The 103,664-nt window shown below is 37.7% G+C and overlaps 4 protein-coding genes and 1 pseudogene across 5 annotated transcripts; 2 read left to right on the top strand and 3 right to left on the bottom strand.

The window, feature by feature from the left end:
• Positions 1-364: 364 nt before the first annotated feature.
• LOC143861913 (uncharacterized) lies at positions 365-1,920 on the top strand. Its single transcript, XM_077372884.1, has 2 exons — positions 365-636; positions 738-1,920. The coding sequence occupies exons 1-2, from the start codon at positions 474-476 to the stop codon at positions 1,649-1,651; spliced, it is 1,077 nt and encodes a 358-aa protein (XP_077228999.1). The 5' UTR covers positions 365-473; the 3' UTR covers positions 1,652-1,920.
• An 8,396-nt stretch (positions 1,921-10,316) lies between these two features.
• LOC143861630 (TPD1 protein homolog 1-like) lies at positions 10,317-10,679 on the bottom strand. Its single transcript, XM_077372521.1, has one exon. The coding sequence runs from the start codon at positions 10,677-10,679 to the stop codon at positions 10,317-10,319; it is 363 nt and encodes a 120-aa protein (XP_077228636.1).
• Positions 10,680-24,062: 13,383 nt separating this feature from the next.
• LOC143860577 (protein MICRORCHIDIA 7-like) lies at positions 24,063-69,585 on the bottom strand. Its single transcript, XM_077371287.1, has 20 exons — positions 69,085-69,585; positions 56,454-56,528; positions 56,261-56,295; positions 56,114-56,192; positions 55,413-55,505; positions 55,176-55,260; positions 47,559-47,634; positions 43,493-43,621; positions 39,950-40,048; positions 39,617-39,718; positions 31,034-31,195; positions 30,840-30,935; positions 29,680-29,731; positions 29,479-29,590; positions 29,326-29,399; positions 28,304-28,965; positions 27,271-27,377; positions 27,094-27,169; positions 24,803-24,925; positions 24,063-24,580 (listed from the first exon to the last, which is right to left on the bottom strand). The coding sequence occupies exons 1-20, from the start codon at positions 69,503-69,505 to the stop codon at positions 24,506-24,508; spliced, it is 2,733 nt and encodes a 910-aa protein (XP_077227402.1). The 5' UTR covers positions 69,506-69,585; the 3' UTR covers positions 24,063-24,505.
• A 22,517-nt stretch (positions 69,586-92,102) lies between these two features.
• On the top strand, positions 92,103-93,488 carry LOC143861707 (uncharacterized). 2 transcript variants are annotated; one of them, XM_077372593.1, is made up of 2 exons: positions 92,103-92,201; positions 92,523-93,488. In XM_077372593.1, the coding sequence occupies exon 2, from the start codon at positions 92,782-92,784 to the stop codon at positions 93,256-93,258; it is 477 nt and encodes a 158-aa protein (XP_077228708.1). In that variant the 5' UTR covers positions 92,103-92,201; positions 92,523-92,781; the 3' UTR covers positions 93,259-93,488. The 2 variants fall into 2 exon arrangements, with proteins under 2 accessions (XP_077228708.1, XP_077228707.1); XM_077372592.1 differs by having other exon boundaries at positions 92,196-92,324.
• Positions 93,489-97,238: 3,750 nt separating this feature from the next.
• On the bottom strand, positions 97,239-99,861 carry LOC143862512 (omega-hydroxypalmitate O-feruloyl transferase-like; annotated as a pseudogene).
• Between the last annotated feature and the right edge of the window lie 3,803 nt (positions 99,862-103,664).

Raw genomic sequence — 103,664 nt, 5'->3', positions numbered from 1 at the left:
CTTTTACACTAAATTTTAACAGCTTCTTGCCCCTGTGAATTACCAAGACAGATCAGCTGTTCTAACAACTAATAAAAGAAAAGAACAGAAAAAAATGCAGAGTCAACAACATAAATAGACCCCAAACAAAAGTTAAAAAGCTTCAATCTTCCATTCCAATCCATAGCTTGTTTTTCTGTCTAGGGACTTGGAAAGCCTTCAAATCAATCATCACACCCGTGAATCTCTCTTCAATGCAAAACTCCAAACTACATTCTGCCAGAAGGACTCTTCACATGTCTTTGTTTTGTATGAAAGAAAATTCCCCTCATCCCTTCGATTACCCAATTGTTTTTACACCATACAAACACTTCACGGGCTGCTTGCCTCTAAAAATATCAGATTTCTTCGACTATAATATGAGCTTCAAAGACAGGCCATAGAGTAGTACTAGATAAGCTTATATAGAAGCTTCTCTCCTCTCCAATTTTACCATGGATCTAAGGGTTCTCATTGTACTTCTTACAGTTCTCTCTAATGGATTATTCTCACTTGCAAATGAACCACAACCCATCTCTAAAATCACTGTAATGGGTACTGTTTTCTGTGACACTTGCTCCAACAACACCTTTTCTAGGCACAGCTACTTCTTACCAGGTAAACCCAAAAAAACCCATTTCCTAAATGCCAATTTCATGTTCTATTTTTTCTGTCGAAAAATAGAAGATTAATTATTCTATGTTTTGATATCTGATCAGGTGTGGAAGTGCACGTTAAGTGCAAATTCAAAGCAAACTCAACAACAAAAGAAACAGTATCCTTCTCAGCCAACAGAACAACAGACAGATATGGTGTTTATACATTTGAAGTTCCACATGTTGATGGATTTGAATGTAGAGAAAGTCTTGAGATTGGATCCTTTTGCCAAGCAAGCTTGCTTGGGAGTTCGTCTTCTTTGTGCAATGTTCCTGGTCTGAGGGGCTCAACAGAACATATGGCAATAAAGTCCAAACAAGCCAATCTCTGTATTTACAGCTTAAATGCATTAAGTTATAGACCACCCAAGAGATATAGTGCCCTCTGTAGACTTTACAGAGGGGAGGTTCCAATCTCTTTAAATTCCTCAGAGTTCTTTTTGCCATATTATCCACCATTTGGTTTTCCTTTCCCACCTCTTCCACCTTTGCCTTCATTTCCCTTGCCACCTTTTCCACCTCTGCCTTCATTTCCTTTGCCTCCTTTCCCACATCTGCCACCTTTCCCTTCATTCCCTTTGCCCCCCTTTCCTCACCTTCCACCTTTCCCTTCATTGCCTTTTCCACCTTTTAACCTTCCTCCAATGCCTTTCCCAAACCCACCACCAGCTTTTCAATTCCCATTTCCACCTTTCCCTCCCCTTACGCCAATCCCATCTCTTTTTACACCTCCTCCACCACCAGCTCTTCCTTTCCCATTCCCACCATTCCCTCCTCTTCCACCAACCCCATCTCTCTTTACACCATCACCTCCACCACCAACTCTTCCTTTCCCATTCTCACCTTTCCCTCCCCTTCCACCAACCCCATCTTTGTTTAGACCATCTCCTCCTGGTTTCTCTCTAAGAGATCCAAGATCTTGGTTTCCTTTTCTCCCTCCATTCCCTCCTAATAATCCACAGAACCAACAACCATGATAATGGTTTCCCTTGGTTTTTCCCCTTTAGAAAGGATAGTTATACTCTATATGTCACACAAGTTTGTTCTCATGTTCAATACCATAGGTGGAAAAATTACAATATCTTTAAAATTGTGTTACTGTTTATGAAATTTGGTTAGAATGTACAGTGAGCTGCATCTCTTGAAATCCATGGGAAACCTCCTAATTGTTAATGTATGCTCTAAAAGCTAGTCATTGTTGTAATGAACTTTGATTTATCAATGGAATTCATGACATTTAGTGGGTCACCTTAAAGGAATGTGTGATGTGCTTTTAAACTGACACGTGTTTGTTCTTAGGTAGCAAAGTAGGAATATCATGCACATGGATTTACAGATCCTAAGGGGCAAGGAGATGTGATATTCCAGCTTTTTGCAGACTTAAAATGTTCTTGGTTGGGGTTGAGACTGGACATCTCTTCTTATATACAACCAGCAACAGGCCTTGCCTTCATACATGGATTGAGATGGCTTATCTTGGCCACTAACTTAGTAGGCCCTAAGTAGGCCGCATGAGTGCAGTGAACGGTTCACGCATTGAACATGATAATTTATTCTACAAAAGCTCGTGGACAAGGAAAAAGGATAAGGCTATTTTACACAGATAGTAAGTGTCCACTTTTCCCTCCCATTCCACCAACCCCATCTCTATTGACACCCTCTTCTCCACCACTAGCTTTTCCTTTCCCATTCCCACCTTTCCCTCCCCTTACCAAATCTTGGTTTCCATTTCTCCCCCCATTCCCTCCTAATAATCCACATAACTAACAACCATGATAATGGTTTCCCTTGGTTTCTCCCCTTTAGTAAGGTTAGTTACACCGATTTGTTATGCAAGTTTGTTCTCACGTTCAATACTATAGGCGAAAAAATTCTAATATTTTACATTTGAGTTAGATTGGTGTTACGGTTTGTGGAATTCGCTTACAATGTACATTGAGGTGCATCTCTTGAAATCCATGGGAAATCTCCTAATAACATTCGGGAAGTGATATTTACGCCCCTTTTGATCACCACCAGGGACACCCAATGTCAGTGTATCAATGACAAAAAGGGGCCTAATGTACTTGATGTCAGAAAAATTCAGGGGCTTTGATTGCTTCGTATACTGTGAATGGGTGTCGCTGGTGATCAAAAGGGGCTTAAATATCATTTCCCTAACATTCTGGAATGTATAAAAGGGCAATTTGGTTATGAAATATATGTAACAATTTGACAGTCACAAATCATGTCCTCCCATGACATCTAAATAAATATTATGAAAACCCGGCATCGAGCCATCGAAACTTGATTGTGTTCCATTCCCCAGGAGATGAGGCAGCATGATTTACACGTTTTTGGCTGACCCTAGCGCTCTTTCTATTCTATCTCCCTTCTCAAGGGAGTGTACTTTAGCCACGTTCCCAAGATCGATCCCCTTCTTTAGGGACTTTTCATACACTGATTTTCTTTCTAGCCTATCTCTCTGCTCTTTCGGCCAAGGTACTAATAGTGATTATTATAAGGGTAGTGATAAATCGACTTCCAAATGTCTTAAATCAACCCCTATATCTCTTTCTCTCTCCTCTGGGTTAGAGAGAGAGAGAGAGAGAGAGAGAGAGAGAGAGAGATAGATAGGGGTCAATTTATTACTCCCCTTATTATAAAAGTCAGAACTTTTAGGTGCTATTTGGATTGCAAGAATTTTGTGGAAAAGTTTGGAAAGGAAAAATATCTCTAAAATTTCCTAATTTTTTTACACAAGAAAAAAAAGAAAACTTGAACAAACCCTATTCATTTTTTATTTAGAGGGACCTTTAATTTATGAGGATATCCTCTAAATTAACCATAGCCATATTATTTTCCTATAGATTGCAGAAAGAAAAAAATTTCTCGAGAAAAAATTCCTCAAAAATGTTTTTCTTGCAATCCAAACAATGCCTAGGTATTTCTGAAATGTCTATTTTCCTGTGTGGATTATGAATTAATGACAGAACCTGCAAAAGAACTACTTACATTTTTCTAACATCGAATTGAAGTACCCAAATAGCAGTTATAAACCTTCCTATAAAGAAAAAAAATTAGATCTTAGAAGCAATGGAAGGAGAAGTGATTTTACTTAATTACTGTCTTTAAACTTTAAATTTTTATTTTAATTTCTTTGCACCAAGTGCAATCAAACCCGACAATTTAATTTCTTGGCACCAAGGTCAATCAACAATACTTGTATTGGAGGGATCTCCCTAGATATATACTAAAGGCGCAATGAGATGAAACGGTATGGGGATTCCCCATCTTCATCTTAAGGCCTGATCATGTTTTTTGTAGGTCTTCAAACTATTTCAGTCCTTGTTGTGTTGAGAGCTTGTTTGCACCCTAGTCATTTGGCTTTTCTTTAATGAATCTTTGGGTCTGATTGGGGCCTTGGTGCAAAATTCCTGGTTTTAAATAAAAGCCGCGACAAAAAATTAATTTTTTTTCCTCTTTCATGGTGGGTAAGTTAAATTGAATTCAATCACTGTGCGTGTGTGGATGAAGATCGAGTCATAGTGAGCTTTGTGAACTTTGAGGGATCAAGATTGAAAGAATTAACAACAGAGATTCTAACAATCTCCTATCTGTTCTAAAAACAAACCATTCAGCAATGAAATCAGTAGGGACAAATGTTCAAGATGGAAAAGACCCACAAGAGTTAATACAAGCTTTTTTCATCTAAGGCTCAAAATCGATGTAAAATTAGTTTCTACTAGAAATGGGCATTTTGATAATTTTTTACGAGATAAGGGTATATTGGTCATTTCTTATAAAATATACTAGTAATTTTGTATTTTTTTATGGTATTGGGGTATTTTGATCATTTCTTATGAAATATAGGTGTTTAAGACTTTTTAATTTTTCTGTTTTGATTCCAGGAATTTTCTGGAAAATTTTTGGGGGGAAAAACATTTCTAACTAAACTATTCAAGCAGTCAACCATTCACACGAAAACCGTCGGGGGAATAACATCTCCCCATGAAAAAAAATAGGGAGATGATTTTTTCACCCCCTTTAGGATGGTACACCCCAATTTAAATTTTACGTGAATGGTGGGCAGACTTTAACGCTTTTTGACGCTAAAAGGGTGGTGTATCCATCCTTTGGGGGGAATATCATCTCCCAAAAAATATTGAATGGAATATTTGTGGGGGCCTGTTGTGACTTGTGAGTTATGAGCTAAATATGGAGAGACTTGAGAGAGAGAGAGGTGGGGGGTGAGTGGTGAGGGGAGCTTGAAAAGCTCTTAAAAATTAGAAAAACAAAAAACCAATTGATAGTCCAAAACCAATTATTGGACTTTTGAATCCAATAATAGGTTTTGGCCAGACAATCGGTTGTTTTCACTAGTTTTTAGGATTTGTTTTTATGCTATATCTGCCCACTCAATTCTCTCTCTGTTTGGTTGCTTATTTTGGGGGGATTGTGGGAGTTTCAAATGCTTGAGATCTTCCAAAGATCTCCCCAAAATATGTTTGGTTGTCAATTAGACATTTGACCATTAGACAACTTCTAGACATCATTATTGCATTTTATCCTAGGTGGTGCCTATGTGGCGGAGATGTGTCCCCCCCAATAATTTTCTCCCTTTTTTTCACCAAAATGGAGAAATTTGTGTGGGGAATTAGGAGAATCTCTCTTGTGTTATTCCTTTTCTCTCTTCCACCCTACATTTTCATGATACCACCCTACATTTTCCACTATTTTTCTCATGCAACCAAACACCACTCACAAATCTCCCTCCTAATCTTCCATGCTTGTCTTTTTCTCTTTGACTTCTTTTTCTCCTTCTCAGCTCCTTGAACACACAACGTTGGACCCACAAATATTCCATGGAATGGAATAATTTTTCATGGTTGCCGAACATGGCCTTAGGATTTTCTTAAAGAAAATAGTTGATGATATTTAGGACAAGGCATCCACGTGGGAGCCAATAGATAAATTAAACGTGGCAGTATCTTCTGTACTTATTATATTTACATAAGGCACAGAAAAAGTCATATAAACAAATAGTTTTGTGGGGAACTAATGTGACTCCCTTGTTTTGTGACTCTTTTTTTTTTTGGTAGGTAAGCTGGGGTTAGGCAGGACCCCGACCAGAAATATTAAACAACAAAAACATTACAAATTAGGGGGGCCACGAGGGCAGCAAAGGCATAGAGCCAGCAACAACAATAAAGAAAACCACATTACAGTCTGGTGAAGATAGCTCCAGAGGAGTCTAGAGCAATTTGGTCCAGGAAATCTTGGATAGGGGAAGGCCGAGGCGAGCTCCCATCATTGATCAGCAGGTCTAAGTCTTCCCCTTTGGAGGGAAAGTCAATTTTCGAGAGTAGATCAGCAGCAGCATTACCCTCTCGCCAAATATGGGATATCCTCCACGCATTGAAGTTGAGAAGAGTCTTTTTTATTATAGCAAGAGTAGGGATAGCCTTCCAGGTGCATTGGGAATTACCATTGATCATATTGACAGCCGAGGAAGAGTCAGATTCCAACCAAACATGAGGGAAATGGTGTCTGGCTGCAAGCTGAATTCCCCTGAGCAGGGCCTGGAGCTCTAACAGGTAAATATGATGATTTTTTACTCTGACTGAAAAAAATTTCAGACAGTTGCCTTCTGGGTTCCTAATGAGACCACCCAACCCGCCAGAATCATTTAGAAGAGAAGCATCCGTGTTAATTTTGACCCAAGCAGGAGGGGGCTTGACCCAAGAAACGAGTTTTGGGGTCGGATCTTTTGGATGGCAGGGGAGGTTAAAGAGCGCTGCGCAACAGGAGCTATTCTGGTTTGGGACATCATTTCTTTGCAATGCAACGAGTTTGGATTTAACCAGAGACAGAATATGAGACAGAACATGTTGCTTGTGCTTACCAGGTTTGTTATGGGCTCTCTCATTCCTCTCAGACCAGATAGAGAAGATCGTGGCCTGGAAGAGGAGCCTAATGGCTGTACTTAGCTGACCATTTCCCTTGAATTTGGATCTAATCCATTCTTCCTCAAGGTGTAAATTTAGAATTTTCCTTTTGAAGTTCAGATTCCTCAGAATTGTTCCCCAAATCCACTTAGAGAACCCACAATCGAAGAAGAGGTGGTTGGCAGATTCAGCACTATGAAGGCAGAGGAAGCAATTGGGAGATATCTGAAGACCATGCCGGATTAGTCTGTCATTGGTTAAGAGACGAGAGATGATGGCTTGCCAGCAGGTGAACGCATACTTCGGAATATTACCAGAGAACCATACTGAATTGTGCCAGGGAACTCTGTTGGAGAGTAATCTGATGGTTTCCCAAGCCGATTTTAGAGAAAAATGGCCACTAGGGTTCGGCATCCAAATGGCCGAGTCTTCATCTGTATGGTTAAGAATAGAGTTCTGCAGGATTTTCTTCAGGTCATGGTGGGTTGGAAGGTCAAAGACCTGGCTCCATTCGCCATTGAAGAGTAAATCGTTAACAGAGCAGTTAGCGGGGGTGTTATTTGAGAGGGCGACAATAGAAGTTTTGTTGCGGATGATCCCATCCGGGTGCCAAGGTTGGTTCCAGAAATCAATCCCAGTACCTTTCCCAATAGAATAGCAGACAAAAGGCTCAAGGAGGCTTCTGGCTTGAATAATGCCTCTGAAACCCCAAGAGGGTCTGCTAGGATTTTTCATGAGCCATAAATTACGGCTTCTAATATATTTTTTACGAACCCAGTCTGCCCACAACGATTTTTTACCAGCAGCAATGTTCCAGAAGAGTTTCATTTTGCTAGCTTTGTTCAGATCTTGCAGCCTCCGAATCCCAATACCCCCTTCTTCCTTGGTTAGACAAACAGTTTCCCAGGAGATAGGGTGGTAGCATTTTCTTAAATCAGAACCAGACCAAAGAAAAGTTCTGAAAATGCGCTCAATTTCGTCCATGGTACTTTGCGGAAGAGTGAAAGCAGCTGACCAGTAAAGGTGCAGGGAATTCAGAACAGATTGAATCAGCTCCAGCCTCCCTGCCCGGGATAGATGCCTATTGTTCCAGGCAGCAATTCTTTTTCTGATTTTCGAGATCATAGGCTGACAATGGCTAGATCTGAGCCTGGAGGGGACAAGAGGCAAACCAAGATAACTAACAGGAAATTTTCCTTCCGGAATTCCCAGAGATTGAGAGATGGCAAGCTTGAGATTCTGGTCCCCACCAGAGAAAAACACCTCACTTTTGAGAGAGTTAATGGAGAGACCAGAGCATTTGGAGAACTTTTCAAGACAAATGTTAATATTACTGGTAGTTAAGAGATCAGCACTAGCAAAAAGAACCACATCATCAGCAAAGAGTAAGTGGCTGATGTGGAGATCTCCTCTAGCAAAAGGAGTACGAATGAGATTAGAATGGGAAGCTTCATTGAAGATACAGGAAAACATCTCCATGACAATACAAAAGAGCAAGGGAGAAAGAGGGTCGCCTTGACGTAACCCATTGGCAGAAGAAAAGAATCCTTTTGTGACTCTTGTCAATGGCACATTGGCACTCCATACTTTATTAACCACTCTTACGATTAGTGGTGAGAGAGTATATTGAAAAGGGAAATGATATCAGCACAACCATTTTTTATTTTTATTTTTTTTATAATTGCAGTAACACATCTTGGTCTTTTAGTATTTAAAAGGCTGTCAAAGGTTTATTACAGTTCTCAAAAAGCTCTCACAAGTCAATCAAAATAAGACAAGGTGAGTTTGTGCAACTATTAAAACATGGTAGTGCCAATATCAGTAGCCATTGAAAATTTTAACAACCTTTGAAACTAATTTAAAAAGCACTAAAGAGTGGAGTCCCATTATTGAACCAGGGAGTGCGGATATCAATTCCTGTTTTTGTATGATAGTACAACAAACATTTGCTTAAACGAGCAACACTTGATACTACTATTGTTTATAAAACCTTAGTTTCCTCATTTTAAAACCTTCAATTCTACTGATCCCAAGGAAGGCCTATCAATTGAAGGGTTGTGATTAAACAGAGAGAGGACCCACCATGCAATATTGTGGATGTGATTAGGTAGAGAGTACGGAAAGAGCCACGCTATAGAATGATCCAAACCGTCCATGTGATGGGCCATAACTAGGGGTGTAAACGAGCGTTAAGCTCACAAGTGAGGCTCGGCTCGGGCTCGGTCAGGCTCGGCCAGGCTCGCGGCTCGCAAGCCTGCCTTATCGAGTTTTAAACTATGGGGGGTGGTCCTAGTAACAAATGGGGTTCCAAAAATGAAGTGACATATTTTGCCCCTCCTTTCACTCGATGGACAACCCTTTTAATGTATATATTAATATATAATATATACATATATTTAAATATATTAAATTCTTAACGAGCTTTTTTCGAGCCTAAATTCTTAAAAATTAGGTATTCAGGGGTATTCCTGTGATTTAAGTAACTGACAAGGGTTCTTTTACATCTATTGCTATGAATATAATACTTGTGGTAGCACCGTAGCAGCCACCAATGAGACGTTAGGGGGAGCGGGGGCGGAGAGTCGAGGAAACGACAAAAAAAGTGAAACCGTGTCGACACGAGCCACCTTGCTCAGACTTAATTAAGCAATTATGACAATTTATGTACGGAGTTATTTTCTCAATACCTTTATACCCACGGTCAGATTTCGGCTCACGTCCAATCACGCAGAGAGACAGACGCCTACTTTTTTTTTACGAAAATACCCCTGTATATTTTGAGATAAAAACGATTAAGCCCCATGCGGGAATCGAGACCATTCATCTTTAAGACCATCGTGCAATCAACACAGCCCATTCATTCAACCGTTTAGCTATTCTTGGAAGAATCCTAATTCCCTGTTTGTTTAGGATTTTGAAAACAGATTATTCGACTCCAAATTTAAATATAAATTTGAGTCCTATAATCAGTTTTGGACTCACAATTCGGTTTTCAAAATCCAATGGCTCTGTTTGTTTAAGAATATGATAACTGATTGAGAGTATAAAATCAATTATTACGTTAATTTTGAGTTTTGGAGTGACAAACGCTAGTCATAATTTCAAACGAATGGGCTAAAAACAAACAGAAATTAAAACAGACGTATACGTTTTATGCGTTAAAACCCCACCAAAATTAAAGGAAAATGATATCAGCACAACTTTGTTTTGATATTTTCACTAACATAACCCCAATTCTCAAAAAGCTCTAACAAGCCAATTAAGAAAAGACAAGCAATTACAAATAATAGTGGCTATATCATTTCCCAAATTAAATGATGAAAATTTCTTTTTCTGACTCTCACCTAATGACCTGTATTACCCAACACGTGAAGTTTTGTTCAACCAAAGCAGATGAAAACGCAAGGGCAAATGGGTCAAAAAAAAAGTCAGAAGACAAAAGCCAAAGCTCGCATTAAAAAGGACCCACTCCAAAAGAATACCTTTACCTCTCATGATATCAATCAGAATCTCCCAAACAAAACATTCCCAGTATGTCTCTATATATTCCTCTCACCATCCCCACATAACTATATACACGTTACCCAACACATTCAATGCCCCTCTCCCTCTCCCTCTCTATGTCTATATTCCGCAACACCACTCTCAGCTCATTAAATGGAAGAAAAAGAAACCCAAAACGAACCAGAAAGCAAACAAATCCACCTCTGCAATTTTAGCAGGAGACGGAAGAAACTGAGAGGGGATAAAGGAAAGTGTTTGCATATTGAAAAGAAATGCTCTCGCCACTGGAGAGGGGAACACCGTTATTAACGAGGCAATCATCGTAGTGAAGGCGTTTGAAGATCGTAGGGTTTATCATACGTGCGGAGCTGAACCAACCACACCGTAGATGGATTCCAGAGATGGCACACCCATTCGCACACGTGTTTAAGATCTCAACCGTGTAGGTTGGGATCCCATTCGGTAGTGGTTTGGTGGGCCCCTGATACACCATTATGTCGCTCTTGCTGCACGTCTCCCCGATCCTGTTTGTTTCTTCAGCTGTGTACGTACAGAGAAAAAAAAGCATCAGCATGTATACAGAGTCTGTTAACAAAAATACGCTTTTTACACGGCGTCAGGGATCCCCAAATGCTAAAACGACAATTCTACCTTTTCTTTCATATACCCTTTTGCTTTTAAGAAACTTATACTTCCACCCTCTTTTGTTTGTCTTTTCCTCATAAAGATGAGAGTGTTGTTTTAGCCTTTTAGGGTTCTGATATTGTCACTGACTTTTTTTGATAATTGCAACAGCTTACATTGTCTTTTTAATTGGTTTTGAGAGCCTTTTGGGTTTTTTTTTTTTTTTGGAATTCTAATAACAGATGGTGCTTTAGTTCAATTATCAAAACATGATAGTGCCATTATTTGTAGCCTTATTTCAAGGAAAAGTCAAGTAAAAGCAGGGAAAATTGTAGTTAGTTCTCTATCAAGAAAAGATAAACAAAGGGAGTGGAACTGTGGAAGGACTGGAAAGGAAGGGCGGTTGAAATATATGGCACAGAACTAACGTGCACCGGTTTACAACCTGGAAGACCATGAAATAGAAAAGTAAATTTTTTTTATTATTAATCACACGATTCGAGAAGCAGAATAGAAGTTGAGCATCCGGAGCATGTTAGCAAAACCAATGAACTCTTATCTTTTTAGACTACATTTTCAGCAATAAACTGTGCACGCGAGCTATTGGCGCATGTTAAGCAAACACCAATATTCCACAAATAAGAAAATGAGCTGCCGGAGCATGTTAGCAAAACCATTTTCTATTGGGAGATGATTTTGTCACCCCTGTAGGATTATGCGCTCCCTTTTTAACAGAATTGTGGGCAAACTTTAACGCTTTTTGACGTCAAATCACGTTAATAGGGGAGCGCATAATCCTACAGGGGGGGGTGAAATTAGAAAAGAAGACTGTAGGATGAACGGTTCAGATTTTATTTCTATTTAGGCCCAGATGTTCCCGATTAGGAAAACAATGTGGGTTTTCTAATCCTTGTTTACTTTTTCTTTATATATATATTTTTCTTACCGCGGTCGAGAAGTTTGCGGTTGATGAAAGTGGAGAACGAAAGACTTCTTTTTTCCTTTGTCGGCCTCAACTCGAATGGAACCTGGTAATGCAGCAGAGCTGAAAAAAAAAAAAAAAAAAAAGTAATGTAAGACAAACCAGAAGACAAAGAGAAAAGAAGATTGTTGGTAGATGGCCATTTATGTCGAAGAAAGTGAAACCATGCAATTTACACATCAACTAACCGACCAGCAGTAAAGAAAAATATTAAAAAAAAAATGGAGACGAATATCAGAAAGTGGAGAATCTGTAACTGTTAGAACGTAAAAGTGTATTGTTCGTGGTTACATACCGAAATAGAAGAATAGAAGAAGCCCGATCAAAAACAATGAGAGAACGATTGGACGCCTTGAGATAGCCTGCATTGCTGGAAAAAAAGTAATAGAAGAATCGAGAATCTGTGGATTTTGACGAAAGTAGAAGAAGAAACTGGTTATCAGAGCAGGAATTTCAGATCCTGAAACCCTAAATCGCCTTTTTATTCAGTGGAATAGCTGAAGAACTTTGTGTTTGGCTTTTCAAACCCTAGTTCAAAGTAGATCCAAAAGCCAGTCGTGGATTACAGGTGAATTTCTTCAGTATAGGTGTTTGAAGATCGATCTTTCAAATCCGAAACCCTAACTGAGAGTTTCTGAAGAATTTCGACTGTAATGATATGAGAATATCGATCTCTGTTTTGTTTTGAGATTTGGAACCTTCGAGAACCGATAGCTGCAACATAAAAAGATCTAAATCAAAACTCGGAAGCTAAATGCCTAAATCTCAGCCTGTTATAATAAATTCTCAGGGTTTGAATAAAACTAGAGCAGGATTTCGCTTCAGATGCGGAAAATCAGGTCTAAATCTTACTCTCTGGTAAGAGAAAAGAAAAACACGGAGAAAGAAACTTTAGAAACAGAACATTACGAGATCGCAGTTTCTGTAACACTTGAATTGGAAAAATAAATTCTCAAAAAATACTCTACTTTCAGAAAAGAATTTCGGCAAATGCGCCTTTCTATAAACGGATCGGATCCGCGTAAAGTTGAATTTCCTTTAAGAACTCTGTCTTGAAAACACCAGACATCATCGAGAACCGAAAATCGTCAAAAGAGAAAATAAACAACGCGTTTCGGAAGAGAAGATACTGCAGAGATCAGAAACAAGCACAAAAATGGAAAATCCACAGCTGTTTTTTTAACTTTTTTAACTTTTTATTGTAAGAAAAGGAGACAAAAACTATAGTCTCTAGGTTTTTTTTTTTTTTTTTCGAGGTCCGAGATCGAGATCGTATGAAAGTCAATCGAGTTGCAGAGAAAAATCAGAAACTTAAAAAACTTGAAAAATCAGAAAAAAAAAAATGCTTCGTAATTTCTAAAAGTACCTGTTCGTCTCGTGATCGCACCTTTGAATGCACGAGGAAGAACAGAAGAACAATCTTCGTTGAAACTCGTGCAAAAATGTAGAGAGAGAGAGAGAGAGAGAGAGAGAAACAAATCTAGGGTTTCAGAGGTTTTTATTTTTATCTCTTCTCCCGCTCGAGACCTGAACTCCGTTCAAATGGAGAATGTTTTTTGATAGCTATCTATACTCTTGCTTTTAGTCACGACTCAGGGGTATATTTGTTATTTTATTTGAGTTTAGGGTTGTAGTATTAATGTCGTCTTTTATTTATTTACAAATATATCCCTACGAGTTTTTACAGTTATTAACGCTCGAACTGCGCCGTCTCTGTTCTGTTCGACGTACTCGTTCCTTGTGCCACGTAATTAATTAAAGTGGGCGAGAGCTCTCCTTATGCTTTCTGTATTTGCCCAAAATAACCTCGATATAACACAAAAGTCTTCCACCTGAATTTGTTTGTCTTCCGCTTAAAATGATTTCTAAAAAAAGAGGTCATTTTTAGGAAAAGACAAACCAAAGTGGGTGGAAATATTAGAAAAGGGGGCTATGATATAATTATGAACTAATATTTCATTGCATTCTCCTATTTTGACAATTACAATCATCTCTTTACTATTTTCTTTCTAATTCACAATCATCTCCCAAATGTCTTTTAATTCATTTTTACTAATTTATCGCTACTCCTACGATTTCTTAATAACACCCCCCTTGTCTCCCCTTAATCTTAGGTGCATTTTACTAAGTAATAACAAAATATTTATAAATTTATGGTAGAAAGGCACTTTGAAAGCTATTCATCTAATAGGAGAATGGTCAAAATGACCATTAATTTTGCGAAAGAGAAAACAAAGAAAAGGAAGAGGAAGAGGAAGAGGAAGAGGAAAAAGATTCAGTCATGGCGAATCGATAAAAAATTGGGTTGATATATCTAAAATAGTAGTGCAGGATTCATCAATTCCTCAACGTAATTAACTAACCAAATTATATATAAGAATTAAAACATGTTAAGACTTACCAAAGCCCTATTCTTTGGAGAGCTGCTCCCCTCCAGACCCAGATCTATTGAGGAGCTCTGTCAGCCCTCGCAGAGGATACCTTTCAGAGGCTAGCCCAAAAGAGGGGCCACATGTTCCACTTGTAGGCCAAAAAGGGGCCACTTGAGGAATTGATGAATCCTGCACTACTCATCGATAAAAAATTCGTGTTGCATTGTTGATATATCATGGCGAATCGATAAAAAAATTGGGTTGATATATCAAAAAGATTGTGTTAAATGAATCAAAATCTGTTTTTCCAACAGATTCAATGAGGCTTTTCGATTTAAGCTAATTTTTTTTTTTTCTAAATTCAACTTGATTTTGTTGTTTCTACCCTTTTTTTTTTACAATTCAACTTGATTTTGGTCGATTAAGCCCCGTTTTTTAGCTAATAGAACACAATTTTTTGCTAATTTTCTATTTTTAAGCTCATTTTGCTTAAAAGTAAAAAAAGTGGGCAAAATTATCTTTTGGATCTTATACCGCCCTTAATTGGTGAACATTTTATAAACTAGAATTCTGAAGTCATTTAAGCTACTTAATGTAATATCTGGGAAATTTCATTAATCTTAGTAGTTCCTAGTTTCTCGCCACTCCTGCACTCAATCTCTCCTTAATTCTCCTTCCCTTTCACTTTTCCTCATAATTCACCTCCAAACCTTATACTAATTCTCTAATTCTCTCTCTCTCTCTCTCCTTTTTCCTCCAAGGGGGTTTGATGCAATGAATCGGACTTTTGTTTGTAAAACACATAAGAAAGGACAAATATTTCTAACACACCAAACCGATAGCTACTGATATTAGCACCACAATATTTTGATAGTTGCACTAACACAACTTGGCTTTTTTTATTTGGACGGCTGTCAAAATTTTATAACAGTTTCCAATGACAAGCAGAGTTTGTGCAATTATTAAAACACGGTAGTGCAAATATCAGTGCCTTCTAATACTTCCAAGCTTTGAGATTAGAGGGGTATCTTCGTTATTTCCTCGAAAGATTCGGGCAATTGAAAGAAAACAAATACATGCACGAGAGGAGCTTGGTACTTTTAACCAAAATCATTTTGCGATTGACACGTGCACGTGTGTAAGGCACTCTCTCTTAGACGTGCCTGTTGTCGCAATCACTCGTTTGGAGATGTTTAAGTCATAATTAATTCGCTTTTTATGTTTTCGTTTTTTAAGTTTTGGTCGGAGCTAATACTTACACCTACTTGTTTTGGTTGGTGCACCCCTTCTTTATTTATTAAATTTCGGTGGAGACCGACACCGAAATCACCCAAAACCGAAACGGTTATCTATTTCGGCCGAAATTTGGTTTTTCCCAAATTTGACCCCAAAAATCTGTTTTTTTTTTTAAAATATTAATTTAATATTTCACCGAAATTTCTGTACCTTAGGCTGAAATTTTGGTAATTTCGGCCGAAATTTAATATTGAATAAAATATTGGTTTTGGGTTTTGTACCAGATTTCGACCGAAATTTTAAACCTTGCATCTAACAATCGTTTTGAATTTTGGCCGAAATCTGAAATTTCCTCCGGACCGAAACCAAAACATTCCGAAACCGGAAATTTTGGCAATTTCGGTGAAATTTTCGATAAAAATATTAAATCTCTATTTCTTTACAGAATTTTGGCCGAAATTTCAATCTAAAATACCGACATTTCGAATGCTTCTCCCGAATTTCAGCCGAAATTTCGGTTTTGATGAGGACTGAAATTATACCCGAAACCGAAATTTAAAACCTTGCATCTAACATTGGTGTTTTAGTTCCTTGGCAATGTGGAAGAACCAATGAATAAAGATGGTCCCTATTATTTGGTGATCTAACATTCATGGACCCTGCATTGTAAAACCACTCTTAAACCCTTCATCTGTTTTCTAATAATTGCAATCTAATGGCTTTGAAATTTGAGGGGTATCTGCGTTATATCCTTGAAAATTTCAGGTAATTGAAAGAAAATAAATACATCCACGAGAGGATCTATCTTCTTCCTCTTAATCAAAGTAATTGCGAGATTGACACGTGTAGTGTCTTGAGCTACATGTGTGAAAGGCACTCTCTTAGACATGCTTCTTGTCGCAGTCACTAGCTGGATCAGTTATTAATACGACTTTATGTTCTCGTTTTAAGTTTTTTACAGCCACTTTGTTTTGGTCTGTACACCCCTTCCCATATTTGGGGTTTTGCAAAAGAGTGCAACCCACTATGCAATATTTGCAAAAAGAGTAACATAGTTTGCAAATTTGAAAAAAAGAGAGGAATGGCCTTTGGTTAAAGTTTGAAGAAATCAAAATCAAGATGTTTTAAATTTGAAAATGACAAAATTACCCTTTACCTAAAGAGAGTATGAGTGGCATTATGATCTTCCCACACCCCTTGTTCTTAGAGTTTTTTTATGTGGTATATAAGTATGCATAGTTCTGGATTTTTCAAAACACCATAGGATGATTATAAACTTTAGGCGGCAATTGGGCCGTGCCGGCACGGCGCACGATTGCTACAGTGATGTGGGCTGTGCCGGCACGGCACGAAGGGGTGGGCTGTGCCGGGCTAGGCTTGCGGGCACGAAGGCGTGGCCCGTGGCATGGCACGACCCACGGCAATTTTTTCTTTGTTTTTTTGTGTTTTTTTTGAAATTTTTAGTGTTTTTCTCAAAAAGACCCCTTGAAGTTAGAAAAAATGGCTAGTGAGAGGGGGTAATTTCTCGTGTTCCAAAAATACCCTTCTCAACAACTATATTTGGGGGTGCTTTAGGGATTACACATGTTTTTACCCAAATAACCCCCCAACAACTATATTTGGAGGTACTTTAGGGATTACACATGTTTTTACCAAAATAACCCTCCCAACAACTATATTTGGGGGTATTTAAACTCATTATATTACAAGTCTTATAAATATCCATCCCCCTCCCTTCATTTCTCACCCTCAATTACTCTCTTATTACTCTCAATCTTATTGCTCTCTCTTTCATATTACTGTCTCTAATCTTCTCTCTAATTACATCAAATTCTCTTATTACATCTAATTCTCTAATCCTTCTCTCTTATTATTTTTTCTAATCATTCTCTCCGTTACCCAGATGATCATAATTTTGCTTAACAACTCCGTGAGCGATTCAAACAAAGTTGAGGTATTTAGAATTTATTTTTTAAAATTTACTTATAGCCCATCTTTGTAATTTTTTTAAAATTGCCGGTTCAAATGACCACTATTTTCGACCAAATGAAATCATGGGAAATGATGAATTACTGAAGGCTTATGTAGGACCTTGTAGTACTAGTGGGAGTCAAGCTCCTAGTACTAAAACTTCTAGAGGAAGGAGTTCACAAGTATGGAAGTTCTTTACCATTGAAAAAAAGAAAGATTCTAAGGGTGTTTTAGAAGATACGGCTATTTGTAAATTATGTAAAAAAGATTTTAGTTGTGAGAGTAAAGGTAGAACATGGCACTTGGCAAGGCATTCTGCTGTTTGTAGTGCAAAGCATGAGTCATTAGACCCTAAGCAAACCCAATTAAGCCTCACTTCCAGTACATTAAGAACATTTTCTTATTCTCAAGATAGGAATAGGAGATAATTAGCATCATACAAGATGAGCAACCATTTATTATGGCCGAGAGTAAAATATTTGAAAAATATATTCAAAAAGCTCTAAATCATGCTTTTAAAAAAGTGACTAGAAATACTATAAAATCAGATTCATTTAAATTATTTATTGAAAACAAACAACAATTGATTTCAAGTTTTGAAAATTTTAATGGAAAAATTGTACTTACTTCTGATATTTGGACCAGTAAACAAAATGAAGGCTATATTTGTGTAATAGGATATTATATTAATTCGAACTGGATGTTAGAAAAAAGAATACTTAGTTTTACTCAATTAGAATTCCCGCATAATGGTCATTCTATATTAAAATCTATATTATCTACTATTCACGATTTTAAAATTCAAAATAAATTTTTTTTATTAGCTTCGATAATGCTAGTAATAATACTGCATCAATATGGTTATTAAAATCTCAATTGAAATCTATTTTAGATGGACAACTATTTCTTATTAGATGTGCATACCATATTTTAAATTTAACTGTACAAGATGGTTTATCGAAAATTGCACTACAGATAGAGATTATTAAGAATTATCTTCAATTTATTCAGTCTTCAGGGCATAGAAGACAAGAATTTAAAGCTTTATGTAAAAATTTTGGAAAAAACTACAAAAAATCCCCTTAGATATTAAAACTAGGTGGAATTTAACTTATAAAATATTAAAAGCATCATTTGAGTTCAAAACTATAATTACAACATTTTGCCAAGAACATATGCCTCCACCTTGTAATCATACTATATCTCTAGAATATTGGAACAATTGTGAAATTATTGCAGATTTATTAGAAGTATTTTTAAATGCAACTAATCTTCTTTCCGGTGTTTACTATCCAACTTCACAATTAATTTTGTGTCAAATATATAAAATTACTATTTATTTTAAAAACAATAGATTGAGATTGGGAAATGGAAGTCTACTTCGTAGAATGGAGGATAAATTTAGAAAATATATTCAAGAAATTCCTCCTCTATATTTTTTAAGTACAATAATAGACATAAGGATCAAGTTTCAAGGTTTAGAGGTCATTTTAGATGCATGCAATGAAAACGCAGGTATTGGATCTGGGCATAGTATATATGAGATTATAAATTTATTACATTCTATGTATGCATTGTATGGGACAAAACATGAACATTAGAAGACCGAGTTCTTCACAAAACTACCAACCTAGAAATAACCCACTTTGGTCACTAATAAATTAAAAAAGACCTAAAAATAGTGCTAGTACATCTTCTGATGAGCTATCATTATATCTGAAAAATGATTATTCAAGGTACCTTAGTCCTGATAAATTGGAGAGTTTTGATGTTTTGACATGGTGGAAAGAACATGAAAAAAGTTATCGAGTACTATCTGCCATGGCACGTGATCTACTAACCCCTGGTGTCCATAGTAGCATCAGAGTCTGCTTTTAGTGCAGGTAACAGGGTCTTAGATGACACACGGAGCAGAATGTCACCAAAAACAGTAGAGGTATGCGTCTGCCTCAAGGACTAGTTGGATGCAGATGATAGAACACAAGACAGAAGAGAAGATGACTCAACCGACTCACCTGAAGAAATATGAAGATTCAAATTTTTAAGTCGTTAATTTCTACTTGTACTTCACAATGTATTTGTACTTCATTTTTTTCTTTTTTTGTTGTATGTTGGTGGGTTAGAGGCAAGGTTCTATGTCCTCCTCTAATAATTTTCTATATTAACAAAATTTTAAGGTGCCGCCCGGGTTCCTGGATAAATATTCCGGGTACGATCGATCTTTGTTTTCAAATTACTTGCAATTTGACTTGCAATTTTTTCATAAATGACTAGCAAATTTTCCAATTTTTTCCAACAAGTGCATTCTAGGAATTCTTAGAAAAAATCTAGTAGAAAAAAAGATATATTCTCGGAATTCCGAGAATGCACTTGTTTGCAAAAAAATTAACCGTTACGTGCCGAAACGTGCCGGCATGGCACGCCACGAGTGGGCCGCGGGCCGTGCCGTGCCTAACCCCCACCCTTTGGAGTGCCGGCACGGCACGGTCCACGGGCCACGCTGGGCTGAGAATTTTCGTGCCGTGCCGGCACTGCACGGCCCGTTTGCCACCTTGATTATAAACCGTCCATATCTAATGGGGCCACAACGTAAATAGGTTGTGCCCAAAAAATCATTCCCATAAGATGATCCTCGCTTTCCGATCTATAGAGGAACTGCATTTTATGGAAACCTCCATAGATCGGAAGGCTAGGATCATCCTATGGAAAGCTAGGACCGTCCTATAGAAATGATTTTTTGGGCACAACCTATTTGTGTTGTGGCCCATCAGATGGACGGTTTGGATCATCCTATGGTGTGGGCCGTACGCTAGTTGTTGAAAATATCGAACTAAATGGGCTTATACCATATAAAAATTCTGATTTTAAAATTTGCACATGAATAATCAGTCAGTAATCCAATCCTAACACCTAAACTTATGTTATTTTTTTTTGTTAGAGGACTTTGAGCATAACTATCATAGGTGGAAATCACCTTAGGGTATAACGCAATGGCTAGCAACTGAATGGTTCGGATCAACTACAGGTGCGATGTATTAGGTCTTGGTTGTGTTGTATCGTGTGCGTCACATTATTTCAAGCATGTCTCTTGAAGGTGTCGTTATAAAAACAAGGGGTGTGGGAAGATCATAGTATCTCGCATATAAGAAGGAACAATACGAAAAGAAAAATAGTATCTCCAAAGACAAAAGTAAATTGCTCGAAAAATGGATTCATGAGCAAATTAGCTTATTTAAAAACCAACATTTTCATATGGTCTAAGCCCATTTAATTCAATATTTTCAAAAAGTAGTGTACAACCCACACCATAGGATGATCCAAACCATTCATTTGATGGGTCACAGCGTAAATTGGTTGTGCCCAAAAAAATCATTTCCATAGGATGTCCTGGCCTTCCGATCTCTAGTGGTTTCCATAACATGCAGTTCCTCGATCTATAGATCAGAAATCTAGGATCTTCTTATGGAAATGATTTTTTGGGGCACACAACCTATTTACATTGTGGCCCATCATGTTTGGATCATCTTATGGTGTTTTGAAAAATACTGAACTATGCATGCTCACATCATATAAAAACTCTAAAAGCAAGGGTTGTGGGAAGATCATAATGACACCCCTAACATTCTCTAGATAAAGGGTATTTTTGTTATTTTCAAATTAAAAACCATCTTTCACGTCAAGTTTACCCCATTTGCAAAATACGAACAGAGAAGCGAGGGTAGGCTCATTACATTAAAAGATATGGGAATGCCCATTAAGTAACAGAGCGTGAGAGCCAAATGAATTGAAAGATTCATGTTTGGTTCGGGAAGAGATCAAGGAAGTTTAGTTGTGAAATGAATGGGAAGATAATCTACTTTCATTAAGTGATTTCTTAGATAATCGAAAACAGAGGATCTTGAGTACTATTTGAAATTCAGAACCACTCCTTTTTTTTCCAAATTTGCAAACTATGCTACTCTTTTTGCAAAAACCCTTTATTTTTTAGCTGTATCATGCTGTTTTAGTTCCTTGAAGATGAAATAGCTTTTCCTTGAAAAAGAAAGGTAAAACGGCCTTATAAAATAAATAGTTCTACTTGTCTTCAAGGTCTTTTCCAGAAAATAGCCAATAGAGCTTCTTCCCAAATCAAGAACAAAGGAAAGCAAATAAGATATTTACTTCTACATTGTTTTTATTTGGAAAATGATGCCATTTCTTTTTTCCTTCTACTTAAAGGTTCCTTTTGGCTGCAGTGGAAAAAAAATTCAAAAAATTCAAAAAAACTAAATAATTACATATTGAGTCTGAATTTAAAGATGGATGGTTGTTTCAACATTTATCACCCAAGTAGGACACTGTACAACCCAAAAGACCATTTTCCCTCTTCTTCTCCATCTCTAAAAAAATAGAAAATCTAGAGGTGAAGAAGAGGGGAAAATGGTCATTTAGACTATACAACTGGCTGAAAAGAGATGAAACTACCAGCCATCGGTAAATTGAGACTCAAAATGCATTTTTTTTTAAATGGCGAAATTTTCGTTAGGAAAAAAGGGGAACACCTTAAAGACTGAGATGGTCTATACAAAAAATAGAAGAAAAAATACAAAGGAATCCAACGCTTCAAGAGGTAGAAAAAATCATAGGTCGCTAGCATATCCTTGCTAGCACCTGCTCTATCAAGCCTATTAGCATCAAAGTTAATTGATCTTCTATTATGCCTATAGGCAATACCTGATCTTGCCATGCAATCCTGGATCTCATCTATCAAGTGTGCGAATCTCCACGAATGAGAACAAGACCTCTATAGCCATCTAATAATATTCAGGAGTCTCCTACAATTAGGCAATTGATGGTCTTGCTGCTCATGCATATTTCTCTGCACCCATACCAAAGATAATGTGCAGAAACAAATCTAAAGGTCGGTAGGATTTTCACCTATGCAAATATGCAATAGCTAATGCTATCACCTTGGGCTCTGTTTCTTTCGACGTAAAATGGGCTTGAAAACAAATTTTATGCGCACTTTTGCAATTAAAAAATTAGCATAAAATTTGTTTTACATACCATTTTACGTCAAAAGAAACGGAGCCTTGGTGAAAATGTATTGAGGTCTTTTGACAAGCCTTTTGAATACCCTGGCATTCCTTTCTTTCCATCGTACCCAAATGGTTGGTATTAAAACCATCATCCGGAGTATCTGCTTTTTTTCACCAGGGTGCATAAAAGCAACTTTCCAACATGTTATCAGTTTGGATGGGATCACCCAGGAAATTTTGAATCTGTTGAAGACCTTGCACCACACCTCGTCGCCAACCGACAATGCAAAAGCATATGATCCACCATCTCCCCTTCCTCTATGTGTAAGGTTCAATGGTCGATGATTAGCATATGTCAACTACGAAAGGGGCCCATCATGAGAATTTTGTAAAGTATTGATCAAGGTTTTAAATTTTGGTTTTGGAGGTAATTTCGGTCCTCACCGAAACCGAAATTTTGGCGAAATTCGGTAAAGGCGCTCAAATGTTGTTTTTTTGGGCAGAAATTACCGAAATTCTGCTGAAATTCTGTAAGGGCCCGTTTGGATACCTCATGCATTTGTATTTTGATTTGGATTTGAGTTTTGGATACAAAACACATCAATCATCTTCATGATCATGTTTTAAGAGAGTGGAAAAGAGAGAGAGGGAGGGAGGGAGGGATGGATGCCTCGCTGCTGCCGGAGCAACGTCAAAGAGCAACGATGTGACGGAAGTTGCCACAAACGTTGATTTCCAAATAATGTCTCGCAGAAAAGATTTGAAAATCGAAAATTTTTTGCACTGTTGTAACTGATTTGGAAATGCTAAGGATATGATATAGTTCAAAATATCAACTAAATCCAATCTAAATCTTGCTGGTATCCAAACGTGGCCTAAAGGAAAAAAAAATTAATATTTTATCAAAAATTTCACCAAAAGTTCCAAAATTTCTGAAACTTCGACCGAAATTCGGTACATTACGGTTTCGGAGCGTTTCGGTTTCGTTCCTTACCGAATGTTGGATTTTTGGCCAAAATTTAAAACCTTGGTACTGATCACCGTCGAAATATGCAGATTCTGGGCGGGGTTGGTGTGTCCAATATCCTTACGATTGGTGAAGCAACCTGAGTAGGAATCAGCAAGTGATAACAGAGATTTAACGCTGAAAACCCCAGAGGAGCACCATGTCCAAACCCTTTTGTCTTCCCTATTCCTCTTGATGTTCCTACTCGGGGCCTTCTATATGCTATCTAGATTGTTAAAATTTTATAGCATTATGGGGAGACCAAAGTGGTCATGGTCCCTTGCAAAATCTGCAGTAATGAAACTAATGAAATCTCGAATGACATTGCCGTTTGGAAACACGGATTTTAAAATCTAGGTTTTTAGTTTGAAAACAGTGTAAAAGAGGGTTCATGATCAGGCTGTTGTGTGCTGTCGTGGCAGCGTTTCTTGGATTTTAAGCAAGAAAATCAGGTTATAAAAATCTCTCCTGCAACCAGAGAATTCTAAAACCTGAAAAATGAGAGGATCTTGCACTCTCTTGCTGATGGAAAGAGAGGAGAGAAGTAAAAAAAGAGTCAAAAACGACGCTGGTCCGCTTCTTTTCTTGTCTCTAGCCCTCTTTTACACTGTTTTCAAACTAAAAACCTGGATTCTAAAATCCGCATATCCAAACAGCCCCTAAGTCTTTCTGGTTGCACCAGGATGAGCTAGGTGTTTTGCATGGCATTTGCATGCCACATCAGCATAACTTTGTTTGGTTGCCAATATAGTAATGAAATCCCTGGATATCTTCTGTTGAGTATTCCTCTTGATGTTCCTACTCGGGGCCTTCTACATGTTCATAACATTCGCCTTTTCAAGTGTTGCTTTGTCATTCTGAAACTGTACAGAGCTTTGATCATAAAAACAGTAGTAAGTTATATAAACAAAATAAAACAATAACCTGTTATCCTATACATCAGTAGACCCTTCACTTTACAAACATAAAACAGTTGATTCAAAAAGAAAGTTAGCAGGGATGGGAGATATAAAAGAACTGAGATTTCCATGCCTAATCTCTCATTACTTCCGCTGGAGCTGGTTTTATCCCGGTGCTCAAGAAGAGAAAAAGAGCACAGAGACAGATGACTGATACCGGTCGTGGTTTTGAAATAAAGCCAAGGTCAGCTAAAAGCAAAATGCATTCACCCTGGCAATCCAGTGCCATTCTCTAATGTTCTGGTCTGGCGTTATTGCTGTTAAGTGTCGATTTCTCCAGCAACTCTTGTATGGTAGCAGAAGCTTCCTTCAGGAAAATAACATCTTTTGATCAGACTCCACACACTCTTCTATGCATTGCCGAAATTTCGGCACAGGTTTGAAATTTATTTTTTTACCAAATTTCGGCCGAAATTTCAGTTTCAGCTATGTCCACATCCGCAATTTTAAACCTTGCTTCTATGTCTAAAGTAGAAAAAATTTGAGAAGGAGCTTAACATGAACATAATGCGAGTGCACAACAACATACCTTCAACTTCTTTCTCAAATTCTCTTCCTCCTTGTCTCGCCGATTCCTCTCTTCCGAAAATATATCAATGAGAGCTTCTTGTTCTTTGTTTGCGTCCTCCAACTTTCGCTCCAAATCATGGATCTGGTTATTTAGAAATGAGAATCACAAGGAAAAATACAAATTAGGCATGACTGTCTCATTGATATTAACTTATAACAAGATTCCCAGCCAAATTCTCATATAACTGCATGCATTTTTTTTTTACTAACGACCAACAGCCCAAAATAGCCAAAAGTTGTTTAATTAGTATGATGGCATCTGTCACATGGGTTCTTCTGATTGGGCGAAGTACCCATACTAGACTCTCTGGATTCGGTGTGACACTTCTAGACATTTTTTATCTATTTTTTTTCCTTCTGAAAATACTAGGACAGATATACAGTTACCAAAGTTTCAAGTTTTATCCATCAGAATAGCAAGTTTTTTTTAACCTAACGTATTAAAATCCCCAATCAATTACCTGTTATAAGCGTATCATTATGTGTAAACGTTAAATTTTTAGAATCGATTAAAATATGTTGCCAAACCCACAGATCTTAGTTTGGGGTTTTCCAAATTCAACACTCAATACCAGTACACTCCTACCATACATATACCGATGCTAGGGTGTACTTGCAAACCAAATCTTTACCGGTCCAAATCCAGTCTTCACTGTTACTATCTATATAGAGATGTGGACATAATTCTTTTATGGGAAACTAGAATCCAGTTACTTCATTGCTTACACTGTGTTTTACATTTTATAATATGATCCACTTAGCAGCAAATTGACAATGGCTAAATTTATTCCTGGCGATGAGGACATTAAAGAAAAAAAAAAGAATTGACATTAGAAGCGTCAGACACGAGCTCAGAATAAGCAAAGAACTCGGGCATTTCTTTCTTCTGCACGAAAGAGTGAGGAAGCATTGTTGTTGAATTTCAATAACATAAAAACAAAGCAATTGAGAGCAAAAGAAAAAAAAACTCCTCGAGATATTCAAAACTTTAGTCTTGAACAAGGTTGACACTAATATTGTCCTTCCATTCTGAATAACTTGACTTGTTTACAGAGGAAAGCGTTTAAAACAAGTTTAAAAGACAGAACTAGCGAATTTGCAATTTAATTGGGTAATTCCAAACAACCAAATAATAGTGTTCTAAATTTGCAAATTTTATAAATATAGCAGATGGCATTGGCAGTTTTCATTAATCACAATTATGTTGAAGTTTACATCCAAACATGGCCTAATATATTATGTAAAGGACCCTTTGTATGTTTTGTTCTTGACCCTGGGAGCTTTTTTATGATTATAATAAACATTATCTTTAAAAAAATTGAATAATGGTTTTTCTTGGGTTTGGCACTTGACTCTCTATCATTGCAAGTTGTCCAGTCACTGACCACATTTAGTTTATATACTTCTTATAGAAACAGAAAGAATCATTAAACTATGTTTCGATTTTTCAAATAAAACGGAAGAGGCCAAACAGCAAAGGTGTTTCATGGAAAGATCTGAGGAATTCTGTTAATCATATACTCTCTGAATTTGCAAATAAAAGATGAATGGGAGACACCACACAAAGATAGGGTGTTTTAGAACAAGGTAAGCATGAAAATTACTGATTGCCCTGAATGAATCAATAGTTTCCAATTAGCCATTATGTCTAGATATTTCAGATGAAATATTCAAACTAAGATTAGTAGTTCTTGTCATTCATTGTCCTCCTGTCATCAAGTTTCTCGAATTCAGCATCTAGGTAAAAACTTAATTAAATGATATTCTGTATGACCATTATATGATCATGTATCCCTATCTCCACAAAATAAGTATATCACGAATTACCGATTGCAAATATCCTTCAAAGTATGCTCTTATGAGGCAACGAGTAATAAAATGATGAAAGCATAAGAAACCAAAATCAACTCAGAATCTATGTTGCTTCCTAAAATATAACACAAATGACGAAAGAGTGGGATGTGATGACCATGGTTTTAAATTTCGGCCAAAATCCGGAATTTTTTATTTCGGTGAGGACGGAAACCGAAACGTTACGAAACGGAAATTACCGAAATTTGGTTTAGGATATTTTGGCGAAATTTTCAATAAAATATTAATTTTTTATTTCTTTACAGAATTTCGACCCAAAAATTTCAAGTGCTTCTACCAAATTTCGGGATTTTGAAATTTCGGCCAAAATTTCGGCTTCGGTGAGGACCGAAATATAAAACATTGGTGATGACAGCAAGAGAATAATATCACACTTACTTTAGCCTCTAGCGATTTGTTCCTATCGTTTTCAAACTGAAGAGACAAGGATGTTGATTCCTCTGATTTCTTTAATCTACAAAAAAGAAAATTATCTTGGTTAATGCGGGTCCAAAGTATTAAAGCCAGGAAATAATCCAAATCAACAGTTAAGTTTCATAGAGACTGCATGACCACCTTAGTTTTAGTTCAAGATTTTCTTCTTCAAGCCGCTTCAAAGTCGGCCCATATCTATCAGAGTTCCCACGGCTAGACCCATTTCCATTACATGTACCACCAGCTGCCTGCCAGTTTAAACACATGGTATGAGACAAACATTCTCGCATCACAAAATATGCATTTGCACTACTAGTGTGTAAAAAGACAGCCATCATACAAATAAACATGGCCTACGCATCTCAAAATATCAACTCTACATGCCATCTGACCCAATTCCTTTAAAAATCACAACCACCCAATGGGGGATCAAGATGGGTTCCAGGCAAGCTAGTTCTGAAATGCACAACTAAGACCACTTCAGCTAAAAAGTTGGTCTGATAATGCCTGAACAATTTTGGCAGATTTAAATGACTTGGAAACATTTTATGAACAGTTTTAAAGTAAAGAAAAAGTGAATAATACAGATAAGGGTCTAAGGAGAAATCATATTCTTCTCCACATTTTTTGTGTTTTCCCGGCCCTCCATTTTCTTGTTTGTCGACCAATTTGGCTCAGGCGTCTTACCGTTATTCAACAAAATTCGACCCAACATCTCTTTTGTGAGACGAGCCTTCCCGAGATTTTGAGAAGTTAAAGTTTGGACAAGCCAGATAATTCTCGTAGTGATTGAGGTATTTCATAATAGACTCCATCTATCGCTTTAATTTAAGAAATTAGACAGAGATCTGGATGCAAGGACCAATGGGCCGGGGTGGAAAATGAGAACCAAGATGTTCCTGAAGGCTATTTCCCTCCAAGAATGTGGGATGGAAATATGAGAACAATAAAAGAAATATCTATCTATGTACTAAAAAAATAATATGAAATATCCACATAATCACCGGATATTTATTCATGGAAAAAGGAGCTCATTCTTTTGCTGTGGAAATAGGGATATCAATAGAACGACCCATTAGGCTTCTGACACACAACAATATGGTGACAGAAGCATAAGAACCCAGCTCCTGTACACAATGGAAAAGCCTTTCCTTTAATGAAAAGTAGAGATTACCTTCATTTGTGTCCTTTTATCCATTTGGCCAGTTCCTTCTGTTGAATTTTGTTCTTTTCCATTGTCATCCAAGTGTAGAGATGATGGAGGATTCACATGTGTCACTTTAGCAGTTTGATCAGTTCCACTTGTTGGATGTTGTTCTTTTTCAATGACACCCAAGACTGGAGAGGATGGAGGAGGTGCACGAGAGCTATCTTTCTGGGGAGGCGTCTGAGAAGTAGACATATTGTGGCCACCACATTCATTTACCGGACTCCTAGGAGGACGATAGTGATTTTCATGGCCACTCTCATCCTCTGCAGATGGTGACCTCTCATTTAACATAGATTGTGGAGAACTCCTTATTTTCTTTCCAAATTTTGATACTGCCTTCCCATTTTCTGCCCCAGTGGAGACATGGCCATTCAGATGCTTCATGTAGCCCATTTTAGATGATCCTACACCCAAGTTATCTCCAACCTGAAAGTGCTTGTAATGTAAACGAGTGTGACACCTGTCAGTATCTGGAGGCTGGGATGAAACTTGTAGCCTGCTGGCAAGAGGAGTCACACGAGGCTGGGATGAAACTTGTGGCCTGCTGGCAAGAGGAGTCACACGGCTTGCGGAAGTGGAATTCTTCAAATTCCGAGATGATGTCTCAGGAACTTCAGGTGAAGTCTCTGCAGTAGGAGTAGAGATCAACTTCAAAAAAGAATCAGGAAGAAAAAGAAGAATTTGATGAAGTAATCACCATCTACACACTCATGCCCTATCGTTACAGATTCGTTTCAGATTGTGATCGGAGCCTAGAAGAAGGTGACTCGCGCAGACAGCTGCAACCGATTGCAGGCCCCGATCCTATTATTGGGCTCAAAATTAAGGTTAATTTTGGGCCCAACAATAGGTTTAGGGCCTACAATCGGTTGTCATAATCTCAAACAAACAGGACCTCAGTACGGCTACTTGAGCAGATTATGAAGATATTGCCCATCATTTACTTTTCATAAGAAATTTTAGAGATACCACATAAAGCAAGATACCTTTAGCAGAGTCCTCATCTATTACTTTCTTGTTAGGCCGAGCAGCATAACCAATTTTATGGCTGTAGGTACCCCTGAATGAAACATTGGATAGCATTCATTACAATGTTTGGGGTCAGACCTAACTAAGATAGAAAGACGACGAGAACAAACCAGTATGTTTTCTGCATCTGAATCAATCTAGTCTCAAGTCTTGAAAGCACAGTTGTGCGTTCAAAACCTTGTTTATCATGAGCCGGTTCAACAAAATTAGCCTCCAATACACCTGATCGAAAAACCATGCATTAAAAAGGACCTTAGTGTCACCTGCCATTTAATCAAATGTGAACGAAATAGAAATAATAAAATCCCTACCAATTACTCCGCGCCCACCACTTCCCGCAGCATTCCAAACTCTCCAGAATGGCTGATAAAAGGCAAAAAAAAAAAAAAAAAAACTGCACGTAAGTACAGTTGATGAAGTAAAGCAGCATTGCAGAAAAAGAATTCTTAGCCACGGTCCACCATCCTTGAGCATAAATTCTTGTACAAGAAAATAAACAATATTCCTACCATTTAATATTGAATATCAAGAGCAAGGTAGAAATAATTGTGCCCTAAAGTAACATGTTCTATATGAAGAATACAGAAGATTCCCGAGCATTCGATATCCAATACCAAAAGCATACTAGAAAATAAATAGAATTTCGAAAGCATAAACTGCAAACTGATATGACACTCGTAACATACATATGTTTTTTTTCCCTCAGGGTTAACAGCAGATACACAGCTATGCTACCTAGATAAGGATAGGGATATGTATAAGAACTCAGATATGGATGCAAAATGTCAGAGATACAACCCAGATATTTTTTTGAAATCCAGGACACAGTGGATACAGGTATTCAATATCAGGAGATATGACATGCGAATAAAAGAATAGAGACCCAGGTTTAATTTAGAAAAAAGAAATCAACAATATATTGATTATAGCATCACTAAGATTCATATCATCAAAACATTATGTGCAAAAGCACACCACTAAAACAAAAAACTTAATTTCGGACAGAATGCCATATATTTGAAGAATGCAAGCATCCATGAAGAATCACTACCAGAATTGGCATTGTATTGCCTATCACAAATATCAATGTATTCCTCTACAATTTTTAGAGGAAAATGAAAGTTTGAGATCATTTGGGAAAGATTTCACGCTGCATGAAATTCCTTAGGTATTATCACTTTTTCTGTGTGTGTGTGCGCGCGTGTGTGTGTGTGTGCAAATTCATCCATGTGCAACTTCAAATATTATTAAAAGTCAATTGGGGTGGGGGATGAGGCATGGATGCAAATTCATCCATGTGCAACTTCAAAAAAATAACCTTAAATTTAAAGGGGAACATAATTTCCAGCACCAATGGGAAAGTAAGCATCACAAATGACAGATCACTTCAAGGAAATGAGAAGTTAGAGGCAGATAGTGCAAAGTCTGGTTCTGCCAGTTAAATTTAACTGAAAAAAATGACCGACCAAACCTTAATAAGCCGATTCTTGTGATAAACATTGAATCCTTGAATGTCAATATGATCTTTCGCATCCTTTACAAACCCAATTGTCACAACAGCAACCATCTGATAAACAATATAAGAGGAACCAAAAGCATCAGACGTCAATAATTTAGATGGGAAACCAGTATCTAAATTAAAATGGTCAGTCCAGAAAGTATTACATTTGGATCCTTTGGAACCCCATCACCACCTGGTTGCGGTCGGTATGTAATTTCCTGTTTAAGCATCATATCACGTATTACATTGTGATGCTCAATATCTTTGCCACGCAGAATCATTCTGAACCCACGCGGAAGTCTAAGATAGAGAATTGATGCATAACTCTGCCCATATTAAGAAGAAAAGAAAACATTCAAAATCACAACTGATAATGGAGAATTAAATAAAATTTAACAAAGGCTGACAGTTCATTATATAGAAAATCATCGGCAGATAAGTTATCACCACCCATAAATCTATGAGGTGTGCAATATTGATGTCATGTGTTCAATCCCTACTTACCTGCCAAAAACACAAGCCAACACACACAGCAATGTGCTTGCTAAATAGGCTCATGGAATTTAACTGTTTTCAATGGATTTATGAAAAAACATAACAAATTCACAAGAAGTGGAACAGAGCATGCTCAATACATAAAGCAGCCTTATATGCTAGTAGTCAATTCCATTTCCATGGTGAATGATGCAGCAGCAAAGATGAAAACAAAAATCAAGAAAAATAGTCGGTCGGCTTTATTGATAGAATCTGAGAAAGAAAAGAATCAAACATACAAAAGAAAACCCTAGGAGAGGTTTCCCGGAACAGAACCTTCAAATCTCCAGTCTGACTGCCGACTGCCTACAACCTAGAAGTTCGAACCAGGTGCGAGCGCCGAGCGAAGGGAAACGTGGGGGTCTAGAAGAGTCTAAGGTCGGGAGCACCAAGGGAGGTTTATGTAATATTTTCTTTGTAGATCTCTTCTTGTTCTTTGTTCTAATAGCGCCCTCTTATCCCACTTCTTTTTTTTCTTTTCCTATACAATTTGTAATCCATATTCTCCCATGGTTTCTTTTCCCTCCTTTCACTCTTCTTCCACTACAATGGGTACAATCAATGTTTTGAAAATCGGAATCGAATCGTAATGGGGTTCAAATCGGATCGTAGATCATAACGTAAATTGTAAGATTCATTCGGAAAAAGTGTGTGTGTGTGTGTGTGTGTGCGTGCGTGTGTGTGGCGTGCGCGAGCATGCGTGTGTGAGAGCAAAAGGTTTCTACACTTGAGCGCATATACCCTATCTGAGCTAGAATTTTAAAACTTAGCGCTATTGGATGCTAATAGTGGGACCATTTAACGTTTTGCGATAAAAAGATACACAAATTGATTTTGTAATCTATTTTACCAGCAGAACTCTCTCTCTCTCTCTCTCTCTCTCTCTCTCTCTCTCTCTCTCTCCTAGCCTCCTAGGGCATGATTCTCACGAGTCTTTTTTTAGTAAGACAAAATATAAGGAGCTTTTATATGGTGTACGGCCGTATGGGCCTGTATTTTTCAAAAACTACTTTATGGGCCATAAAAACCGCCCATTTGATGGGCCACATCTTAAATAGGTTGTGCCCAAAAAAATCATGTCCATAGGATGATCCTAGCCCTACGATATATAGAAGAACTACGTATTACAAAAACCTCTATAGATCGGAGATTTGGTATCATCCTATGGAAATGATTATTGGGGTACAACCTATTTACGTTGTGGTGCATCAAATGGATGGTTTGGATCATCGTATGGTGTAAGCCGTATAGGGAAATCTCTATATATCGTAGGGCTATGATTATGTCCTAGAGAGAGAGAGAGTTACTTTCACTTAGAGGCAATGGCCGATAAGCCTTGTTTAACCTAACAAATGCCCACATGCCACATGCCATTGGAGGGGTAGTTTTGCCATTTTAATCAAGAAAAAAGCCAAAATATCTCCCTTTCATTACCGAACGAAAATTCTTCCATAGTTAAACAACTAATAAATCCCTAAAACTTAGCATCTAATATCCATAAAATCCCCTATTAACATATGTAAGATAACAAGCAAAAATCTTCAATTTCTATCTACTCCTATAAAATCCCTAAAAATTTGCATGATAACTCCAAAAAACTCTCACTGAATAGCTTGCTAGGATTTTTGCTTCTTATTTGTCTAAATAAATACTATTGCTGACATGGCAGCCAAGCCTGCAACATACTGCTAGAGAGAGAGATTGCTGCCGGTAAAAAATACCCAAATCTCGCAACAGCGCTATACTTTTATTTTCTTAAAAGCATGCCGTGGGACCCACTTAGCGTAGCCAATATAAAACGATTTAGCGCAGATAGGGTATCTGCGCTCAAGCGCAGAAACCTCTCTCTCTCTCTCTCTCTCTCTCTCTCTCTCTCTCTCTCTCTCAGAAACCTTTTCCTATATATAATATATATATATATATGAGGAATAAGATTGTGCGCTCGGTTTTTTTAAACCCGGAAGGGTGTGGCTCTTTGGCGTAAAGTCATGGGTTTGCTCCCCAGTGACGAGCGTTCGAATCCCCCCTTGTTTACCCGATGTGCATGGTTTTCCGGGTGCCTGCACGCATACCTAGGGAATAGTCCCGCCCTACAAAGTAGGGTGGGATACCCTATGGCACAAAAAAAAAGGATTGTGCGCTCGACCGCACCAAGCTTAGGTGCGGTCGAGGGCCCAAAACTCATGTGGGCCCACATTGTTAGGATGATCCAAAGCATTTATTTGCAAATCCCTTACATAGATAGGGTGTGTACAAAAAATCAGCTCTATAGGATCATCCTAACTCATCCAAAAGTGGGAGGCAAAATGGACAGACACCGTTTGCCACAAATCTGCCCATTTTTGCCCTCCACTGTTGGAGGGGTTAGGATGATCCAATGGAGCTGATTTTTTGTACGCACACTATCTATGATGGGGCCTTGCAAATGAATGGTTTTAATCACCACAAAAAATGTGGGACCCATGTGTTTGGGCCCTCGACCGCATATAACCTTATATGCGGTCGACCGCACACTCCTTTTCCTATATATATATTAGAACAGAGTTTCAACAGACTAGTGTAGATAAGTTATCTACACACTAGCTTAAAATACAGTGGGGGCACATTGTTTCGGTGATCGGGTGATCCAAAGCATTCATTTGATTGGCCCTCACATAGATACGGTGTGCCCAATAAATCAGCTCCATAGGATCATCCCAACCCTACGATTTGTGGAGGTAAAATGGACGTATATAAACCTTCACAAATATGTCCATTTTTTGCCTCCACGGTTCGAATGGTTACAATGATCCTATGGAGCTGATTTTTTGGGCACATCCTATCTATGTGAGGGCCAATTAAATGAATGCTTTGGATCACCCAAACAATGTGGCCCCCATTGTATTTTAAGCTAGTGTGTAGATAACTTATCTACACTAGTGTGTAGAAACTCTCTCTCTCTCTCTCTCTCTCTCTCTCTCTCTCTCTATATATATATATATATATATATATATATATATAGAGTTAAGTGAAGCTACACATACGTGTAGCTAACTTAGCTACACCAACGGCTTAAAATACAGTGGGCCCACATTGTTTGGGTGATCCAAACCATTCATTTGATAGACCCTCACATTGATAGGGTGTGCCCAAAAAATCAGCTCCATAGGATCATCCCCACCCTTCAAACTGTGGAGGCAAAAATGGACAGATTTGTGAAGGTTGTTAGGCGTCCATTTTTGCCTCCACAAATCGTAGGGTTGGGATGATCCTATAGAGCTGATTTTTTGGGCACACCCTATCTATATGAGGGCCCATGAAATGAATGGTTTGCATCACCCAAACAATGTGGGGCCCACTGTATTTTAAGCCGTTGGTGTAGCTAAGTTAGCTACACGTATGTGTAGCTACACTTTTCTCATATATATATATATATATGAGGAATGATAGATGCAAGGGCCGGAGAAGGGCCCTTTAATAGATCCACATCATTTTTAAAATCGGTTGAGAAATTGAATTCGGTTACACTTGATGATGTGAATCTAGTCAAGGGCCCTTCTCCAGCCCTTGCATATAAAGGGCCCTTGCATCTCTCTCTCTCTCTCTCTAACAAAAAAATATAAACAAATGAAAGAATAGAAAATAGCAAATTATTCATTTTCCAGCCAAATTCATTAATTCAAATAAAAACTAACATGATTAGCCATTCAATATTTTAATACTAATTGTTTGCCAAAAAACTTAGATGCATACTAGTCATCTATTTCTTATCTACATTATGTAATAATCTTAAAAATAAAAAAGGAACGAGATCATATCAGTCCTCAAAGTCTTAAATATCAAATGACAAATATCAATCATAAAAAAACTGGAGTCATTGGCGGTGTCCTCATTATAGTCATCTCCCACCATGATGTAAGTAATGCCCTCAAGCATATCCATTGTGCTTGGCGGGTTCGATTCGTTCAAACTCCTGGTCATCCTCTATTTTCTTCCTTCTAAAGCAAGGAATTTCGAAGGCTTCTTGTAATATAAAAAGGAAATGAGCTCTTTCGAAAGAAAATCCTATTTTCTTTTACACAAAACTTAATTTGGATAAATCGAATGAATCATGTGATTTATGATCGAATCGTAAGATTCATTCAAATTAAGATTCACTCATGGGATTCAAATCATTATGCATAAGATTCGATTTGAATCGTAAATCGTAAGATTTTCAAAACAATGGGTACAATTGTTCTTAATGTCAACCGAAACCGGCACGAAACGGCCGACATATTTTCCTTTCATTTGGGTCAACATGAATAGATTTCAATAAAGTTTGTCATGTCGACTGAAACAATACCTCTTTAGTATGTATAATACAGAACTTCGGTCGACATATCAAAAAAAAAATGTAGGTAAGCTGGGAACGAACCCCCAACCTCGACGCCAAAGCTTTTACCGTTGAGCTAGGGGCTCAATCCCCATATCAAAATTTTGAGCAAAGTGCACATAAAAGCTTTGGTTTTACATTTTTGCTTGTTAAGTGCTTACCTTGTGTTTGTTTTTTTTTTTTTTTTCTTGTCTCATTTTTTTTCTTTCTTCACTCCTAATTGTGGCATAAATGTGATGCATTTGCACATGAATTAGTGCATGGATTTTTATTTTTCATGGATTAATCGTTTGAAAACTAGGAAAAACCTAAAAAAAGTAAATTTTCGATCATAAACTAGTCATATATGCAAGTTAACCTACATTCCTTACAATCAGTCCACTTCAATGGACTCTTTATGCCCACCCAATTCCTTTAGTCTTTTATTTGGTTCTTCCCAAGGAGCAGGAACTGCTATTCTAACCCTTCCGGGTGGATTCCATCCACAAACGCAGCTTATCCACCTAATGGAAGGAAAAGGGTGCTAAAAGCCCCAATTGTCTAGGGTCAATCAAAACCTTTTGGGGAAGAAACAAAAAAGATGTTTTTTGACATCGAGAAAAGGGATGCAAAAGCAAAGGGAAGACGCCTGGTCGCGGGAGTCGAGAGCTTAACGCTCTCGGGAAATGAAGGGGGGCTCTCTTTGGTGTAAATATGCTCGTTGAACGTTTTTATTGGATGGTAGGGAGTTTTCAGAATTTTTGGTCGATTGTGGTAGTCTATGGTAGTCCCTGGTTGTTGCAAGGGCTGGAATGTTGAGTGGGGCTGGAAGCCCATGTTAAAAGTTTTTTCATGTGAAGAATTATGGGAGGTTACTTTGGTCTCTCTGAGAGTGCTTGAGGGACATTGTCCTTCGCTGCTCAGGGGAGTTTTCCTCGTTTTCTTACTTACCAAGGTGGGTGAAAAAATGCTTTAGGTCCTTGATGCATTTCGAGGCATATTAACTCCTTGGTTCTCTTCAATTATGTGGATGATGTTTGGGCTCTACGGTGTTCCATCGTTGGATGTTTTGGAAGGTATTGTAGAAGGTTGCTAGGAAGGGCTGATGCAGGAGGAAGTTTAGATCATGGTGGAAGTCTATTAGGTGTTGGTGGAAGCTTGTTTACAGTTTCTTACGCTTTGTACTTTTTGGTCTTGGAATATGCTCCAAGACCCTCATACTATGTAATTTCTGGTGGGACTACTAGTCCCCATGTATATTCCGTGGTATGAATGTAATAGTCATTTTTCAAAAAAAAAAAATTGGAGCTGCCAAGAAACGTCTATCTGATCGCCATTAATCACCAAACTGCCACCCTTCTAGGTGGATACCATCAACAAATGCAGTTGATTCAATTGCCTGCCTACGGGTAAATCAAAACCTTTTGAGGTTGAGAGAAGGAGCTGCAAAGCAACCTCCATCAGATCGGCATAAATCACCAAACTGTAAACACGGTAGCCCACACTAAGCAAAACAGTCATCTTGCAGTTCAACAGTCCCCTCACAATCATACAGTACTAACAATCCACTCTTTACCCTATTCATTAGTCCCTGAAAATTTACAATTAAATTTCTCAACAGTTCAGCACTAATACACGAACAAGAACAATGACCCATGTTTACGTTTAAAGTTTAGACTGGTCAAAAACCCCAAATTTACCCTATACCTTTAACTCCTAGATCTATCCTCAACCTGCCCTTGAAACCTATCCAATCCAGAGTGCCCAGAAATTACAGACATGCTTTCTGTACAAAACATTCTTATCCACCCCTAAACTTTTCCTTATTGTCCTACCCTAAATACCCACTCATTGCACCCTAATCCCTTAAGTCATCACCACTATAATAAAATCTACATACCTAGTGCCTTCCCAATCAGTCCTACATCATTATCTGTTCCTGACGTTTATATTGTTCCTACTTCCTACTGTTTAGTATCTATGTCACAAATATCTCCGATATTTTCAAAATATTGCCAGCTCCCCTGTCATCAAGTCACCAACTTCCTTGACCTTCCAGCACTGGGCAGGCGTCAGCCCCTATACATGGTCTTACAACTTTGCGGAGACCTGTGTTTTTATCGCGACATTTTGATAGAACAACAAAATCCCAAACTAATCCCAAGATTTTAAAATTATAGTAATATTTTTGTTTTTATCATAAAATATCCCGATAATATCGCAATATTATCCCGATATTTTTATTTTATACATATATATAGAGGCATGATGTGGTCCCTTGAAAAGGTCCACGTCATTTTAGAAGTCGGTTGAGAAACTGACGTGAATCTATTCAAGGGCCCTTGCATCTATCATTCCTCATATATATATATATATATATATATATATATATGAGAGAGAGAGAGAGAGAGAGAGAGAGAGAGGAAAATGATTGTGCGCTCGAGCACATATAAGCTTATATGCGCTCGAGGGCCCAAAAACATGGGTCCCACATTTTTTGTGGTGATCCAAACCATTCATTTGCAAGGCCCTTGCATAGATAGGGTGTGTACAATAGGATCATCTTAACCCATCCAAAAGTGGAGGGCAAAATGGGCAGATTGTGGACAAACAATGTCTGTCCATTTTGCCCTCCACTTTTGGATGGGTTAGGATGATCCTATGGAGCTGATTTTTTGTACACACCCTATCCATGTAAGGGCCTTTCAAATGAATGCTTTGGATCATCCTAACAATGTGGGCCCACATGAGTTTTGTGCCCTCGAGTGCATATAAGCTATATGCGCTCGAGCGCATAAAATAATTTTATTTTTACTGCTTTTCATGATATAAACCCGAAAATAATAATAATAATAATAATAATAATAATATATCCCTAGATTTTCCCTTGCCAAAATATTCCCAGGAACGACATTTGTGACATAGTTTAGTATAAGCATTTGATGTGATGCAGTCATCTTAGGAGCCATTAGATGTATTTATTTTCCTATGAGACTATTGGGCATATGTTATTCTCTTTTATTAGTATTTTATTTGATTATTAGCAATGTTTTACCCTAGATGTGGAGGATGTCGTCCACATCACCTACGGTCCACCATACCCTTTTCCCCATAACCCGCCGATAATTACGAGGAAGACATAGACACAGGCAAAATTTTGACATTAGACAAAGGATCATCCAAGAAACAAAGGTGATAAGTGGGTACGGAGTTTTTTAGAAGTACCCTCGCACAAGAAACAAAGGTCCAAGACAAACAAGCTGAGAAGGACAATGAAGCAAATACAACTTCCAACGCATCACAGAAGCCAAGAAGAAGAATAGGGGTCAAAGCAAGAAACAAAAAGGGCGTCCCATGATATGGCCTAAGTTGAGTTAATTTCGTAAGTCCAACCAGGAGTGCAAGAGTTGAAATTTGGAGTAGACCAGCATCAAGTCAAATACATAAGGTTCAAATTTGGCACGAAATGGACAGCGTTCACTAGGGATTTCTTGAAGTATAAAAGAGGGCTCGTTTATTATTCACTAAATAAAGGGGTCAATTGGTTATTTTCTTTGCAATTCAATTACGGGAAGTAATTTAGGGATTTAATATGTTTTAACGTGGTCAACCAATGGGTTTCGGGGTATTTTATCTGTGTGTGAGCAACTAAAGTCATTATGACGGAGGCTTCCGCTTTTCACATGAAAAGGAAATGAAAAAGAAAAAGAGGGGACTTCTAATCTGTTGTTTCTTCTGCTCATTGACTGCTTATTAGGTTCTTGCCTATTTCACTTCACTTGCTGTTGATTTTTTCTCTATTTCTTGATACCACACTGCATCTGACAAGAAGGCCAAAATGTGCATCTATCAGATAAAATAGGAGAATGGAATAAAATACCCTCAATGAATGTCGATAGGTCATGAAGTGCCTAGTGTTGGGAAACTGCTTTGCCATTTGTATTTTCCTCTCATCCCGGTTGACGCCTCTAATTTGAATGTCCTGCCAGGTACCATTCAAAAATATTTTCAGCAATTACAGAGAAAAAAAAAAGCATCAATCAAGTGAATAAATGCATCACTTCAAGAACAACACATTTCTCCAGAAAAACTCTAACAAAACCTTGGTCATAATATAACCAATAGTGTTGGCCACATATGATTAGATATACCATAATCAAGTTCTAAATGTCCTTGACTTACAGACTTACAGGCCACATTTCTCCAGACTTACATGTCGATCAGCACCAAAATCAAGTTCCAAATGTCCTTGATCATCCTCCCAAAGATTGTAAATGATTATCCGTGTCCCTTGATCTTCCATCGAATTGAACTGCAAAAGTGTATATTCGTGTAAATTAAAAAAATAAATAACAAAAAATTCTGAAGTTTCCGTTAGAAGACAACAATTGTGAAAAGCAAAAATTAACAACTATTAATTACAATTCGAAGTCTATGGCTTGAACCAAATTTTATCCAATCCAATTCAGTTCCCAAAATTTAAATCCCAATGTACATTGAACCTTCAATTTTTGGTAAGTCATAAAAGTCATGTTCTGAAACATACAATTCAATCACATCCAAAATCTCAAAGTCGTGATCAGCAATTATGAGCTATAGCTTGAATTTCTTAATCGCCTTTTGACTTAAAGTCTTTTTACCCTTCAAAAAAAATTATTTTTTTATGTTTTTACATAAAACAAGTCTAATTAAGACGCCCTAATAGTTTCAATAGAAAAATTTAGGATTTGGGGGATTCCCCCAACCTAAAAGATTTTGTTCTTGGGATTTCACCACAACCCAAGCACCAACTTCAGGGTTGTCTTTTACAAAAGATTATACAGGCAAGTATATTGCAGTGAGCATGAGGCTATGCCTTGGTTCATCAGCTCTCTTGGTTCTGATCCAGGTTTGTGTTCGAGTTCCCAAGCCATGATTTGCAACATCGGTAAGAACCCGCTTCAGTAGAGGAATATTTCTTTGATTCTTGAGTTCAGTGTTTACTCTAGGTCCATCATTAGTTGTACTCGGAAAAACCATCCGTAAATAGTCAAACGATAATATGTAAGCATATATATAAAATCTCCCTCCCTCCCTCCCTCCCTCCCTCTCTCTCTCTCTCTCTCTCTCACACACACACACACACACACACACATGTTATGGACTTGATAGTTAATATCGCAAATCCTACAGTGGTTCGCAATATGATTTGTCATAGAGTGAACTAGGAAACTCAAGCACAAGGCTTGAACATGGTGCAACATTTTGAGTTTTTAAAGTAAATGGCAATGACTAGCAAAATGGGCAAAACTTTTCAATCACCCATTCACTCATAATACTGACAAAAACATGATACAATAATGAAAACCTTTGCTTTCAAGAGGAAAATAGAAAGCGAAGCCTTCTAGTTCTATATTTAACTAGGAAGTTATTATACCACCAACTTTTGAATCATGAATTGATTGATTCATCTAATATCGACAAAAAATAGCTCGACGTATATCCATCAACATAGATTAACTCTTTCAAACATACCCCCCTTACACCAGTTCATTTCCCCCATTATCTTAATCAATATCTACTTTCTCAAAGCGGCTCAACAAATAATTTAAAGTACTGATTTTGATGTTCTAACTCTAGATGGAAGTATAACCACTTACCACAATAAAAAGCCAAAGGTAAAGAGTCGTGTACGTGTTGTTTGAAAGAGTTTCTATAAAGGACCAAAATGCCCAAATCAAGTGGTAAAATGGGAGGAATAGAAGTAGAGACCCAAGAGAAAATTGAACTACAGCAGAAAGGTTCTTAATACGCACATCGTCAATTCAGTATAAATCGGACTTCTTGACATATTAGACATTAAAGTTATTAGGGATTTGCTAGCGCCCATTGCAGAAGGTATTTCGTGGATGGCCTGTTGCATGTGAGAGCAGCCACACAGGCTCACTTTTTAGCAGATTTTGTCTTCATTAACGAGGCCACTGCTCTCACATGCAACAGCCCATCTGCGAAATGCCTTCTGCGATGGACGCTAGTAAATCCCAAGTTACTATCATTCATTTGTTATCAACGTCCCAGCATACTATGAATTCACCGTATTCTTCTTATCGATTAAAGTTAATTAAGTTCTTATCAAATTTACCTTTTGGAATTCCAGTTTAATACATATTGCAAGTGTTCTCTCTTGGAATTGAAATACTGAGGCTTACAACATATGACCTAAGGTGTATCCCTCACCTATTCAAGATTTTGATGTTTAAACCAGGTTCCTAACATATGAGTCAATCATTGATGCACCAGTCAACTGAATTTTACCTTGGCTTAGTTCTTTCACGACAGTAAACTCATTTGACTCACCTGAGTTAACGAAAAAATTGGTTGTGCCAATCATTGGCTCCCTTTTACATTGACCGAGAGCTCGTCCAAGTCCAAGTTTTGAAACAATCGTAGTATTTAATAATTGACAAGTGGAAACATAAACAAAATATTAGTGATTGGTTATGTATTGGCAGTCGATAACCAAGCTGTAAAGGTGGATAGAATGGACTCCAAACAAACAAAGATCCCATCCTGCTGAAGACCATTTGTTTTGTTTTCACAAAAAAGCAAGCTACTTCTTCCCGTTTCAGTTAACGTTGCCAATTCCCTCTATGAGGAAATGGAGAGAAAAGGGAGAGAGGAGGAGGTGGGGTCCAAAAGTGAGCTACACCTTGGATATGAAGTTCTTGCATACTAAGCATACACAAAGTCACAAACAGAAACAAATGCTAAGGTCAATAATATTGCACGGACGACAAAAAAAAGTGACATGCACCCTTTGCAAATATATAAGAATAAAGACGTGCATTTTTTTTAATGGTAAAGATTTCATTCAAAAGAAAGACCGAGATGGTCGAATACAAAAGCGCAAAGCACGTAAAGGCAAAAAGAAAGGAGAAAATACAAATAAGAAACCGATAAAATCAAGAATAAAGAAATGCATATGGGCATGAAAGTGTGTCAAGTGCCAAATCAAGCTTCCAACTGCATAACATTAACACCCACTTCCTACAAACTCGCAATGCATCCTCCAAAAAGTAAAGAGAGCTGGTTGTTACAATTCTATGAAGTAGGAAAGACGTGACGGTCCTACACTCCCAGCACTGTAAATTCAAAATGATAAGCACTGAAGCATAATCGCACCAGAGCCGTGTTTTGTCCCAATGCTAAATAAACAAGTGATGCAAGGAAGAAAAAAAATAACACAAAAATGTTATACACTTGATCAACATAAACAACATCGATCTAGCATATCCTCCATGTTTTGTAAACTTTCCCCTTCCGTTAAAGAATAAGCACTCTAGAATTGTGTATTGTACAAAGAATATAACCATTACCTAGAGAGAGAAAATCACTTAAGCTATCCAGTGCATACATAACCAACCAATATATAAGGTACACCACTTAATACAGATACAGAGCCTCCTTGAAAAATGATATGCCAGCGCTTAAATGGTAATTAATAATAACTATAAAATGTTAGGATAAAATAACATAAAAAAAACTACCATTGCACATCCTTATCACATACAATACACAGATAAAACTATGAAAATATAGCAGTAAAGCACTGTAGGAGTTTAAATGGAAGTGAATCAATCATCTCCCTTAACTAATTTCAACAGAAAGGAAGAATATAATCCAAAGACATTAAAAAAGAAACAACAGAAGCATTCAGCACATCAAATCAATGTTGAGACAAAAGAAAAATTATCAAAGAAAAGAGAATTAGATTTACCTGTTGAAGAAGATCTGCTTCACTTGAATAAGGAGACCACTGCACTATAGTTTCTACATTTCTATTCCAATCAACAGAGGATGATCGAATCAACTTGTTCCAAGCTTTTTCTTCTTTCATATAGTCAAGCTTACCATTTCAATTTTCAATGCAAAGACAACCATGAACAGAAACATAAGCCTCTTCACAAATAGGGTCACAAGAAATAGACCAAGACAATAACAAACAAAAGATGGACCAAATTTTCCAAAAAAACTGTAGAGAAAAACTTTTGAACACTCAAAAGAGCATAGGGAAATTGCAGACATCGCAGCAGATCACTCAGTAAAGGGAGCATCATAGACAACCACCCATAATCAAGAAATCATTTAAACTGACAAACTTCGCAGTTCTCAAGTTCAAACATTGTGAATTCATACGAGCGGGGCATAATGGACAACTTTGGACAATGATGTAGGTCAAAATTCCTTACAGGAAAAATATGAAACCAAAAAAAGAAAATGTTCTGGAAAAAGTTAAAGTTGGAATGGAATTTTTAAAAAAAGAAGAAGAAGAGAACATTGAAAATAAGGTCATGAAAAAAATATATAAGTAACTTGCAAATGTAGGAAGCAAAATGTCAGGCAATATCATGATCGATCACTCACAAAAAGAGGCATGATCACGATTTAAAAATATATACAAAAGTAACTTGCAAATGTAGGAAGCATAATGATAGGCAACATCATGATTGAACGCTCATAAAAGAGGCATGATCAGGATTTACTGCACCACTAGCTAAAAGCTGGAATTACTTTATGCTTATTAAAAGAGTAAAAAGGCTTAATAATGAAGAGGGAAGGAGGAAGATGTGACCTAAGACATGCAAAAACAAAATGGTAGAATGAAGATCATACCCTCGCCCCCAAATGACTTGCCTCTTCTCATTTATTGACATAAACCAATTACAAATGTTCCCCTTTATGTATTGTACACAAGCAAAGCGGCATAAAGATATATTCCTGTCAATTTATATACACTCAAGCTATAGTATATATATACATATATATATATATATACACACACATATATACATATATATATATATGCATATACATATTTACAAAGGTTCTTCAATGCGACTTATATTCACACTGTAATGGTGTATATAAGTTGCCTATGTTTCACATCCCCCTTAAATTGATGCATTGAGTCATGCAACATCAATTTGTGAATCAGAAAGTCATGCATGGCTGGTGACATTGCTTTCATGAAAATGTTGGCTAGCTGATTTGCTAATGGAACCTATGGTCATATGATCCACCTGATGTATAATGACATTCCACCTCAATATGCTTCTTGCGCGATATTGCTGACATTGATTGGTATTATGCTACAGAGGACGATCTAGAAACATCATTATGATTCTTAAATTTCCATGAGATTAGAGAATCTCCCAAGAACAAGCACCAACTGATAGTGGAGCATCATGTGGTTGGGCATCCTCTGCCCAACTCCAATGAAGATTGAGGATGAAAAAAATAGCCTCCGCAACCATCAAATGATATCTACTGATGTAAGGATTATATGTATGAGGAGCATAAACAAATTGACTCACTATTTGAACAAAGTATACAATATCAAGTCTAGTCATCTTCAAATAAACTAAATTGCCCGCAAGTCGTCGACATACAATCTAATCATCAAGAGGTACTCTTTCAGACTGTTTTTTTTTTTTTTCTGAAATGTACTCCTTCAGACAGTTAATACTTGACATTAATTTCAGAAGTGCCAATGACCTTATCATCAGTCTAATTTGCAAGTTCAATTAAATCCACGTTATATCTAGTCTGACTGACAAGACTGCCTAGTTCGGAGTGTGATACTTCTAGTCAAAGGTCCAAGTCCTTCATACGAATTGAGGATTGAAGGAAGCATTTCAGTCATGCAATACCCTCAGCATCACCGACGGAGATAATAATATCAACATAGATAACCAATATAGTGATACCAAATTTTTGACATTGTGTGAAGAAAGGCCGAAGCAATCTGCTGAAATCATGAGTAACCAATCTTGTGCAAAAATTTTCAAACCATGCTTGTGGTGGTGATTGCTTAAGATAATAGATGGATTTCTCTAGTTTCCAAACAAAAGGAGGCGATGTTGGGACAAATAGTGGGCTCCATATACAGTATCTCAAGGAGGTCTCCATTTAAAAAGGCATTATTATCATCCATTTGATACATAGGCCACTGTCATGTAGATGTAAAAGCAATAAGAGTACAAACGGTAATCATTTTAGCCACAGGAGGAAACATTACATCATAACCAATGCATTCTTGTTTATATGCCTAAGCTACCAGTCGTGCCGTATATCTTATCTAGGCTACCATTATATTTTAACCTGATCGAATAGACCAATTAGCATCCAATAACATATGCACCTACTGGACAAGAAACCAACTCCCAGGGGTCGCTCTCATCAAGAATGTGAATTTCTACATCCATAGCTTTCATCCAACAATCCTGCTTTGCGGCTTGTTTATAGGTTGCAGGAATATAATGTTGGTCAAGGTTTACAAATAGAACTTAGGATGGAAAACCAACAGGATTGGGTAGACGAGAACGACGCAAAGGGCACTGATATGAGGGTTCAAAGTTTAAGGGACGTGAACTAGAACCTAAGCTCGGAAAGGGATCTGGCTTCGGAACTGGCAGCGGGAACTCTTTCTTCCTTTTTTATTAATTAGCAGACGAGGAAGGAGCATAAAAAAACAAGTGGGGTGTCTTCCTCAACAAGTGGGGTGTCTTCCTCAACAAAGGGAGATGTGAGATAGCAGGAAGCGATTAATCCTGTGGAAGGTGATAATAGTAGACATTTTCCATGAAAACGATGTTCTGCAAGACACGCATACGATGTTGGCCAGGGTCTTAACAACAGAAACCTTTTGACCATCCACATAACAGACAAAATATTTGGGAGGCACGAGGAGACAGTATGCCTCTCTCATGTGGAGGAAGATGAATCAAACAAACATAGCCAAATGTATGGAACAAAGAATAGTCTGCAGGTAACCGAACGAGACAATGGTAAGAAGAATTATTTGCCAATATGGCAATATATCAGAAAACAAGCGATTTATTAGGTGTACAACTGAGAGAGTTGTCTCATCCTAAAGATAATGAGGAGCACGACACTAAATAAGAAAATGTCCATTCTTACTTTTATGAGGGAAACTCTTCTAAGGTAGGATGCCTCATCTTGTAGAAGTATCTAAAAGTCATGAGAAAGATATTCTCTTCCTGAATTCGAGCATAGGATTTTGATGAGATATTGTAATTGGGTTTTCACCATTTTTACAAAAATATGGAATACATTTATGACGTTAATTATTATGCTTTTTTAAAAAAAAAATTATGTTGATTTATTTTGTAACAAGTACATTCACGTAAATTTTTTAGAGTCATCAATAAACGTAATAAGCTAGTGCTGCCCATGGAATGATGACACGGATGAGGATCCCAAACATTGCTACGTAGTAATTCAAAAGGGACATAAATTCTTAAAGGACAATTAAGTAAGTTTACGGAGTGCACTTAAATCACATTAGGAGGAAAGAAGAATAAGAAACAAGTCTATCTATATGTAGATGACCTAATCATTTATGCCACAGACCACAAATTATTGGTCAAAGCTGAAGAAAGTAAGTAAACATGTGAGGATATAATCCCCTAATTTAGGCAAAGGCAGTAAAGATGCATGCATCTATGCCTCATCCTGATCACCTTATGGTAAACAATACAAATATATCACCTCTATCAGGCACACACATGCACACGACGCACGCATGTGGCTGCTACTGGTTGCCTAGAGCAGGGACAGAAGAATATAGAATGTATCTCATGATACCACCATACTTCTTAGTAAGGTCTAAAGAATGGAGTACATATTGTTTTGTCAATTTACTTGAATTCAACATAGAGATAATGAAGCATGCTATGCCTCCTGGAGGAAAAGAATGTTCTCCACAGAGTACAAAATAATTTAAAGAGTCATGACATACAATAATTTGTGAATGTTTTTACCATGGGGACTACAATATCTTCCTTGCCAGTGCTCCTCAAAAATGTGTAGGACAGCATTCCAATGCTCTGTGTGGAGCTAAAGGCCAGATTCCAAAAAATATATAAATTAATTTCAATATGAAAGGAAACGCACGGAACAACTAAAATTTTCCAACAACTGAATAAGCACAGAATCTAGATGAAAAAAATAATGCCACAATGATGGACAGAGAAAGAAGGACCAAAAAAACCAATTTAACAATTAAAAAAGGCTTTCAACAATCTGGTCCTTTTCTAATAAAAGCTTTAGCCATCAGTAAAAGATCATCTGAGTTGAAGATCAAATAACAAAGTTGTCATTTTTAACAAAACAAATAGTAGAAATAGAGAAAAAGACCAAATGAACAAAAATTCGACATTTCTTTGCATTACTAAAAAAGAATCAAGGACAATTCTACCAATCTCCAGTAGAGCTTGTGACAAAAAGTGATATCGAACTTTAAAAATTGAATTATTCAGAATAGCCACAAACCACAAACTATGTCGGAATTCCAACAGTTTTGAACATGTGGTGTGATCCGACCGTCGAATCACCACTTTCATTGCATATGACATTACTTTTTTTATTATTTTGTAGGATTATTGGACTTATTTACTTTTCTTAATGGACCTAGATGTAGGGGATGCCCACATCATCTAGGGCCCACCCTTGCACACTATTTTTTCGTTTTTTTATTTGTTTAGTTAGTTTTTCACTTATGCCCTAGTGGTACTAATATTTTCTTCCTTGTGTTTAGGGCCATGGGAGTCTTTTCAACCTAAATCAAGTGAGCTAGCATAGGGCACACCAAGAAGAGATATAAAAGAAGGCATAAGGGGAGAAAGCCCTAGATTTTGAAAACTTTTTTGTCGAAAGGAAACAAAGGAGCCATCTGCCCTCTATCTCCCATCCACGCCCTAGGGTGTCATTCCCTCTCCTCCTCCATGGACTCATGGCAACTGTGAATCTTCTCCCTCCTCTCTTCTTCTTCTTCACTCACCTTCTCACTTTCCCCATCTTTCTTTCTCTCTCACGATTCCTTCTCTCTCTGATTTCTATGTCTCTCTTCTCTCAACTCACCATCTCTCTCAAACCCCCTCCGCCTTGACTCCCTCACCATATCTCTTCTGCCCCCCACTCGCACCCCTTTTCTCTCACGCCACCCTCTCTTTGATCACTCTCTTTCTCTCGTGGTTCCTCTCCCTCGCCTCTCTCTCCTTCACTCTCCCTCGGTCTCTCTCGGTCTCTTTCGCTCTCCTCTATCTCGATCACTTCTCTCTCTCTCAGCCTCTTTCTCTCTCTTATATCTGTCCTCTCTCTCTCTCTCTTTCCCCCTCTCTTGGTACTTTCGCTTCCATTCTCCTGTCTTGACCTTCTCCGATTCATCTCCTTTCTTTATCTTCTTTATCTCCCTCATTTATCTCTATTTTCTTCTTGTCTACCCCTCTTGAATCCTCCGCTTCTTCATTACTGAGAGAGGTTGCTGCTGCCCGGATATAGGATCGCACCAACGAACTCCCCCCCCCCCCCCCCCCCCCCCCCCCCCCACACACAAAAAAAAAAAAAAAAACTCTCTTGGGCCTTTTGGTGGGGCGGATTTGAGGCGGAAAGGCTGTTGCGTTTCCCGGGTGAGGTCTTTCCATTATTTTGAACCTTTTGCCCTTTGGAAACCCCATAGGAACCTTATATTAGTTTTACCTTAGACCTTCTTAGGAATATTACCCTTGTTTAGAGCAATGTTACCTGGAACGTGGTTCGTTCCCGTACCTCGTTCCGGTACGTGGTACGGGAACAGGGTACGATGGTAGCCCGGTACGCGGTATAATGAGGAATGCTATGTTGGTTCGCTATTTGAGGTCGCGGGTCAGTTTGGAGCGCTAATTCGGACTCACAATCTCTCTCTATCTCTTTACACAGACACACACACATACACTGATACACACACAATTTCATATATTTTTACAAGAATATTATTCCATAGTACACACTACATACATTTAATACCAAAAATATAAAAACCTCATGTATGTCATACATATTTTTTCATAATGAAAGTTCCCGTAGGAATATATGAATATCCTTCCATAGTCCATACTACATCCATTTAATAAACAGAACAAAAAAACCTCATGTATGCCCTATATATTTTTTTCAAAAAGAAAGCTTTATCTCTAATCCAACCCAAAATATATAAAATTTGTAGCTCTCTCTCCATCTCTCCCTTAGTCTATATGCATCTCTATCTTTCTCTCTCGTGGGTCGTTGCGGGTCATCATTTTTGGCGATCTAGGTCGCTAGCGAACCACATTTGGGATCGTGCAACCCCGGATCGCGGGTCGAGGGGCAGATGGTGAATCTGATAACTACGGTCTGTCATTTTCAGTCCACCAAGTGTTTGGTTAAATTCCTAATAGAGTAGATCAATCAATCTTATCTTGTAGGGCATCTTTGGGTTGTAGAGTCAGTCTAGGTCAGTTTTGTGTTTTCTTAGTGGTTAGGGTTTTGTTTGTGTCGGTTGAGCATCTAGTAGTTCCTACACTTCCATCGCGTTTTCCATGGCATATAGAGCCAATATTCTAGCACAGGGCAGGGGTTGACTTCAGCCCAGGGGAGCCTGGCAACAGGAAACCCAGGACACATTAGATTAGCAGGCTCTTATGATGGTAACGATGAGCCAACTTTGGAGAGGATAAGTGCTCACTTAGGGATACAGCCTCCAGCACCAGCTGCACCTCTTCGACCACAGCTTACTCTGTCTCCCACTCCCACAGGTGCAGGGCAATTCAGCCATTGGTTTCCTTTTGTGTACAAGTCATTGTAATCGTCATTGAAAAATAATGAATACCTTTCCATTTGTTTTCTCACTTCTCTCTTCTTACACATGGTATCAAAGCCCAAGGATTAAGATCTCTTAACCAGGGAGTGGTTATAAACTCCTAATAAATGTACAGATACTCTTTCTTCTTGCACCCATCGAAACAAAGGTACAGATTTTCTTCTTGCAACCATCGAAACACTAGATCCATCATCCTCTATATAATTTGCAATTCTATCTTCTTTTCAAAACTCTTCATTCACAACCGTGAACAGTACCAAGAACCAAGGCTCAAAATAACAGCATCACTTGGTGTATTGGACGAAGGCCAAAGAAATACATATAGGTTGTATCGGTATGTTCCTGCAAATCAACTGATACGGATTCCCATATCCCAAAAATTTGGGTGATGTTCCTGCAAATCAACTGATATGGATTCCCATATCCAAAAATTTAGTGATGCACAATGTTTCAACTATAGTTTTGTGCTTATTTTTGTTTATAGTGGTTTTTGGCATACTTACAAAAAAAAAACTAAGAATAGATCATTTTTAAGTTACCATTCAAAAAAAAAGATAATTTTTAAGTCATTCATTAGATTTGTATTGTGCTGACAAGCGAATCAATTGCGTGTTTTGCTCCTTGTTTGAAAGTCTTTTTAGCAAGGGGATTGAGCCTCTAGCTCAATGGTCAAAAATTTGTTCTTAAACCTAGAGGTCAGAGGTTCAATCCCAGTTTACCTACAGAAATGTATACTAAAAGTCTAAAACAGTAAAAACAATTATTTTAGTTGAAGAAATGATTAAATAAATAAATAAAAGTTGTAACCAGAGTAACACAATTGCATAAGTACTAATAGTTCCCACATTGAAAATATTAGAAGAAAAATCAAAGAAATAGCAAAAAACAAGAATAAGCTTACACATAGGGATATACGTTAAAATTTCTAAAATATCAAACCTAAAATAAAGATAATTATTAATATTTAAAAAACCGTGAAGAACGGAAAAAAAAAGGATACATATGTTGACCATCCCAAAACAAGTATATCTAGCATTCTGGCAACTAAAAAAACTATGGTGAACGGAAAAGTTAAATTAAAATAAACGATAAATAAAATGCGAAAACCCCAAAATGACGATTTTTTTAATGGAACAAAATGACGGAAATAAAAAAAAGGAAAACAATAAAACATGCATAAATAACACCCAATTCTCCTCATCTTTTCGTAAACATGCGTCCAATGAGTCGTGCATGTATTCTTATGCATTACAATTCTTCCAAAAAAAAATGAGAAGAAATAGTGTTTACCACGAACCTGAAAATGTCCAAATTTCATGAATTTAACTTCTAAACATGTATTTGTGCTACAAATCTTGTTTTTCATGGTTGACAGTATTAAATCTGTGTTGTATATTGGGTATTTTCAAAAAAAAAATCAAGTAAAACTATCGTGGCAATTGATGCCTTGGACCTCTAATTCACATCATCCACCTTCAAATTCCAATGTTGATGTTTGGTCTACCTCCACGTTGTCTCCATTCCTATCTATATGGCATCATCAATTAGCCCATACGAACAGTCGTGTCTTATAGACCTTATTTTCTCCATATTTAGTTAGGCGCTCATGTCATAATGCTCCCAAGTAAAAATTACGTCATAATTGTAAGCTTGGAAAGCACTCAAAATTCCCTTCTATTCATACATAATATCATAACTTATTTCCAATTGAACTAGTTTGTTTCCATTTATTTATTTATTTTTTGAAAGGTAACGACTCAACTCAACTCAACAAAGCCTTTGTCCCAAACTAGTTGGGGTTTTTTGAAAGGTAACGAAAATTGCATTAAATTAGAGAGAGTACATAGGGACAAGGCGTCCCCAAGGCCTACAATGACAATGCAAGAGGCCCATCCCACAAAGAAAACAGGGCCGAAAAGAAGAAGAAAATGAATTTACAAAGCAAGAGGAGGGTCGACAACCAAAGAAGCGTGATCCACCCCACCCTTGGCAAGCACATCCTTGCCCGATCTGCGCGTATGCATAAGCACAGGCCGAATTGAAGCGACCAAGTCCCTCATCTCAACAATCTTGAAAGCAAGGCGCCATGGACCACAAACCTTATTGCCAGCCCACGCAATGACATTGGAAGAGTCGCCTTCAACAGTAAGGGGCCCGAGATCATGCTGTGCATACCACTGTAAACTGAAAAGGAGAGCCGACACCTCCGTTTCATTTGCATCACAAACATCCAACGGCCCCGAGAAAGTCATACAAATATTACCAGTATGATCTCGGATGGCACCACCGATACCAGCCCTTCCCGGATTGCCCTGCGAGCTCCCGTCAAAGTTGAGTTTGAACCATCCCTCCGGTGGAGGTTTCCACCGTGGTAATATCAAACGCTAAGATTTACGCTCCTAGATTACCACAGCCCAGTTTGTTTCCATTTATGGGGTCCTACCCCTTTTTCCTTTTCCCTTTGAATCGAGAATTTACATTATTTTTGCAGATGACTTTTACATGGTAATACATGGATTTTCTTTTGCAGACATATGTCTAATGTTCTTTATGCTTTCTCTCGCTTTAATAAATTTGTTACTAGGCATCACGTCACTCGCTAAAAGACTTGAAGTGATGGCAGTAGTGAACACACCTCTGAAGCCTTCAAAATTATTCCTCTCACAAGGCATTCTACAGCTACTTTCCTATACAAGCACTCCATCTCAGTATGAGGTGGATAAGCACAACCACCTACACTTTATAGAGGCTGACCTTCGCATGTTCCTCCACTCAATTGCCCCCTCTAATGGACATAAGAGTTTCACTCCATGATACAGGTCATTAACATGCTCCCGACCTCCGCTATTGATTGTAATTCTCGTTTTCATGAGCTAACAGGACGCCAACCAAACAAGTCAATGCTCCAATCATGAGGTTGCATCTACTACATTTACATGGCTGCTTCCCAATGCAAGAAATTCTCTCTCGGAAGTCGGAACTATGGCATGCACATTTGTTGGATATAGTTGGAACTATGGCATGCACATTTGTTGGATATAGTGATGAGCACAGGAGCTACAGAGGCTATTCTTTATCTTCTCGTCGAGTCCTAATCACACGCCATGTATCCTTTGATGAGGCTACTTTCATGACACTCCTAGCATTGGTCAGGATATTAATGGGGAGCCATTTTCACTTCCTTCAGTTCCTTTTCCAGATATAACACAGGCCCTCTGCAACTATTTACTAAACAGTATACTCGCCAAACAAGTAACATATTCACGAGAACCATCATCCTTCACAGAGGCAGTAACAACTAATAAGAACAGGAGCAACAGAAGCTATTCTTTATCTTCTCGTTGGGTCCTAATCACGTGCCATGTATCCTTTGATGAGGCTACTTTCATGACACTCCTAGCATTGGTCAGGATATTAATGGGGAGCCATCTGCACTTCCTTAGGTTCCTTTTCCAGATATAACGCGAGCCGTCTGCAACTATTTACTAAACAGTATACTCGCCAAACAAGTAACATATTCACAAGAACCATCATCCTTCACAGAGGCAGTAACAACTAATAAGCAGGTTGAAACTATGGAAGAGGAAATGAGTACTCTATAAAGAAATGATAACTCGGGATATTATTGCCAAACAAAGGTAAAAATAGTTGGAAATACCATAGGAGTATAATCAACAAGATGTCCATTTTTGTTGTTTAGACCACCACCGAACGATTAAATTGGTGTTAGCATACACCTTTGGCTGGAATTGCTGCCAAATGGATGGGAATATCTAAACGGCTGTTTGAAGTATAGCAAGGGCTCTGCAATATATCGTGTCTACTGGACCTGAAATTACTTATGCAGTAAATCATGTCTGTCAGAATCTCCATGATTCAAGGGAGGAACACTTACATGCAAATAAACGGATCATGAGATACATCAGAGTGACTCTTGATTTTGGTTTATTTTATGCGGTACAACAAGACAAGAATTTAAGGGATACACAATAATCATATGCAAATTGGGCAGGTGATCCTGATAGTAGGAGGTCATATATAGGATTTTATGTTACAGTAATGATTGTCTTGTATCATGGAGCAATAACAACGAACAGTTGCTAGAACCAGTACAATAGCAGAGAACAGGGCTACGACGTCGATAACTGCAGATCTAACCTTGGCTTAGACACCTAATACAGAGAATGCGCATTAGAGGCATACCTTCATCAACCCAAAGGGAGGAAATAAGAGATGGAATACCAACCAAAGGAATCTTATCTCTAGTGTTATGAAAACCACTGGTCAAACCTAAAGCATAAAAGAAGATAATTACCCTTTTCACATCCTTAATTAGATATAGGAAAACAATTCCAAAATGGGACTCCATCCAGAAAAAAAAAATGAAAGTGCAATTGAGCATAGATTTGGTCATTTTCAACCTGATTTATGAATTTGGTGGAGAATCGTGCACTCTCTTGTTTTTTTTTTTTTTTGTGCATGTGACACAATAAAGGACATCGTCTTTTTTGGAAAACGGATTTCCCGTTTTCCTAGATTACTGACAGAGATAATATAAAAAAGTTCCATATACAAGTGGACATCACCCTTGCCATAGAAAAAGCAATAAATAATGTATGCAACCCTTTGAAAAGTTAAATCATGGCCAACCTTGATATTTATTGATATTTATTTTCTGAACAGTTAAAACACCATCCAAAGTAATGCTAGAGACCAAATATGTAAGTTGTGACAGCACATTGCAGGGAAACAAAATTCCAACCTTTTTCCATCTTTTCCATGACAACGAGAGAACACAATAACATCTGCTCCAAGTCTCATGGTACTTGTTTTAAACCCATTTCCATCTGAAGAACACAATAAGAACAAAAATATAAACATAGAACACACATCTTGAATGACGCCCAAATATTGATGCCAAATACATGTTAATAAATATTTTAGTAAGAAGAGAGTGTGTTCAATAGTAAGAAGAGAGTGTGTTCAATATGTAACTCACATTGTCCAATAGTGTTTGCAATTTTGCTTTTCGCTGAATATCCAAGAGACATACATTGTCGCATTTTGTCTGGATCCATTCCACCACCATTATCTGCAAATACCAAAATCAACAGGGAGAACAAACCAAAATCATGGTAAGCCATCACCAATTGCAACATAACTAATCAATATGACTAAGGCCCAAAAGGCCTCCACTTGCTAAGCCAACACCAATTCCAACCTAACTAATCAATATGATTACAGCCGAAAAGCACTATATTTTATATTATTCATAAGCATGCTAGGAACGCAAATGATCCAAAAGCAATTGGTGTGGATTCAACCAAAAGAGGTCCATTACTGATTTTTGTTACTGTAAAATCAAAACAAAGACAACATAGATATTATGTAGAGGGAAAAGATTAAATAAAGAGCATAAACATAGCAATATTAATCAGTCTCAAGAACCCCCGATTTTTTTTAATAGGAATACCAGGAAAGAGATTGCAGGAAGAAGCACTCCAAGTTGCAACAACACAACTTGGATTAAAACAATATATAGGTTAGCAAAGACTTCTCCAGTTGGTATGAAGCACCATAAGATATTGCTTAAAAAACAAGGGCAAAACAAACGGAAAAATGGATTATGACTAACAAAATAAAATTAAAAATAAACAAACATCCATGGCTCAACCAGTAACTTGTTTCAAAAAAAAATACCTTCAATAAATAGCATTTTGCTCTTGTCCTTCTTATTTTCCAACATATCTATGTTAACAAATGTAGCTCCATTGATGACCTAAAAAGAAAGCAGTTGTCTTAAGAACTTCATATTGGGAAGATTTGAGAAATAAAAATCGCAAGTACCTCATCCAAAGAATTGTCCAAAAGCTCCGCAAAAGCTGCAGAAAAAAATTGTCAGATGTACACTTAACTACTCAAAATGGTAACTATTACAATTATATCAAAAAAAATATTAAGTTTAGCAATCATCCTTACAAAAATCAAATTATCTGTAGAATATGTCAATATTTACAATGATAAAACAGGGCAAGCATACCTCCAAGAGCCCACTTGTGGCTGGTTGCATTTGAATGCAGGAACTTTGGGTGGACTCTGACATGATCCATACCAGCTGCAGAAATGAGAAAAGAACTACAATATCAGCTACATTGGCTGTGTGCCGCAATAAACATAGAAATGTCATAATATGAGACTACAAATCGAATCAAAATGGGACTACAAATCGAACCTACTGTGCTTGCTGCACTGGATGCAAAGCACACAAGAATTCTAACCAAACATAAAATAGACAAAAAGATGATTGTCAGAAGCAATCCATCCATGAAAAATTGACCATCTTACAACCACAAATTGCATTGCAGAAACTATCACGGTTTAAAATTTCCAGCGAAACAGACATGAAATGTCCGAAGTGTATCCTTTCCTTGTTGTCCTATCCCCTTCTATAACTGTCGGCCTGCAGTCCTTGATGGCTCTTGTAGCCAAGAGTCCCTCTTGATGCAGGAGCATCCTGTTACACATTAGCCTGTGCATACATAGCTCTTCGTTTTATTAGTTAATGTCCATTTCATGACTAGTTGGTCATTTTTTTTAGTTGTAATTGTGCTTTAATGTCTTTTGCATTAGGTGGGGTAGTTTGGACATTCAAACTTCGTTAAGGGTAGTTTAGGAAATCTTTGTAATGGGTTAGCATATATAAAGCCCCAACACTTGTCATTTTAAGAACGCTTTGAATGGAAATTTTTTGAGAGATTCTCTTTGGAGAGAAGTTTGAGATAGAGCTTGGCTCTTCTCTTTATCCTTCACCCTTTTCTCTTAAGATTATGGGATTTGAAGATTAGTGTTCTAGTCTTTATTACATACCTTCCATTTATCACTTTCTTGTTGAATGCAAGAATGTCATCACTTCGATTCGGCGATTGATCAAGCTCACGCGTCTCCTCGCTTGTAGCATAGATCTAATCACCCAACGATCCCGTGCTTGATCGAACTCGTGCGTCTCCTCGCTCGAAGATCGGCAAAGAACGCTTCTAGATGACTAGATCCAACTGCGTCAATTGGTATCAGAGCATACATCACTGGAATTTTTTAATTTCAGCCAGTCCTCGGGAGAAAAGCGGAGATGCGGAGATCGAGTGTAGATCTGTAAGAAAGAACTAAAAGAACGCACAAGAAACTTGTTGTTCGTGTACAACTCTCAGTTAAAAGCAGTTTTTCTTCTCCAGAAATTTTTCAAGGAGCTCACAACAGGGAAAAGAATCAGGTTGCTATCCTTTCTGTTCGTGGATGTCAAGGCTGCTGCTAGTTATCAATTCCAAGGGCATTTACATGCAAATTGCAACTGGAATTTCTCACTCTAGTAAGAGATTTCATCATAAATTCTTTTTCTGTCAAAATCCATCCGAGAATGGCGAAAATTACCATTAGATCTGCTCAGCCATTTAACCTATGATGTCCAGCTTGTGTGGTTTATAAAACCTGCAATTATTCCTTCAAAAAAAAAAACTCCTAAAATTGAATCATCAGCTAGCCAGATCAGTGCAAATTGGTTGGAATCGGGTTTCCTATCTGTGATTCATGAAACCTGAATTTTAGGTCTGGAAATTTCTGTACGAAAACTCCAACTCTGAAGTGTAGCATACTGGACTTGCCCTAATTTTCAGTTACTATAGAGAATTTGAATCCTGGATCGAGTTTCCTGCTGAAATTCCATGGAGCTAAGCTCGAGTCACTGAAACTCTGTTTTGAACACTAGCATACAGACCTTGCGTAGCATCGTTTTGCGGCTATTTCAGCCATTGGAAGCTAACATTTCAATGGTGAAAAATGTCTGGAATGTGTTTGATTGAATGCCAGTGAAGAAAATGTCCAAGAAAAGAGTAAAAATATCACTATGGTCATACATTGCTCTCTGAAATCAGCTTCATATAATATAACGATTTTTTTTACAAAGTCAGTTTGAAAGAGTCCTCAATCTTCATCAACGAATCTTTCTGAAGTTGATTGTGGAGTTGATGTTATTCATTATCTTTCTTTGTGGATTGGATAAATTTTGAAGATTGATGAATATAGTATCATTTTCTCAATCCATTTATAGTCACAACAACGCATCACTCATTTGGTATGATGTTCAATGACACAAGCAGTAAATGGCATTTGATTAGTGATTAACGAATTTCCACAGAGACTACATGAGCTGGTATTATTTGGTGAAGTTCTCACACAAGGAGAGCCGAATTGAGAGGTTACTCTTTCAGTAGCTTTTAAGCTGTCATTTAAAAGGGGCATGGGACAACATTCTTGCCACAAAATTTTAGGGATTGCTCATTATGCTTACTTTTAGAACAATCACTGCTCACTTGTGTTTTAGTGTTGGAAAGAGGGAAATAAGTCCAACTTCCAAACATTGTTGAGCTGCATTTAAACATTTTAAAAGGTCCACATTTGAGTTTGGAATTGCTACCGACAGTCCTTTCTTCTCCAACTTAGATTTCTACACTTACCGATTGAGCTTTACATTTACATCTTGGTGGTACCTCATTGCAACGCTTGACATTGCTTCCGCGCCCCTCCCCATTGTGATGCTTAGAACTCATTTCATGGGCAACTGTATGTGATCTCAATTAATATGGCAAGCCTAAGTGGTCCAAGTTTCTATTTGCAGGAAGTGAAAAGCTCTGCTAAAAGAGGGGAAATGAATTAATGTTTGTGTTTGAGTTGCTTCTAGACCTTCTAACTTTGGAAGTGATCTTAGTATTGAGGTAAAAGGCCACCATTCCTATAGTAAATCAGTTCCACAAACTTACTGGAACGACTGCCTTGGAATTGACCTATGAAGCATGTCAATAGATTGAGAATTGAACTCTCATTGTGGGTGAATAATGTGAATGGCATATAGCAAGTATCTGCTAAAACGTTAGAAGATAATAGAGCAGCAACAATTGGAAATGAATTCTGCTAAATCATCTTGGTTAACTGTGCTTGCAGAACTTTCTCTTCGTAGCCACTTGTTGTTTCGATCAGAATCTTAAATCGGTGCAGGGTGTTGTATCTGAGTGTTTGTTTGAAGTTTCTAACTTTGGAGCTCATTTACTACACCATGTTGGTGATTCTTTTATGAATTGCTGTTTAATAAGGACCTTCATTTCGAGTTACCTTCACCCTGTGTTTTTTAAGGGAACTTTTCACTCTGGAATTCTTATACGACCTGCATGCAAGAACCGAATAGTGGCTTTGTGCATTGTGTTGTTCATGACTGATTTCATGCCTTTGAGAATTGACAATAGCATTTGAGCCATGTTTTTTTTAAAAGAGGTGCAGCTTACAGCTAGTTTCGGAATTCATTAGCTGAAATAAAATTCGCACAGGAATGTTACTACTTTGGAAATTCGAGACCAAGCTCACCCAATTCTTTGCATCTTAAAGCCTTGACCAGTCCTCTTTGAGTTTCATTAAGGCTACTTGAGGGCATCTTCTATTCAGCTGGAGCAGAATGTGTTTATCTACAAACATAATTCTGCTCCTTCCATTTGCATACTGTTGCTTTTCATAAAGCACTTGATATGGACTTGGATGCTTGACATGGTGGACTTCATTTCTCAAACTGGAAAGAAGTTAAGAAAAAATTTCTACAAAGGAAGAGTTTGACACTAACAGTTCAGATTTCCCTGAACTAGTGCTATTATTTAGGCCAAATACTCTCACCTATTGCTTACTTGCCCCGGCCATACTCTTCCCCATTGACCATTTCATATTGCTGCTTGCTAACCTGAATCATAAGGGGAACGCCTTTCTCAACAGCAGGATCAGTGTTTCTGGAGCTCGCACAATTTCTCAATGGATGTTGTTTCTGGAGCTGGCACAATTTCTCAATGGATGTTACTGGTTCAGCTGGGATCATCCCCTTTGGTTTATTCCTGCTTTGTCCAGGGATATACCAGCAGAGTGTGGATCTTCACTGCTCTACATATGTTCTCTGATCTTTGCTCTTGTTGAGATGCTCCGGTTGTTTATACCTTTTGTAGCCGATAAACTCATTGTTTTGGCTCACTCTCCACTGTCATTCTGTGTAGTTTCTAATGAAAATAAATGGTGGAAGTTTTTGGTTGAAGAATATGCAAGGTTTAGTGCAGCAACTGAGGTGATCAACGACGGTATTTGAGAGTGATGAAATTCAACATTAAGCAGAAATTTCTTGCGTGCATGCTGGCTGTTTGTTTGGAGTAGCAGAAATTCCTTAGTTTTCCGAGTTTTCTATAAATGCAATGAGCAAGAAAAGTACCGAAATATTGGTTCAAGCACATTAGCAGAAATTTGCACTTGTAACATTGTATTCCAGCCAAGAAAGAGTAGCAAGTGCGCTAGCTTAATTCCGGACAGGAAGGCATTTTTTCACTTCACTCCTTAGTATGAGAAAAGGCCCGAGCTTGAGGACAAGCTCTTTTCAAGAGGGGGAGTTTGATGCAGGAGCACCGTGCATACATAGCTCTTCGTTTTATTAGTTAATGTCCATTTCATGACTACTTGGTCATATTTTTTAGTTGTAATTGTGCTTTAATGTCTTTTGCATTAGTAGGGGTAGTTTGGACATTCAAACTTCGTTAAGGGTAGTTTAGGAAACTTTGTAATGGGCTAGCATATATAAAGCCCCAACACTTGTCATTTTAAGACGTCTTTGAATTGAAATTTTTGGAGAGAAGCTTGAGATAGAGCTTGGCTCTTCTCTTCATCCTTCACCCTTTTCTCTTAGGATTATAGAATTTGGAGATTAGTGTTCTAATCTTTATTCCATACCTTCCATTTATCACTTTTTTGTTGAATGCAAGAATCCCATCACTTCGATTCGGCGATTGATCAAGCCCATGACTCTCCTCGCTCGTAGCGTAGATCTAATCACCCGACGATCCCGTGCTTGATCGAGCTCGTGCGTCTCCTTGCTTGTGGCGTAGGTCAAGATTTATCTTTTCTTCTTAAAAAACTAAAGAGAGAGAGAGAGAGAGAGAGGAAGAATTTCAGATATATCCGATCTCGAAGATCAGCAAAGAACGATTCGGATCCGACGGCGTCACCTCTCCACCTCCATCTCTGATGCTGGACAATACCTAATCTAGGGAAAATCCTACACTCCTAAAGGAATAATGGTTTTAAGAAAGACTTAGGGTTAACTCGGAAGACTCAAAACTTCTAAAGGGACTAACCTAGGGCTGATTTAATGAAGGTTTAACTAACGGGCAGCAGCAATATCGAGGCTTAGAATGCATTCAATAATTAGAAGGAACATAATTAGCATGAAATAAACCCTATACAAATCAACCAATAGGTAAAGCTCTTTTAGGTGAATTGTTAATGACAAAATTAAGCCTAAACTATGTTTTACGCATGCAACCAATTAAAATAACTAAAAGCTAATGTAAGTACCAATGAAATAGATGTATCACAGGCATGAAAATAATAATATCCAATGAAGAAAAACAAAAAAAATGCTCAGCAGCAATAAAAGGCTCAAAACGGCCCAGTTTTGGGCTGTAACGGTTTTTTGGCAATTTGGCAGATCTGGGATTTTGGTTCAATACTGCTGTCCAAATCTTAGGTTAAGGTTTAGAAGGTAAAAGAAAGGTTAATCTAGGGTTTCGGTTATGATTTGATCGTAGGTTTAGGCTAGGGTTCACTAATACTAGTTTTAGGGCTTGAAAAGGGTAAAAATTGCAATAAGGCTCAAAAGGGGTTTAAAGTTAGGGTTCTTGGGTGTTTAGGCTGAGGTTTAATCATAAAAAAAATTCCTCAAAATCTCATAACAAGATCTCGGAGAACAAGGGAGATCTATGGATTTTGAGTTTTTCTAGTTTTAGGGTTCAAGAACAAGGAAAATAGAAAATCTGACTTACCTCGTTTGTGTTAATTTGATTGGAGAAATAGAAGAGAATAGATGAGAGAAGAATGGCTCCGAGCCACCAAGAGGAGAAGAGAAGAAGAAGTCCAAGCCACAATAACTCTCACAAAAAATTCTCAATTCTATTCAATATTCAAACGTCTTTTACATTGCTTTCATAAGATGTATTTATAAGAAAAGAAACCCTGGAAGATAACTTAAACTTAAAAACCAATCTCAACCATTCATCTAATCCAAAATAAACTAAGTAAAGATAAAAACTTACCTAAAATAGTAATCCCATAATAGACCTTTATCACTTCCTAAAAACACTCGTAACCAAGGTTTAAAATTTCAGTTTCGATACCAATTTCGGACCCCACCGAAATCTGAAATTTCGTATTTCAATTCGAAATTTCAGGCTGAATTTCAGAAATTTCGAACCGAAATTTTGTAACAATTTTTTTTAAAAATAAAATGACATTAAATCGAAATTTTGGACCAAAATTACCGAAATTTGGTAAAGGGCGAAATCCGAAATTTCGCCAAATTTCGGTTTCGGTCCCCACCGAAATCCGAAATTTTGAATTTCGGCCGAAATTTAAAACCATGCTCATAACTTGCTTAAATCACATCCAAATCATGTTATCTTAGGCCCATTAGATAGGTAATTGAAAAAACTTTCTAATAATACCAAAAACACGCCAAACGGATGAGATTTGATTCCTAAAAGGTAGGCTACAAATAAAATGATGAAAATAGAAAGTAAATAATAAAAAAGACGCCCGTGTCTGTGGCCCATGCTAGAGTCTCCGCCATCAGTCTCATCCACGTCTACGCTTGTAAACCTTAAATCCACGCCCATTGTTAATGTCCCCATCAATCTCTCTTTCCCCATCACTATCTCTCTCCCCCTTTCCTCCACACCTTCTCCTAGATGTCGGCAAGTGCATCCTCCTCTAGCGTACTACAGACAACCTTCTCTTCACTACTTTCCGGTCCCTTAATATCAATCCCCTGCTAATCTATTTTCCTTCTTCCTCACAACAACAACCAGCTTTGTAGTTGTTGTTTCTCCTTCTAGCAGATCCAGTCCTATTCTTCTCCTTTCAGAGTACTCGTTGTCCCACCTGATTTCCCTTGCTAAAAACTGCCCTTCTTTCCTTTTCCCAACAGTATCTGTGTTGGATCCGGTATGGACTATGGAGCCATCGTCGCAGTACAGTTTAGTGTGCCAGCATTTGTAACTACTTCCCCACTTTGCTATTTCTAGTGTTGCTAGTTCTACCTAGCAGGAAAAGAAGATCACCAACCGCTCACGGCGCAAGGATCACCCCCAAGGCATACTCGTACTTTCTCTCCAATTCCTCTTGGGTTCTCCTACTTGTGTCAGGATTCAAGGACAAGGGACGGACGATCGGGTGAGATCAGTCCTACTTGTTTTCAGCAGCCTATTGATCAGCCCTCCATCTATCATATTTCTACCTTGATCACCCTACCTTTGCTATATTTTCTCCTAGGCCCGAGTTTGCTTCTTTTTACAACCTCTCACGTTGTAGACAGATTAATACCCACCTGATTCCTCTTGCTGAAAACTGCAGTTACAGCAGTTATTTCTCCTTGTCATCACCTTGTTCTTGTTGCCTTACTTCCCCTGCCGACTCCCTTGCACTTCCATCCATTTCCCCCACTTTCTCTTCATTACTAGCGGGCGATACAGTTCCTGGACAGATCAAGGCTGCTGCCATCGCTCTAATTCCTCTTGGGTTTTCCTATTTGTCAGGATTCGAGGCCGAGGCAGGGACGATTGGATGAGATCAACTGTACTTGTTTTCGACAGCCTATTGATCAGCCCTCCGTTTACCATATTTCTACCTTGATCACCCTACCTTTGCTATATTATCCTCCTAGGCCCGGGTTTGCTTCTTTTAACACCCTCTCACATTGTAGACAGATTAATACACTATTGTGTGATCTTATCAATAGATCTGATTTCTTTGATATGGCTATCTGTTTGCAAATTATACTGGCATGAAATCACTCAAAAGCTATTAATCTTTGCAAACACTAGCTGCTACTTGATTATCTTTTGGATGTTTTAATCCGCTCATAAACTGAATGTGCTGCTTAAATTGAATGTCTACACTTTATGCTCCTAAAAGTTGTCTGATGAATCCATGAACCCTAGATTTGCACCAAGAACCAGTTTGACACAACAGAGAGAGAGAGAGAGAGAGAGAGAGAGAGAGAGAGAGAGAGAGAGAGAGAGAGAGTATGTGTGTGTGTGTGTGTGTGTGTGTGATCTCAACGTAGGACCAAGAAAAAAAGCCTCTGCCATGTAAGCCTCGTTGTCGTAGACAAGGTTTTAGATTTCAGTTTCGGCATACGTTTTGATCGTGACGGAAATGGTAACATGTCAGTTTCAGATGAACTTTCGGTGGAAATCCTGTAAAATCACGAAAACATTACAGGAACACATGTTGATAATGGATATTTAAGATGAAACTTTAGGAAGTCCTAGAATAAGCACAAATCCACTAAAAAACATTACATAAGAAAAAATCACCCATAATGATTTAATAACATGGACACCTAGTGACATGTTTTCACTCAAGTCTAATAATTCAGTGTATACCACATTTCACATGTAATTCATATAAATATTTGTACAATTCATATAAATATTTATAAATATTATATACACCAAATTTTACTTGCAATTTATATAATTATAATTATATAAGACATACTGGTAAAGTATACCACCAATATTTTATAATTTTGGTTTCAGTATGTTGTTTGGGTATCTGTATGGGTTTTGATGGGCATGAAAATGAAAACATTTCGGTCGTTTTGTGTTGTTTTATGTGGGAAATTTAAAACCATGGTTGTAGAAGCCATGAATTTTTATTTTTTTTTTCCTGAATGGTAGAAGCCATGAATTTGTATTTTGAATCTACACTTGATCTAGCCATTGTCCTCTGCTTCGTGATGCTCTATGATACCTTAATACTGAGCTTCATGTATCTCTGGATATCCTGCCCAATAAACGTCGAAATAGGAACATGCTCTAAATATATTGTCATGTTGTGCTCAGAAACATAGTATTCTAATGCGCCTCTAATGTAATCTCATGATCATATTGACTAAATGAAGATACTCCTCTCTTAGATCATGATGATTGTGGCAAGAATGATTCACTGCATATAATGTCAGGTCCAGTGAACATAATATATTGGCTATCTTACTCCAATAAACATGAGATCTGATGATACGTTCTCCTCCTTTACTACTAACCTTCTTGTTAAACACTACAGGACTGCTAACAAGTTTACAAATGAATGTGTAAAACATATTAAATCCACATAATACTTCTTCTGTGATAATTGCATCTTTATACCTTAACTCAAAGTACCACAGTAGACGTAGGTCCTTAATGTCAAAGGTTTTTTCAGGCTATATTTTGAGCATGGTTTTAGGGACGGACACGAAAGGGGTACGAAACCGAAATTTCCGAAAATTTCGGCGCAATAAAAGCTTATTTTTTATTATTTTATTACTTAACCAAATTTCGACCGAAATTACAGAAATTTAGGTTGGAAAAAACAGTATTTTGTGGGCCAGTACCCAATTTCGACAGAAATTTCGTGATTTCAGCCGAAATTTCGGTTTCTGGAAACACCGAAATTTCGGCCGAAATCGAAATTTAAAACCTTGATTTTGAGAACATGAATGTGTGAACGTTCACACCAGGTTACAATGATATTATTAGTAAAATGTGCCCTTGGAAAGAAAATAGTTCAACTTTTCCTTTTTATACAACTACTCATAAGAGTGATTGTTCATGCCAGTTCATAGTTTTTCTTCTTTATTTTTTTTTTGAATGATATGCCTGTATATTGTTCTGCTAAAATTCATATTATATTAGAGAAAGATCTCCTTGTAGGCCTGTGATCAAGTGTGTGCCGTGCCTCTCCTTCAGTGAATTGAGCTTGCTTGGCCTCTTTCGATGGGAACATAGATACTTTTTATTTGACCAAGAACTGAAAACAACTCAAAACTTTGAGTAGCTTGTGAAATTTGACGGAGGTCTGAATTCCCAATGGGGCAAGGATAGCAATAGATTCATATCCTATTAGAGAGAAATTCCCTTATAGGACTGTGATCAAGTGTGTGTCGTGTCTCTCCTTCAGTGAATTGAGCATACTTGGCCTCTTTCGATGGGAACATAGATATTTTTTATTTGACCAAGAAGTGAAAACAACTCAAAACTTTGAGTAGCTTGTGAAATTTGACGGAGCTCTGAATTCCCAATGGGGCAAGGATAGGCATTGCTTTCATATTCCCAAAAGACGTAAAAGGATCCCTAGACCTCAAAATCGAGTCAGAGATGACATCTAAGTCCTCAAATATTTATATATCTTCTAGGATTGGCAAAATGCAAAGAAAGAAAGCAGTGTTCTTTTCTCCTTTCTTAGGAAACTTAATATGGGCCCTTTGACACCAATTGGTCTCCCGAATTGCCAAAGATTTAAAGTCGAATTTTCCTTCAGTCATTTACCATCTCTATTTTGTTTTTTGTATTTTATTTTTTTGTTTATTTAATGACGAAATATCAACCTCTATTTTTTAATCTATGTCAAATTTCCAAGGACTTTTTGGTTATGCAACAGACTGTCCCCTCCTCAAGTACGATTGGTTTGCGTTTGTGTCCCTCATATAGACGCTTCTCATAGGACTGGCAGTCTGGGCATCAGAAAGTTAAAAAGTGTAAATCTGGCCTTGCTCGGAATATGGCTGTGGAGATTCAGGGAGGAAAGACACTATTTGTGGACAAAGGTGAAAGGTCATATTAAGTAAATACGGGAGTGAACAGGGCAGTGGTTAACAAAGGACAAGTTTAGTCATAGCAGGGAGACGGTGTGGAGGGAGATCCTGAAACAGAAACATCAATGTAATGAGATCAGATTCAGAATGTATGTGGGAGACTGGATTAGATTCTGTTATGCCAAGTACTGTCTGGAAGCACCTCTAAGGGATATCTTTCCAGATTTGTTCTCCGTGGTTGTAGAGAAAGAGGTGCTTATTCAGGAGTGCTTTGAGTGGTCGGAGGGACGAATATCATGGAAGTTAAATTTCAAGAGGAATTTCTTCGACAGGGAAATGGGTCTTATAGCAAGACTATCGAAGATTTTGGAGGCAAGTTACATTAGGATGACTGGAGAAGATAAGAGGGGTTGGACATGCTGCTCATCTAATGTCAAGTCATTCTACCAAGAGTTGGCCCCCTACATGCTCGTCACTTGCCAGAGTGTGGAGCATACCGGCCCCTCCCAGGGTCTGTGCGATCGGATGGTCGGCCTTTTTAGATAAGATCTTAGCAGCAGACCACCTACATAGTCACTACACTCTCTAGATGGAGTCTGGAGAGCTGGTGGATCACATGTTTCTTTATTGCAAATTAGCTAAAGAGGAATGGAGTAAGATCTTATGTAGATTCGGTATGACGTGGGTCTTTCCAGTTAGGCTGAGGGACCTGCTAGAGAGCTGGTCCTTTGTGCCCTAGCATTCAAAGGGAAAGACCCTATGGAACATGGTCTTACTGACTACACTGTCGGTCCTGTGGAAAGAGAAATATTAGGGTATTCAAGGGTATGGTAAAGTCGGCACAATATGTATATATAGAGGTTATTGCTTTAACCATTGCTTGGATTAAGATTCTACCGAGCTTTAGATTTGTTTCAGCCTTAGATCTTTGGCAGTGGTAGAGAGATATGCTTTAGTAGCAAGCAGGTGATGACTCCAAATCATGCATGGGAGCCACCAGATCCCAGTTAGTTGAAGCTTAACTTTGATAGATCTAGCATGGGTAATCCTGGGCCAACAGCAGAAGTGGGAGGGTCTTAAGATATGAGTAAGGAAAGACAAGATGGGTCATCTCAAGACCCATTGGAGTTGCAGATTCCAATGAAGTGAAGGTCAGAGCGGTGCTCTGGGGCATGAGGATCATTGAGAGTAGCATTTTGAATAGGTTAATTATTGAAGGAAACTCCCTTAACATCATTAGGTGGTTAAAGGGGAGTCATTCCCATCTATATAAATTTGCACACTGGCTTGACAAGATTCACAACCGAGCTAAGGGTTCATCCATCTCCTACCGACGCATAAAAAGAGATACCCAATGGCAATGCAGACAGACATAGCTAGGGCTGACGTTCCTAGGAAAGCTTTAGAGTTGCTTGGTTTCCTCCTTGAGGGAGCTCGATTATATGGTTTCCCTTCATTTGTTTTCATTTATTCTTTTTCCTTGTATCGACCACCTCAATCGTCCAGGTTCTATCCTCATTTCTTTTTAATAAGATTTCTCATCATTCAAAAAAACAAAAACAAACAAATAGACGCTTCTGATAGAACCAAGTTATCACCAAAAGATTGAGGATGCCTTCATAGTAGATATTGGCAATTAAAAGCGGCACAATCTTATGATATTGCTTCTAGACAATCCTAAACTTGTCATTATTTTAATTTCCATCCTATCAACCTCAAATGTCTCTATAGCTTCTAACTTTACTTCTTGTGAATTTTTCCACTGCATTCAAGAAGAAGCCACACATAAAACGAAAAGAAACCATAAGGAGCAACAAAATCAAGGAATTCAAAAAATTCACCACAATAAACCACAATCCCGAAACAAAACAAAAAGGATTCTAAAACACCCTCACAAACACACACAAAAAATACATAAATAAACAAATCAATTGCAAAAAAAAAAAAAAAAAAGAAGGAAAGAACTGAATACCGGTAAAAGGTGTTGACTGGTCATTTACAGAGCCACCATAATCTCCAGCCTTCCAAAACTGCTTACAACCCTGAATAATAGCCACATTGCTTTCCGCAACCTGCGAAATCGGCTCCGGCAACGGCAAGGCCTTTTCCGGCACCGGCAAGGGATCATCCGGCGGGAGAAGATCGAGGAATCCAAGCGGCAAAACCACGCCCAAATCATCATGTTTCTGCTTCTTGTTCGATCCATTTTCATCCTCAGAAACCCTAGATCTCTTCATCCACGAAGAAAAAAAGCCTTCATCGTCTAAATCGCTCTCGCTATCGCTACTACTACTTAGATCGATTATCGGAACTGGTTCGGAAAGATCGGAGATAGGGTTTTTCTCTCGAAGCTCAACGAGATCTGAAATCTCTTCCTTCACAACCACATCCATGGCGAAAGAGGGCGAGATAGAGAAAAAAGGGGTGCAACGGAAATCAAAATGTTGGGGCTCGAGAGTTGTTTTTATGATTTAATCTCTGTTATAGTTTGCGTAGGGAAGAGCGCGCGTGGCTTGAATTAAATTACTAAACTGTCCTCTGTTAAATTAGTATTTACGCAAAGAAACCGACTTACATTTGAGCTTACGTGACGCTATAACTGACTCTTTACAATGAATATACCAGATGGATCGCCCTTCTTTTTTTTAATCTCTCTTTTACTGGATGGGACAAAGGGGTCCACACTAGTCGATTGATCTAGACCATTCATTTGTTGGGGACCACAAAGAATATTAATGTCACTTAGCAAAGAAGTTTAATTTATACCTTCTTTAGCTTTAATAATAACAATTTTTAGGTAAACTAGACTAATTTTAGTACTTAAAATTAATGTATGGGTTAAATTATGGAAAACTTAAAATTGCATGTGTAATTATGGAAAACACTTCTAAAATGGTAACCTTGGAGACAAAGATATGGGGTCAAATCATCCCTAAATACCCTTTATAAGTGTTAAATTTTCAGACAAATGAAATCACACAAATGCCTCACTGGCACGAATGTGGGACTAAAGGATTTACTTGGTACTGAATGTATCACATGCAAAGGAATTGGACGTGAGTTAGAGAGTTGATCTAATCATTCTTGTTGTTGAGGTTTGATATGGAGATGTTATTATGATGTATATGAGGTAGTTAGAGTGTAGTTATTATGTGGTTACGGTAATGTAGTTCAGGTTTGTAAGGGTTAGTTATTAGTGATGTGTCTTGTAAGTGGGTAAATGGGCTTGTGATGTGGCATTACCTTTTTCTTTTATTTATTTGAGAAGTATATTCTAATGAAAATGCAGAAAATTTGCAACCAAAATAAAAAACTTATGTTTTAAGAGACTCATGATTTCTTTCGAATTGAACCGTTGGGAGGTATGGTTACATGAATCAGCCCTTCCCTTCTCTTTTTCGACTTTTAACTTTTTTATTTGAGTTACGGCCAATTAGGGACGTAAAAAGCGGTATCATAGCGGTCAATCATGTGTCATGACTGCATCTTGGGAGAATTTGGATTCCATACGTGATGATTTTTAGGACAGCAAATTACTTGTTTCAAAATTAATAAAAGAGCAACGGCGAAGGATTGAATAAAATCAACATAGCGATCAAGCAAGTGCGCAAAGATGAAGGAATTCTAAATCTTGAAAATTTTGATGTCCAAATATAGGAATATGCGAAATTTTATGGTGACAATGATTTAGCTGAAAACACGTCCAAGGATCACATTGATTTTGTCAAACCATTCAATCACTCTATCATTTCGATGCGTATTCATCAAAAACCATATTTATAAAGTTACTTGTGTCGCTCAAACCCCAATACGATTTGGTATCCCGGTGGAATAAAGTATTTCTCTGTAATATTTCAACCTTAAGGACATGGTCGTATATAAGGGGGAAGGAATGAAATGTGCATGTTATTGTGGTGTATATGTGGTAGTTAGAGTGTAGTTATTATGTACTTATGATTTTGTAGTTTAGGCTTGTGGGGTTAGTTTAGTGATGTGTCTGGTGGGTGGGTAGTTGGACTTCTAATTTGGCACTACCTTTTGCTTGTATTTAAGAAGTATATTCTAATGAGAATGCAGGGAAATTTGCAACCAAAATAGAACTTATGGAGCCCACATTATTCAAGTGATCTAAACCACTCATTTGTTGGGATATAGACCATTCTATATTAATTAAATAATTTAAATTTTTGAAAAAATAATATGAAGAATTAGAGAAACTATGAGAGGGTGAGAGAAGTTTGGATCGTGGAAGTTTTATTAGAGCGATGGAAGAGAAAATGTTTGGGTGTTTTTGGTAGAATACATGGGAATTGAGAAGTGGAAACTACAGTTTTCCTAAGCTTTCTTTCAGCTTTTCTAGTTTTCTCTTATCACAAGTCTTAACCTTCAAAGAAAGTAACAAACATAAATTTTCCCATATGAGTTTTCCTGATACCTTTATTCTTGATTTCTAACTTTATACTCTTGCATAAATAATTAAACTACTATTATTGTAACCATAATTGACTTCTAAAATAGAGTTTGAAGAACGTTAGTGTAACTTAGTAAAGAAGTTTAATTTAATAGATGTATAGTAAAAATTCACTTTCCCAGTATGGGACACTCTCCTATTTGGCATAATTCTTGAATAGCTGGATCTTTCCAATATGGAGCATATTTGTTAAGATTTCTTCTATTATTAGATTCCTTTTATGATCAGACCTTCCCAAATCATGTGCCTACTTTTATTCTAGGGAACACTACTAGAAACCTACTAGAAACCCCCTGGAGAAAAACATATCTACACAAATCCCCCTAGAAATTTCTTAATTACCAATCACCCCATAATTAGCTTTTAAAATTGCCTACTACCTATTTTACCCTTTCTTATGTCACCTTGCAAATCCCTAAAATCTCTCTCTCTCTCTCTCTCTCTCTCTCTCTCTCATGTAGTGCAGCCAAAAAAATACAGTGGGTCCACATTATTTTGCTGATCCAAGCCATTCATTTGTTGTAAATATAGTGGGCCCACATTATTTTAGTGAACTAAGCCATTCATTTGGTGCTCCCTAACGTGGATAGGAAGTGGCCATAATATCTCCTCCGTAGGATGATCCTAACCCTCCGATTTGTTTAGGTTTAAAATGGGGATCGGAGGGTCGGAGGGTTAGGATCATCCTATGGAGCTCATTTTCTTGGCACATCCTACCCACGTCAGGACCAACAAATGAATGGCTTGGATCAATAAATTAATGTGGGCCCACCGTATATTTTGGTCTGCACGTGCATGCCCGCCGGTCCCATATAATTTCTCTAATTGAGAGAAATTTGAAGCAAATGAATGGCTTGTTTCGGTTTCGTAGAGGACCGAAATGCATTCCAAAACCGAAATTTGAAACCTTGATCATAAGAGCCCAGAATGGATTCCAGATACATGAGTTACATCTTATGTAGCTAATAATTCAAGTATTCTCACCAATTCAATAATGTTTTTCTTTATATATCAACCACTCGGATTTGTACATGAGCAATGATGTAACTATGTTTTTCACTTGATTCGTGCTCTATATGTGTAAGTGTGATGAGGGTAATCAGTGCATCTTATATCCTTAATTATATCCTTAATGAGACACGGATGATTAGTGTAGCCTTAAATTCAACTACATTAGTTGGTTAAACTGATTGAGCTTATTAGAGTTTTATTATAGATGGAACTCTAGGACATATTTTTCTATAAATAAGGGGATCGGTCTCTCCTGCCATCTAACTGACCAAAAGGAGATCTTCCCAATCAGAGATCAAGTCTACTAGAGAACCAGTAGAAGATTTACCCTAAATCGATCTCAGTAGAAGATTTACCCTGAATTGATCTCCGCCATGGCTGATCAAGATCAATTATTAATCCTTCTTTTGTATTCTAGAAGAATCTATGGTTAGATCAATTTTATCAAAGTCTGGTTAGCACCTTACAACATTTTACAAGAGGAATGCTAAACTCAGGGGCACCCTTGCAAAACTCTGCTGCAAGTCAAAAGCACTTAGGCCGGCCCTGTCCATTTTGGATTACGAGATCACGTAAACCATTATAGAACATGGAAATTTTAGTTGTTACATTTACATGATTTGACACCAAAAAGCGTTAAAGTCTTCCCACAATTCACGTTAAGATAGATTACGAGATTTATATACTCAAATTTCTCAACCACTTTAATTGAATGATAGAATAAAGGTGTATAAATGGAAAATTATCCTCCAATAAAGATTATAGTCAACAATGGCCGAATTTTATCATTTCCTTACCAGAGATTTTATATCGTGTGTGGCCGTATAATCCATTATTTTTCATGAAGTACTGCATGGCACATTTCGTAGGATGGTCCAAACCGTTCATTTGTTGGGCCACAATTTAAATAGGTTGTGCCCCACAAATCATTTCCATAGGATGATCCTCACCCTCCAATCTACATATTGAGGGTCTATACAGGGGCGGAGCCACGAATTTACAGTTGGGTGGGGTGTGGGGGGGACTAATTTACACTTGTCTGCATTGGTCGTTGTTCGGGTGGGCATGGCCACTAAACTAGCTAGGCATGCATGTATAGCCATGCACCATAAAAGCTAAACTAGCTAGGCATGCATATGCATAGCCATGCACCATAAAAGGAATTCCGCTCCAAAAATAAATAAAAACTATATGTGCCTCCGCCCTGCGTCTATAGAACGGAGGGTTAGGTAGATCATCCTATGGAACTGATTTTGAGGGCACAACCCATTTACGTTGCGGCCCAACAAATGAACGGTTTGGACCATCCTATGAAGGGGGCTGTACAGTACTTCATGAAAAATACGGCACTAAACGGCCAGACACCATATAAAATCTCTTCATAATTACCATTGCAGCTTAGCTGCGCCATACTTTGGTGTAGCTCCTATTTATGTAACGGGCAATGGTTTTTTCACCCCTGTAGGATAATGCGCGCCCCTTTTAACATGATTTGACGTCAAAAAACATTAAAGTCGGCAACAACACATGTTAAAACTGGGAGCGCATTATCCTGGGGGAGGGGGGTGAAAAAATCATCTCTCTTATGCAACACATGCTCTATCTATTCATCAATCTAGACCCTCTATCTAGTGGCCCTTAAACCTTTGCGCTCATTAATGCCATGCAAACGCAAACATGAGGCGTTGTGGCTTGTGTGGGATGATCTAAATATTAGAGAAGATGTTCTATAGGAGAGCATCCAAAAATGAATAGTCAAAAACGACTGCAACAAACCCTTGAAATACCGTAGCTAGTGTGCGTGCATTTATGTCACCCTTGAAATATTCTATCTAGTGACCCTTAACTTAAGCCTTTGCGCTCAATGTCATGCAAACGCAAACATGAGGGGCAGTGGGTTGTGTGGGAAGATCTAAATATTAGAGAAAGGGTTTTGTTAACGAGTGCCCCCGGGCCACTCGTTAGCATTAAAAGCTCTTTTTTTCACGCAGGCCTTAACGCTTCGTAGTTGGCATAACTATCTATATGAGAGAATGCAATAATGAATCGTCAAATGTGTCTGCACAAACCCTTGAAAAACTGTAGCCAGCGTGCATGCATTTATGTCACCATGTATGACTAACCAAAAAGTATGTGTCTCTCTCATTCTCAAGCAGCCAAGCCCTTTGACAAAGGCAGGTGTCATTTTCTAGTTAAGGAAAAAAGGCACACAAAGATGACAGGGAGAAAGAAAGAGAGAGATAAGTAGAGAAAGATGGATTTCACCCCGTTTCTCAAATAGTGAAACCAGAAGTGTAAACTAGCCCAAGATCCACAACCGAAATAGAAGAAGAACAATCACACACAAGATTTACGTACTTCAGTAAATATGATAGGGCGCACAAACAAAATGAAGCTTCAATAGAGGTCTTCCTTGTTGAAAAATCTCCGCAAAAAACCTAGTAAATTGAAGAAAATGGAGATAGGCTTAGTCAATGGAAATAGAGACTTAATGGCCTAGGAAAGTGGTGGTGGGTATTAAAAAGTCGAGACTAAAATACTTAGGGAAGTGGTCGTGGGTTTAGAGTTTCTAAGTAGAGTTTGAATTTGAAATAGGAGGGAAGTGGGTGGGAAGGTAGAGGAAAAGATGGAGCAAACATGTGTTACTCACACTTATAGTCAACAATGGCCGAATTTGATCATTTCCTTACCAGAGATTTTATATGGTGTGTGGCCGTGTAATCCATTATTTTTCATGAAGTACTGCATGGCACATTTCGTAGGATGGTCCAAACCGTTCATTTGTTGGCCGGGCCACAATTTAACTAGGTTGTGCCCCACAAATCATTTCCATAGGATGATCCTCACCCTCCAATCTACATATCGAGGGTCTATACAGGGGCGGAGCCACGAATTTACAGTTGGTGGGGAGGGTGTGAGGGGTGTGGCGGGGGACTAATTTACACTTGTTAGCGTTGGTCATTGTTCACGTGGACATGGCCACTAAACTAGCTAAGCATGCATGAATAGCCATGCACCATAATAGCTAAACTAGCTAGGTATGCATGCATAGCCATGCACCATAAAAGGAATTTTGCAAGTCATTGGGGGCCATGTCCCCCCCCCCAAAAAAAAAAAAAAAACTATTTGTGCCTCCGCCCCAGCGTCGATAGATCGGAGGTTTAGGAAGATCATCCTATGGAACTGATTTTGAGGGCACAACCCATTTACGTTGCGGCCCAACAAATGAACGGTTTAGACCATCCTATGAAGTGGTCTGTACAGTACTTCATGAAAAATACTGCACTATACGGCCACACACCATATAAAATCTCTTCATTCCCATTGCAGCTTAGCTGCGCCATACTTTGGTGCAACTGCTATTTAAGTAACGGGCGATGATTTTTTCACCCCCTGTAGGATAATGCGCACCCCTTTTAACGTGATTTGACGTCAAAAAGCATTAAAGTCGGCCACAATTCATGTTAAAATGGCGGGGCACATTATCCTTGGGGAGGGGGTGAAAAAATCATCTCCCTTATGTAACACATGCTCTATCTATTCATCAATCTAGACCCTCTATCTAGTGGCCCTTAAACCTTTGCGCTCATTAACGCCATGCAAACCCAAACATGAGGCGTTGTGCCTTGTGTGGGATGATCTAAATATTAGAGAAGATGTTCTATATGATAGCATCCCAAAATGAATCGTAAAAAACTGACTGCAACAAACCCTTAACTCAAGCCTTTGCGCTCAATCGTAAAAAGACCGTAGCTAGTTTAAGTGCATTTATGTCACCCTTGAAATATTCTATCTAGTGACCCTTAACTTAAGCCTTTGCTCAATGTCATGCAAACGCAAACATGAGGGGCAGTGGGTTGTGTGGGAAGATCTAAATATTAGAGAAAGGGTTTTGTTAACGAGTGCCCCCGGGCCACTCGTTAGCATTAAAAGCTCTTTTTTCACGCAGGCTTTCACGCAGACCTTAACGCTTCCTAGCTGGCATAACTATCTACTAGTAAAAAACCCGTGCGATGCACGTGCCGACAAAGAACGGTACGGACCACGTGATAGGTTGATCCAAACCGTCCATGTGATAGAACACAACATAAATAGGTTGTGCCCCAAAAATCATTTCCATAGGCTGATCTTAGCCCTCCAATCTATAGATGTTTCCATAATTCCTCTTATCTTAAATCGGATGGTCAAGATCACCCTATAGTTTTTTAATTAAAAAACCATAAAGAAGGGGGGTAAGATCGAAATTATACGGCTTTAATGGGTGCCTTTGTTAAAAGCATAAAGGGGGGTAGGATTGAAATTATATAATTCAATGGGTGCCTTTGTTAAAAGCATAAAGGAGGGGGCGTAGGATTGAAATTATATGAGTTGAATGGGGGCATTTGTTCAAAAAAGTCAAAAAATATGAGGTGTAATTCTCAGGTGATTTTCAAAAAAATCGAAAAAACCCTCCTCTTTTCATCCCAGCTTATTATAGTAAATATATAAGAGAATGCAATAACGAATCGTCAAATGACTGCAACAAACCCTTGAAAAACTGTAGCCAGCGTGCATGCATTTATGTCACCATGTATGACTAACTAAAAAGTATGTGTCTCTCTCATTCTCAAGCAGCCAAGCCCTTTGACAAAGGCAGGTGTCATTTTCTAGTTAAGGAAAAAAGGCACACAAAGATGACAAGGAGAAAGAAAGAGAGATATAAGTAGAGAAAGATGGATTTCACCCCGTTTCTCAAATAGTGAAACCAGAAGTTTAAACTAGCCCAAGATCCACAACCCAAATAGAAGAAGAACAATCACGCACAATATTTACGTACTTCAATAGATATGATAGGGCGCACAAACAAAATGAAGCTTCAATAGAGTTCTTCCTTGTTGAAAACCTCCGCAAAAAACCTAGTAAATTGAAGAAAATAGAGATAGGCTTAGTCAATGGAAAATAGAGATTTAATGGCCTAGCAAAGTGGTGGTGGGTATTAAAAAGTCGAGACTAAAATACTTAGGGAAGTGGTGGTGGGTTAAGAGTTTCTAAGTAGAGTTTGAATTTGAAATAGGAGGGAAGTGGGTGGGAAGGTAGAGGAAAAGATGGAGCAACCATGTGTTACTCACTTATACAAGCTAGTCCAGCAAATGACCAAAATGCCCTCGGACACAAAACTAGATTTTTGTCCTCATTACATTTCCCAAAAATAAAATAAAATAAAATAAAAATAAAATAAACAAAATTAACTTCCAAAAAATCCACTTTAAAATTTAACAATAGAGGGAGAGAGAGAATGATCAAGTACTACCATATTCCTAACATTATCATGCATGAATATGCAGGCTACGTTGATTCAATTCATCGTTAGGTTGCAACATAGATTGCATTGCCTGTAGCCAATAAATCAACCATTTCGACTACGAGTAAAGAGTTTTTATGCGGTTGAATCTGAATTTTATATTCATATTTGGTACAATCTTTGATCAAATACTCAGTGGTACCCAATCACAAGATGAGTATTGATCAATTGGCCCCACTCATCAAAAATGGTGGGCATCACCCTTGCATGGGCTTGGATGGAGATGGATGGAGATCGTGGGACTCAACCATCAAAACGTGAGGAAAAATGTTGGGCCCCACCCGTTGCTGGGTTTGAGTGGAGTTGGTGGGACTCACCCTATCAAATTTCAATGGTGGGACCCACCCCATACAAGGCTTTGGATGGAGATGTTGGGCCCACTCAAGGGTGTAAAATGGTGGGTTCCACTATGTTCATGAGTTTGGGTAGAGATGGTGGGCCCACCCATGACCATGGGTGTAAAATCATGGGATAGATTCACCTTGTAAAATGATGGGCCTCCTATGGAAAGAACACGAGCGACAGGAAGAAACACGTCTAGTATATATTATAGATAGATAGATAGATTATTGTGGATCCAAAGAAGGAAATATTTCAATAGGGTGGTCCAAAGACAATACTATAAGGACTCTCTCCAAGTGTTTTGATAAAAAATTGCATGATAGCCTAAGTGCCTAACCATTTTTTGAGTAATTTGCGTAGCTCCTCTCCTATCTACCCACTTCATAAGGTAACCCAGTCGACCGCGACTGTAAACTATCCATTGGTAGTAAATGAACATGGCTTTTTACTACCGTTTTTCATCCTTTCTTCATATCTTTTGCTTCTCAACATTCATGGATGTTTTTCAAACACAAGGAACACCTTTTGATGATCCAAAACACTTAAATCATAAAAGGTTGTGATCGAATGATCATTATTCAAACCAATCCGAGGGATGTTTTGAAGGGATGTTTCCCTTAATGAATAGACATCTACTGCTCTATGAAAAGAGCATAAACCTATCTTTTTCATATATAGAAAATCAGTTATTGTTGTACTTTTTTTTTCTCTCTCTCTAAGCAATCTCCTACCCTCTTGTTTTCTAGATATTTTGTTAATAAAACAGTGTACTAAAGACTATTTTTTGCAAAAACAATTTTAGTGATTTTTCTCTAAGGCTTGAAGTTCTTGAAAGGCATTTTGGATTTGATTCTACTTGTGCAAAGTGTCATCAAACATTTGTAGGACATTCCTACAAAGCTTCATTGTATCTTGGAGGCAATTCGCAGATCCCATTTGCACAAAACTGGTAGGGGCAAAATTTGTCTTAAGGAAAGCGATTACGCGCCTTGAAGCAACTCAACTAATTTCTATATTTTAGGAAATCCTACCAACAGAAACGGGATAATGAGAACCTTATGAAGTGGATCCGAGACGTTTCACGGCTTCAGCATTAATCTGCATCATTTAGCTGAAAAAGATAGAAAAGATAGAAACAGGAGGAATGGGCCCAGTTGCCTAACTTTATCTTCAGAGATTTTAGGGATTTCTCATAAGCCACATGGAAGAATGAGGGCAGAGAATGGTAGCTGAACAGCACCTGATTTATCATGGGAAAAAAAAAATTCATGGTTGCTAGACATGGCCTTAGTTGCACCGTACTTTGGTGCAACGACTACTTTTTATCCACCACTTGTATGGTCTTTTCATCAATCTAGACCGCCTATCTAGTAGCTAGCCCTTAAACCTTTGCACTTCAGATCATGCAAACGCAAGCATGAAGTGTTATAGTTTGCATGGGGTGATCTAAATATTAGAGAAAATGTTCTTACAAGAAAATATATGCACAAAATGAAGTGTCAAACTAATGTAACGAAGCATTTATGTCACCCACTTATGACTAACTACAGAGTATCTGTGCCTCTCAAGCCATTGACAAAGGAAAGCTTCATTTGCTAGTGAAGAAAAAAGGCACGCGATGATGATGTGTGTGCGCGCGCGCGTGAGAGAGAGAGAGAGACTATATGTGTGTTGGTGTTTGATGGCTGTTAGGGGAAATTAGAAATTGATTTTAATAAGCACCCTAAAATATCAGAGGGGTAAAATAATGCCCCCCCCCCCCCCCCCCGGCGGCTATGCACGAGGTGTAAAAAAATCCACGAGAAAAAAATCTAGTAAATTTTTAGATGGAAAAAATTCCCAATAAAAACTTTCCATGGAAAGTAAAAGCATGACAAAACAAGGAAACAAAGTCCAATACCAAATCATAAATCGAAGGGAGTTTTTTATATAATGATTTTATTTTATTTTATTTTTTATCACTACTTATACAAAAAGAAGCTTGCAGGAGTCGAAATTATTATGAGAAGTCAAACAATAAACTATTTTTCTTAAATCGGAAGGACCACTTCTTCCATACATTTAGTTGTACCGGTGTAGGTATTTGTATAAAAAATTTGAAATGATTGTTAATATCTTAGTGAGCGTATCCATCTTAGTTACTTAAATATTAAAAGCTAGAGTTTATGAATCTGTTCCTACATAGCACGGATTCACGAAGGGCCCGTTTGGATACCTCACATTTTGTATTTGGATTTGGAATTGAGTTTTGAATACAAAATGAATAGATCCGGCAGCTCATGTAGAGGGAGACAGAGAGGGAAGGCGAGGGTACTTCCTAGTGGAGGGGAGAGGTTGAGGAGCGAAGAGGGTGAAGGAAATTGTTAGATCTGTGGATTTCCAATTTCTGATTTCCACAGCAAATTTAGAAATCTGATTTTTTTTCACTGTCAGCTGCTGATTTAGAAGTCCAACAATTTGATCCGATCCAAATTACAATGCAAAAAGGGCTGCAAATGTGAGAAATCCAAATCAAAATCTTCTCGGCATCCAAACGGGCCCTAATATAATGAAAGATTGATCCTTTTTTCTTTTCCATTTCCTAAATATTTCCGCTACAAAAGCTTTTGTACTAAGAAAAAATGGATGAATATAACAATTCACTATACATTCCTCATGTTTTAATGAGTGGGCTCTACCATCTCCCCAAACCCATTCATAAGGTTGGGTCCCCATTGTAAAACTTATAGTTTGATAGGATGGGACCAACCATTTTACACCACACTTCATGTTTTGATGGGTGGGGCCCACCATCTCCCCATGCCCATTCAGAAGATGGTCTCCACCATTTTACACTCATGCATACATGGACGGATTTAGGGGGGGCAGTTTCCCCCCTAAAAAATCTCAAAAAAAATTTCATATACATTTAAATTCCAAAAATAGCCTCTTGCCCCCTTTTATTTCTTAGTTTTTATGAATTGTGCAATTGCCCTTTCCAACTTTTGCATAGCGTATCTTTCTGTTTACTAAAATATCTCCCCTTTTTTTGGCCATGATATACTTGCCCACTTTTTACACAGGACAGACCACTATAGTATACAAGAATAGTCAAAAATTCACTTGAGGGGCTGTCCTAAGTGAAAAATGTGGGCAATCCCTTTTTGCGCAAAACAATTACTCTACAAAAGTTAAATCGTATCCTACTTTATTGTAGAAGTGACTTTCTTGTAAGCATTTTTCTCTTGAAATAATGGTTGTCTCTTAGGGTTGTTTGGACGAAGAGAAATTTTTTGCCATGGAAAATTTATTTTCAAGTATTTGGTTAACTCATATTTCTTGGTTTATTTCGAATATCATGGTGCCTTTGAGGCTTTTATGAAGATTTATTAATTATTGAGAAAAGTGCTCCTGCGCACGTGCACAGGGAGCTCCCTGCTCACAAGTGGCTTAAAAAGCCACCGATTCCTCTTAATTATTGTATGACAATATTTGTTCACCCCCTCTTTTGCAAATTCCTGGCTCCGTCCCTGCATGCATAGCATGGGCCAAGCGCCAAACCCAGTTGTTTTGATAATCATATCATCACCTTAATAAACACTTTATTTATTGGCTATTGATAGTCTTTTTTTATCTAAATAGAAAGTGTAAATAATTAAGTACAGGAGTGTCGTTATAACCTATTGATAGTCTTCATTGACCAGCCTCCTCAATCTTAAAATAATCAGATGAGTTTTCTTTAATGTATGTCTTTGTATTCATTGCACGATGTTCTTGCGGTATTTGACAGTTACCAGTGGCCATGCAACCTTCACCAGGTCATGGGAAGATTCCAAGCCACTTTTGGATAAGGTAAAATACCTAAATACCCCCACTTAGCTAACTCTATATTCTTTATAATCTGCTGTTCCCTGTGGGGATAGCAAGTGTTTATTTTATCCTTAGATAGGCTTGCTATCAACTTCACTTCCAGAACAGTCCCCAATGGTTAAGTTATACTGTGTGGGATTTGCTAGGGACCATCGCATAAGGCATTTCGTGGTGGGCTGTTGCATGTGAGAACAGCCACACAGGCTCACTTTTGATTAGATTTTTGTCTTATTCATTTAATTCATCTGACGTGGCTGCTCTCACATGCAACAGCCCAGATGCGAAACGCCTTTCGCTATGGTCCGTAGCAAATCCCATACTATACATATACACTCTGGGTAGTCGATCCCAAGTGTTTGTTCATGATAAAATTATCCAAGTGGCGTAGTCAATCCCAAATGTTTGTCCAGGATAAAATTATCCAAGTGGGGTAGCTAATCCCAAGAACACCTTATTCCAAGATTTCGATCCCCATGGAGAACAACTTAGGTGGGAAAACATATATGGGTGATAGAGACAAATTAACTCAGGTTATCTAAAAGACTATTGATATTGACACTACCATGTTTTAATAGTTGCACAAACTCAGTTTGTCTTTTCTTTTTTTATAGTCTTTTGGGAGTTGTAACCTTTTACAGCTTTTTAAATAATAAAAGACACAATGAGTTAGCACAGTTATCAAAGAGTGCTGCTACGGAAATCGAGAGTGGAACCGAACGAATCCCTCCATGCCACATGGAAGAGGAGAGGTAGTTTTGCCATTTTGTTGGAAAAAAAAGAACCAAAAAAAGAAAAAGAAGAGAAAAGAAAAGATTTCTAACATGAGAAAAGGCTGTTTGTGTGTTCCACCCTCGGTTACCGTATCATTATTCATAATACAAACATGATAGCGCCGATATCTTCTTCATTTTTATTTTTTTTCCTTTTTTTGAATAGTGACAATGTCAGTAGCCTATTGGAAATCTAATGAATGTAAATTTCTTTACATCGTTCATGTCTTATAAATATAAGTTTCTCTATAATTCCTAAATCCCACATAATTGTACGTTTACTTGTAAGTATTAAATACTTTACAAGAATCAGCTAGGCAATTTCGCCACTGACTTCTGCGTGACAGGACAGCCACAAAGGCTCGCTTTTTGGCAGATCTTGTCTTATTCAATTAATTCAGCTTCGATGGCTGTTCTCATGCGAAAGTCAGCCGCAGAATGGCTTTCCTCAAAATTTGCAGGCAAATTCCTACTTTACACGATAATGGGAGCAAGATCACGTAAGAGCTCCATGAAGATTTGACACATATGTTATTATCATGGGAAAATGACCAAATAGAAGGGGTTTCTACTGACTATGACATTTGAAGAGGGGTGTTTTGTAAATCACCAATCAAGAGTGCATATGACGAAAATGCCCTTGATTCTCTCTCTCTCTCTCTCTCTCTCTCAAATCACCTTTTTGAAATGATTACATTTAGAATACAAATCCCAAAACCCACCTTTTTCTCTCTTCTTCTTCTTCCTCTTCCTCCCACCTACGTACGTATGAAAAACCCAAAAACCTCCATTTTTGAAACTCAAAAACTTCCATTGTTAGATGCCAAAAGTTCCATTCTATTGCTGAAAACCTCATTTTTAGATGTCAAAGCCTCCCTAACCTTTCATTGCATTGGAAAACGTATCCATTTACAACAACTATTGCAAAAAAACGTTATTAGATTCCGAAATCGTAAAAATCTTCATTAGAAACCATCATTCCAATGCACAAAGCCTCAATTCAATGGAAATGTGTGTATTTCTAGCCCTCTCCCTTCTCTTTCAATTATAAGGCATGTTTATAAACTTGAATGAAAGCTTTTCATGTTAAACTACTGTTTTCCACTTTATAATCATTGTTATTTTACTGTAAACCACTAATTTCTTAAGTTAAACTACTATTTCACTACGATAAACCACTACTGAAGTGGGTGTTTATAAGTGGTTTATATAGCTTCTTTGGTTAAGAATCCTCAGTAGTGGTTTATAATCCTAAGTAGTGGTTTATTAAGGCTTACAGTGGTTTAGAGTGTTTATAATTGGTTTATAAGGATTAACAATGGTTTAAAGTGTTTATAAGTGATTTATACAGGGTGAGCAGTAGTTTATAGTGTTTATAAGTGGTTTATACAGGCTTATCAGTGGTTTAGAGTGTTTACAACTGGTTTATATAGGGTAAACAGTGGTTTATATAGGGTAAACAGTGGTTTATATAAGCCTATCAGTGATTTAGAGTATTTATAAGTGGTTTATATAGGCTTATCAGTGGTTTAGAGTCTTTATACATGGTTTATACAGAGTAAGAAGTAGTTTATAGTGTTTATAAGTGGTTTATATAGGCTTAACAGTGGTTTAGAGTGTTTATAAGTTGTTTATACAGTGTAAGCAATGGTTTATAGTGTTTGTTAGTGGTTTATATAGGGGTAAGCAGTGGTTTAGAGTTTTTACAAGTGGTTCGTATAGGGTAAACAATGGTTTAGAGTGTTTTATAAGTTGTTTATACAGTGTAAGCACTGGTTTATATAGGGGTAAGCAGTGGTTTAGAGTATTTACAAGTGGTTTATATAGGGTAAACAGTTGTTTAGAGTATTTATAAGTTGTTTATACAGTGTAAGCAGTGGTTTAGAGTCTTTATAAGTGGTTCATGTAAGCCTAACAGCAGTTTAGAGTGTTTATAAGTGGTTTATATAGGGTAAGCAATGGTTTGGAGTATTTACAAGTGGTTTATATAGGGTAAACAGTGGTTTAGAGTGTTTATAAGTGTTTTATATAAGCCTATGAGTGGTTTAGTGTGTTTACAAGTGTTTAATATAGGGTAATCAGTGGCTTAAAGTGTTTATAAGTGGTTTATATAAGCCTATCAGTGGTTTAGAGTGTTTATAAGTGGTTTATATAGACTTAGCAGTGGTTTTAGAGAGTTTATAAGTTGTTTATTTAGGATTACCAATGGTTTAAACAACTGAGAGAGAGAGAGACTACCAACCTGTGAGAGGAGGTTCACTCAGAATCAGAGGATACCGGAGAGAGGTGCACGAACCTGCGGGGCATTGTAACCCTCTAATGGACGGTTGGGATCATCCCATGAGAGAAAGAGGGCATTGTGGCCCTCTAATGGACGGTTGTGATCATCCCATGAGAGAAAGAGGGCATTGTGGCCCTCTAATGGACGGTTGAGATCATCCCATGAGAGAGAGGGGCATTGTGGCCCTCTAATGGAAGGTTGGGATCATCCCATGAGAGAGGGGGGGCATTGTGGCCCTTTAATGGACGGTTGGGATCATCCCATGAGAGAGAGAGAGGGGGGCATTGGGGCCTCTAATGGACGGTTGGGATCATCCCATGAGAGAGAGAGAGAGAGGGGCATTGTTGCCCTCTAATGGAAGGTTGGGATCATCCCATGAGAGAGAGGGGGGCATTGTGGCCCTTTAATGGACGGTTGGGATCATCCCATGAGAGAGAGAGAGGGGGGCATTGGGGCCCTCTAATGGACGGTTGGGATCATCCCATGAGAGAGAAGGGCATTGTGGCCCTCTAATGGAAGGTTGGGATCATTCCATGAGAGAGAGGGGGGGCATTGTGGCCCTTTAATGGACGGTTGGGATCATCCCATGAGAGAGAGAGGGGGGCATTGTGGCCCTTTAATGGACGGTTGGGATCATCCCATGAGAGAGAGGGGGGCATTGGGGCCCTCTAATGGACGGTTGGGATCATCCCACGAGAGAGAGAGAGGGGGCATTGTGGCCCTCTAATGGACTGTTGGGATCATCCCATGAGAGAGAAAGAGAGAGGAATTGTGGCCCTCTAATTGATGGTTGGGATCATCCCATGAGAGAGAGAGAGAGGTGACGATAATTTAAAAATGAGGGTATTTTTGTCCTAAACCCTTGCAAACCAGCCACCATCACTCTAGATTGGTTATTTCCAAGTCTCCCCTCTTCAAATGTCATAGTCAGTAAAAAAGCCCTTTTATTTGGTCATTTTTCCTATTATCATTCTTGGCCCTTGCTATGCGTGGGTGTAAAATAAAGGCCCCATCCCACCAAAAAATGAGGTGTAAAATTGTAGCCCCACCTTATGCATGGGCTTGGGTGGAGATTGTGGGACATATCCCATCCAATTAAACATAAGGTAAAATGATAGGCCCCGCCATTGCACGGGTTTGAGTGGAGTTTGATAAACCCACCATATAAAAACATGGTGTAAAAAGAAAAGACCCTGCCCTGTGCATGGATTTGGTGGAGATGGTGGTCCAATTCATGGGTATAAAATGGTGGGCCCCACCATATTCATATTTTGGTGGGTCCACCTATGCTAAGCATGGGTTCAAAATGATGAGATTGAGTTTATCAAAACATGTGTTGTAAAATGATGAGGCCCACCTATGATATGCGCGCATAAAGTGTAGAAAAATCCCTTATTAAAAAAATTCAGGAAAAGAATACTAGGGAAAATTTTTCCAATAAAAGTATTCACTAGAAAGAAAAAGAATGACAAAAGAAAGAAAAGCGCTTAGTCTCTCTCTCTCTCTCTCTCTCTCTCTATATATATATATATATATATGAGAAAAGTGTTGGTGCGCTTGAGCTTACCATGCGCTCAAGTTGTTTAAAACGTTTCCTATTGCACTATAGTTTGGGTCCCACATACAGGAACCGATAGGAAATGTTTTAATAACTTGAGCGCACCATTTTGGGTGTGCGCTCAAGTGCACCAACACCTCTCTCTCTCTCTCTCTCTATATATATATATATATATATATATATATATAGAGAGAGAGAGAGAGAGAGAGAAGCGTTCCTACGCTTTAGTGGCTTATAAAGCCTCGCATTGGTTCATATAGCGGGTCCACCTTTGCGGGTCCACAAAAAGTGACGAATTGGAGGCTTTATAAGCCACTAAAGTGCAGGGAGCTCCCTGCGCTGCAATGCAGAAACACTTTCATACATATATATATATATATATATATATATATATATATATGTGTGTGTGTGTGTGTGTGTGTGTGTGTACTATAGGGGGAATGCTAAACTCAAGGGCTCCTTTGCAAAAAAGAGGTGAAAGGGCGCCCCCATTGGCTGCACATCACCATCCTATTTGACTTGTCAGCCATTATTAATGCACTTCGGTGACGAGCAGCCAATGGGGGGTACCCTTTCACGATCTTTTTTGTAAGGGTAAGGGCACCCCTGAGTTTACCATTCCTCATATTATAGATAGATTAGATAGATAGATAAATAGATAGATAGATAGATGTAGGACAAGGTTGATCTTTAAGATTGATTATATCGTAGCGATGATAGTTTGGGTAGTGAACTTATAAATTTAAGCTCTCAATACAACAACTCTATTTTTACCTTATAATTAAAGTCTTGGTTTTAAAAAAAAGCACATACCGTTTAACATGGATAATGTTTCTAACAGCGTGTGTCATCTTCTTGTCGACAAGTATACCCTATATTTTTTTAGCTTTGACTTGAGTCTTCAAATTAAAAACTCCCCCAACAAATTGCTTGAAATTCATTAATCAATAATGCTTGAAATTCATTAATCAATAATAGTAGAGTTAAGAAGTTAAATCAGTTGGTCATATGTGTATGGGTCCACCACCTAAAATGGGTCAGGTTTGGTGGTTCCTGCATGTGACAAGTAAAGTCATTTTGCTATTTTGAATATCATTTTAGAACTAAAACCCAAAATTTTGTTTTCTTTTTTATTTCGGGTCGGCCAAAATGTGTTGTCTTGTCAGCTTTGTCATTCGTGTGACAAGCACATTCTGCCAAAGAGGGGTATCTGTAGACACCCCATTTTAAAATCTGGCATTATAAATTTGATTACAAGAGAACTCAATCTTAACCTTTTGGGTTTTTTTTTTTTTGAATGATTGCCAAGAATTTATTAAATAAAATATGAAGTACAAGATACGAAAGAACAAAGAAAAAGTAGGCTATCCCCCGAAAGATCAAGAAGGAAGGACATCGAACCTTTTGGGTTCTCCCTTCCAAAAATCCAAATTTTATTTCTTCCCTAAACTATAATGTTAGAAAAGTATTTAAAAATAAGACATTATTTTTGTAAGCCGGACATCGGAAACAATAAAAAATGCTTCAAATATAAATAACAAAAGTACACCTATCTTAGAGATTAATTTTCAAAACAATATCACCATCTCTGTATCAATCTTTAGCTACTGGATGACACCCGCACCAATGAAAGTTTCACTAGCTACTTAGCTAATAGAGTCCCGGCCAGTGGAAAGATTGCCATTTCTCGCCAAACAATCAATCTAAAAGCTAATTATAGATTTTATATTAATTTTTTGATCCATTTAAATATATATATATATATATATATATATATATATATATATATATATATATATATATATATATATATATATTAATTTTTTTATAGTGAGAACCATTAAAAACCATATTAGTGAGGCAGCGCGGCAGCGGCATTGATCTTTGGCCTCCAGATATGACTTTTTACTCTTATAAAAATTAATTTGCTTATAAAATTAGTCAATACACACTCATTCAATTGTATAAAAGAAACTAAGAAGATGTCATCAAAACAATATAATTAGATTTTCGCGAAAATGAATGATGTCACTAAAATAGTCTAAAACTATGAGATTTTATATGGTGCCGCTCACTTCATATGATGATTCAAACCGTTCATTTGTTGGTATTAGGAAAGGAAATGAAATTTTGTCAGTAAGTCCACATTGTAAATAGGTTGTGCCCCAAAAATCATTTCCATAATATTCAGTCCCTTGATAGATCAGAGGGTTAGGACCAACCTATGGAAATGATTTTGGGGGCACAGCCTATTTGCGTTATGGCCAAACAAGTGAACGGTTTGGATCATCCTATGAAGTGGGCTGTACAGTACTTTTAATAATTAATAGTGTTGATCATGTGATTTCATGATTGTTCCCACTAATTTGATACTAACATAATCCAAACCACTCATCTAATGGTCACCAGTTGGAGCTTTCATAGCCTAAGGTACTTGGACCGATCCTTAATCGCAGGCTCCACCTTTGTTTGATCTGGACCATCCATCTGATAGGCTTAGGTTTGAAAATACAGTGGGTGTGCCCCCACTGTATTACGGTGAGATCGTGCCCATTGAATCACTCCTTTTACAATGTATTTTTTAAAAGAAGGACATAGTCGAAGTAAGAAATTCATGATTTAATGATGAAGAAGAAAAAGAAGAAGAGAAATAAAATTTCAAAGGCATGAAGAAAAACTTACCTAAAGTCACCTACCCAATGTACATATCCTTTCGCCATAATTTGACCTTTTCGAAAGGCATATCTCTCATTTGTTTTTTTGAAATGAAGAAAGGCGCATAAAATAAGGGCCCATGTTTAATAAGGAATACTAAGTTCCATTGAATGAGAAATTATATAGTGGCCACCTCCCTTAAATTACAAAAAAAAAAAAGCCTTTGAATTTTAGATCTTTTAGCAGAAATGCCCTGATAAAAAAAAACATGAAAAATTACTAGAGGAATTACACTATGGGCATGTTTGGCAACCATGAAAAAATATTCTATGAAATATTAGTGGGGCAATAGTCAGAGATGGGATGATGAGTGACTCGAGAGGTTGGGAGTGACACTGAAAAGCCCATGAAAAACAATTTTATTTTTTTCCATTGGGTTTTAGGGATTTCAAACACTCTCCTCCATGCTCTCTCCTCTCGTCCCGCTAAAGATCTTCCTCTTTCACAATTGGGCTCACTGCTAACCAGTATTCCATGAAATAATTTTTCATGGTTGCCAAGTGCGGCCATTTAACAACTTAATATATTTAGGGCAGTGATTTTTTTCGCCCCCCTTAGGATAATGTGCCCCCCCTTTTTAACGTGATTTGATATCAAATTTGAAATATGAAATTCATACTCATGTGACAAGTCAAGGCCCTGAAATACCGCATTTAGAAGCCCATTTGCTCCGCAATTTAGACATAAATGGAATTGTGATGTTGGGATCTTGGTTAGAAACAGGTGATATTTTAGTAGGTAAATTAACGCCTCGGACAACAAAAGAATCGTCGTATGCCCGGAAGATAGATTATTACGAGCCATACTTGGAATTCAGGTATCCACTGTAAAGGAAACTAGTCTAAAATTACCTATAGGCGCAAAATGCATTAAAGTCTGCCCACAATTAATGTTAAAAGATGGGCGTATTATCCTAAAGGGGGGCACGAAAAAATCATCTCCTTATATTTAATGAGGGTTTACCCTGAGATTTAACAAATCATCCATCATCCTTGCACAATACATCAGTCACATGAAAATAAAGTACATCAACATAGAACTCATGTTTGGCATCTTGGGTTATGTGGGATTCTCCCACTATCAATGTTGAGAATCCAAAATTCATACATAATTGCATGAGAAGCTTGATCTGGACCTAATCACAACAAATTATGCTAATTTAAACTCTTTGATTTAGGAATCGCTGTTTTGATGGTATCACTTAAAAATCATCTCGGCTGAGCATTTTTAACTATTCAATTAGAAGACTTAGGCATGGGACATTGCTATTTTTTTTCTTTGATTGTCATTTTGGTGTGTCATTTTTAACTATTCAATTAGAAGACTTAGGCATGGGACATTGCTATTTTTTTTCTTTGATTGCCATTTTGGTGTGTGTTGATTGATTGGAGGGGCCGTTTGGATACGCCGATTTTAGAATCCAGGTTTTTAGTTTGAAAACAGTGTAAAAGAGGGTTCATGATCAAGCTGTTGCGTGCTATCTTGACAGCGTTTCTTGAATTTTAAGTGAGAAATTCAGGTTTTAAAATTCTCTCCCGCATCCTGAGATTTCGAAAAATTGGAAATATGGGGGATCTGCTACTCTCTTGCTGACCGAAAGAAGGGCGAGAAGACAAAAACAAGTAAAAAATGATGGCTGGTCCGCTTCTTATCTTGTCTCTTAGCTACAATTTTGAAGAAATCCTAGATTCTAAAACCCGCGTATCGGCCCCTGATATTGATGGATTTGTGAAAATTGGTTATTAATCTTCCGTTAAGAACTTAAGACTTTGAATTAAAGCCATTTTTTGCCGACCCATAATCGACAAGAATATAATTTTGAATGTACAATCTACATGAGAGTCGTCAACTCCAATTATCAGAGATCTGATCCCACCCGCTCCAGAAAGAGTGAACAAAGACTGGTAGCAAAATAAAGGCGAAGAATTATTAATAGGCTACAGATATTGGCACTACCATATTTTAATAATTGCACAATGTCAACTTGTCTTTTCTTTTTTAATCGGCTTGTGCGAGCTTTCATCTGCTCCAATAAACAATAAAGCTTAGGATGAGTTAGTGCAATTATCAAAATATGATTGTGCTTATATCATTTCCTTATTATTAGTGTTTTAAAAAACGGCTACTGATATTCGCACAACCATGTTTTGATTATTAATGAGCCTAAACGACCTTGTCTTATATGCTAACCAACCGCTTAAAGCATATAAGACAAGGTGACTTTCGCTCTTTATTAAAACAATGTTGAAGTCATTATGATAAAAGGCAAGGGCAAAAGGAGTCCCTCCAACCGTCTAAGTTTATATATCTTCACAGCCTCTAGGTCCCGCTTCTGCCGTCAATAGAAAGCACCATGACGCCACGTCAGCAAATTTTGAATAAGTAAATGCCACGTGCCACAATAATAGAGAAGAAGCATCTCCTATTCTCAACGGCCCTGATTACTATATTTAGAACTCTCTGTTATTTGGATGAATCATCAAACCGTAAAAATGAAATAGAAAATAAAATCTAGGATTTCTGATTCTGAGAATCTCAAACTCCTTCAACAGCATAGTAGAAATAGAAAAATAAAATCTAGGGGTTTTTTTTTTTATGAGAATCTCAACCTCTTGCAAGATAATCTCCTAGATTATCTCTCTATTGATTTTATCTTTTTTATTTTTTTGTTTTTATCAGTTTTGTTTTTTTCCATAAGCATCAAATTCAGAGCAACTGGCCTTTACAAGTCATTGTAAGGATAACTAAAGGGTAAAGAATTCAAAATAATAATAATATTTTGGCGTTGACAAATTGCTTATCTTACTGAATATTTATATGGCATGGCCGCATGGGTTTGTATAGCCTTTCTGTGTATAGAACTATAGATTTCCCGTGAGCTTTTTCTCTGTTTTTCTTCCCTTTTTTTGCTGTTGGGTTTTTTAGATATGGTTTTGATTGTTGGTTTTTGACATAGTTTTGTGGTTTTTCCAATTGGGTTTTCTGTTTTCTTTTCTGGGTTTAATCTACTTTTTCAATATCTGTGTTTGTTCTTGTTGTTGTGAATGATTTGGATTTTGTTTTCTGTTTTAGGAAACTATGAGTAATACAATGAGGCCAAGGATGAAGGTGATGTTTTATCATGTTTATGATAGGGGATAAAAGATCCAACCCACCTTTAATATCCTTTTATCCATCATAACTTTCTCTCCTTCCACTGTTTTTCAATTGAGGATTGCATATTATAGAAATTTCTTTATGGAAGGAGATGTTTTGTTTGGTTCATCATAAGCAAAATTCCCCATTCTTGTGTTTTCCTTTTGTCTCAAAGTACTAATTCTAGTAAGTTTCCATGGAGAAAGTGGGGGAAAGTAAGAGGAAAGGAAGCAAATTAGGTAATTTTTTGAAGACTTTATCGCGACGCGCATCAATTAGTACTAGTAATAATAGATCATCAGGACTCCCTTTTGTTCATATGTCAAAGAGCAAATCATGGCCGCCAGCCGCGAATTCGGAGGAGGATAAACGGTGTCAGAAACGCCAAGTTTGTCCCGTCGGTTGCTTCTCAGTGTACGTCGGACCGGAGAAACAACGCTTTGTGATCAAGACTGAGTATGTGAATCATCCCCTTTTCAAGATGCTATTAGAAGAGGCTGAATTGGAGTATGGATACAATAGTGAAGGCCCTCTCGCATTACCTTGCAAAGTAGATCTTTTCTATAAGGTCTTATGTGAGATGGACAATGATGAAGTTCCTCAAGGTTGCAGCTTTCCGAAGGGTTATTCGGCGTATCAACTTCTTAGCCCTTCTCGGGTTTCGTTGAACTGATCATTTCCTCATGTATTAAGATGTTTATCTGAGCTTTTGGGCTTTGGGAAATCTTTTATATACTTCATGTATTGAATTAAGTTTTCCTGTTCTATGTATATAGCAGGGAAGGTTTGATACCAGCACAGTCATTCCATTCTACATCTAATCTGTCTATGTAGAAAATCGATAATACTTTCCTTTAAAGATCTCTTTTGAACATTAATCTTTAACTGTTTTTCTTAGCTTCCTCTAAAGGTCATCTTTGTATAATGAATCTTTTACTGTTTTTCTTAACTGACAGATTGTGCCTGTTCCTTGGTTATCAATTTCTAACACTTAGATTGTGGCAAATAAGAGTGAACTTGGTGCCCGTAATTTGTCATTTACGGGTTCCAAAGGTTAATAGAATAATGAGATTTTATGCAATCCATCTCTGCTTATCTGAGATTGGTTAGTTATTTAGGTTCTTGATCTATATGTTTTGACATTGTCTGATCTGTTACTCAATCTTTATTGAGTTATTGAGAATGAGTTACAGTGTGATGGTTGATGATCTATCAATTCTCTGGTTGACCAAGCGAGAAGATGCCTCTCCATTGTGATGGGGATTGGTTGATGAGAAAGATGCATCGAAAACATTTTGATCATTCATTTTAGTTTCAACAGTTGATATCAAAAGAAGAAATTTATGTAAATAGATGAGTTTTGCTATACTGCTCATTGTGTTATAGAGTAGTAGAAATTATGGTCTCTGACAGGAAAAATTACAGTGAGGACCATGTGGTCAGTGATCTAATTAAACCACTCGTTTATCATTAATGGGTAGGTTAATAGAATAATGTTATTTTAATTAGTTGATCTCTGCTCATCTGAGACTGTTTGGTTATTTATGTTCTTACTCTATATGTATTGACATGGTCTAATCTGTTACGCAATCCTGATTGAGTTATTGAGAAAGGGTACCATGGCATACTACTGGCATGGTTGATGTTCTATCAATTCTTGGATTGTTTATTCAATCATTCATTATGGGTTCAAAAGTTGACTTCCAGAGAAGATATATTCTTAAATGTAAATAAACTACTAGTTCTGCTAATTGCTTAATTGTGCGGGTGTTCAATCGGTCATAACCGAACCGAAATTTGATAACTGAAATAATTTCGGTTATCAAATTTCAGAAACTGAAACCGAACCAAAATTTGCCAAAACCGAACCGAACCGATTAAAAATTCAGTTATTCAGTTATAACCGAATAACGGAATAGTGATGGAAAAAGACAAAAAATTCTATTTGAACGGTTTGATCGGAGGGCTATGTTCAATCTATCGAAAAGGTTTTTTAGGCACAACCTATTGAAGTTGTGATCAATCAAATGGACGGTTTGGATCATCCTACGGAGTGCCCATACACAATTTTTTGAAAAATAATGTTTATTTTTGGTTAATTTCGGTTACTCGATTAACCGAATTTTTTCCCCGGGATAACCGAAACCGAATAACTGAATTAACTAAAAATAAAAACCGAAACCGAACCGAACCGACCGGATCAATTCGGTTCGGTTCGGTTATTCGGTTAAAACCGAATAATGAACACCCCTAGTCATAGAGCAGGAGAAATTCTGGTGTCTGGAGGGAAAAAATACAGTTGAGGATCATGTGTACAATGATCTGAGCCACTCATTACTTCCCACTGGTAGATAGTCAACTCAACTCAACTCAACAAAGCCTTTGTCCCAAACTAGTTGGGGTTTGGGGTCTGCCACTGGTAGACAGTCAATGACCCAAAAATTTTCTCCATGGGGTAATCTAACAAATCATCTTCTAAATTGTAAAATGAATGGCTAAGAAAGTGTTTTTTTACGAACTTCTTTCATTTTTAGTTCATGAGTGAGCAAGATACAAGTCACACAACGGTACCACCGTACCACGGGAGATCCATAGAATATTTCAGTAGGCAAGAAAGAATATAGAGATTACAATAGGTTACTTGATCAAGTACCAAACCCTTCCCTTGCAACCTTTTTTGAAACCCTCCTTGATGTCCTCTCTTGTATTGAGAATAACCAAACCTCTCACACAGGCGAGAAGAGAACCAAAACCGCCATCTCCCTTTGCCCTTTCTTTGTCATAGGATATAAGAGATGTTCATATCTAAGATTTCCAAAAAAAAAAAAAAAAAAAAAAAAAATTCCTTTCTATTTTTGTCTTTCCACCACAACCCATAACTAATATAATTTAGTTATATTAGGTTATAGGATGGAGTGGAAAACAAGAAAACACAATCCATTGTAGAGTTCATCAGATAAATAGTCTCCATCATTAAAGTGTTGAACCCCGCTTGTACTTTTGTTGCAGGTATTTTTCCTTTGAAAAATATTTGCAGAAACCATACAATCACTCACTCACTTTATAGAATATGTTCTCCTTTTTGTGAATTGATTTCAAGGACAGAAATAATCAATTTAACTCGTCTTTTATTTGTTTTGATAATTACAAGCTTGCAATCGATCATCAAGCATAAAGTATTATTGAGAGAAAGTAATTACCCACTTGACGAGAGACTCAGCTGCCTTACTATCCTCATTCAAGTTGTGAGACACCCACCCTTCTTCCCGTGTCATTCAAATTAGTCACTTTCAATCAAATGTTACAAGCTCTTTAACCTTCTCATGTTCACAGCTCTCAGACTACAAATGCTTTAGCAACACTGCAATTTACAAGCCTCCACTTGTATGATGTATAAAGTACTAATAACCCAACAGGGATTCACATTATCCATTCAAAGTCACATCAACAATTTACAATCTCCACTCAATGTTGTATAAAATATGATGGGGCCTACGATGAAGATCATTTTTCATCTAGCTTATGATCAGAGTTTAAAGATCCAACCCACCTGAAATTTCCCTGGCTTATCTCGTTTTTCTTGGCCGTGGACGTGTCTTAAAAGTGTTGGATCTCTATTGATAGTCTCAGATGGGAAGGTTGTGGATTTAGGGTGGTGTTTCGTCTGTGTTAAGAGTAGAATATGTAAAGCTTAAGAGCCAGAATTTTGTTTGGTTTTTCGTCAAGAATCTCTGATGGAAGGATAATTTTAGTTGGTCTTGCAGTAGAGCTTGAAGTTTAAGACCCTGAACTTTTTACAAATGACTTGGTTAACATTTCAACATCACAATTTGCCTCAAAAATTGTCAATTTTAGTCTCATCTACATTGCCTTAGCAGCATTACAATTTGCTCGTCTCCACTTTGTTTTTTTTTAAATGGTGAGTAGTATTAATAATAACGAAAGGAGACCAAGAGCGTCTTTACAGATAATACAATAAAAACAACGAAACAAAGGAAAAAGATAATTCAAGGGGGAAGATAATCAAAGTGCTCCATGCTTTCCCTGAATACCCCATCTTTAGCTAGCTGGGAATCACATTATCTATCCAGACCGCGTCTACTACTTCCAATTCTCCACTTGTGTTGTATAAAATATAAATACACAATCCCGGATTATCATATATCAATGTAGAGTTATAGTCTCATTTCTTTCAACAACTTCATTTGCTGTATTCTGATGCAGTCCCAATAGCACATTCCTTCACCAAAACATACGCACTTATGAACGTTCATCTCAGGCACATACTTGACATTCAGGTTACAATGCTGCCTTAAAAATAGGTTGCAATGAGAACAACCATAGTTTGGTCTTTCACAGACGCAATGACTTATCATATACAATATTTCTACTTTAGAGTCCTCAGATAATAATAAGGTACAGAGAGAGAGAGACAGAGAGAGAGAGAGCAAATGCAGGTTGAAGAGGTTTATTCAAACTAAGAAGTTTAATTTAAAGCAAATAACACATATAGACCATAATAGACATTGCGCTGTTCAATTCAAGACCCAACTAAGACCTCCTCATACATTCAAAAGAAAAAGGAGGGAATAATAGACAAAGACCCAAATTTCTACTCGTGGGAACTTGTAACTCGAAAGGAAGACTGGCTTCTATGATGCTTAACATTTGGGTCTGAATAGTTCCATCTTACTGGGACAAAAATGCATCATCTTGGAGTATCCTATCTATAATTATAGAGATTATTATCCCATTAAAATACATACTATTATTTCTTCATTATATCTGCATTAGTTCAGCAAAAACCCGCACAGTGGCAGGCAAGCCTAGCAGTACATATATGGGTTTCCTCTCTTTTCCGTGAGATAAAAACAAGATCACTTCCTTCTCAGGTAGAGATACTGAACCAGATTACAGAGGCTCCCCCCATCCAAAATCAGAAGTATGAAAAGATAGTCTTAACCAGGTAGTAATTACTAGAGTTGCAGTGAGAGAAGGCCTAGCTCTAGTTACTTCAAAATAGCCTATGGCAGATCTCATTCAACGGTCTGTAACCTTTGACTCGGCCGTCTTAACCAGCCCGACTGTAAAGGATAGAGGCTTCTCTAATATCTCACATGCATTGTATGGAGAACTTGTTAACACAATTTCATTGCCAATGTATCCCTTTGGCAGTGGAGATCATCCATCGACATTGAGGAGGAGCTTTGTTTGTTGAATCGGGTCGTAACTGCAATGCCTGGGTTCGAGCTCTCCACACAAATGCAGATAGAGCTTCAAAAGTGGTGCATCTATCAAAATCTCCATCTTCCATGGCTTTTGTTTTCAGTTTTTCAAGCTTTTCAGGGTCAAAACAAAATGAGCTGTAGGGCATTTCTTCTTGATAAAGAGTTACAGTATTGGATACATCTTTGATCTCTGCAAATTCATTGTGGGGAAACTCTATTTTAAGAGGCTATCTAGGAATGGTGGAACAGTCAATGGCTAGCCCCTGGCAGTTTCACCCCATGAGTTCACAAACTCCATCGCACCTAGGCCGTCAAACATGCAGTGATTCATGGCTAACCCAAGAACAAATCCTCCACACTTAAACCTAGTCATCTGAAGAAAACAATGGCACACATTGTAATAAATAATGTTAGCAACAAATGTAATAACCGAGAGGGCGAGCCTTGGCGCAACGGTAAAGTCGCTCCATTGTGGGCTGCCCTTTTTCCATTGACAAATGTAATAACCCCAAAATGACTTCAAATTCAAAGCTCTGTTGTGTGACGGGGAACCGAAATTCTGCGGAAACCAGCTTCAGAAATGGTGATAAGTGTGCCAACAGGGTTAAAGAGAAGTACCATGGAATGCACCAATAATGTGTGCGCTATATGCTTAATGCTTAACTGTTTTTGACATTTCAGATCAACCCAATCTGCATATTTCTCAAAACTGTAGGAACATGTTTCCTTAAGGTGGCCCACATTGAATTTGCCTCATACTTAGGTGAAGTAGATGTTTTCTAAAGGTAGGTTTTTCAGATGACTAAAAGTAACTCTCATTAAGAGTCCTAATTAGTAAGAGTTTTAGTGAAGTGGGAAACTAAACCATTCCCTACAGCTTTAAATAAAGGAATTGCTTAATGAGAGCAACTTCCCATCAAGAAATGAAGGTTTAGGGTTTTCTCTGTGTGGTCCCTGATCTATTAAGAACAGCCAGTAGTTCCATTCATCTAAGCATAAGGCTTAGTCTGATATGAATGGTACATCAAAACCAAGTTCATCGGGGAGAATCTTCAATGGTCGGATCACGTGCATCATCAACCGTTTCAATCTGATCATCATGGCCGGAGGTAACGATCTATTTCCACTTAAGGTTGATTAAATTTTTAACAAAAACCCCTTTAAAATCAGTGTGTATTTGTAATGCTAAACAGTTTCGACTCTTCTGATCAACTGAATCAGCATATTGTTCAAAGCTGAAAGTTCCATTGCATTTTAGTCCAAGTAAAACTTCTCAAACTAGAACTGAAATTTTACTCACAACCAATTGAAATAAAAGAAAAAAAGAAAAAGAAAAAACAGAACTATCTGCATAGAAGTATATAGAGAAAATCAGACCTGTGCCACCAAAGGAGGTATTTCAAGAATGTTCTTCGCGCAAGGAATGTTGTAAACAAGCTTCCCAAGAATCACAGGGTCAGGTTTTGTTATGTCTCCAATCATTTCCATCGTTCAATCTGCGTCAGCCTCAACGAAAACAGCGCCTTCACTGGTGCAATTCACAATGAGTTCCCCCTCTTCACTGATTATCAACCGCCCGGCTAGTGGATAATAGTGGACAAGAACCTTTGCCAAGGCCTCCTTTATAACTTGAGCAGCTCTTTCATTTCCCTTCCCATCTGCCTTGAAGCAGTAAACTGTTTGAACCATCACTGCAATGTACTGGTCCAGGTTTGAAAGAAAATACAGACCCTTCTCTGTTTCCTCTGCAGGAGGAACAAGAGCTTGCTTTCCTTGATTGATACTGAATTCAAGTCCTTCCATGTTGGAATTCTCCATTAGAACAGTCCCTTCAAGGTCTACAACCTGACCCAGAACACAAAGAAACAGCAATATTTGAAGAAAACAAGAGAAACGGATGCGAGCGGAAGAAAGAAGAAATCAGTAATCCAAACACAATAGGGAACAAACCCCAAGAAGGAGCTCAATCTTCTCTACACAAAACGTGTGATTTTTTATTCAATCAAAGAAATCCCCTCACAAAGTAACATAGGGTTCTTTTAATAACCAAAATAAGAGTCCTAAAACTACTACTCCTAAAAAATAGAAAACTATTACTTTTGGACTGATGATAAAAGTAAAATTCCTAAAATATTGCCTAAAATATATTGATGATAATCTTTTTCTAACTAAAGAAAGGAAGTAGCAAGATATGTTGCTTCTCCAGTATATTGTTGCCGAATTCAAGAGATGTGCGCTACATCAGACTCCCTTGATTGGGGAAAATCCGTCCTCGGATTTCGATCTTTGAAGAGTGCACGTTCTTACTAATCTTGGTCGGCATCGTTTTCCCATGATTCAGAAAAACTCGTCCTCGAATTTTAAAGTATCGAAGAACGATAATCATTTGAAATTGTAGAGCATCAAATAATCTTTCTTGATCTTGAACCGATTGGAATTTACAAACATCCATTGTAGGCTTCAATGGATAATCTAATAAAAATGGATCGACATAATTTGATGAAGAAATCAAATTAATATTTCGCCATTTGCCATCCACTTCGATCTCCATGCCGTCTTTTGCCTTTTAGTTCGTAGTTTCATAGCACACAACAACCATCGCTTGTGCCACTACATCCTCACAACACCCACTATCAATGATAAAATTATTCAAAGTACGCCGAGTAACCAACGCTTCACCACAATCGTTCCAAGTGATCTCGTCACCTTCATCATCATTATAGTCGTCAAAATGCGGCTATTCATCTCGAACCGTCGATTCGACCAACTCTTCAAACTCTTCGACCAAATCTAGATGTGGTTTTCCATCCAGAACCTTCGATTCGACCAACTCATCGAATCCCTCGTTAGAACCCATCCGATCTTGAAAATCCCTTTCACCCGGCTCACTCCGCGGAGCACGATGATCAGAAGGGTTAAAATTTTTCGAGACGAGACTATGTTTATAGCCTCTCCAAATTTCGAGACGTGCTACGCGTAGGGGTGCAACTTGGGTGGGGTTCAACCCGAATTTGGGTTAGGTTGGGTTGGATTTTTAAAAAAATCGGGTTGGGTTGGGTTGGGAAAAATCAACCCGAATTGGAAATCAAGTTGGGTCGGGTTGGGGTGTCGGGCAACCCGACCCGACCCGAAACCCGATTTCCAATTCCAATATGTATAAATTTTTTACTTCTATGCTTGTTTTGTCATTATATAACTCAAATCTAGAAAGAAATAAAAAACTTGGTGAAAGTTGTCCTAATTAACCCTCTTGTTGGGGAACATCTAATGACTGGGATGAGATGGAAATACAAGAATAAAATGGAGAAATCAAACAAATGGTGAAATCGGGTTGGGTCAGGTTGAGAAAATTACAAATCGGGTTAGGTCGGGTCGGGTCCAGTCGGGTTGGAAAAATGGGTTCCTCGGGTTGGCCTCAACCCGACCCGACCCGACCCGAGTTGCACCCCTAGCTACGCGTTTCGTAAGTTGATGGATTTGCATTCTTAGTTATTCAACTTTATCTATTTGATAATCTTGATGACGCCCACGAGCCATGGTAGTCGCCTCTTCACAACAAACGGCAAGGATCCACGAGAGCGTTGATACCAAATTGGTACGAGCGGAAGAAAGAAGAAATCAATAATCCAAACACAATAGGGAACAAACCCCAAGAAGAAGCTCAATCTTCTCTACACAAAACGTGTGATTTTTTATTCAATCAAAAAAGTCGGGGCCCACAAAGTAACATAGGGTTCTTTTAATAACCAAAATAAGAGTCCTAAAACTACTACTCCTAAAAAATAGAAAACTATTACTTTTGGACTGATGATAAAAGTAAAATTCCTAAAATATTGCCTAAAATCTTATTGATGATAATCTTTTTCTAACTAAAGAAAGGAAGTAGCAAGATATGTTGCTTCTCCGGAATATTGTTGCCGAATTCAAGAGATGTGCACTGCATCGAAACCCAGTAAAAATAAATGCTAATGATATTGGCACTACCATGTTTTAATAATGGCACTAACTCAGATTGCCTTTTTCTTTTAAATTGGCTACTGAGAGCTTTTTGGAAACTGTAAGAACTTTTGATGCTGATTGAATAATAAACGACAAGATGAATTAGTGCAATTATAAAAACATGGTAGTGCCAATATCATTAGCCAGAATAAAACTTATTTCTATTTAATATTCAATGAATATTTATTCTTGTCTGTCAGGAAACAGAACCATTTTTTGAGGAATACCAGAGAGCTTTTCAAAAGAAACTGAGGACAATTCTGGAAACCCACATAGGGAAATACCTTTGACAACAGATTAACGAGTCAGAAACAAATGGGTTGCATTCAAATTTTCAGTATCAGTAACAGAAGCTGAGATGCTTCTGGAGAATGGGTGAGGGGAATACATAAAGAAAGAGCAGAGCAGGCACTTAATATTTGCAATTTTTTTAATAGAGGAAACAGTGAAGACAGGTAATGACGGTTGATAGGAAATGGTGCAATAAGGAAGCTCTTGGATTAGAAACATAGATTGATTGAATTGAAGAAGAGAATTTTACAATACACAAGCTCTTGAATTAGAAACAGAGATTGAGTAAATTGAAGAAGAGGAGATAGTGGTCTTCTTCAGAAAAAAAAAACTAGGATTTTTTAGGACATGTTTCCCCTCTAGTTCCTTTTGTCATTGGGTGGGGATTGGGTCCCACCGCCGGAATTAGAAGATATTTTAGTTATGGTTAATCTTAGTTAGATCAGGGATAGAATTTATCCTAACCCTAGTTGGATTAAACGTAGAGTTTGAGTAGAAGTAATTGATTTTTTTTTCTTTTTTTTTTTAAATTGACATTCATTAGCCACCATCAAAACAGGAGAAGTATTTGATTTCTATAAATATGAACTCGTGTACCTAATGATCAATCTTTCATTGAATAAACTAAACATTATTCAACCCCATCTCGGTTGTGGGCCTTCTTTTTTATTATATTTTCATCATTTAAAATAAAAACTTGTTCAGTTTGTAGATTCAAAATTTTAATCTGTTTTTTTTTCTTTTTCTTTTTTACATAAGTTTTTATCTTATTTTCTTATGGATTCAAGGTGTTTTTTTATCAAAGAGACAGTGTTCCTCTTCAATGGGTTGAAGACAGTGGCATTCATCAATTTAGGGAACACTTCCTCATTTGGATGTAGGTGAAAATTATATTAAAAAAAAATCCATGGAAAAAAAATCCTGGGTCCAGTAGTAGGGTTGCAATTTTCCTTGAAAAAACAAAAATATTATGTCAATTGGGTGTACAACCGATTTGGAACCTAAGAATAACAACCTTGTTGTCTAGGCCATGCAGACAGTGGAGATTTTATGGGTTCCCCGCTGTGTCACTCTGGGGTACGTAGTATCACTCAAGGGTAAAAATTCAATTTTGGATAAAAGTTTCCATGGAAAATGACTGTGCCAAATCATGGAGAACACATTTTTCAAGGAAAAAAAATTCCAACATAAATTTTCCCACCATCTAAACAGGCTCGTTTGGCTGTTGATAGCGAGAAATGAAGAGGACGCGTTTACTAAAAGTAAGTGCACATATCATCACCCTATTATTTATTGAGAACTATAAGGCCCATGCACATTTTTTTTACAAGATAAATATATGCTCGGAACAGTATAGCTTTTACAACTATTGATTGGGCATTCCTCAAAATATCACCTTCATCGGACAATCCTGACCATATGATTGACTTTTGTTTTATGCAACAGCGCCCTTCAGTTTAGCAAGTTTAAAAAAGAAATATTTTTCAAAATTTCATGCTCTTCTTTTGCCGAAATCTAAAATTTCAGGCTCTTCTATTGTTTGATTATTCCTGAAAACAAT

Source organism: Tasmannia lanceolata, unplaced genomic scaffold (assembly GCF_043159265.1).
Source record: "Tasmannia lanceolata isolate RefF3 unplaced genomic scaffold, GAP_Taslan_0.1 ptg000037l, whole genome shotgun sequence".
NCBI classification, from domain to species: domain Eukaryota; kingdom Viridiplantae; phylum Streptophyta; class Magnoliopsida; order Canellales; family Winteraceae; genus Tasmannia; species Tasmannia lanceolata.
The sequence above is the reverse complement of the archived record's forward strand: the minus strand, read 5'-3'. Positions and strand labels throughout refer to the sequence as shown.

Excerpts from the sequence above, each read along its gene's own strand:
- LOC143861707 (XM_077372593.1), top strand. The coding sequence starts at position 92,782 with ATGGAGAAAGTGGGGGAAAGTAAGAGGAAAGGAAGCAAATTAGGTAAT.
- LOC143860577 (XM_077371287.1), bottom strand. The coding sequence starts at position 69,505 with ATGGATGTGGTTGTGAAGGAAGAGATTTCAGATCTCGTTGAGCTTCGA. Across the intron at positions 56,296-56,453 it reads CCACAAGTGGGCTCTTGGAG|CTTTTGCGGAGCTTTTGGAC; the intron begins GTATGCTTGCCC and ends TTTTTTCTGCAG. Across the intron at positions 27,378-28,303 it reads ATAAAAGGACACAAATGAAG|GCAGCTGGTGGTACATGTAA; the intron begins GTAATCTCTACT and ends TTAAACTGGCAG.
- LOC143861913 (XM_077372884.1), top strand. The coding sequence starts at position 474 with ATGGATCTAAGGGTTCTCATTGTACTTCTTACAGTTCTCTCTAATGGA. Across the intron at positions 637-737 it reads GCACAGCTACTTCTTACCAG|GTGTGGAAGTGCACGTTAAG; the intron begins GTAAACCCAAAA and ends ATATCTGATCAG.
- LOC143861630 (XM_077372521.1), bottom strand. The coding sequence starts at position 10,679 with ATGCTGATGCTTTTTTTTCTCTGTACGTACACAGCTGAAGAAACAAAC.